The sequence below is a fragment of the Saccostrea echinata genome, unplaced genomic scaffold (assembly GCF_033153115.1).
Source record: "Saccostrea echinata isolate AGI-Se365-2 ecotype Australia unplaced genomic scaffold, CSIRO_AGI_Sech_v1 ptg000004l, whole genome shotgun sequence".
In the NCBI taxonomy this organism is placed as follows: Eukaryota; Metazoa; Mollusca; class Bivalvia; order Ostreida; family Ostreidae; genus Saccostrea; species Saccostrea echinata.
Genome location: NW_026889753.1, coordinates 10,707,277 through 10,851,455, shown reverse-complemented (window position 1 = coordinate 10,851,455; position 144,179 = coordinate 10,707,277). Strand labels below are relative to the sequence as shown.

Genomic DNA, 144,179 nt, shown 5'->3' with positions numbered 1-144,179 from the left:
ATGACATTTTACCTTATTTAGGTATGGTTTGTCTCGATTAAATATTGTTAACATACTTTTTCCAAATAGATTTAAAATTATAATGCAAGCTTCCTGAGACGTTCGTGTATTTTTTTTAATAAGGCCCTTGAAGATTGGTTGTTTCTTTGATTTGAAATTCTTTCATAATTGTTGGGACAACAACATTTATTTAGACATTTGTCTGGTGAATTTAGGGGCTCCAAATTTAGACATGTACACGGAGTTTAGGCCATTGAGCAGTGAGGAATCTTCTACTGCGACACTGGACCTAAGTTTTTATGGTCTCATTCGAAGAACCGGTCTCAACGCCCCGCATTTGGATTTGAACCTGCAACTTAGAAATAGCTCCTTACTTCGAGACTCCAAAACGAAATGCTCTAGAACCACTTCACAATCCGAAGCCCTTGGAAAAAGTACATTGCATATGTAAGCATTTGAAGCTGATAGTAGGTATCAACAATATACATGTACTCTGATGTCCAGTCTTTGAGTACCCGAGAATCTTTTAAAAGATGTATTTGTTTTCAAAAAGTTTACTCTGGTATGAGATATTTCACAAGTTTGATTAAATTCTATTTGTTAATTAATTTACCTTAATTGTTGAGTTTAAACAGCATTTCTATGGTATTCTAGCTGTTTAAAAATCCCTTTCTTTTTTTTTTTTTTTTACTTAGCTTATTTATAAAGGATATTCCATTAAATTTTTATAATGTTTTTTTCAAAGCTGCTGTCAAAAACAAATATTTGCCTACCTACCTACCCAACTTGAGATTTTAGGGTCGGGTTAGGGGAAACAAAGATATTTTTAATGATGGCCTTATCTGGCTTGAAACTATTGAATATTTATAAAGCAGCTTTGGCTGCCAAATCTATCATTTTATTCAAAGGAGAGATCTACTTCTGGGTACAATTTACAAATTTTAACATTTTGTATCCATTATACATGCAATCCTTTATAAAGTTATTTTCAATGCCTGTAATTAGAAATTCAAATACCTTAAGAATCTGCTTTATTTTCTGTTCAATTCAAATCAAAGTTCCAATCTGCACTTTCCTTTTCAATCCCAAAAAATCATTCACTAGACTGATTGTATCATAATCTAAAGCATTACTTTAAGCTCTATGTATGTTTTGTTAAGGAAAATTTCAGCCCCACTCTCCATTCCAAACAATTATATTATTTCAAACACCTACAACTGTGTAGCTGATTCAAAAAATACTGAGTAGTTTTCAATCAGGCAAAAAAGAGAGAATTCTTGAGAGAATTGCTTCGATGGTCATTCACATTTTTTCTTTTGTTAAAATATCGGACTATCTTAGAAAACAAAAAGTGTCATTTAAAGGGCAATGTTTTAACGATATTTGCTGCATACAATTCTGTATGAAAAAATATCAGTTTTCGGCCCTGACGGGCCTCAAACTGTGGGATATTTTTTTTTTTCATACAGAACTGTATTCGGCATATATCCATTACTTAATTGTGCAGATTTTGGGGGAATACTAATTACCGTGTAAGCAGAATTTTTAGCGAGGATCCAGTTTTGGCATCATTAGCGATGGTGCTGAGATCGCTAAAATTGAATATCGCTAACAATTTATTCCATATCGTTTGTTACAGCTATCTCTCTTGATATTATAAAATCGCTAAAATTATATACCATCTTGGGAGGATAAATCGCTAAATTTGCGTCTCGCTAAAATTCCCACTTATACCGTATTACAGGCCTCTTATCGGGATAATGACAATTATCGGCGACGGGCAACTAAATAATTTTTTTTTAATAAGTGATTCGAGATAAATCTTCACGTTAGAGAATGTTGTAAATTCTACTTCTAGAAAATTATATAAATAATTTTTTAAATTATTTTTTTCAATCAAAAACATCATTTGATATCAAAAATTAAGAAACAAAATTATTTCCACAAGAGCAAGACACAGTTGATTAATTCTGTCTCTGCTTCCACTCCGAGAAATTCCTTGTAAACTAACGATGGACAAAAAAAATAATGCAGAAAATATCATTAGAGCTGAAAATATAACAAAAGCATCTTCTTGTTAAAAGTAAATATTTCCTTGTTAAAAGAAAATTCCCTGGTATAATTTTTCACGATTTACTGATTATTTATTCATTTAACAGCTAAATTGAATAAGCTTGTGAAAATAGTTTTGCGGAATTAGGAATTTTACAAAAAGAGCAAGTTCTTTGACATTTTAATATATTAAATGTACATGTGTATATAAACTATATTAAATTCTAATAACGATTATTGGATCATTATATTTTATCATTATATTTCATTTATTTTTTTTCAATCTATCTTTTGTGCAAAGAATTAGAGATTCTAAAATAATTTTAATTTCTAAGAGTCCAGAGTTGAATTGTAATATTCAACATATTTATATTATTATATTTAGACACATAATTTAAGGTCTATAATCATAGTTTAAAATTTAAGTAATTATCAATTTAATATAAATGAACATCTAGTCATTACTAGTTCAACATTTCAGTTCATCATATCAATATTCTTACCACAGTAAGAATCACAGAATATCATTTAAAGATATAATTTTATTAAATTGTTTAGAAATGGTTACTTATATACCCCACCCACCCCACCCCATCCCCAAATAATCACCACCGGAAATCCTGGAACTGATCCTACGTTAATTCTTGCATGTGAATTATAACTCATTTAATCACGATTCATAAGTAAATGATAAAAAATGTTCAATGATGGGATTAAAAAAAGATGTGTTGTTTCAATTAAAATAATAAAGATTTTATTACCATATGTAGGACAGAAGTTCTTCAAAATTTCTTTTTAAAGATTTTATGGAATATTGCTTAAATGCAGTGTATATATACAGTGTATCAAACTAATGTCCTTAAAATTGTTGTATATGTAAATAATCACATTTCACATTTTCTGTCTTTATCATGTTTATACAGTGTTTTAGAAAAAGAAAAACAAATATATTTAACATTACCCGGTAGCTTCTAGTTATACCCGCACTTTCTAAAGAAAGTTCGGGTATATTGTTGTTACTCATGTCTATCCGTCCGTCCGTCTGTCACACTCTTCTTTCTCAAACTCCTCTTACATTTTACACAGTAGCCTAATCATCTTTTGGGAGGTGGTTGGTGGTGTCATGTAGATGTGCAGTAAGGTTTTGGAATTTTCATTTTCACCCTCGGGGTCAAATGGGGGTCGAAAAATGACGTTTTTTATGCAAAAAGCCCCTGGTTCCCTGAACTCCTCTTACATTTTACACAGTAGCCTAATCATCTTTTGGGAGATGGTTGGTGGTGTCATGTAGATGTGCAGTAAGGTTTTGGAATTTTCATTTTCACCCTCGGGGTCACATGGGGGTCGAAAAATGACGTTTTTTATGCAAAAAGCCCCTGGTTCCCTGAACTCTTCTTACATTTTACACTGTAGCCTAATCATCTTTTGGGAGGTGGTTGGTGGTGTCCTGTAGTTGTGCAATAAGGTTTTGGAATTTTCATTTTCACCCTCGGGGTCAAATGGGGGTCGAAAAATGATGTTTTTTTTATGCAAAAAAGTCCCTGGTTCCCTGAACTCCTCTTACATTTTACACAGTAGCCTAATCATCTTTTGGGAGGTGGTTGGTGGTGTCCTGTAGTTGTGCAGTAAGGTTTCGGAATTTTCATTTTCACCCTCGGGGTCAAATGGGGGTCGAAAAATGTTTTTAATATAATAAGACCCTGGTTCCCAGAACTCCTCCAACATTTTACACAACAGCCTAATCATCTTTTGGATTGATTATGATTGATTATTATTGTTTAATGCCTAGGCGGCAATATTTCAGCCATATTTCGGCGATCAAATTAAATGTATATTCCCATTTATGAATTTTGACACAAATTTAAGAAAAGTGAGGTCAAGGTTAAAGGAAAGGTCAAGGTAAAAAAAATATTGATGCAGTTGAATAGCTCTCATTAGTATGTATCAGCGTATGAAGTTTGATTTAAATATCTTGAATGATTTCATGAAAACTGAACTAAATACTAATTTAAGAAAAGTGAGGTCAAGGTAAAAAAATATTGATTCATTTGAATAGCTTACATCAGTATGTATCAACATATGAAGTTTGATTACACTTTCTTGAATGGTATCTTTAAAATTGAGCTAAACTTTAATTTAAGAAAAGTGAGGTCAAGGTCAAAGGAAATGTCAATGTCAAAAATATTGATGCAGTTGAATAGCTTACATCAGTATGTATCAACGTAAGAAGTTTAATTACACTATCTTGAATGGTATCTTTAAAACTGAGCTAAACACTAATTTAAGAAAAGTGAGGTCAAGGTCAAAGGAAAGGTCAAGGTCAAATAATGTTGATGCAGTTGAATAACTTAGATCAGTATGTATCAATGTAAGAAGTTTAATTACACTATCTTGAATGGTATCTTTAAAACTGAGCTAAACACATTTAAGAAAAGTGAGGTCAAGGTCAAAGGAAAGGTCAAAGTCAAAAAATGTTGATGCAGTTACATAGCTCTCATCAATATCTATCAGCATATGTAGTTTGATAAAAATTTATTTGACAGTTTCTGTAGTGCTATGACACTGTTTTCCTTTCATATTTCTCAAACTGTCACATTCATTTCCCATCATTTATTTCCATCATTTATTTCCATCAACATAGGTAAAGGAAATGGTAAAGGAAAGGGAAAAGATTGACTACAACAAAAAAAAAATAAACAGAACTTACAATGCTATACATTATATAAATGTGACCGAAATGATGCACCATTCAACTGACTGATAATACTGAATACAATAAATATGAATACTTTATGTAATAAACTAGTAATGCATGATGGTGTTGAATAATTTAAGTGAATAGAAATGTATAAATGACGTTAACATCTAACGTGTGAGAATGCTAATTTACATCATATACTCAAACTGAATATAAACCTTGTTTACTCCAAAAATACAGTATACAAAAAGATATGAAGTTAACACTGCATTTATACAACCATAAAAATGGTAATTACCGTGATTATTTTCCAACTCATCCAAAAATCTAAGGTAAAACAGCTCAAACTCACTACAGCTTTGGGTATACATCGAAAAATCGTGCAAATATGGCGGGTTCACACGTCAAGATTGAAAATTCATATTCTGACAAAATTGGATAAATAAATTGATCCGGATAAATTTGGACAATAATATAATATCAATCTTACACCGGCCCCTAAAATATGGTCCTACACAGAACATATTTTACAATTTTCCAATGAGCAATTAACATCTTTAAACATGTGAAACAATTTAGTCTCTGTCATCCGACTCCAACACAAGACACAGTTTCGTTATTGGACGTGTAAGAATATTGGACACAGTTTTCACTTTCACAACACGCACAATATTATGTCTGTCCTTTTGAACCTCCAGAACTCGTCCAAGATTCCAATAATTCCTTGGGCCATTTTCAACAATAAGAACCAAATCACCTTCTTTAACATTGCGTCCCTCCTTTAACCACATCTGCCTGCTCTGAAGAAGGGGTAGATACTCTTTAATTCATCTTCTCCAGAAGATGTCTGCGAGATATTGGATCTGGCGCCATCTACGTCGAACGTAGTTGTCCATCTGTGAAAAAGTTCCAGGTGGGCAAGTTTCTCCAGATCTAAGAAGTAGCAAATGGTTTGGTGTCAAAGCGCTTAGATCACTAGGGTTATCTGATGTGGGCGTCAAAGGTCTTCCATTGAGAATTGCTTCAACTTCACAGAACAAAGTTTTGAGTCCTTCATCGTTCAGATAAATAGTTTGTTCATGTAAAACGGAAAATATCACCTTTCTTACGGATCTGATAAGTCGTTCCCAGACACCTCCGAAATGTGATGCTGATGGTGGGTTAAACATCCAACCTATCCCTGACTGCAACAAATGAGAATGAATTTGGGTAACGTTCCATGTCTTGATAGCTTCTCTTAATTCCTTTTCTGCACCCACTAAATTTGTACCATTGTCTGATCGGATAAATTTAGGTTTTCCTCTCCTTGCGATGAATCTGCGAATAGCATCAATACATGAATCTGTATCCAAAGAGAATGACACTTCAAGATGGACTGCTCGTGTATTAAGACAGGTAAATATTACACCATATCGTTTCACCATACTCCTTCCTCTCTTCAATTCAAATGGTCCAAAGTAGTCCATACCTACACGGGTGAATGGGGGATCATCTGTTTCCAATCTTTCAGAAGGTAGATTAGCCATTTTTTGGTGCATTGGAGGAGACTGGTATTGTCTGCATATAACACATTTTGAGATAAGCGATTTTAATACAGATGAAATACCGGGTATCCAAAACTTCTCTCGAATGACTGCTAAAGTAGCATTCTTGCCCATGTGTCCTGCAGATCTGTGGGCATCTATAGCAATCATCCTAGTCAGTGTGGAATTTTTTGGAATGATCATCTGATGTTTAGTGGTAAAAGATGCGTTTAGCTTTTCTAGTCTGCCCCCCACTTTGATGACTCCTTCATGTAAAATAGGATCTTATCTAGAAAACTATGACGATTTTTTGACATATCCATGTTTGTCTCCAAGAATTTTCAATTCATTTGCGTAATACTGCCTTTGCTCATATGCCACAAGTTCTCTTTCAGCTCTGTCGAGGATATCAGTACTGAGAAAAGGAATCTCTTTTGCCTTCTTGGACTCCTTTACTCTTGTTTCACTTTCCACTCTTTCAATCTGCATAATTCTCTCCTTTGAAGCTCCAGATTCTATCATTTTTTCTCTTCTTTCTATTTTCTGCTTGACTATTTTTCTCAGGTTATCCTTGGCTTTCAAGAACCATCCAACCGTGACTTTAAGTCTTTTCCAATCTGAGAAATGCTGAAGAATTTTTTCAACACCATTGAAGGAAGACTGTATAAGGGTAGTGTTGATGCATTTTTTCACTTCCACGTCGTTAACCCCAATAGTAGTATCAATGTCACAGTTCAAAAGCCAAGTAGATTCTGATTTCAGGAGGAATTCAGGTCCATGAAACCACAACTGATGATCTATGAATTTATCAATCACAGATATTCCTCTAGATGCACAGTCAGCAGGATTTTCTTTTGTGTTCACATAATGCCATTGATCAAAAGTTGTATGGGCGTTGATGATGGCAAGTCGATTGGTGACAAAGGTTTGGAATCTAGTCTTGGTGTTAGCGATGTAGCGAAGTACTGTTGTACTGTCTGTCCAAAAATGTATTTTCTCTATAGGAAAGTCTAATTGCTCGTCCACCAGTCTACCTAACTTGACGGCTAATGTCGCAGCGGTGAGTTCCATCCTAGGAATTGTCATTGTTTTCAATGGTGCCACTCTTGATTTGCCCATGACGAAGGAACAATGTACATTTCCATGATCATCAGACATGCGCAAATATATGACAACTCCCATGCCAAGTGTGCTTGCATCCGCAAAACAATGTAACTGGTATAACACAGAATGTCCAATATTCCCTGGCTTGTAACATCTTTCAATTTTTACATCTTCCAGATGTTTCACTTGCATGAGCCAGCTGTTCCATTTCTTTAACATGGTTCCATCAATTTCATCATCCCATCTTACACCATCTTTACACAACTGTTGGAGTATGGATTTAGCTGTCAAAACAAATGGCGCTACAATGCCAAGTGAGTCATAAATGGAACTTGTCACAGAAAGTATGCCTCTTCTTGTTGTAGGATGGTCCTTTAACTGTATTAGAAACCCTAAGGAATCATCTTCCACGAACCAATAAACTCCAAGGGCTCGCTCAATCAGAGTTTCTTCATTCGGACTAAATTTTTTGATGTCTTCTGCTCTATCTTCTTCTGGGACGGATTTCAATACCTCCTTACAGTTACTTAGCCACTTTGTTAATCGAAATCCTCCTTGTTTACAAAGGGCCATCAGATCCTTTATGAGGTATTTGGCTTTCTCCTCTGTATCAACTGATGCTAAGCAGTCGTCCACGTACATATTTTTCATTATGGTATTCTGTATGCTTTGATCATAGTCGTTACCGTGTTCCTCAGCAGTTTTCTTCAAAGCACAATTGCAACAAGTAGGTGATGAGACAGCCCCAAAAATATGTACTTTCATCCTATACTGTTTAGGTTCAGCACTCAGATTTCCATCTTTCCACCAAAAAAATCTCATGCAGTCTCTATCCTCTTCTGGTACTGCAACTTGATGGAACATAGACTCAATGTCACCTTGTATCGCAATACGTTCCTGTCGAAATCTTAGAAGCACTCCTAAGAGACTGTTAGTTAAGTCAGGTCCTTGTAGTAGTTGACTATTTAGAGACACACCCCTAAACACAGCAGAACAGTCAAATACTACTCTTATTTTTCCTGGCTTCTTTGTATGATATATACCATGGTGAGGAAGATACCATACGCGTCCATCATCCCTTTGTAGTTGCATCTCAGGAACTGGCTCAACAAAGTCTTTCTCGAACAGTTTATTCATGAAAACAGTGTAATCAGTTCTAAATTGTGGATTTTTCAACATCTTCTTCTTCAAACATTCAAGTCTCTGTAGTCCTTGAATCATATTATTTGGCAAGCTCACAGAATTGTTTCTAAAAGGAAGTCCTATTGAGTAATGACCATTCACTTGTTTGATGGACTTTTCAACTTGGCTCAGAAAAGTTCTGCTATCATGTGCTCTGGAAAGTCTAAGTTAATTGATGCCTTCACTAATTCTTCCAGCTTAGTGTCACATTCACAGTACCGCTCCAGTGTCACTTTGTTCACATCATATGATCCTGACCTGACTTCTCTCAGTATATTCCACACAATCCATCCCAAGCACGTCCTTGTGGCGTGAGGAGATCCACTTGGTCCGGTAACCACTTCAAATGGAGCATAAGCGTCTGGGACATTGCTGCCCATAAGAAGGCCAATTTCAGCAACAACACTTGGGAGCGTTATGTTCGATAAATGATGCCACTTTGAAATTTCTTCCTTTTTAGGAATATGTTCATGGGTAACAGGCATCCTGTCTTTCGTATAAATTTTTGGAAGATCTATGAATTCCGTCATGTTCATATCACAGAGTTGTAGGCCTCTGACAGACTGGGACACCAACTGATATGGTTCTCCAATTGTGTTCAGAGTGATGTTACATTTCTTTCCACTAAAGCCTAGTTGTCGCATGAGGTTTTCAGAACAGAAAGTAACGCTGCTACCCGAGTCAAAGAATGCGTATGTAATGACACTATGGTTCTTGTTTTTCAACTTAATTCTCACAGGAATTATCGCCATGGCCGATGTTTGTTCTCCAGCCCCAGTATCACAAGAAGCACCGACATCAGAATTCCCTGTGTGGATGACAGATTGATCAACGTTAGAACTTGATGAAACTGAGTTGTTGTGTTCTTCCCTATTGATTGGATAATTTGGTGTTGATCTTGATGGGTCATGAAGAATGGTAGGGTGTTGACATCCACATGAAATGCATTTAAGTCTGTTTCTACATTTCTTGGTTACATGTCCCTTTTTCAAGCATCCATAGCAAAGTCCTTTATTTTTCATAAAGTTATATCTCTCTTGAATACTAATTCTTTGAAATCTGTAACAATCGATCAACACATGGCCAGCACCACCGCAAAATTCACATTTCAATACTAATGCTCCAGGTGATTCCTTTTCACTACTTAGGCCTCCTGATGCAACTGTTCTTTTCTGGTGCTTATCAGGCTGTGAACGTGAATTTTCACTCAATGATGAAACTCCATATATGGGATCATTAGATTTCTTTGCCTCAGTCTTCACAAAGGTCACAAAGTCACTAAATCCTATTCTTCTCTTAGTCTCCTTAATTTTGAGAACTGCAGTTCTCCATCGATCGTGTAGATATATCGGAAGTTTTGACAAAATCTTTTAATATTTTCAGCATAGTCCAGAACTGACACACAGTCTATGCTTTCTGACGCGTTTTGACATTCTACCAGGAACAATGCAAATTCGTCTAACATTTTCGCATCTTTGATCATAGGCCAATCAAGAGCTTTCTTGATGAATGATGTCACTATCAGTTCACTGTCTCCGTATCTTTCTTCCAATTGCTTCATGGCTGCTTGGTATCCTTTATCTCCAGACATGTGTGTGTATCCAGATACGACACGGTTTGCTTCACCTTGCGTCATCTGTTCCAAATAATTGAAACGCTCATCATCATTACTGGTGTTCATCACTACTTTTGCGTGAAACTGTCTCATGAATCGCCGAAATTCCAATGGATTTCCACTGAATTTTTTAATTTCTGGCAATGGTCTTCTTAGGTAGTTCACAACATCCTGCATTGCATTTTGTTGTTTTGTTTCCATTGAAATGTTTGGCACAAAAACACTGGCGTTTGGATTGAGTTGTTTTTCTGACACAGAAATTTGGGAACCAAGTTCTGCATCCTTGACTATGATTCTGGGGGATGGCATAGGTGGATTTCTTCTAGGTGTAATTTCTTCTTCACAAAATTTATCACTGTGAGTGTCAATAATTTCACTTTCTAGCTCGTACTTTTGTAAAACTTCAGTCTTTGCATTAGAAATTGCAATATCTGTCTCTATGTTAAATTCTTCTTCCTTAAGTGTAAGTTCTAATTTGGCCAATTCCAATTCCTTTCGTTTCTTTAACGACGCTTTGCGTGCTTCAAGTTCTGCTAGCTTTTGTTCTTCCTTAAGTTTTTCAAGGGAAACACAAGAAGATTTCGATGTTCTAGAGTTTCTACTTTGTGCTTTGTTTACACTATTCACATTCATTGTTTCATTTTTCACAGTATCTTGATACGAAAAGAATGCTTCTACTTCTTTCTTAAAATTTATCAAGAATATGTCATAATCTTGATGATCTAACAGCAATTTGCTTTTCTCTTGTTCATCCTCTGTCTGGGTTTTAAGAACATCAAATAAGTTTAAAAAGTGTTCATAATTATCCAACCAGGAACTATACCTCTTTCTTATAAGTTCAGTGTCTCTATTCTCTAACATCAAATTCTTTATTTGTGTTACTGACGATTTTAATGTTCTAAAACTGTCATAATATTCTTGTAATTTGTATGGCCTTTTCTGTAAGTTTTTTGTTTTCCCTACTTGGTCGTGATTCTCCGGCCTCAGCCCTTGGTAGTTTACCATCTTCTGTCATGGCTGCTGTCCGGTTCCAATAGTAGAATAATCACGTCAATGATGTAGTGTTATGACACTGTTTTCCTTTCATATTTCTCAAACTGTCACATTCATTTCCCATCATTTATTTCCATCATTTATTTCCATCAACATAGGTAAAGGAAATGGTAAAGGAAAGGGAAAAGATTGACTACAACAAAATAAAATAAACAGAACTTACAATGCTTTACATTATATAAATGTGACCGAAATGATGCACCATTCAACTGACTGATAATACTGAATACAATAAATATGAATACTTTATGTAATAAACTAGTAATGCATGATGGTGTTGAATAATTTAAGTGAATAGAAATGTATAAATGACGTTAACATCTAACGTGTGAGAACGCTAATTTACATCATATACTCAAACTGAATATTAACCTTGTTTACTCCAAAAATACAGTATACAAAAAGATATGAAGTTAACACTGCATTTATACAACCATAAAAAAGGTAATTACCGTGATTATTTTCCAACTCATCCAAAAATCTAAGGTAAAACAGCTCAAACTCACGACAGCTTTGGGTAAACATCGAAAAATCGTTCAAATATGGCGGGTTCACACGTCAAGATTGAAAATTCATATTCTGACAAAATTGGATAAATAAATTGATCCGGATAAATTTGGACAATAATATAATATCAATCTTACAGTTTCTTTGAAACTGAACTTTAAACAGGGCTAAACGCAAAGCTTGACGGAAAGACAGACGGAAGGATGAAAGGACGGAAGACGGACATGACAAACACTATATGCAGTTATGCACCAGCCATATTCATGGCGGAGCATAAAAACAAGGTAAAAAATTTTGTTTGCATGCACCCTTTCTCAATACCACCTCTCCATGTTCCAAGATTGAAGTTTTAATGTCAAAAGGTTCTTAAGTTATGGTTTGGAGGTGTTTTTCTCAATTTGACCTTGAATGAAGAAAGGAGTCAAGGTCAAAATTTTAGTTCAGTGCATCTTTTGTAAATGTCTTTTTTCTATGTTACAAATTTGAAATCCTAATGTCAAAGGGTTCTCAGGTTATAGCCTGGACTACATTTTTATGTAAAGATTGACCTTGACCTTATTGTAAGGTCAAGGTAAAAAAAAAGTTTGGTGGCCTTAACCCCAATTCCATACCACCTCTCCATGTTTCAAGTTTGAAGTCTTAATGTCAAAGGGTTGTCTAGTTAAGGCTCGGACAAAATTTGATTGAAGAAAACTGACAAAAACAATATGTAGACTAGTATAGTCTACTTGTTGCATCAAACCTGTAGGAGGAGTAGTTTTGAAAGAACAAATTTGTTTCTACATTATGTAATGAAACTTTCACATAAGATTCAACTTTTCTTGCCTAGTGGTTCTTGAGAAGGAATTTTTTTCTTATACAGTAAAGCATGCTTATAGCGAAACAAGTCTCTAATGAATTGACACTTACAGCAAAGCGATTTTCATTCCCCGTGACTTTAAAATATATTGTAAACTTAATGGATATAAGCAATTACACTTATAACAAAGCAAAATCGTCCATCCCAGGCACTTTGTTATAAGCGTGTTTTACTGTACATTCCCATGTGTACAAAACTTTGATCACCTATTGTGGCCGCACCCTACCCCTGAAGGTCATGGTTTGGACAAAGTTGAATCCACATTAAGTAATGAAGTTTCACATAATTTTAAACTTTTCTGGCCCAGTGGTTCTTCAGAAGAAGATATATGAAATAACATTAAATTTTCACTCATTCTTATCTCCCCTTAAAAGAAGGTTTGGCCCTTCATTTTAACAATTGTTTTACACAAGAAAGAATATTTGCATGAGAATTAAAACTCTTTGTGTTTCTAAATATTTCATCACACCTCTAGTGTGTTTCTTCTTATTTTAACTAAGACAATGATGATTTAATTATGACTTCAATTTTGTACAGGCCTTTGTGAGATAATTCTACCCTGAGGGATATGTTTACCTGTCTTCAACAAGTCAGGTGATTGTTCACAGTGAGTACTTTTCAAGCATAATTGATCAAGTTCATTTCTGCCTACTGAAAATACTGATCTTGAGCAAATTAATATGAGTTCCATGTGAAATTTGTAACAAACCACGTTAAAAGACTTCTGGCTGTGTCCTTTTGTAATTATAGATATAGATCAAAGACAAGACAGTGAGTAAACTTATTTTTTTCTGGGAGGGATAACATTCTTGCTGCAGTATGAATTAGTGTAAAATCCTAAAAAGTCATCAGTTAAAAAAAAATGTCATATAATTCCACTTTAATTTTGACTCAAGGAGATGTGAGAGAGAGAGAGAGATTATCCCAGGTATATAGCCCCATGCAAAATATATATATCTGTGATAGCAAATTCTCAGGAGACAATTTTTGAAAAGCAATTTTCCTTCATGCATTGTTTTCAGAAAACTCAAAGGTGAAAATTCAAAATTTATACACATGTCAACATAGTGCAACTTTTATCTATATTGATAAAAATGTACATTAAAAAAGTATGATTAAATAGCTAAATCAAAGTGTTTTGAATAGCAAAACCAAGCTATACCGGTATAGCTAATTCAACTACAGAGCTTAATCAATTTTTAGGAGATTGTGCAAGACCTGTTTTTATTCTTAATCATTCTTGAAATATTTATATCACCATTCCTGATTCAAGAGAGAGCTAGGCATATGACCAAAAAAGTCCATGATCTATGGATTTAATAAAGACACATGTATGTTGTGGGAAGATCAGTAAATAATGATGACAAGTGGGAAACGACCGGGTTAATATTCACAAATTTTAGGAGTTTTCAACATTTAAGACCATGAAGACAGAACTCTTTCCCCTTTTCCCCCTTCCCAGCCCCAGGCTTGTTTATTTATAAAATTATTTATAACTTGTTTTGGTATAAAATAAATTGTGAATAATACAAAAATGTACATGTACACAAAGTATAATGATGGGTCTCTGAATGATTTTCATTTTCTAATTCTAGGAGGATGGACTGACCCTAGGGGGTCCTGAATAAAATGTCAAGCAGATTATCACTAACACACTTTTGACGCAGGTCATATTGTGATCATTTCCTTTTTCAGGATGAGGATGACTTCAAGGGGTCATAACCTTTATACCATTTAATGAATAATGACTCGAGGGACAATATTATATATGGTAAAGGGGAGAGTTTTCAACCATTTTCAAGATACAATGTATATGATCATTTGAAGTTTTAGGTGTTGGGAATGACCTCTGGGTGGTCATGATCCCATATATCCTATTTAGTGTGTTATAATACAAAGATGACTTAGGGGCTTTTGCTCTAATGACAGCTATTTTATTGTTTCCGGTTCCAAAGATCGAGTGGAATGCCTCATTGTATAATTTGTATAATTGTGGCATTCCAATGATCTTTGACCCTTTTCCACCTATAGGCCCCTAACCATTTTCATTTCCGATTATTTTACCCCGTTCTAGTCGCCCGTGTGGCGCAGTGGTTAGAACGTCTGCTCTAGAGTCGTGGAGTAAGGAGATGATCCTTATGTCGCGGGTTCGAATCCACTGCGGGACGTGGAGACCAGTTCTTCGGATGAGAATGTATAAATCGAGGTCCCTAGTTGTTGGCACAAAAATGACCTCTCAATGTTCAGTGGCCCTAAGTGTCGACCATAGGTGATGGCGTCTCCATATCAGCGAAAAATTCTCGAGAAGGATGTTAAACAACAAACAAACCCCGTTCTATATTAAACATTTAAAATAATATATTCATAATCAGTACTTACCGCCTGTTATAGGTACTGTTAACTTGATAGAATAAAAATCCATTTAAAACACACACTAAATATTAATAATCCCAGTGGTAATAATGATGTACATACACCATGTGCAAAACAATGATGATAACGGTAAAAGTAGTGCTCGCAGTGTGACGTAATTCCACGCACGAGTCTAGAAATTTTCCAAAAAGGTGTACATTTGTAAAATTTATATTATAATTACATACAATTTTTTTTTTCATAAGTTTGTGTTAAATCTATTCGAAATATGACAGGAAAACGGGTGAATCGTGGGTGGGGTTCTCCGAGTCCTACCCAAATACTGATAAAAATTTGCACAAGTTGTAATTTTGGCATCTAATTTTTTTTAAGTTCATCAAAAAAGCTATACATTAAATTAATAATATTTGTTGTTTTGACAATAAATTCAAGAAGTTCCAATTATGGGTAGAAAATTAAACACCCCCCTTTTTTACTCAAATCTTTCAAAAATTTTCTCTTTATCAGAATTTACATTATTAGGTAATATCAGACTGGTAATGAAATATTTACATGCGCGGATCTAGGGGGGGGGGGGTCCGGAACCTATATTCGAAATCTATATACGAAAGCAACTAAAAGTGACCTTGGACCCCCTCCCCCCCTAGAAAACACGGACCCCTGTTAAGTTGGTACGAGAAGTTATACATATGAAGCTTAAAAAGTGAGCAGCCAAACCCCCCTCTTCCCCTCCCCCACCCCACCCGTCACTTGACAAGCCAAAAATTTTTTTTTTTCAAAACTCAAAATACTCAAATATCCTATTTCGTGGGGTGGGGTGGGGGTGGATTCCAACTTCTTTCAGTACCCCAGTTTTATATGTACACTACTACATTACCTTTATTTGACTATAATGCAACAAAAAGTGGGGGGGTGGGGGTGGGGGTGGGGGGAAACAACCCTTTCAAGAACATTTTCAAAAGTAAAAAGTTATGTTTCGAAAAAGGTGGGGGGGGGGGGATCGAGGCCCCCTCTGCCCCCCCCCCCCCGATGCTACCGATGCTACGTGCCTGCATTTAGAGGCAAACACATTAGTGCGGGTATTACTGTCTTATGACAGCATCTATTTGTTTTTGTTTGTTTGCTTTTTTGCTTCTCAGGAAATTGGGGGCTGGAAATTTTTTTGATTGAGGTGTGAACCCCCCCCCCCCCCCCCCGGGAGAAATTCCAGGATCTGTGCATGTAACTGAATTTTATGTCGACAACGGGAGATAACTCTTCAGAATGTGAAATTCGTCTATTGTGGCATCCGATGATCTTTGATCCTTTCTAAACTTTAACCTAACCATTTGCATTTCGGTTTATTTTACCCCAATCTATACTTAAACTTGTACTTACCGACTTTCATAGGTCCTGTCAACTTCATGAAATATAATCCAATTAAAACACAAAATGAATTAATTTCTACTGATATATATGTAATGATTGCACCATCTAAAAATAATAATGGTAAAACTAGTACTAGTAGGGTGACGCAAGCCCAATATGTGATGTAGAAATTTTCAAAAAGGTGTTCACATACATGTACAATACAAGAACAAATTTTAAATTATCATAACAAACGATGTTTTAACATAACTTTGCCATCTAGGCCTATTTCCCAAAACAGGCAAATTGTGTGTGTGTGTTGGGGGGGGGGGGGGAGGGGTGACAAAATTGATTGGGTTTGGCTTTTCAAGAAGGTTTTTGCCTAATCAAATACTAAAAAAAAGTTTGCACTTTTTGATAAATTCATTAAAAACGCTTTGTACTAAAGTATTATTATTTGTTATTGAGAAAATAAATTTAAAAAGTTCAATTATGGGCCAAAAATTTATATCCCCCCTTTTATCAAAACCTATTTTACATCATTAATCAAATTCTGTTATTTCAGACTGGAAATGAATTAAGTAAAGGAAATACCTATAAGAGGCTCATAGGTCACATGGTCACCTTCAAGCATTTTATGCTCGATTTGACGAAACATGTACTGTGTAAATTGTAGAATTATTTTGACTTTTTCTTTGGTAAGCCCAATATGAAGGAGTGTGCATTTAAAGGCAAACACCTTAGTGCGGGTATTACTGTCTCATGACAGCATCTAGTTGTTTTTTTTTTTCAGGAACATTTTTTATTTTCACATTTGGGAAGATATTTCAGATTTATTCTTATTTCAAACAACAAAATGGACGTCTTTTGAATTAATCCTATATATTTCCAATTCCAAAACAATTCTTGCCCGGAAGTCACGCCTCTGAGGTCTAAATTTGCCTGTCGTCCGAACATGAGCAAAGTGTAAAATAAACAACTCGAGCACTCATACATGTAATTCTATACCGTTGATGGATTTTACTTATAACAACTATTTTAAAAGACACTGACAACAAAAATGATTCTATACGGTAACCGTTGATGTATTCTACTTACAACAGCTATTTAAAAATGATTATGATAAAAAAAAATAGATTCTATAATACATATATTAATAATGTGTACAATAACAAGTTAGAGTTACGTTCACTCCGAAAACGTTTGACGTTGGTGCAAAAGTATCATGACGTCATGATTTAACTGTTGGAGTATCATTGATATAAATGAAGAAAAAACATGCTTAGAATTGGAGTAGAGCCATAAAAATTAAGATTTGACACCTCCTTACCTTGCTCTATCGAATTCCATGTAAAACTCAAAATGTGTAAAAATTGCCATAAGCACATTTTCTCATGGTCGCAATCATTTGTTCATGTAAGGATCTTCTCAAGAACAACAGAGTCATATTAACAAGAATCCTCACGGTAGTGCAGATTCGAGTTTGTTCATATCATTGTCCGCGGGGTAGGTAGAGGTCACAACAAAGAATCAAAGTTTCATGTTGGGATATATAGGAAATTTAAAAAAAACAAAAAATTCCTAACATATTTTTGTACTAATTTCCACAATAAAACTTCCCCACAACCATGTTAAAGAGCCCCCAGAGCCTGTAATCTAGAGCATTAAAATTTTATATACTGCCACCTGCAGCTAGGGTATAGGGTATGTATATTTTTGGCGGGTATAATATAATGGACATATTTTCTTTTTTTAAAATGCCTTATGCTTCATCAAACCCACTATCATTAGAGCGGGACACACTTTCTGCATAAAACATCTTTTAATTTTTTTTATGATATCCTTAATAAAAAGAAAGAATTTTTTCGCAAAATTACATTTTGGCCTAGTCAAAAGTAATTTTGTACAACACTGCTAGTGTATTTAGGTCCATTTAATAGAGTATGTGAATATGATCTAATAAGAATATGCACTGACAAAAATAACACTGATTATGAAAACTGTCTAATTGGGGTATATTTATACTTACATGTGCAGCCGATCAGGAGGCAAGAAATGGATTGTGAAGGAGCTGTCCCGCAACTGTACCCTGAAGGCTTTTGACACGATTAAGTCCTCTGTAGACTTTGTGTTATACAATCACTTGGGCATGACGACCATGATGACCATGAAGACCAAATCGCTGAAAATAAAAATTTAATAAGTGGAATATACATTGCAGGTACATGTACGTAAAAGCACGGTATATTTCGAGGAATGTGATCTATTTTTTAATCAAACTTTCACAAACCTCTGTGATATGAAATAAAAAGGGCAAAATAATACAAACCTCTATGGTATGAATAGAACGGACAAAAGAAAAGGTATCTTTGAATAACAAAATATTGAATTCAAATGTAAACAGCTTGCTACATATGAAACAAAACTGTGAAATAAAAAGATATTTGAAAATCTATATCAGATTTAATACAGAGAAATATGAGCAATACTAGTCGTATCTTAGGCATTTAGATCTCTTTAATTGGACTGACGCAGTGAAAGTAAACAAGTAAAGGTGTGAAACTTACTTAGTATAATTTACTAAATATTGAGCTCTCTACCAAATTTGTGACATTCATGGCTCCAGGGTTAGGGGCTTTAGAGTCAGAGTGGGGCTTTAAAAGATTATATAATGAAAATGCTTTAATTCTTTGAAAATCTCGTCCCTTGTATATTTAGCAGATAAACTAAGTGCACAGTTATGATGAGCAAGGGTGTCTCTTCATAAATTGTGAAATTTTTGGTCCCAGGGTCATCCGTTTTGGAGGGAGGAGGCTCTATTGATTTTATAGTTAAAATTCACTATTTCTTTGAAAATCTTCTCTGATCCTGGATTTTAAGCAAACAATTTAAATACATAGTTATGATGAGCTATGGTGCCTCTTCCAAACTTGTGAATTCTTTGGCCCCTGGGTCAGGGGTTCTGGTGTAAGGGTTTGGAAAACGCATTCATTCTTTGAAAATCTTCTTCTCTGCACTTTGATAAACTAAGTGCATGGTTATGATGAGCAAGAACCCCTTCCAAAATTGTAGATTTTGTTGACCCAGTGACGGGGGTTCTTATGTTGGAAAGTCGGAGGGGGGGGGGGCTCTTTTGATTATAACGAGAAAATACGTTATTTCTTTAAAAATCTTTACTCATGGATATTAATGAAACATACTTAGTGCATGATTCTAATGCACAAGAGTGTCCCTTTGAAAATAGTGAATTTCATGGCCCCTGGGTCTGGGGCTCCGGTGGGGGACTCTTTTGATTACATAGTGAAAACAAATTCTTTCTTCGAAAAAATCTCTCTCTCTCTCTCTATCTGTTCCTGGATATTAAGTAAAAAAAAACTATGTGTATGGTGATGATAAGTAAGAGTGCATCTTCCAAATTTGTAAAATTTGTGGACCTGGGGACAGGGACTCTTATTTTGGAGGTGGGGGGCTTTATTGTTTATAAAGCGAAAATACACCATTTCTTTGAAAATCTTGGGTATTAGACAAACCACGTTCTTAATTATGATGAGGAAGAGTGCCTCTTCCAAAATTATGAGTTTCATGCCCAATATGTCAAGGGTTCTGGTGTTAGAGCAGGGCTTTATTGATTCACTAATTTTCGTGAATTTTTAATTTTCGTTGTTTTTGAGGCTTTAAAGGGCCACCAAGTCATGTCCACCACGACATGCTTAATGTAATAAAACTCAATCACTCAATTAAAAAAAAACAACTAATTATTCAAAAATTCATCCACGAAATCAAATCGCCATGAATCCACAGTTTTTTTCTTAAAACAGGAAAAATTTAACTTATGAAAATATGTGGTTTTACAATAGTGAAAACACTTTAAGTCTTTTAAAAATCTTTTTCTCTGGTCCTGAGTATTTAGCAGACAAAGTGCATGGTTAAGATGAGCAAAAGATGCTTCTTCCAAGTTTGAGAAATTTGTGGTCCCAAGGTCTGGGGCTTTTATGTTGAAGGGGTGTACTATTAAATATATGGTGAAAATGCATTATTGCTTTGAAAATCGTCTTCTCTGATTCTGGATATTAAGGAAACAAATTATGTGCACACTTATGGTGAGCAAGGGTACCTCTTCCAAAAATATTAATTTCATGGCCCCTGGGTCATGGGTTCTGGTGTTAGGGTGGAGCTCTATCGATTATAATGATTATATAGTGAAAATGAATTAATTCTTTGAAAATTTTCTTCACTCTCCTAGATATATATAGCAGATAAGTTAAGAATGTAGTTCTGATGAGCAGGGATACCTTTTTCCTAATTATTTAATTCAAAATAAGTTATTCCCCTTTGCCATTCACCTATGATAATAAGATAATGTAATTGAATAAAAGATTTAGATTAGAAGAATTTTTATGATATATAATACAAAAAGTAGACTTTCACATTTTTTGATGGTCAGGTAGACTTGTAAATAAAAGATAAATAAATATAAGACAAAAGAATACCTAATCTTTGTACAATAAATGTTCTTCATAGACCAGAAGAAGTCAGTTTTAGGGTGTATGAGAAAAAGGATCACCAGTAGCATTTTAGTACTATGGTTCGTTTGCATTCATGGTGATAGTGACAAATGTTGGCAAGTACAGGTAACTAAACAGATCTACGTTAAAATATGATTCTTCATAATAAATATTTTGTTGATCCATGACCATCCTCTTTTTCTTGCTCTTGGGCATTATAACTTCATCTATCAGTATATTTTATTTCATTATTTACTACCATGAATCCTTTACAGTGTTGTGTTATACTTAGGTGACCGTTAAGGCCCTTGGGTCTCTTGTCTTAACCTGTGATAAAGGTTTCAAAAATTAATGTCAATTTGAAAAACGATCAAATATTTAGATCTTTTTTATTAAGAATTTAGGTGAAATTTGCTAAATCGACTTTTTATGAAAAGTCCACATTTCAGGTTTACAAAGTAGGGTTGGACATTAAAAAACAAAATATATGTATACTTTTTGAGTAAAATATATTTTAATTATTTTTGCTCAGATCTTCCTATCAAATTTTGATATTGTTGTATATTTCATGAAAAAATTGCCCAATTTTTTTCCAAGTTCAGAGAGGTCTTTGTTTGTTCTGCTCACACGTACCTTGAGCATAATTACTGTTCATCTTATCTTCATCTTGTCTTCATGCCCCCGTGGCGCAGTGGTTAGAGCGTCTGCTCTAGAGTCGCGGAGTAAGGAGTTGATCCTTACTTGGCGGGACGTGAAACAGGTCGTATAAAGCGAGGTTCCGTGTCGCAGTAGGTGTTGGCACGAAAAAAATCCCTCACTGCTCAATGGCCCTAAGTGCCGTGTATAGGTATAAAGAGCAAGAGCCGAGAATCATCAAAATTGGCCCTATTTAAAAAAAAATTAACGTTTTTTTGTTTATAAATAGTATACACTTTCAGCTTTTCATGGCCAATAATTGTTAATGTTAGATATGTATTCTGAACTTATGGTCATTGAAAGTCTTTTTGTGTTAACATCTTCTGCAAAATGGGGCCTCAGTTTATTCGGTCTCATCCGAAATACAGGTTTCCACTTCCCTCAGTGGATTTGAACTCCGGCATAATGACCAACTCCTTACTCTGCGACTGTAGAACGAAGCGAAACCTTCCTTCGCTATTACTACTGCACTGCATGTGGTCGACTTATAACGTACCCTATTTGATTGTTTTCAATTTGTTTATGCTTTGTTTTTATACCATTGTGAGGTTGCCTAAGAGGATTAGGATCAATAAAGGAAAAGTACTGATCAATCATTATATAATCCGTGGAAAATAATTTGAACAAAATTGAAGTTATACTTTCTGAGGTTTCTTATATAAATAAAGTACTAATCATGAACCTGCTGTTTTAAATTTCTGAGAAGATGTTTCATAAAGATTTTTCTTACTATTTAAAAAAAAATGTGTCCCTCATTGTGGCCCATCCTACCCTTTGGGCAATGAAGGAGATGGGCGAACATAGCGTGCAGAAAGCCTATAGCTTCAGAAATATAAAAATCATGTTCAGTTTGTGAATTTAATATTTAGAGTAAAGTTCTCATTATTGAAATTTATGTAATTGTGATAAACAAAACTTTTCTGAGGAAAATTTTCTAGGCAAAATTTATTCTTTTATTAAAAACATTAATGTGGTATTCGTGGGGTTCGAACCCTAGCAATAAAAATCCTGAGAATCGTTTTCTTTCGAGACTAGCACGCTAACCACTAGACTACACAAGTCCTGACGAACAGTGGCATTTAAATCATGTTTGTGATATGACCCTTGACTTAATGGACTTCAAGTATTTCTCGAAAAGATGCGAATGTTATGTCATAAAAGTATATTTTTCAGGTATAGTGGGTCATTGCTCCATATTTTTGGTAAGCAAAAAATGTATATTTTTATGCAAACTTTGAGGATTAACTTTCAAAAAGGTTGGAGCGAAGACCCACTCCTATCGAAAAATTGTGTTATGGTATGCGAAAATTACTCTTTTTGCCCACTTTAGTGTGTGTCTAATGTTTCACATGCAAATAATTTCAAACTTTGAGGGATTTTTGCAAATTGTAGAAATTTTACATAAAGAATATTTTAATGTTAGACGAAATATCAAGGAAAATTTTGATATAATAGAAATTTAATTTTTCATCTTCATGTTTGTCACACTATAGGCTTATCGCTCGTCATGTTCACCCATCTCCTTGAACAGACTTAATCTGTTTAACCTGAATTTGTTTGTATATAAATAAGACTAGCCATGGCCCTGCTTTCTTGAGAATTTTAAAGGATTTTTCTTTCAACTTTTTTTTGTAAATCTTTGACCCTTATTGTGGCCCTAACCTATCTCTGGGGCAGGGATTGAAGCCTGAATATGCAATATCTGAGAATGTTTGCATTTCAGTATTTCCAGACTTGGTCCTGTTGTTCTTGCGAAGTTTTTAAAAGAGTCTGTCCAATAAACATACATGTAAAATAATGATCCCTTATCGTATAAACTAAACACATACCTCATGTTCTCAAAAGTATATCTTTATCTTAAAGATCCTGATTATAATTCAACATAAGTACAACAAGAGGCCTAAGGACGTTAACGGTCACCTGAGTATAATACAACACTGTAAAGGATCCATACATTGTATAGCGTTGCTATTTGCCAATTGTCACTAATTACAAGTCACCCTGGCTCTCTGTGATTCTTTGTTCAATTTGATAATGTATAAAACAACTTTATCCAGTCTCTTGTCAACCTTGATTTTACCTAATAATAACTCACCCACTGTCAAACAGATCACCTCAGTGTAAACATACTGTGTACAATTTCAACTTTTGCTAAATTTTTAGGAATGTCAACGAACATTCGACTATTCGACTATCAGTCGAATGGACCGACGATCGAATAACGAAACGACATTCGAATAAATAAATTCAATAGAAAAGTGAAAACGAGATGGAATTCTCATCTCAAAATTGAGATACCGTCAACAAAAACTGTTCTACGTGTAGAAAGTACAGTAATTATAAATGCTTAACTACCACGAAAATTATTTGTCAATTACTATCTGTGTTGTTTTTGTAATAAATTATGCATCAATTTACTGGACTTTCTTTAATAAATTTATAATTGGACTGGATCTCATACTATTTATAAATTATATTTTGTTAGTTTGAGAGTGTTCAATTGCAGGGAGACCACACCGAAGCCATGGTAGGTTTTGACACTCAAATAGTTATTATTTGTTTCACTTATTACAATGCTGTACTAGTTTGCCTCCTAGATACTCAGGAGCAAAGAAAAGGCACATTTACTTATCACAATATACAATACATAATATATACATTTACATTAATATCATTGCATTTAGTTTGTTTGCTACATGTAAGTACTTCAGAGGCAGAAAAGAAGATTTTCAAAGCATTATTGCTAATTAATCAATAGAGCCCAATCAAAGCACCATAACCCTTTACCCAGGAGCCATGAAATTCACTTAGTTCATCGGCTTAATACTAAGGAGAAGAGGAGAAGATTTTAAAAGAATTAATGCATTTTCACTATACAACAATTAGAGCCCCGTCCTAACACCAGAACCCCTGACCCTGGGGCCATGAAATTCACAATTTTGAAAGAGGCACTCTTCCTCAACATTACTATGTACTTAGTCCATCGGCTTAATACCCAGGAGCAGAGGAGAAGATTTTTGAAGATTTATGCATTTTCACTATATAACCATTAGAGCCCAGCCCTAACACCAGAACCCCTGACCAAGGGGGAATGAAATTCACAATTTTGGAAGAGGCACTCTTCTTCATCATTATGATAACTATATACTTAGTTCATCGGCTTATTAATACCCAGGAGCAGAGGAGAAGGTTTTTGAAGAATTAATGCATTTTCACTATATAATCATGAGAGCCCCACCCAAACACCAGAACCCCTGACCCCGGGGCCATGAAATTCATAATTTTAGAAGAGGCACCTTTCCTCATCATAACTATGCATTTCGTTTGTTTGCTTAATACCCAGGAGAAGTTTTTAAAGCATTAATGCATTTTAACTATATAACCATTAGAGCCCCACCCTTTTACCAGGACCCTGACCCTGGGGCCATGAAATTCACAATTTTAGAAAAGACACTTTTCCTCATCATAACTGGGTACTTAGTTCATCAACTTAATACCCAGGAGCAGAGGAGGAGATTTTTGAAGAGTTAACGCATTTTTACTATATAATCATAAGAGCCCCGCCCTAACGCTAGAACCCTTATCCAGGGGCCATGAAATTCACAATTTTGGAAGAGGCACCTTTCCACATCATAACTATATACTTAGTTTCTCGGCTTATACCCAGGAGCCGAGGAGGAGATTTTTAAAAATGAATGCCTTTTCACTATATAATATTAGAGCCCCGCCCAAACACAAAACCCCTGACCCAGGGGACATGAAATTCACAATTTTAGAAGAGGCACCTTTCCTCATTATAATTATGCATATTGTTTGTTTGCTTAATACCCAGGAGCAGAGGAGACGATTTTTAAAGAATTAATGTATTTTCACTATATAATTATTAGAGCCCCTCCCTAACACCAGAACCCCTGACCCAGGGGCCCTGAAATTCTTAATTATAAATCAATATATATATATATATATATATATATATATATATATATATATATATATATATATATATATATATATATATATATATATATATATATATATATATATATATATATATATATATATATATATATATATATATATATATATATATATATATATATAGGTATACATTAGACAAATTAGATTTCATTTTTCAGATTTTGAAAGAAGACTTTATACTCAGTAAATGATGTGGAGAGAAAGAATCTTGGTTTCAACGAATAAATATTATTAAATGACTATTATACTGTTGTGCATTAAACGCACTGAAAATCTTCTTGTGGTGCAGCTTTCATTAAAGGGTTCTGGTAATCTAGTTCTTGTTTTTAAGTTGGACATGTTCCATTAAAGATAACTAGCCAGTGACTTTGCAATCTTAATGTATGCAACAAATGTTTAGTTTCTAGGCTGGTTTCTTCAAAATAGTTAAAGCAATATACTTACCTGGGCAGCTGTACGACCAATAGAGTGTTTTATCGCATCCTGTACACGGATCTCCACCAAGCCAGGAGTTGCTGGCTTGAATCGTACAGGAGGAGCCATACCCACACTGAGAGTTCATTCTAGAAGTAACGGACGAACTTCCGGAGCAAAGCCAAGACGTGCAAGACCAAGTACCCGATGTGATGGTAAGGTATTGACTCGAAGAGCATGACCTGGTCTGTGAATTTCCTTGAGACGTAGAGATACAATCTGAAATAAAGTAGACATGTAACCTCAGTTTTAGACAAAGGCATGTCATATGAAGGAAACGAAACTAATTTTTGCAGCTTTTCTTTTTACATTCTTTTTCCTCTCTTGTATATTGGAAAAAAGGGTACATGATGATACATGTTATATTGCATATGTCATGAAGACTTGAAATCATATAATTTTTTTAGCTTAGTAAATAGCTTTTTGCAGCTGTGTGTTCCATATTTTTGTGTTTGACCCTCGTTGGAATAATGTACGAGTTTGGGGTGAAATGACCGGGTTGTGGAGTGAAATGGCCTAGGTAATAGGGAAATGACCTAGGAGAGAATAACCTAGATTGAACAGGCACTGGAAGGAAATGACCGGGATTGCTGTATGAGCAAAAAGAGGAAATTCAATGACTTGTAGTAGGATATGGAATTTATTTCGGATTAGTAGCAAAATTATTATTACTGGGGGAGCTCCCCCTATGCCAACAGGTTCCTGTGCCATATATTGATTTTGTAAGAAATATAAATTATGACAATGGAATTGAGATGATTGTTTAACCTCGTCGCCTTTTAAACATATAAGTGCAGAACGTAGTGATCAGATTCAAATCTTGTGCATTTATATTTTCAATTCATGTCTGCAAGAAGTAGATCTAAATATATTCATTTGGTTAATAGTTCATAAAATCTTTTATTAAAGACAGTTGTATTTTTTTAAACCATAGTGACCAAGAACTGCATACTAAGTTGATGTGATGTATTAAAGCCGGTGTAAAGACGAATAATGACCCCCATAGAATAATGACCGGGGGTCATTTTTCGTCGTCGAATAATGACCCCCGGTCATTATTTAACGGCGAAAAATCACCACCGATCATTATTCGACGTCGAAAAATGATTCTTTGTGCCTGAATATTATGTTGACTTGAGTGGAATTCAGATGCAGGTGAAATAACTTTTCAGAATTGTTTTCAATCTATTTTTAGTTCAATGTAGGAAAAATAAATCCTTATATTCGACTGGAAGGTTAATAAAATGGTCTGTCTTTAATCATAAATTGAAAACATTAATCTGCTTCAATATACACTGCATTGAAATGTTTCCATTTTGATTTGACCAATGTATCACTGTTTTAAAGTTGATTTAAAAAACAAAAGATATTCCTCTTACATGTACATGTATGTATCCTATTCTCACACGACCATGTTACATTTTACTGGGATTCTTCTTTATTACTTCCATATATTTGAAAAGAAATTCCCATAGAGTAGACCTCTGTTTATAAGTAAAATTGAATGCACAATATATTTCAGACATGCAGAAATGTTGTGTCCTTCTTATGTTTGCCACGTCTGCTTCATATTTGGACGTTCCACTGACGTTCCACTGACTATAGACGAAAAAAGACCAACTAACAAATAAATTGTCTGACAAACGGGATGATTTCAGCTTTTTCTATCGTCAACTTTCCTTATTTATGAAGTAATATTCCGCTATCATTTGCATATAATGTTTACGTCTACCAACTTATTCGATACCCAAGAGCACGATTAATATTTAAATCGAGGCAGGCTACTTACAGATACATGCAAGTTGATGTTACAGGGGTTTCAACAACCTCGTTTAAAGTCAGAATTTCCAAAATTCAATGGTCGTATCAATGACCCTGTCAACAAATATAACCTATGATTGGGTTAATTGTTTGACCCTTGTTTTTATACTAAATTCGACAACGGAATGTCCCGTTTACCTGAGTTATTCATAGGGCTTACGGCGGTTGTGACGGATCAGCAGGGGATGCTTACTCTTTTTAGGCACCTGATCCGACCTCTGCTATTTTCGGGGGTCCTTTTTATGCCCTGTTAACAGAATTGTATTGTTTGTGGATATTTTAAAATCATCACTGTTCTTTATCTTTTTTTTCATTAGGAAATATATATATATATATATATATATATATATATATATATATATATATATATATATATATATATATATATATATATATATATATATATATATATATATATATAGATAGATAGATAGATAGATAGATAGATAGATAGATATATCCACGGTATGTCGTTCGCACGAGATATTACGTCATTTTCGATACTTTCTACCTCATTTGCAAGACTTTTTACGTCATTCAAAATATACCTATATATTACATTGCATAACTTTCCGTATTTATTTCCGAACTTATATTATTCCTTTTTCCCGTCGTGTTTTTAAGAAAGTTGTTCCTACTCCAAGCATGCTGATTACTTTGGGAAACATGTTTACCATTGAAAAGCCAGAACATCCCACTTGTCTGTTATTTAGCTAGGAATGCAAATATCCAAATATGAAACAAATGGAAGACAGTCATAAAGGGAAATTACGTTACGAGTTATAACCAATAGTAGCCATTTTGCGATTTTCAATATGTGCTGAGAACACAATAGGCTTAAAAGATAGAAATATGCATGTAAATGTAATGCTATTTTATTTGCGCGTTCGTCCAGTGTTGGTCAAAAAGGACATAAAGAAGAATATTAAACATTGAGGTTCAAACCTTAATTGACATCATGTTATAAATTTTGTATCATGCACTCTGTTAGAAAAGGGGTCATTTTTCAACGGGGGTTAATTTTTTATAGGACGCACACATAAAAAAAATTACCCCTAGGGCTCTTTTCTACAAAAAATTAATTTTTCCTACGACTGGGGGGTCATTTTTTATCGCTGAAAAATGATCCCCCGGTCATTATTCTATGGGGGTCATTATTCGTCTTTACACCGGTACACACTGCAATTAATCTCATGGGAGAAATTGCAGGATGTTTACAACATTTTATTATGTGTCCCTCAACCAGTAAATAACTAAACTTTTTGCTTTCTCTGAGAGAGAGAGAGAGAGAGAGAGAATACGGACAATTGTACATCAGAATATTCTGATAAATTTTCCCTTCTCAACCAGCAATATGTCTACCTTTTTGTGATAAATCAAACAGTAGTTACTAAATTAAACATTTCAACCACTGTACACAATACAAGATTCTCTCGTGGAAAATAATATTTAATTTCTTGGTATTTCAAGCGACTCAAGTCCTCTTTCTTTTTAAATCAGTATCACGAATATGAAAGTTGGGATCCTCTCCTGCTTCTGTTTTCGACTTGTGTTGACAATATCGCAGAGTCACCTGTTTTGGAGCGCACGTACACTAAATTATAAAATCGGGCAATATATGACATTGATTTGATGCACCCTTAACTTAAATACATGTATATATAAAAAAAAGTTTTAGATATTTGTGTTCCTGGTGCCTTCAAAATAAAAGACTTTGAAACACTTGTCAATCCCGATAGCTTTCGAACGAATTGACTAGCGCTACTTTCACTTCCTTGATCAATGTCTAGAGAATGTTTTCTAACAAGTAACTTTATATCGTAAGCTTTCTGAACTAACGATATAGATTAAAAACTCAAAAGTTTAAAACACAAAAAAATGTTTTTGGAAATTTGAATTTTGAATATATAAAGTAAAAATCAAAAATTTCAAAAATTTTGTTTAGAAATTTTAAAATTTAGATTTTTGAACTAAAATATAAAATTTCAAAATTCGAAATGAATTTGAGTTTTTGAAATTTAGAAATTTGAACTAGAATATTAAAATTTTAAATTTCTAATCATTTAAGAAATTTGAATTGTTAAGAGTTACACGGACCATATACATTTCTAAAAATGTTGAACTGTTAAGTTACATTCCCCCAAATATTACCAAATTATGAGGCTTCGCAAACATTGAGTTGTTTAACTAAATTGATAACTAAACAGATATCACTTCTTCAGTGAAAGAGTACGGTGGTACATTTAGGACACTTGATTTTTTTAAGATACCAGGAAAAATTTATCTCGTGAAAACGACATATTATCATGTGAAAACGAGAAATTATGTCGTGAAAACGACATATTACCTTGTGAAAACGAGAAATTATCTCGTGAAAACGAGATATTATCTTGTGTGAATTAAATTTTAGAAAATCATATTTTTTCCCAAAATTGCTTATTTTCCCCAATTTCATTTACATACTTATTATATATGGATCATACTCTCTTTCATAATCAAGTAGTTTTCTGCAGATTTGAGAAACCATTTCTACTGATATATTGTATTGTGAGCTACATTAATTAATGATGTCATTTAAATGGTAAAGTCAAGATTTTTTTAATCAAATCTCCTTCTGATACGGAAGCCCATCTAGGACCTATCAAAAATATTTTTAAGTTCGATATAACGAATTGTCGAATTTGTTATAACGAATTTAATTAATATTCGTTATAACAGTTTCTTTGAATTCGTTATAACGAATTTAATCTGTTATAACTTTGCTGAATTCGTAATAACGAATTTAAAAATTTGTTATAACGAATTAAATTCGTTATAACGAATTCTGAAACTTGTTATAACGTATTAAATTCGTTAAAACAAATTCTCTAAGTTATAACAATTTAAATTCGTTAAAAAGAATTCGACAAATCGTTATATTGAATTCATATATATTTTTCTATAGGCCCTGATTGTTGAATTTGATTTAACGAATTTAATTCGTTATGACAAATTTCTGAATTTGTTATAACGAATCAAATTTGATATAACAAATTTAGAATTCGTTTAAACGAATTTAATTCGTTATAACAAATTTTTGAATTCATCATAACGATTATAACGAATTTTTGAATTCATCATAACGATTTCAACAAATTTGTTATAACAGATTAAATTCGTTATAACGAATTCAAAGAAATTGCTATAACGAATTAGAGTCATTATAACAAATCCTACAATTCGTTATATCGAATTCAAAAATATTTTTTGATAGGTCCTAAATGGGCTTCCGTATTCTGTCAAGACAATGTGCTATCCTGAAATACTTATTATTGCCTTTTCAAATCTATTTGTCAGCGGTTGAGATGGCATGTCAGGGTCATGCAAGAAGTGTTTCACATTATCATGACGTCAGTCTTTCTCAGTACTACGGTTCAATGTTACAAAAAATCCACTTACCTTACTATAGTTGATTACAGACTTCTGACTTTTTTATTATTTCGTGGCATGACCTTTAGCTCTAATTACAGCATTAAATCTTTTGGGTAAGGTTTCGTATGAACCCCGTATATATGCTGGGGTGAGGGACGTCCAGATGTGCAGTACACAGTCAACAAGTTCTTGTTTTGATGTTATCTTGCTCCCTTGAAAGTCTAATTTTAATTGATCTCCATACATTTTCTATGAGATTTAGAGCTGGTGATTGAGATGGCCAGTCTAAGCAAGGGATATTATTTTGTTCTTTCCATGCTCTTGCCCTAGCTGACATGTGGGCAGGACAATTATCGTCTTGAAACATCCAGGAGTTGTTACTGAAGTGTTTGGCAACAACTTGTCACAAATTATTGTCCAGAAGTGTAATGTACTTATCTGTGTTTAAATTCCCATCTATTGGTATAAGTAAGCCAACTCCTGAATAGCAGACACAGCCCCAAAACTAAACAGATAGGCGGACTCCACCATTACGGACTGAACGTAATTCAGGGCACTCCGGTCTCCATTTTTCATCTGCCTTTCTGTAGACATAAACTTTACGGTCTGTCCCTAACATGACGTGGGTTTCATCAGAAAATATAACTGTTTTCCAATTTTGATTCACGGACCAGTGTTTATGATCACGGTACCATTCAACACACTTTACTCAGTTCACTTTCGAGATGGCAAGAGTCTTGGCAACTTTCCGACGATTATAATTCAAAAAATGCAATCTACGCTGAACTGATCGTTTTGTTTTGACAGTGGATTTGGTATAGATCTATTTAATTCTGATGTTAAATCACTCAAACTTTTCCTACGATCTTTCATAACCAACCTGTTCAAGACGCGATCTGACTGATCAGTATGTTTTGGTCGTCCGCTTCGAGGGTTATTCGTGACACTTTGCCGTACAGAAAATCTCTTCAAAAACTTTGAAACTGTGGAGCGGTCATATCCCGTAATATTGGCAATTTCAGATTTTTTTCTACCTTCATTATTAAGACGCACGATCTGTTCTTTTAGAGCTGAAGACATTTCACGGCAATTCGAAGCCATGATTGTTTACGTCTGCTACAGTATCTAAAAATAGTCCCTGAGCTTAAGATACAGATCAAGTTTGAATTTCATTCCTGTTGATCAAATTAAAAAGAGTTATGACCATATTTGCCATTTTTTTCAAACTGTTTTACATAACATATATTGCTGAATATCAACGTTGGTTTGGATCTAGTCTCCTTAATGCAATATTTTTTAATCTAGGAGATGTAGTTTTTGTATTCTGAAATTTCTAAATATTTTCTTAATGATCTCTGAAACCAAGATGAAAGCATTCCTTAATGACATCCTCTCTTGTACACTCTTCAGCCATATTAATAAGTCGTTTTCAAGAGATAATATCTCGTTTTCATGAGATAATATCTCGTTTTCTCGAGATAATATCTCGTTTTCATGAGATAATATCTCGTTTTCAAGAGATAATATCTCGTTTTCAAGAGATGTTATGTCATTTTCACGAGATAATTTTTCTTTTTTCACGAGATAAATTTTTCCTGGTATCTAAAAAAAATTACGTGTCCTTATTGTACCACCGTAAAAGAGGCATCCATTTAAATAAAGTGATTTGAATTTTAGAAGATAAAGACGTGTTATTTTCCCTTAAGAATAGATTACCCTGTTGATTTTAAGGTCACGTGATCAAATTGGACATGGCAATATATAGACCAATATTCAAATACAAGCACTTAATGAAAATTTGGTCTTATATTCTTGATTATTTCAAAAGTTGGGCCCTATTTCCCCTAATAAGTAATTAACCACTGTAGATTTTGCGATCACAACGTCAAGAGACAAACAACAGATAAACTAAGCTAATATGACAGGTCTGTAGGAACCGGGAGAGGAGAAGGACCTGCCCCCCCCCCCCGTATTTATAATAAACATAATTTACAGTTATGAATTTTCAATAAAAATTTCATTGCTTCCTACGTGTCTGTTTGATGTACATGTAGTTGTGTATGATAAATGAAATAATTTTATATTCAAGAGAGTTTTGTGGGATGTCATACATGTATATGTATGGATTTGTGTGGTGACTTTTTGTGAAAAGTGATTTTCTGGTCTTTTAAACTGGCTTTGAATTTTCAGGTTAACGTATTTGGGTACCAAAAATCCCTTAATACGTGCGAAACGAGTTAACACAATGAATTAACCTGGTAAAGATAACGAAATTCATGTAAAAATCTATTTATAAAATAAAAAAGTAGTGTTGCCTTGGCCAGTATTTACTCTTAAAGTTATCTTATAAATTTATCTCGCAAAACCAGAAAAGTAAGAAAAGAGAAATACGTAGTCCCTATAATATTAGTTTAAGTAAGTACATTGTTCTCTGAATCTTATATTGACTTAGCTCTTTAACAATATTACACCCTATCCTGACTAGAACAATTGCACAACGTTAGAGAATAAAGGGTGTTTTGACAATCTGTATCTAACTATATATGCCAAATACCGTAGACAATGAAATGCTCTACCTAATGTGATTGTTTTGGACAGGATTGATATATAGCACTTATATATATATATATATATATATATATATATATATATATATATATATATATATATATATATATATATATATATATATATATATATATATATATATAATGCAACAGAGAAATCAAGAATTTATTTAGAATATAAGGTTTTGCGAAAAAAGGACTGTCTGAATTTAACTCTCGAGTTTGAACTGTTTGAGCCTGAATTTAACTCTGAGGTCAACCTTACTTTTAACAATTGGTAATATCGCATTTACTTTTTAGTACTGTGATATTGGCCTACAGTACTTTTTTGACCCAGAATTTAACAGTTCAAGGTATTCTGAATGCTGCCACATGCTACTGGGTCTAAACAATATTTCTGTAAAACAAGCATGCAGGAAACTGGTGAAGACAAATAATTAAAAATGTTTTTTAAATAAATATTTCATTTCCCCTGTTAATTACACATTTTCTTATTATAAAGTATACTAGGTACACTGTTTTAAAAGAAGCAAACAAAATAAGGGAATGAACAGATAGCACTGCCCTTGAAAAAATATACTAGTCATTATCGGCCGCAGCAGCGGCCGATCTATTTGTGGTTGTGTTAAAATGTGCACATGGGGAAATGAGACGTTATTTTTTATCGCTTCGTTGGAATAATTCCTTATTGATAACAAATATAAAAGTTACAAATAAAATCCTTAAAAATTGTTTTAAACTAAGTCTAAATATTTTGTTATTATGTTTCAATTTGTTTTTCATTTCTCGTCAGATATTTATTAATTTACTGATTTTAAAAAAAGTTGTTTCATAAACTGCTCCCTATCATGGGCGTGCGTAAGATATAAAAAGAAAACATATTGAGTTTCCGGATATGATTTAATTAATAAATTGAAATTAGAACTAAATTTTGTTTTGAATTTACACTGCAGTTGCAAATAATTTGATGATAATACATTTCTATCCTTTATTGCAGTCCGATTTTCATATTAATATGAATTTATTTTTATTTGAATAAAATATATAACAATTGATCACTGAAAACTAGTGAAAAAAATGCACAGAAAAGTAAAGCAAGTGTAAAAATGTATCATATACTTTTTCTATTTGGATTTTTTCTTTGGACTCTTTCTTGTGGAAATACTTCAAAATGAATATATTTTTGCATCCGATTTGATGCTTTGCATCAATTTAGCTTGTGTACAATGCAATACCGCTTTCTGTATCGAAACGGTGTCTGGCGATCAAATGTCCTACATCAATCCGTGCATGATCAGTCGAGGTTTTAAACACTTTTTTTACTAACATTGTTTTGTCAAGCACATCTGCATAGATAATAACGAAACAGAGAATAGGACAGTTGTAAATCATGTTCTCTAGAGAAAAATAAAATAAATGTTCGTTTCAAATTGAGATGTAATTATTCACCGTTACCAGTGCAGGCAAGTAGTATGAGGGGCAGGGCCTCCTTTTTTGTGATTAGGTTTTTGCTGTGTGAGTAGCTTTCATACACAAATTTTGATTTGGATTCTTCTTGCCCCCTCCAGACTTTTTGTTTCTGTACAGTTGAACATAGGCAACTGATGCCCCCGTATGGCAGCTTATGGCGAAGGTTAAAGTTTCTCAAATGCAAGTCAAACTCCAGGTCAAGAAATCAAAAATCTTACTACCCAAAGAAAGGTCTTGTCTCGAGAAATATACCTGTGAAATATGAAAGCCCTAGTACAAACCGTTGAAAAGTTATAGCGAAGGTTAAAGTTTTTTCAAACTAAGTAAAAAGGCAAGGTCAAGGTCAAATGGTGCCCAAGGAAAGGTCTTGTCACAAGTAATACACGTGATCGTGAAATGTGAAAGCCCTAGAACCAAACGTTCAAATGTTATGGCTAAGGTTTAAATTTTTCAAAAGTAGGTCAAACTCCAAGGTCAAAAGGGTCAAAGTTGTTGGTATCTAAAGGAAGGTCTTGTCAAAAGAAGAAATATGTGAAGTATGGAAACCCTTGCACTAACTGTTCAAAAGTTATGGCCAAGGTTAAAAATTTTCAAAATTGAAGTATTTCAAACTCCAACATCAAGGTCAAAAGTTCAAAGTTGTTGGTTTCCAAAGAGAGGCATTGTCACAAGGAGTACACATAAGAAGTATGAAAGACCGAGCACTAATTGTTCAAAAGTTATGACCAAGGTTAAAGTTTTTTTAACAGTGGGTCAAATTCCAAGGTCAAGGTCAAAGGGTCAAAGATGTTGGTACCCAAAGGAAGGTCTTGTCACAAGGTATACACATGTGAAGTTTGAAAGCCTAAGCTTCAACTGTTCAAAAGTTATGGCCAAGGTTAAAGTCTCATAAAATTTTGCAAAAATGGGTCAAACTCCAAGGTCAAGGTCAAAATGTCAAATGTGATGCTACCCAAAGAAAGGTCTTGTCACAAGGAATAAACATGTGAAATATGAAAACCATAGCTCCAACCAATTGAAAGTTATGGGCAAGGTTAAAGTTTTTGCGGACAAACAGACAGACAGCTAGACAGACGGACGGACAGGGCAAAAACTACATGCCCCCGAATCTTCGATTACGGGGACATAAAAATTAACTCAACTTCGATATTGTTTCTTAATTATTTAGAGTATATGCGCCTATTTTAAAATCCAGAAAACCCTAGTGGCAGTGGTTTCAAAAATAGCGAGCGCAGCGAGCGGCGCGAAGCGCCGCTCGTCACTGCGAGCTCTTAAAGCAACGCCTGGGCGAAGAGAAAATTCGGACTTTGCACATTGATCCAAATGATTTTTTTTCCGCAGTTACCTGTGGTCCCATAATGCTTAGCGAATTGCATCTCGTCGCAATTTACGTTCTCGCGGTAGCAACAAAAATTCAACAAAAAATAAAATCACCTTGATATAATGGAAATATAGCAGATAAATAGTAGATTAAACGTTCTTGATTAAAATTTGCACTGATCAGACTCCGTTTTGGTAATGCAACTTACATACGACGTCATATGACGTCAGAGTCTAGACGTAGCAAATATCACGTGCGGTTTGAAGAGCCCGATCTAAATTAAAGCTGAAAGGTATCTGCGCTCGCCCTAACGGTCGCACCGTCAACATATTATGACATCATAAAAGCAATATGACATTTCGCTCGGATTTTGTTTAGCTTATTCATTTTGAATATTTAATACGAAGAGATAAAAATAGCACCATTTCTAACCATTTTGTTATTCAAATTTATTCAATTTTTACAAATATTCAATTTTCTTAGTTGGAAAAAAAAAACACTATTTCTTATACTCCTTCAGTGATCAAGAAGCCTTACCACTAGTACTGGCTTCATGGACTGTCCCTTTTTAATATTTATATGTTATGTGCTATTTAAATGTTATAATAAAATTTTTATGTTAACGAGGTTCGCTCCTGAGCTTTTGAGCAGATTTATATCTTAACCTATATTTCAAAAATTCTGCATAAAGTATTAATTCTTTCAATAAATTTGGATTCTACAATGCCAATTAAACTATATTCAGTTAAAACTCCATGATTAAATTCCATACCAAAAGCATTAAGTGAGGAACTATATTTTGTGGCGGAAGGTTTTTTAGAAGAAAATGTTCATTTTTTCTCTTTCAAAGTATTTAAAGTATGTTAATTTTGGATTCCTATTTTTCCATGCAGCCTGCACACAGAGTTATTTTGTACAGTGAACTGTTTTATACTGGTCCTAAATTATATATCAAATAAACTGTCATGAATTCTATCATCATATTTCATAAATATAGCAAATATATTGTGAAAATCAAGAAAAAAATATCCCTATTTTAAGCTTAAAATTAGCACTATTTTAGTAATATCTAAAAATTAACATCACAGACCCCCACTTTTCATTTTATTTTCTGAATATATAAGATACTTTTAACCATTCTTCTTAAATTCATTAAAATGTCATTACTTTCAAATTATTTTTTTGCTTGTTAATTTTTTAATGCCAGAAAAATGAAATTTTTTGAGTGCAAAAAGGTCAAATAATTGAACGTGTGGAGTAATTTGAAAATTTTTTTGTTGTCACAAATTTTAATGTGTCTATTCAAGATGAAATAAGGCTGTGTTTGTTCCCATAATTTACTTGAATAAAAAATATTGGAGGAAAAACTATAAAAATTGATTTATGTGTAAGACATATTTACAGTGCAAAAAGGTCAAACTAAATGCTCTGTAGCGCCAAAGGAAGCGCATTGACCCCCATTTTTTGTTTTGATTTTTAATTAAGCTATGTGTGTAAATTCTAAAAATATACTTGATAAAAAATTCTCATTACTTTTGATGGCAGGATCCAACCTCCTTAAAGTTGAGTTTAAGAACGTCAAGGTTACATAAGCGTAACAATCAAGAACATTTCAATAATTATCATTATTCATCAACTATGGCGAGTCAGATGTTGTTCAGAAGTTGTTCGATGAAAATGATGTCTTACATGTATACAAAATTGCCTCCAAAATTTTGCTGACAGCAAAATCATGTTATGTATCATAGCCGAAGAATTCACAAATTCGCTAAATGAATATTTGATTGCTGTTTGTGACCATGGAGGTATGTTTACAATAAAATATTAAAATCGGATAATAAAAACGGCTTATTCCCCGAATGGCTACTCGCAAAAATCAACATCTAATTATCACACTCAATTAAGAGGCCCTCTAAAGGGCACAGGTAGACTTACCTGTATGAATAAATTACCTGAATTTCAATGCATATAAACAGAACAATCTATCAAGTCATTTTTAATTCAATATATTCTGTAAAATGTTTTTTATTTAATTTTTCATTTTTTAAATCTTTATTCATTTATCTATTTTATTTTATTTATTTATTTATTTATCTTTTTTTTTTTTTTTTGGCTGTTAAATAATTTTTATTTCTATCTAAGGGTATACAGTTAAGGTATTTCAACCCTCACAATTTATGGGTTTTAAAGTAGAAAAACTGCATTTATTTTCGCTGAATATAGTTTAAATTAATCAATATCCGCAATATATATATATAAATTGCCATATTTTTTTCTAAGACGCAAGAAATAAAAAAACAAAAGTGTATGTTCCGCATTAAAAATTGTACATTTTTAGTAAACATTATAAAAAATTATATTAAAACTGGTTCGAATGGATAATTCGGATGCTGAAAGTTCCAAAATAATTGTCACTTTCCAAATATGCTCTGATGCTAAAGGTCCAAAATAATTGTTACTTTGTAAATGTGTTTTAACTGTGAATATCAATGAACCATTTTACATTAGAAATACAATAAATAAAATGCCCGAATGAAGATACATGAGAAGGAGTTCTTGCCCTAAGCAACATTTTTTAATGAGTGAATTGTTGATTAAATAAAGAGAGTATTCATTTTTAAAATTATTTTTCTAAACATTTTTTTCTTAGGCCTATTGAAAAGCATTCTTCCAAAAGATGTATTTCTATTGGGTAAAAATTTAAATTAATTAATAACAGTTTTGGCAAAAATATATGACACCACAGGAAAGCGGAAATACCTTAACAAGTAATAACTTCCAGGCACGAAGTTTCAGGGGGGCAGGGGGGCTGTCTCTCCCTCCTTTTTTTCCTAAATGTTGAAAATGTTTATTGAAAGGCTGCCCCCCCCTTTTTTTCTTGTAGCAATTAAGTCGTGGAGATTAGGTAATGTATTTTAAATAAAAAGTTGGACCCCCACTTCAAGTTCCAAAAATTCCCCATCAATAGTATTTAAAAAAAAGTTTGAAAAAAAAATAATTTAAAGGTACAATAATATTAAAAGTGCAATAGTACAAAGCAATATATAAAATATGTTTTGATAATATTTTGAAATTTTTTCGTTTTAATTTATTTATTAAATCTTGAGGTTTTTAAAAATATTTTTTAATGGTGAAAAATGAAATTTCATATCTTTATTTGATTTATCAAATATTGGTTATCCAGGTAAACACAGGTAAATCTACCAATACTCTTTTGAGGGCCCCTTAATTAAGTGTGATAATAACTTGTTGTTTTTGACGAGTAGCCGTTCGGGGAACACCAAGTCATTTAATTGTGTGTAATTTTGAATTAGATAAATCAGCAGTTCGATATTGAATAAAAAAGAAAGAATACCCCGAATGTAATTGATTTATCTATCGTGAAATATTTCATTCTTTCTTAATCAACAATATTAAATATTACAATAAAATACTACATATGAAACTCCATACCGGCTGTTACAAACAAGAAGAATTCTCAAAAAGGTAGAACATTCTTTTGTTGCAGTATTAAATACAGTAAATATGTGTGTTTTATCCTCATAAAGTAAAGGGAAAGATAAATATTAATGCAAGGCAATCGTTAGAAAATTGTTTGATTGTTCTCTCCCGACCGACTGGCTAATAAAGGTCCAAAATCAAAGTTTTTTTAACCTACAGAAAAAAGTTCTGCTTTTTTAAATTCATTCCGAAGATTTTTCCACTTATTACTTTACTATTTCTTCTTCATGTTTTTGATTTTAATAGATCGCCTACCTCTCTACCCAAGGTTTTTTTTCCTTTTTTTAGTAGGGAGAGGGCAAGCAGTCTTTTTTAAAAAAGATGGCCTAAATGTTATAGTATTACTGTACGTTTTAAATGACATCTTGACGCAAAAAGAAAATTTCAGTCATTCCGCTTACTTTATCAAAGATTCTGAGGAAACATTTACCCAATATAAGCTGACGATTTTCTTCAATGGTTTAATTGTAATTGTTAAGTTTTACATAACCGTATTGCAATTAAGTGTCATTATTTTTGTCTCAAGGCAATGGATTTATTGTGATTATTAACTTCAAAAAAAAAAGATTGTTGAAGGTTTTAATACCTTTTAGATCTATTTTAGCACATTCTCAGCTTAAAAACAATGACCTCAGTAATTCTCAGCATCGACAGCACAGCAACAGTATTTATCAGACTCAACAGTAAGGACGACAGTAATTATGAGAAACAACTAAAATTATCAGCTACAACAACAGTTATAATAACAGGAAATATCAGTATTTATAAGCAAGAACAGCTCAGTATCAGTAATTATCAAACATTATCAGTAATATTTGGGATTCTCAGCACTATTTTCGTCGAGTAGTTAAAACTAAATTTACACTACCTCAGGATGTTACCATATCAATATTACTAATCATGGCTTTAGCAGAAGAATTTTAAAGATTTTTTGAAAAACTGATCATTCATTGTGGCCCCACCTTACCCACCCTAAATTTGAATCTACACTACCTGAGGATGCTTCGATAATGATATGACTAATCATGGATTTGCTGTCCTTGAGCAGAAGATTTTTTCAAGATGATTCCATATATTCTAATTATATAAAATTGCCCCTCTGTTTTGCCTCATAATTTGAGCAAACTTGATTCTACAATACCTAAGGTTGCTTCTGTATAGATATGACTAATAATGGCTTAGTTGTTCTTGAGAAGATTTTTAAAGATATTTCCTATGTTACATTTGTATATGTATGATCAGGTTCTTACAAGGGATAAATAGGTTTTCCTTCTACTCTGTCTGAGTTAATGATTGGAATTAAGACAGCTCTATCTGAGGGTATATTACACAGTACTTGAATTTTCTCTTAATTAGAGATGGGGACTGGGTAAGGTACTACTTGCACCATGTGTCTCCCCTAGGTTCCCACTGATAGATAAGAAACAGGTGTGTCAATCTTCTTCTTCAATTTCCTAGGATAATTGCCACTGTTGCTTATAACTTTTATACTTTTATTTTACTCTTACTTTTAATTTCTTTATTGCTGATTCAAAGGCCAACTTCTTCAGCTAACTTCTGAATGTCTGACTTTTCCAATGCGTTGCATTAAACACCCTTTGGCTAGTCCATTCCAAGGGTTGTCAGGTCATTCCACAAACTGAAGTCTCCAATGCGTTATCCAAATGCCCCTTAACCATTACACATATATATTCCTATGTAAAACGCCGTTCACGGTAGCTCAGACGGTAGAGCGCTCGCTCCGTGATCGGAAGGTCGTGAGTTCGAATCTCGGCCGCGACAGACCTAAGTCGATAAAAAAAAAATAGGTAGCAACTGTTCCTTCGCCATGCGCTCGGCACTTTGAAGTGAAAGTTGCGGGTCCTTCGGATGAGACCTTAAAAACCGAGGTCCCGTGTCACGGCAGGCGTTGGCACGATAAAGATCCCTCACTGCTCAATGGCCCTGAGTGCCGAGTAAAGGTCAAAATTTGAAGCCCTTCACCGGTATATGGTGACGTCTCTATATGAGTGAAAAATTCTCGAATGGGACGTAAAACAACATATAATCAATCAATCAATCCTATGTAAAACTTTGATTCACTGTTGTGGCCCTGCCCTACCCCCGGGGGTCATTATTTGAACAAACTTGATTCTGCACTACCTGGGATACTTCTTTATTAATATGGGTTAGCTGTTCTTGAGAAGAAAATTTTTAAAAGATATTTCCTATACACGTTGGCCCCCTGTTTTGTCTATGCCCAAGCCCCAGGGGTCATGATTGTATAATCTTGAATCTACACTACCTGAGGAAACTTCTGTATTAATATGACTAATAATGACTTTGCTGATCTTGAGAGGAAGATTTCTAAAGATATTTCCTATATATTCCTATGGTAAACTTTGACCCCCCATTGTGGACCTGCCCTAACCCCAGGGACCATAATTGGAACAAACTTGAATCTACAGTACCTAAGGATTAAATATATGGAGACAACGAACAGTATTCAAGCTCAAAAGTCCATTAATCAATACAAAATAGGAGCAGAGCAAACACGGACCTCCAAACATCAGAGGTGGGATCAGGTGCCATGGAGGAGTGAGCATCCCCTGCCGACCGGTCACACCCGCCGTGTGCTCCTTGTCATGATCGGGAAATAACGGAAAAATCCGTCGACAATTCAGTGTGTAAATAATGGCCTAACAATTAGTATGAAAAACGTCAGTCAGCATTTGACTCGGTGATAAATTGTATTTGCTGACAAGGTCATTGTATCGACCATAGAACTTACGAAATGATGACTTTAAACGAGACAGCTGATATTCTTGTTTCACCAACTTATTTGTCAATAATTTACCTCGTTTTAGAAATTGTACATACGTACAGCATGCTCTTGCGTATCGAATCAACTGAGAGATATATACCCCGTATGCAGGCGATGAAGGTATATTGCTGCATAAGTAAGGGAAGTTGACGATTGAAAAGTTAAAGTCATCACGTTTATCATAAAGCTTGGTTGTTAGATTACCATTAACGTCTTTTTCAAGTAAAATATCCAAATATGAAACAGATGTGTCAGACTCTGTGGTATCTTTTATCTCAAGTTCACAAGGATATATAGTATCGACAAAAGAATGGAAATAGCCATTGTTAATTGACAATACGTCGTCGATATATCTAAATGTCGAGTTGAAGGCCACAGCAAGTGTTTTCTTCTTTTCACGTACAAGATTTTGGACAAATTCTGCTTCATATGAATACAAAAAAAGGTCTGCTAATAACGGGGCGCAATTGGTACCCATGGGAATTCCAATAGATTGTTGGAAGACCTGGTCTCCAAAAACCACATAGATATTGTCAATCAGAAACTCAAGCATCTTTTTAATGTCAACTTCAGAGTGCTTGTGTGAACAATCAGAATGTTTTTTAACAAAATAATTTTGCAAATGACCAATGACAAGGTAAGTATATTTACGAGTTCCATTTTTATTGAAAAAGCAGCTGTCAATGATATCAAAAAGCCTGGACTTTAATTTATCGTGGGGAATGGTTGTGTACAAAGTTGAAAAGTCGTAAGTTTTTAAGCTGTTGATTTTGGTAAAATCTTGTGATTTCAAATTTTCCAAAAGTTCCTTGGAATTTTTAAGTATCCACATCTGATTTACACCACTTCTCGAATATATTGTTGCACAGTACTTCTATAATACATGATACTTCTATAATAATATGACTAATCATGGCTTTGATGTTCTAGAGAAGATTTTCAAAGTCATTTCCTATATATTCCTATGTAAAACGTCGACCCCCTCTTGTGGCCCCCTACTCCCAGGGATTATGATGTGAACAAACTTAAATCTAGAGTATGTAAAGGAGCTTTCACATCTTTTCTTGCCTAGTGGTTCTTGAGAAGAAGATTTTTAAAAGATATCACCAAATTTTCACGAATTCTTAATTATCTCTCTTTGAAAGAGGGCTTGGCACTTCCTGTGAACAAGACTTTAAATCCCCTTCATCCAAGGATGCTTTGTGGCAAGTTTGGTCGAAATTGGTCCGTAGTCTTGAGAAGAAGTTGAAATTATGAAAAATTTACGGACGACAGACGGACGCCGGACGCTCTTTGATCAGAAAAGTTCACTTAAGCTCAGGCGAGCTAAAAACTATTCACAGAAAATATGTCCCCTCATCCTTACGCTCCTGTACATTTTTTTCTTTTTTTTTTCTTTGTTATAACTGCTAGTAGCAAAAATATCTGACCACTCTTAGATTTATTTCAATCTTTAATGATGCTATAAAGCAGGTGGCACATGCGTTCCTTGGAACACTCTAGTTTTTCAGTAGTACATGCATGAAGAGTACATTTAAAAAACTGCAACCCAGTTCCATTTTCGTGGTACGCAGTAACATAATTGCGACAATGTCCGTTTAGTCCATAAAATTGCAATTCAATTCTTGTGTTTATATCAAGGATATATGAAAATAATGAATAGTAATCATATTCCAAGACCAAAAATTACAAATTGTGAGAGAGCTGTAAATAGAGCTGGGATCAGCAGGCATGTTACAAAACTTTCCTTAGAATTGTCTTAAGAAAGTTTCTAAGAATAATCTAAGGAAAATTTTCGGATGATCCTAAGACAAACTTAGGCATGTAAATCACAGCTGACTGTGGGGTTTCTTAAACTAAGACGTCTTAAGTAAGTGTGAAATGGTCGTACATAAATTTAAAAATGAACTTCCGGGAAAATTGAAAGTTTATTACACTGAATAAAATCCTGAAACACCATATAAGATGTATCTAGATAATATTATTTACTAAATTGATTTCCTTTCTTCAGTATTTTGATAAATGAAAACGGGAATAATCAGTAAACTTAATAGGATTACTTCTTAAATTAACATTACAGAAAATTATTACAATGTAAAGTTAGCTATATAGTAAATAAAAAATTGAAATTCTTTTATTAACTATGAAACTTTATATGACTTTTTGGGAGGGGGAGTGACCCTTCATATCTCTTAAATGAAATAAGAAGATAACGAACAGTATTCAATCTCGAAAGTCCAATGAAACGATAAAAATTTGGAGCAGAGCAAACACGGACCTCAAAATTTAGATATCCTGTTGATATCCTTATCAACTTGTTTGACAATAGCTTGCCTCGTTTTAGAAATTGTTCATACGTAGAGCATGCTCTGGCGTATCGAATCAATTGAGAGACATAAATGCCATATGCAGGTGATAAGGGTATATTGCTACATAAGCAAGGGAAGTTAACGATTGAAAAGTTGGTCATCACGTTTATCATAATGCTTTGTTGTTAGGTTACCATTAACATCTTTTTCTAGTAAAATATCTAAATATGAAACAGATGTGTCAGACTTCGTCGTATATTTTATTTCAAGCTCACTGCGATACATCGAGTCGACATATGAATGGAAGTAACTATTGTTAATTGATAATACGTCGTCGATATATCGAATATCATTGATATTTATATTGATATAATATCAATGTTTTAAATCAAAGTAATAACATGTGTATACATGTAGATACATGTATATATAAATAATATTTCCTTTTAATATAAAATAAAATACATGTGAAAATTTTCAGAAAATGAAAAAAAAATGTAATTCATAGTAAGTAAACACTGATCCTTTGAGAGTAAACTATAGTTAACTATAGATTTTTTTGTTAGAGTAATTATATTATAGAATGTCATAAACTCATCCTGAATCATAGAAAAAACTCTAGATTTGTCCATTAATGTTAAGATTTCTATTATCTATTCATTCAAACATGTTTGTTTTATATGTGTTTGTATTGTGAATAAAAAAAAATATGCAATTTTTCCGATTCGGAAATTCATATCGTCTTAGAGTGCGGATAAACAAAGCTGTGTCATTTTCCAAATGCATCTATGATTCTTCTAAAAGAGAGCATGATAGGCAATATACAAAGTGATTAATGCTAATAACAATAACCACAGAAGAACTGTGGAGGAAGTGAAAAAGAAATGGTTATATTACATGAGCAGCAATATTTGGTCAATGAAGATGGTTATCAAAGTCCCTGAACACTTTATCAAGCTTAACACTACAATTTCGACTAGCTACAAGCAGCATTGGCCACGTGCACGCATTTTTACTTAAGATTAAATTAAGACACTTCAGTACTTGTCTTAAGATTACGACATTTCTTAGGAACTTTCCTAAGATAAGATACTTTCGAAAACCGGTGTAAGAAGTGAGATGCGTCCTAAGTATATCTTAGGATGATTCTTAGTCCTAAGATAGCTTCGTAAACCGGTTTCTACATATAGAACCTTCAAATCTTTTAGAATAAGAAAACTGACCACAAAACTAACAATTTTCCACTCAAAAGAGGTATATACAGACTATAACATTTAACATTATACAAATCCATCTTCATTTAAAATGCTGATTTGAATTTAGAAATATAAAAAAAGTCATACTTAATTATTACTAGCACAAAATTAACATACTTTGAATATTGATGATCTGAATAAAAAAATATATCAAAGAAAATTATTAGCGATACAAGAAAAAACATATAGGAAGCCTCTAGTTCAGTTCCAGATAACTATTAATATATTCTGTTTTTCTCTCATCAGCAAGTGATTCAGTTGATGTTTTGGAAACTGTAATGAAAAATTAGAATTAAAATTATCCACTCAAAAAAAGAAATATTCTGGTAAAACGAAATATTTATTTGATATATCAGTAGTAAATCTTTATTATATTACCTCTTCCGCGAGGAATCTCGTACCCATTGTCTTCGATTTCAAATTGAGTGATCTCCCCTTTCGGCCTAGATGATAATTTTAAACAAACAAAACAACTTCAATTTAATTCTAACGTTTTGCCCTCTCTAATTACCATGTTATTTATACTGAACCACTGTTACTGAGACGAGATTTGATTTTGAATTTAATGTATTTCTTCTTATCAAGTCATAAAAAGATACAGAAAAGCTTTTTGTGTGTAAAGTGAATTTCTTTTGCTTTTTATATTAATATTTCTTCACTTAGAGCAGTTTGTTAGTTTAAAAGCCATTTTTGATTTGACGTGCTTTGAATAATAATAAATTAATTGCAATATATATCGTTAACGATTCTGTTATATTCCATCGCCATCGAAAGCAAGTTTTATATCTTGCCTAGATGGCCGAGCGCTCTAACGCGCTAATTCTGCAATGCTTAGGAGACAGGTTCCGTAAGTCGAGAGTTCAATCCCGCATTTGGGCTGAAGATATATATAATAAAAGGAAAAGAACGCAGGGTAAGTTTTTGGAAAGAACTAATGTTACCCTTTCGAACGTATTTTCCAGTAATTTTACTAAAATTTAAACTAATATTTATTCAACAAGTATCCGAAATTTCTTCCGATTTTGACTGGATATTCATGAGTTATTGAAACTCATATGACGATACCCCCAACACTGAAAATTAAAAAAATCTCAGTATCTCCTATGCCTCCCTCGCATCTGTCACAGCCTTGATTCTCTTCTGCATGTAGAGCATCAGTGCATTTATCTTTCGCATAAAGATATTGTTCAACTTTTCGAAAAGGCATAGCTTAGTTGGTCGAAAATAGCTGGGACTTTTCGACGACGTCATATCCTACCGTCCACTTAGTCCCACAGAAGTTCGACTGGAGAAAAATATGGACTTTAGGGAACCCAGTCGAGTGGCCATTGGTTATTGTGATTATTTGTAACAAGATGCCCAAGGACCACATCGCTCACCTGAGCACTTTGGCTTGAAAAAAAGCAGAAACCAATTCAGCATTGAAAAGTTTTAAATATAAAAGTGAGGGGGGTGGGGTGGGGTTATGATTTGAACAAATTTGAATCTACATGCACTTCCTAAGGATGCTTTTGAATAAATATGATACATAATGGCTTTACTGATCTTAGATGAAAATTATTATCGATATATCCTTTATATTCTTTTGTATAACTATGATCCCCTGTTATGGCCCCTCTGTTCCCCTGGGAGGTCATGATTTGAACAAATTTAAATCTACATCACCTGAGGATGCCTTTATATCATTATGACCAATATGGCTTTGCTGTTCTTATGAAGAATTTTAAAAGATTTTTTCCTATGTATTCCAATGTAAAAAAATTTTATCACCCATTGTGGCCCCACCCCAAGGGGTCATGATTTGAACAAATTTGAATCTACACTACCTTGGGATGATTCTATATAACATATATCTAATAATGGCTTTGCTGTTCTTGAGAAGAAGGTTTTTTCCTATGTAACAAATTTGAATCTACACTACCTGGGGATGATATCATATAACATGTATCTAATAATGGCTTTACTGTTCTTCAGAGGAAGATTTTTTCCTATGTATTTCTATGTAAAATTTTGATCCCCCATCGTGGCCCAATCCTAGCCCCAGGGGTCATAATTTGACCAAACTTGAATCTAAACTACCTGAGGATGCTTCCATATAAATATGATCAATCTCAGCTTTGCTGTTCTCAAAGGACGATTTTTAAAGATTTTTTCCCAATGTATTCCTATGTAAAGTTTTGATCGCCTATTTTGGCCCAACTCTACCCTCCGGGTTTATGATTTGAACATACTTGAATCTACACTACCTGATGATGCTTCCACATAAATATGACCAATCATGCCTTTAAAGTTTGCTGTTCTTGAGATGATTTTTAAAGATTTTCACTATGTATTCCTATGTAAAACTTTGATCGCCCATTGTGGCCCCACCCTACCCCCGGTGGTCATGATTTGAACAAACTTTAATCTACCCTACCTGAGAATGCTTCAATATAAATATGACCAATCATGGCTTTGCTGTTCTTGAGAAGAAGATTTTTTTTAAAATTCTTATGTATTCCTATGTAAACCTTGATCCCACATCGTGGCCCCACCCTACCCCGGGGGTCATGATTAGAACAAAATCTGCACTACCTCACAATGATTCCACTTAAGTTTCATGTTTTCAAGCACAGTGGTTCTTGAGAAGAAGATTTTTAAAGATTTTCACTATGTACTATGTAAAACTTTGATCGCCCATTGTGGCCCCACCCTACCCCTGGGGGTCTTGATTTAAACAAACTTTAATCTACACTACCTGAGAATGCTTCAATATAAATATGACCAATCATGGCTTTGCTGTTCTTGAGAAGAAGATTTTTTTAAAAAAAATTCTTATATATTCCTATGTAAACCTTGATCCCACATTGTGGCCCCACCCTATCCCGGGGGTCATGATTAGAACAAAATCTGCACTACCTCACAATGATTCCAAGTTTCATGTTTTCAAGCACAGTGGTTCTTGAGAAGAAGATTTTTAAATGATGCAATTAATTTTTCACAAAATCATAATTATCTCCCCTTGGAAGGAGGTGTGGCCCTTCATTTTGATAAACTTGAATCCCCTTTACCCAAGGATACTTTCTGGCAAGTTTGATTGAAATTGGTCCGGTGGTTCTTGAGAAGAAGATGAAATGTGAAAAGTTTACGACAACGGACAAATTTCGATCAGAAAAGCTCACTTGAGCCTTCCGCTCAGGTGAGCTAAAAAAGTTTTGTCAAACTCTGGCTACACTGAGCCGGGGGATAACATGCTGAAAACTTAGGCATATGACGTCCACGTGTGCGAGTTAGAGGAGCACCGACGATTAAACAGGTGAAAGAAGAAATAGCCCCATATTGACGTGGCGTCTCTTTACGTGTTTACGCCTTACTACTTTAATTTCCCTACGTTACCTATGCTGTCTTTTTACTACTTTGCCTACGTGACGTCATATATATTACGGTTGAGTACTTCTGAACTCCGCTTTAAGTGCAAAGTGATCAAGATACCCCTGTGACCAGTTTTCATAATTTTCGGTCATGTAGTCAAAATTTTTTCACACGTTATGTTACCCTGCGTTTCCTTTTCATTTCAGTATATATATATATATAGAGAGAGAGAGAGAGCACCCGCGTTTACCAACTTATGGGGAACTCACACCTGAAAAAGGACCTTTCTTATGGGGAAAGTTGAGAATTGTGGGGAAATCTCTCGTTCCCCACAAATATGGTCATGGGTATTTTTGGATTCTACGTAGTCTACTGATAAAATTTAATCGATTTGTTTTCATTTTCGAAAAAATCCCCATAAGTCGGTAAAATTAACCAACATTCTGTGTTCTCACTGCACCGTAAAACGAATGTCTGGGGATGCTGGGAAATGTTCATTCGGAATGCAGCGGGGTTTAAACTGGTCCCCATAACATCGTTAACAAGGAGCGGAAAACCAACTTATTGCGGGTAATGGCGGCTCCGAGGTGACAGTCATGTGGTAAGTAGTTAGATTTTTTATTATTGATTAGACTTACAACAACCTGCATAGCTTTAGACACGTAAATCATGCGTGAAGTAATGCATATAGTAGTACATGTAGTTCGTAGTAGAAAAGTAACATTTAAAACCATGTAGTGTAACGTGAAACTTTGGCCCACTTCAGACAGTGTCAGAGTCGTCGATTTTATTTTATAATGGTAACTGTTAATCCTGTTAAAAAAAAAAAATAAGAATTTATATTCAATACTTTACCCCCGGGATCTGATAGGCGTTGGAAGGTTGTTCCTTTTTTTTTTTTGCAAATCATATGCCCATGTAGAAATATGTTTGATGGTGCGACCGTTAGCAGGTCCAGCACAATCAGTACATTTAGCTACGTAGCTAAAATTACCAACCGTAGCTTTATTTACCTACCTCAGGTAGCTTTATTCAGCTATTTCGAGGAAACTTTTCACAATTTTGCTCTTTATTTTAAAAAGACAAAAAACGGCAAGTAAATTTCTACTAATGTTCATTCTAGGTATTATTTAAAAAGCAATCTAAAGCAGAGATAGCTTTCACATTGCTGCGTTTGAACACTTTTAAGAAAAATATGTATTTCCATTGTTTGAGTAACTGTGCACCACCTTGTGTGCGATGAGGTGTGGATAAGTATGATTACTTCACATTGTGCTCATGTTAACCAAAACTGGTTTTCTTTGTTATTTCACTCAAGAAGTAACTGTTAGGTCACAAATTAACTGTTGTTTATAGCCCCAAAACTTTTAGAACTTTGATTGCAATTGCGCAGAAAAAGACACATCTCCATACTTGCCAACCTCCAACATGTAAAAATCTGGTCATGACCAGATTTGGAAAGTAAAAAATCTGGTCATATAACGCGTAATGACATTCATGACACATTTACCATGATTAAATTAAATATATATGCATATATAAGCATTTCTGTATTGAGAATTATTTTATTAAAATGTGGCTTTAACTGAGAATGACAAAAATTTTTATATATATTGATTAAATTTACATGTTAGAAGAGCATTTAAGTAGTAGTTACCGTATAAGTTTTTATTGGTTTTCTCCAGATACCCTATAGAGAGGTTAAAAGGTCACGAGAAGGCGCAGCCTTCGAGTGACCTTTTAACCTCTCTATAGGGTATCTAGAGAAAACCAATAAAAAACTTATACGGTAAGTCACATGTACCATAGCACTCTCAGATTTCCTAATACGGCAGAGAGATGATGCATAAGTTGCAAATAAATTTCCTAATATGGTTTGTCACCTGACATAATTATAATTTCACGCGCTATACACTGTGCATATATATTATATTTTATTGCACATTTTGTGCACTTGCAATCAAAAAGCGAAAATAGACAAACACAGCGCAATGAGCATGGATCTGGATTTTCTTGAACTTCCGCAAAATTTTGAATGGGACATTTTCTATCGATGATCAAGCTCTCTCACAGATAGGCCAGTTGATAGAGGACGAAGTAAACGTGTTTGATGGTATTGGGGATTTATCTCTTACTCAAACGGATTTTAATTTGACCCAGGAGCCGGTTACACCTGAAAATGTTATACAGCAGTTGGACCATTCTGACAATCGATTTGGAAAGTTTAACGATGACGACGATATGGAAAAGCCTTCTAAAGTCTACCGAGAATAAATTAAAGATTTTGAATAAAATTTAATTGATTTTGTATGCAATTTAAGACATGCACCGCCTATAGGTTATGAAGGCTCCGCCCATGGGTTCTGGTGTAGATAACCCATAGTTAAAACAATATAGAAAACATGGCGGCCTATGGTACATGGTTTCATTATTCAGTATATTGACCTGAATTAAGTGTGCATATTTTTTAAAGGAAAGTCTTTTCAGAATGTGCATTGCTGATTTGAAGTACATGGAAAGTTAAAATGCTAAATTTGAAAGTATTCCAATTTTGATTTTGAAGTTATTTTTCCTCAAATTAATTTAATTAACAAGTGCTATTAAATTTACAGTTATGTGTACACTATCTTCAAACACTTTATTTTATCTAATGAAAGTTGTTTTCCAAGATTCCTTGATATGTACATAAATATCGTTTCTCTTTTACTTGGTTCAATTTGTTCCTGCTGGCCCTGATAATGACCTCGTTCTATCGGAAGCCATTTTAAATTGACTTCAAACTTTGGTTTTTCAAAACAACTCTCAGGTAATTGTTTAAACCTGCACTGATAATTCACTGGTACACGGCCTACTGAACATAGCCATCGGCATTGTTTACGTACTATGTCCAATCTTGGGTTGTAACTGGAAGTTAAAAGTGCAACCTAATTTATGAACCAAATCTGGAAATCAGGAGATTTTCAGGTTGTTCGGCAAAAATCGGGTGAAAAGCATGACCCGCCGTGTCATAAAAAATTATCGGGTTAAGGGTCGAAAAATCGGGTGTAACCCGACGAAATCGGGTGAGTTGGCACATTTCCAAGAGTCCGAACGACCCGCAACTTTCACTTCAAAGTGCCAAGTGCATGGCAAAGGAACAGTTGCTACTCATTTTTTATCTACTTACGTCAGTCGTGGCTGAGATTTGAACTCACGACCTCTCGATCACGGAGCATACACTCAACCGACTGAGCTACCTTGAACAGTCTAAAGCTAAGAGAAAATAAGCCTTTGGGAATTTTATTTCAAGAGATGACATACATTTCCTATTATAGAATTTTTGCTGTCTAATAATTATATTCTGGATGAAAGAATACCCAATTGAAAGATATTATTAATCACATATTACTTGAGATTCTGCCCAGAATATAACCTATAAAATCTAATTATTATCCAGATTCAATAAAAGGTGGTGCAATTGATATGATATATTCCATGAAAAGATATAAGTTTACCAGTACTAGTATTCAGGTGTGGAAAAAAAAATATTAGTCGATTGATAAATCTGTCTTTAATTTACTTGCTCTACCATGTCTACCAGTTGCAAAGTGTAGCAAGCTAAGTGGTAGAGCTTGTCGAAGCCACAAGCAGTTGGGGCATGGACCTCCTCCCCCCTTTTCCATTTTTTTTTTGATAAATCTGGGTTGACATCTTTTTCATATTTTTGTATTCTAATATGTTATTGATAAATGGAACTCTTTTGTCTCAGTAAGCTGTTTTTAAATATCTTGTTTTCTACTGATACATAAAAAGAAAGAAAAAATTTAATATTCACTTTTATTTACAGATTGTGCCCTCCATAACTTACATGTATCCAAGTTTATAAAATTTTCTTAGCTCTTGAAGAATGAAGATCCCTGTTTTCTATTTGTTGTTGGGAGTTTGTTGTTACTAATTTATAAAGGAAAAAAAGTTATCGGGAAACAGAGCAAAAAAAGTATTGATTTCTCAGAAAAAGGTGGGGGGCAGCCCCCTTGCCCCCTTCCACTCACATCATGTGTTTATGTACAAATGTATAACTTGTACAAATAAGAACAAAATTTGATTATCAAGTTCAGTAAAATATACTCGAATGTATCATTCAAATTACTCTTTTGACATGTTCCCTTAAGTGTAAAGTCTGCAGTTCAAAGTCTGCATGTTGTCAGGTGTCTGAGATTCCGAAAATGTTCAAGAGTGGGAAAGGGCGCTATACCTCTTTGCATACTTCATAAAACAAGCGCCTATGAAAAGCACTACAGTAAAGCACAAACATGTTTAATGAATTGACGCTTACAATCCCAGTGACTTTAAATATATTATAAACTTAAAACATATATGTAAAATAAATTATAACAAAGCATACTCATCTGTTTCTTACACTTCGATCAATATACATGTAAGCATGCTTCACTTTAGTTATAAATTTGCATCTAAAGAAGGTATTTCCCCTTCAGAACAAGTTATAAAAAAGCTTAAAGTCAGCGTGATGATAAATCACTTATGGAACAATGATAAATAATTAAGGATTTAAGATATTTATTTTTTTTTTATATACATGTGTTAGTATGGTAGTGTATGATACACAGCTTCTTTAATACTGGCTTGGGCTAGTGGGTTAAACTTGTACCTCGATCAATTGCAAGGACTAACCTAGGGGGCGACTGAGGCGAAATAGTTGCTTTTGAGCTCCAAACTTCGCCTGATTTCTGCTTTTTCCTAGCCATAGTGCTCAGGTGAGCGATGTGGCCCCTGGGCCTCTTGTTTTTAAAAAGTTTAATAATGATCAATGTGTGCCACGCGCGTCAAGAAGTCTCCCTAAAATTTAAAACTTCTCCCTTATACATTTCTCTGAGGGAGAAGTGAAGTCTCCCTAAATTTTGGGTCTAGGTTGGTCCCTGAATTGATAGAACACTGGACTGACATGCCAGAGATGGGTTCAAATTCAGTCATTCAAAGACACAAAATTATGTCTCTAGACTAGTAGTGTTATAATCTTATATATAAATATTGCTTTTTTAAAGGGTAGAGGTGGGATGATATACTGATAAACCAATACATACCAATATTTTCTGCTAAGATACGGTTTATAATATATGCATTGAAATATCAGTACGAAACGATACATGAACAACCTATCAAAAAATTGAAAATGGCCGCTTTTACCAAGTGAAGAGATGATATTGGTATTGTAAACACTCTTTACAACTAATAAGTCATAAATAAGAGGGAAAACATTTTCACTCTTGAGCATCCTCGGAAGATGGTTAGGTACTGTACATAGAAAAGTTCAGTTTGTAAAGCATCAGAAAGTATCGTTTCCACAACAGTTAATATTATTAGTTAGTGTCCATCTGCACTAACAGCCAGTAACAAAGCATGGATTCTCAAATTTCATTAAAAAGAATTTGAAATTTTGAAACAAATTGGAAATTACCCTTACTGGAGAAATTGGGAAAATCAGCCGGGGTCTGGGGGCCACTGTCACTGGACAAGCCCTGCTGGGGGGCCCAATTTCAGCATTTTAATGACCAGTTAGAGTGCATAAAATAGCAAAGTAAACCATTTTTCACATAGTCTGAAAATTTTTATAAAAGAAAAAAAAATATTTGTGCTTTTCATTATTGTAAGGGGAATTTTGTACTCATCAAAAGGGGAAAATGGGATATTAAGGGAAATTTTCTCTTGAGGACAAATAAGTCCGAATATCGGTAGTAAATATGCCCTAGAATATTGTTTTGTAAATTTTTAGTCAACGAAATTGATGAACTTCAAGTATCAGTTTCAAAGCACATTTGATTTGCTTTGTTTATTGTTTAACGTCCTTCTGGAGAATTTTTCACTCATATGGAGACGCCACCACTTGCCGGTGGAGAGCTGCAAATTTTGACCTATGCTTGGCACTCGTTGCCATTGAGCAGTGAGGGATCTTTTTCGTGCCAGCACCTACTGCGACACGGGACCTTGGTTTATACGGTCTCATCTGAAGGACCAGTTTCCACGTCCCACAGTGGGATTCGAACCTGCAAAGTAAGGATCAACTCCTTACTCCGCAACTCTAGAGCAAACGCTCTAACCACTGTGCCACATGGGCGACCACATTTGGTTTGATATAGAGTGATATAGAATCTTGATTTATTGTCAAGTAGACAAATATTGAAATAAAATACTAAATTTTTGTGTCACCTGCAGAGCAGAGCGGCACTAAGAGATCACTTTACCAGGTGTCTGTCTGTCCGTCTGTCACACCCTATATCTCAAGATCTGTAAGAGGTATGGATTTGATATTTTGCACATATATTGCTTGGCACTATGGCTTTTGTAAATTACCATGGTTACCGACCTCTTGACCTTTGACTTACTTTTCAAAATAGTTCATAGGGCCGATTTACAGCATATTTTTGACATTTAAAAGGTATTTCTATTGCCATTTAGCATGTGCACTGTTTGTTGTAACACAATGTGAAAAATACTGGCATTACAATCCACTTGACCTTGACCTTTGACCTACTTTACAAAAAATACCATGGGAGTTTAGGTTAACTTATGACTTTTGAAATTGAGAGACAGGATTTTGATATTTAGCATTTATACATGTTTATGAGCTCATGATACTGTAATTTGAATCTGTATGATATTCAGTTACCACATAAACTTATATTTTAATAAAATACTATGCAAATACATCGGGACAAGGTATTCCACAATGGATCATGTTAAGACTGACAATTGCTGTAAAGATAGACTGAAATCTCTGTTGGAGGATTATTGGAAACACATTTAGCTCATGATAAGTACTTTGAAACTGTATGAAATTCAGTTAACTCACATGTAAATACAATGAAAATACATTGGGATCAGTATTCCACAATGGATTGTGTAGAGTGACAATTGCAGTAAGGACAGGCTGAAATCTGTTTTTGAGGATTAATTGTTGGAAATATGTATTAATAAAATGATAAAAAGATATTTCTAATAATTTCAATTAAATTATTCATTTGAGGCCAGGGTTAAAGAACCATATATTCTTTGATTGTCAGATTCTATCGGAGTCTTATACTATCTGTGGGTGCAGTTTTTCTTTGCAGGGAAATGCATGAACTATCATGCTAAAAGAAAATAAAAAACTGACCAATTTTAGATTTTTTTTTCACCTTTAAGGAAGCTACAGAGTAGGCGACACATGTTCCTTTAAACGCTCTAGTTTTAATTTTATAGTTTTCATATATATTTATCATAATATCGAGATATTTATCATATCATGTTATATGTATTGAGATACGTATTGTATCACAAGATCTACCTGTTTTGTCCCACCCCTTTAAAAATGTTTGCTTTTGATGAACTTTATTGCTTTGACGATGATCATTCATCTTTTTTGTACTGTTTTCGCTTTTCACGTTTTTTAAAAAAATACATGACGTACTGGTATAATTTAAAGATTGTGACCCCTTGAACTTTTGAGATTTAAACCTTTTCTAAAAAAAAATTTGAAATATTGTTCATGTCAATAACAAATAAAGTTGCAGACTGGTGCAAATTTAAGTATCATGTACACCATGTACACAACAGGTCTTCCCGGTTCTTCTTTTCTTCTTCAATGAGTACCTGTATTATTCAATCCCAGATGTTGGACTTGATCTCGCCCCTCCAGAAAAAGCAAAATGTCTTTTAAACTATCTAAGTTGATGCAAAGATTACAAATTATATTTTATTTCTTAAGTGTGTCGAGACAGGGTTAGTTGTATTGAGAGCTCTGACAAATTATATTTGCTATTCGGGTCAAAAATCGGTGTTGAGTGATGTAGCTCATAGACTTTTCTTGTAATCATGGGTAAAAATATACACATATACTAATGAAAAACTATTATTGCAGATTTTGGAGTTTTCACAACAAGAGCAAACTTAAGGCAACTTTCTTCTTGAAAATGTTGGAGACTGAGATGCAGATGTTAACAGACAACTCTGCATGGAATTGGAGGATAAGAGTATATAACTGAATGCATTCTGTCTGGATTTCTGTATGGTGACAGAAGGCTTTGGTAAGTCAAGATAACTGTAAAAGATCATAAGTAAACAATTATCATTTTGAAATCTATGCTTCCATTACCATAAAAAATATTCACTGACCTCATTTGCTGACCTCATGGTTATTCAGTCTTTGAAATGTACTTTTTTGTTTTCAATTGATCTTACTTGAAAGGAAACTCAAATTTATTTTGTGCTAATTTTAGCCCTTTTTTTTCAAATGAAACCCTAAGTCACTCAGATAAACTATTTGCTATCTGCTTTTGTCCATCCTTCTTTAACATTTGAATATTTTTAGCTTCTTCTCTGGAACCGATGAACCAATTTCAACCAATTTTAGCAAAGAATATCTAGTATGATGAAGGGGAACAAAAATTGTGAATTTCATTATCTCTGCCACCCCCTCCCTTTGGGCCTGAGGGATGGGGCTAAACCCATTAAAACTATTGCAATCTTTAAAAAATCTTCTTCTTTTTTTATTCCTGGAAATCAAGCAGTTGAATTGCTGCCATGGTTGAATAAGCATTAAGCCCTCTATCAAAATTTTGAAATTCATTGCCCCAAGGTCAGGGGTTCTGGTGTAAGGGTGGCACTCCATTGATTAAATATGGTGAAAATGCATTATTTCTTTCAAAAATATTCTTCTCTGCTCCTGGATATGAAGCAGACAGACTAAGTACAAAGTTATGATGAGCACCTCTTCCAAAATTATTAATTTCATGACCCTTGGATAGAGGGTTCTAGTGTTAGGATGGGGCTTTAATGATAATTACATGTATAGTTAAAATGCATTAATTCTTTTGAAAATCTTCTTCTCTGTCTCTGATTATTAAGGGAAAAAAACTAAGAGCAGGTTATAATGAGCAAGGGTGCTTCTTCAAAAATTGTGAATTTCATAGCCCCCAGGATGAGAGGTTGGAGGGTGTGGTCTATGGATAATACAGGTATAGATTTCTTTGAAAATTTCTTTTCTGCTCCTGAGCATTGAAAACAATACTAAGTTCATGGTTATGATGAATAAAGTCGCCTTTTCCATAATTTTGAATTTTATTCCCCAAGGGGTCAGTAGTTTTGGTGTTAGGGCAGGGCCCTATTGGTTATATAGTGAAAATGCATTATTTCTCTGAAAATCTTCCTTCTTTGATCATGTGCATCAGGTTACCAATCTTACTACATAGTTATGATGAGTAAGAGTGCCTCTTTTAAAATTGTGAATATCATGGCCACTTGTTCTGGTGCTAAGGCATGGTTCTATTGAATATACACTGAAAATGCATTAATTTTTTGAAAATCTTTCTTGCTTCTGGGTATAAAGCAGATAAAATGAGCCCATGGTTATATTAATCAAGGGTACCTCTTCCAGATTTGTGAAATTTGGGTCAGCAGCTCTTATGTCTGAAGATGGGGTGGTCTATTGAATTTGTATTGTGAAAATTCTTTAATATTTTTGAAAATCTTTTCTTCTCCTGGGTATTAAATAGACAGACTATAAAATGGCAAAGTGCCTCTTCCTGAGTTCCAAAATTATGAATTTCATGGCCCCAGGGTCAGGTTTTTTTTCTTTCTCTTGCCCTTAGATTTAGTTTTGCTCAAATCATGACCCCTGGGGGCTGGGTAGGGCAGGACCACAATGGGAAATCAAAGTTTTACAGAGGAATATATTGCAAAAGATCTTTAAACATCTTCTCCTTGAGAACAGCAAAACCATGAGTAGTCATATTCATATGGGAGCATCCTCAGGTAGCACAGATTTAAGTTTGTTCAAATTGTGAAACCCTGAGGTAACAGTTGAGTGGGGCCACAATTTTGGATCAAAGATTTACGTAGAAAAACATAGGAAAAACCTACAAATAAAAATGAGCTGTTCAAGAAAATAAAGCCTTGGTTAGTCATATTCATATGGTTGCATCTTCAGGTAGATTCAAGTTTGTTTTTTTTTTCAATCATGATCCCTTGGGGTATAGAAATGGCATAAAAAACCTATGCAGAGTGTTTAAATGCCTTTACACCGGACCGGAATATCTGATGTCTCAGTGTCCGGTTTTGAGCTTAACTATTTCGACGCAGTCATTTCAATGTTTTTTTTTTTTATTAGTAAAAACTGTCGTACAATTCCAAATACGTAATTAAATGTCATTAAAACTGCATGGACTCTACAGAATTATGTGGGAGCGATCCCTGGTAAAAGAAAAGCTGTTAGGCCTACTCAAGAGGTTTTTTGGTCTGACAAAATTTGGTTCAGTCCTTTGTATTCATTGCATTAATTAAAAATTACACAGGACTGAATGTCCAGTGTGGTCCAAAAAACTTTCGCATAGACTGACTTATAAGTTCTGAACAGTTTTATGCAAGAAAAAATAAAAATTTGCAATAAAATTCTAATTTAAATCTAGTTAAGGAAAACTCTCTATGCAGCATATCAAACATGTTCAATGTGCATTGATTTAGAGGACTTAAGTATGAATATTATTTAGTTTCAGTACATTTATATTATGATTGATTCTTGAAATTTTAGATTTGGTAGATATTTATTGAAAAAAAATAATTTTTATCTTTTATGTAAATCTATAGTAAAATAATGCATTGCTCCAAAAGCCAGTAGTGATAAATATTCCTCACAAGTCAAAAGTGATAAATATTCCCCACAAGTCAACAATGATAATAAATATTCCCCACAAGCCAACAATGATAAATATTCCCCACATGTCAACAACGATAAATAGTGATAAATATTCCCCATAAGTCAACAGTGATAGATATTCCCCACAAGTCAACAGTGATAAAAAGTGAAAAATATTCCCCACAAGTCAGCAGCACAGATACTTATGGATAGGACCCCCCCCCCCCCCTCCCTTAGGACTTGGACTTTTTTTCAGAAATTATATTTATTACACTTATTTATCATGTGTACCATTGGAATAAATCTGTAGAACCCTAGAATAATCATTCCACACAAAAAATACCCCACTATACATTATAAGAGAGAAAGGTATGCCTCTTTCTGTTTACATTGTTCCCCCTGCTGGTCTTTCTGGGTTTGAAAACATTTATTGGATGTATGGTGGTCGAAAGTGTTAAAGTAGCCCCCCCCCCCCCCCATTTTTTTTGGAGTTATTAAATTGTATGTTACAAAGCAAGCAAAGATGCAGTATTATTGGAGCTAGATTAGGTCACATTATGAGGTCACAATTTTTCATGGGGATAAAAAAGTTTCTGAAGAACAGCAGAGCTTAAATGACTCAAGTGAGCACTGTTGTACATTTGACATCTTTTAGAGCATCTTTATATTTAAGATTAGACTTAAGTTTATAGGAAGCTATTGATCTTAGGTTGAGTTGACTTCTTTTTCTATTTGAAGATAATCAAGACAATCAAGAGTTGGAGTGGCTAAGAATCAGATGGAGACCAAATGTCAGTTCACATGGAATACCAGGGTTTGCAAAGGAGGACATTGGAACTGGCTTAAGTATTCAAATTTCTGATGGCAGTTGATGACAGAAGATGTCATACTTAGGGAAACATTAGATTAAATTACTTTGAATGGTAAGACTTGGTTATTATACCCTGTAAAGTTCAGTATATAAACAAGATATACTGTAAACCAACTTTGACTTGCCTGCAAGAAAGATCTGCAATTTTCACAACCTTCATTACTTCTCATTACAAACCAATCATAAGTTGTGACAGTGTATTATGGTAGAATGTTTCCTTCACTGCAAAAATTAATGCTTACTGTTGCAGATGGATTTCAAGGTAAAGAATCCTGAATAAAAATTGTCGGGAATAATAGTTGGTTTACAGAATACATGATTGTGCAGTTGAACATAGGTATTTTGAACACTGATATCTCGAATACAGTGGATATGTGTGTAATTTTTAAGTCCCAATCACTTATTATATTTAATAAGTATTTAACCCTTAACATCTTGAATCCTCCTGATATCTCCAAGTTTTTCCACAGTTCCAATGATAGTTCGAGATAACAGGGTTTGAGTATCAGGGTTTGACATTTATTTTAACAAGTACTAGACATGTCAGGCTACCTTCCTTAATTTTTACTAACCATAAAATCACTTGCCCTGACCAAACTTCTTTTAATTGCTTATTTTAATTGGTAACTTTTGAAACTATCTCTTATGCGTGTCAAGAATCTGACAGCCATTTTGAGTCTGGTTCATTAATTGGGACATGAAAATTATGAGCCTTGAAGACATTCAACAAACTTTACTAAAATTATTATCCTAAATATTATTAAATACAGAAAGTGTTATTTGGTAAGTATTTATACCATATCAATATGTTTCAGCCCAGACTTGTCTACTACAGCAAAAAAAAAAATACAGTGCTACCTCGGTATATTGCCCTCCATCATATTGCCACCCTCGCTTATTGCCAGGAATTCTTGAAGAACAGATTTCCCCCTATATTAATACACCCGTTATAATGCCACCCCTGCTTATTGCCATCTGCCACTGGTTTTGGGAAACAAAAGGTCAAATTATGTAAGAAAAAATCCTTGGTAACAATGCCAATTATCTAGCGTGTGTCGGTAATTTGGACACCACACCCGTGCTTTGACAGTGGTTGCGGTGAAGCGACTTGCTGGACTAGGAATTCAGCTAGATTAAAGATAATTGTTGCATAAAACTCAAAATTAGCAATGTCTTTGGAGTGTGTTTATAAGATAGAAGAATTATTTCATCACAGTAATGGAAACGTAAAGCGAAAGAAAGCGTACAAATTTAGATTACAAAAAAAAGGATTGATCAACATTCGACCTATTTGATTGTATATCGCCAATTATTGCTTATCATGGATAATGCACAAAACCATAATAAATGCAAAAAATCATTTGCGTCCCCTTAGATTAAGAAGCCATTCAATCAATCAAAAAAGGAAACCCCATATCTTTTTTTAGACTACTTTAATTCCGCACATGAAAATATTAGGGGTATCATTAGCCTATCGTGGATAATGCACAAAACCATAATAAATGCAAAAATTCATTTGCGTCCCCTTAGATTAAGAAGCCATTCAATCAATCAAAAAAGGAAACCCCATATCTTTTTTTAGACTACTATAATTCCGCACATGAAAATATTAGGGGTATCGTTAGCCTATCATGGATAATGCACAAAACAATAATAAATGCAAAAATTCATTTGCGTCCCCTTAGATTAAGAAGCCATTCTATCAATCAAAAAGGAAACCCCATATCTTTTTTTAGACTACAGTAACTATAATTCCGCACTTGAAAATATTAGGGATATCGTTAGCCCTGAAATTTCCTTTATTTGTCGGGCATATATTGGTTTGATTGATAAATATCAAAACAGAATCGGAAGAGAAGTACACAGGTATTAGCAAACATGAGCATACATGTCTAATTTAACGGGTTGATGTGTTCTGACATGTGACTTACCATTTGTCAGTCATGATGCTTTACCAACTGACCATTTTAACCGATTCAGAAATTCTTGAGAGGGTGAAATAATCTACTTTTGATTCAGATGACATTAATGATAATTCTCAAAAACTTTTTTTTATACCAAGAGGCTATAACGGCCACTGACATCTTTGTCATCGGGTTATTAAATTCTTATTCAACATGTGCATGACGAAAGGAAATTGATGTGTTCAATATTCTGATATATTTATTGCTTTTCATTCAAAATATTGTAAACAAAAAGAAAAAAAAATAATAATGACTTTTTTTTCAAAAGAAATGAGAGCTGCCCTTATATCATGTGACATAAATAGATTGTAACGGAAATAAATTACGTAATCTACATGTATTTATTTTGTTTTGATTACCCATTGAATTGTAATTTATGGCAGAATATGTTATATTGCCACCCTCGCTTTAATGCCAAAATCTGTCTTGGACAAAAGTTGGCAATATACTGAGGTAGCACTGTATTATAAAAATTTTTTATGGCTAAATATAACAATTGTGTTATGAAGGGAATTTCAACTTAAAGAGCAATGGTTGTGTTTACATTTGTACAAATAAGATATTTTTTTTTTACAATTTTGAATATAATTTATTCAAAAGACTGAAATGGAATTAACAGTTATCAACCTGACCAAAAGGTCTAGTTCACATACATTGCACACAACCATACCATTCATTTAACCAAGTTGGTCTGATGTGCCTTAGTGTTAAACCCTGACTGTATTATTTATAGATGGCAAAGTTCTTCATATCAGATTACTAGTTAGCCATTTTTGGGAGACCTGTATCAGTACTATAAAGACATTTATAGATAGGTCTATAAATACAATGCATCAGAATACATTTTTATGACATGAATATGGTCAGGACATATAGAGTTTGTCATGTCCGTCTTCCGTCCTTCTGACCTTCCATTATGCTTTGCATTTAGCACAGTTTAAAGCTCAGTTTCAAAGAAACTATGATAGGATCTTTTTATCAAACTTCATTTGCTGATACATTTGGAGGAGAATTATTCAACTGCATCAACATTTCATGATCATGACCTTTCCTTTGACCTTGACTTACTTTTCTTAAATTAGTGTTTAGCTCAGTTTTAAAGAAACTCAAGATATTTTTTATCAAACTTCATATGCTGATACATAATGAAGTAAGCTATTGAACTGCATCAACCATTTTTTACTTTGACCTTGCCAATTGCCAAAAAATTGCCAATGACCTGCTTGGAAACATTGATATTTTTTGTTAATTCAGATTTTTCTGCCCCCGCCATAAAATGGCCAGGGGAATATAGTGTTACTCTGTTCTGTCATTCCATCATTATTCACTTCCTGTTCATTATCTCTGCAACAGTTGGACACATTCAACTCAAATTTGACATATGGATATGTCATTTGAAAATGCAGGTCAAAGTCGAATTTGGTTATGGTTCGATGATTTTTGACAGAGTTGTTTGTCTTGAACTTAGAAAAAAATAAGAAATGTTCAGTTTCCACTCTCTTACTTTTGTAGGGATGTATGTATAAGGTTGAAATTGCATGTGCAGGTATTTTTACCAAAAAATACAGGTCAAGTTCAAATTTGGTCATGGTCCAATGATTTTTGACAGAGTTATCTCTCTTGAATTTAGAAAAAAAATAAGAAATTTTCAGTTTCTGCTCTCTAACTTTTGTAGGGATGTATGTATAAGGATGAAATTTTTTTTTACCAGAAAATACATGTCAAGTTTGAATTTAGTTATGTCCCCTGAACTTAGAAAAAAAATCTTTTGTGCAAACAAATTTAAAACTGAATTTGGCATTTGAAACTTATTTAACTGCCTGCAGAGTCATTTGTGGCATTCGACACATCTAGTTCATACAATACATACAATTCAGGACATTTCAAGAAATGTTAAAAATATGACATTTAAGGGGGGGGGGATTTATGTAGCTCTTTTCATGTTGCATTACTAATATACCCTCGGCTGGGCTTTCATGTCCTATGGACATCTTTCTTGTCTTTTCATTCTGTGAGATTTCTAATATTTAAGTTTTTAATATGCTTATCATTTGAATGCCTTCCAAGTTCATGATTTTGTAGTTGGTATTTCACAAATACTCTGTGCCATTTGACAAACTTAGAATACTGTCAAATGCATTTTACATCTCAGGGGGTGAGGGTGTGCAATTACAAAAATTGGCAACTAGTATTTTTTGTTGATATTTCCTACATTGCTTTAAATGCTCATGACAGATGCTTTCTTTTCAGATATAAAAACATCAAACGACAGGGGAAAAAAGAGGACTGCCTATTTCCGATATATCGATCTCTTCACATAGCAACACCCAAAGCACTACCATCGAAAAATTAAAATCAATATTTAGGAAGAAAAAATGAAGACATTGATCATAAAGAAAAGAAGTAGGAAAAGTTTTGAATATTATGTCAAGTTGTCAACAACACCACAGATCTGGAAATGGATTTTCTTGCCTCATAATTTATATTAAGTGCATGTTCATGCATGACTTTTGATATAACTGTGTTCTCTGTATCACAATTCTTCCATTATGTATACATGTAGAGCAAGGGCAATGTTGCAGCCATCACATCTTGTGTAACACAGCAAAACAACTTTTTATTGTTTGGATTTTAAATGCTTATGATTATACTTAAAATCGCAAGAAAAAGGACTGTACCTGTGTAAAGTACAATGCAGCAATATACAAAAAAGATTGTCAAACAATATTTTTGTCTTTGTCATTTGTGTCATACTGGTATACACTTATGTTTTGGAGCATGAGAAATCAAAAAAAAAAATAAATAAATAAATAAATGAAAATAAATAAATAAAATATTTCTTGATTTAAAGATGAAGAAAGTATTGGGAAGTCTTGGAAATAGTGTTTGAAAGGTATATATTAACTATGTTGTGTATAAATCTGTACTTTTGTTAAATCAGAGTGCATATTTCTTTAGATAAGGCCAAACAAAAAAATATGTGTGGTTCCGGTTACACTTCCAAAAAAATTAGGGTAGGTAGGTAGGGATTTTTTTTTTTTTTTTTTTTTTTTAACAAAATGATTTTCTTAATTTTTTCTAAATAATACCTATCACTGCTTTGCAAATGGCATTTAGATGTGGTGTGATAATATACTAGTCAATATTGGTAGGGGACACCTACATGCTAGCTTGCTTTGGATTTAACACTATTAAACACTTGCACTATGTTTTGCAAGGAGGCCGTCATTGCTGAAACTAAAACTTAAACTGGAGCCATTGACGGAAATCGGGGGAAATTCTGGAAAAAATATGAAAATTGCCCAAAAAAAGTTTAGGGTCGGGGGTAAAAAATAGGGAAGGTCGGGTAACCGGAACCATACATATTTTTTTATCTGGCCTAACTAAAAGAAGTTAATAGAGCAATTTATCAGGTAATCATCCAATGAGTAATGCATTCATTTCATCTATATTTTGAGAATTTAAAGAATTTTTAAATCAGTGGAAATAATTCCTTATCTTTATACAGTCATGTATGTACAAATGCTTTCATGATGAAATGACTATGCAAAGAATGGAATAAGACAGGTCACTGTCTTGAATTGTTTACTTTATGCATTCATATCCAAGTTGGCCTGTGTGGAAGGAGAAGGGTTCATGAAATAGTATCCTTAAGGAGTATTTACAGTACTTTAAAATGTTGAGCAAAATTTCTTTACTTGCATGTTGCTAGACATGATTAATTTATTAAGAGTGTGAGGTTACAAGCCGTATATATAATTCTTTTATATGAAAATAATTTTAACTACTAACTTCAATTGTAAATGTCATGTTACCATGACAGTTGTAATTGTCATGATCCCAGCAAGCACTTTGGTGTGCTGAAATGTATCAATAATAAAGAAAAAGGTGGGAAATTTGTATTGGAAAAAAAGGAACATATTACAAGGATTATTAAGAAAAAATAGTATGAAAGAAAGCAAAGGCCATCACTATTATTATATGAATTAATAATCTTAGCTCTCTGATTGGCTGAGATCCAACATGATAGAAAATATACAACATGAGCATTAAGTTCACCTGCACGTGACTTTCCAGGTGAAAATATTATACTTTTTGATGTCAATACGATGATTTAGACACCCGAGGAGTACATTATTCACTGAGCCCGAAGGGGGAGGTGAATATTGAAGGGCGAGGTGAACATTGTACTTCGAAGGTGTCTAAATCATCGTATTGACCTCAAAAACAGCAATAACTGTTTTATTATATGATTATCTATTTTTGGTCCAATGTAGAATAAATAATTCCTTATATTGACCTGGAAATAATTCCTTATATTGACCTGGAAGGTCACGTGCAGGTCAATATAACGTAGTATTTTTCTAACATTGTGGGATCTCGGCCAATCAGAGAGATGGGAATTATTCAATCATATAATAAGAATTTTTAGCTGCAATAATGTAGCCCTCTCCAATAATTTTCATCTGATTTAAAAAAAATATCGGAGAGGGCTACGTTGTTGCAGTTAATGAATTTTGTCTACATTGGACTAAAAAATAAATTGAGAACTTCCTAATTGATAAAATTAGAACTGAAAAGTTATTTCACCCGTAGAGGGAGGGGGGGGGCACTTTTTTCTGAACGATGTCTACTATCGGTTAAGTATAAAATGTTCGTGGAAAGGCTTTTTGCTCTCCCCTCTCCCTTTTTGATACAGTATGATATTGTCACAGGCGACATTATGTACCTCCCATAACTCCACATATTGTCATCTGTCGGTATATCTTATTGCAGGCGACAACAAAATTTGCGTACCCTGAATGCACATATTAAGATAATGCTGGTGATAAAGATGATGATATTGATGAGGAAAGTTAAGAAGGATTGGTAGCAGACAGGTTGTACATACATGTACATATCTCTTTAATTTGAAATATCTGAAATATCTATCTAAATTGCATCCTACTATTAATTTAACTTTTTAATATTACACTGATATCCAATGCTTTTGAAGATTTAATCAATATCACATACATGTAGCTTCTATGGAGGCAGGTTTATTGAGAAGACTTTTAATCAAAAGGGTCATGGACCACAAGGCTTACTGAGAAACTTTTGGCCTGTTGTTCTACATTAAGATTCCCCCCTATATACACTGTACATGTATTCGGATGTAAATTTCTGATCGCCTTTTGTGACCCAACCCAATATACAGCGGACGTGATTTGATTAAAAAAAAAAAAAATGAATATTTCTAGTCTCTACCATTGGATTTTTCCTCTTTAGTACGGTTCCTTATGGCTTTGCTGTTCTTTTAAAATCTACACCAAGTAAGGAAGCTTCCACACAAGTTTCAGCTTTTTTTTTTTTGGTCTTGTGGTTCTTTTTGTTTTGTTTGTTGTTTAACGTCCCTCTCGAGAAGTTTTCACTCATATGGAGACGCCACCACTTGCCGGTGGAGAGCTGCAAATTTTGTCCTATACTCGGCACTTACGGCCATTGAGCAGTGAGGGATCTTTTTCGTGCCAGCACCTACTGCGACACGGGACCTCGGTTTATACGGTCTCATCCGAAGGACCGGTCTCCACGTCCCACAGTGGGATTCGAACCCGCGACGTAAGGATCAACTCCTTACTTCGCGACTCTAGAGCAGACGCTCTAACCATGTCTTGTGGTTCTTGAAAAGATTTTAATGACCCTACCATATCTTTGGCTTTTCTTGATTATTTTCCACAAAGAGTGATTTAAAAAGTCACTTGAGCATCCAGCTCAGTTGAGCCAAAATTTGGACCCCCCCCCCCCCGACCACCACCATAATTATATTGGCACATGTATAAGAATAGCAAAAAATACTATCTAGATACATATTACTACTGAACTCAAAAACTATATATAATGACAACTGAAAAAAGAGAATATTCAGGAATTCTGAAATCTTTGTAAATCATAGTCGTGTACACCGATCCTTGACAAAAATTTTTTACCACAAAATTTTCTCTTTTCTTTTTTGCGAGTAATTCTACTGTCTGTCTGTCTGTCTGTCCGTCTGTCTCCCTCCGTGCGTGTTTGTGTGTGTCTTTTTGTCAATCTCTTCACGGCCCAAGTAAATATTCGCTATTATTACACGACTGAATAATTCCTATCTCCCTGATTGGCTGAGATTCAACAATGTAGAAAAAAAATGCTACGTTATATTAACATGCATTTGACCTTCCAGGTGAATATAAGGATTTATTTTCTCTACATTGGTCAAAATATGCATGTAGATCGGGAAATTGATACCAATAGTTTTGGAAAGCTATGTCACGTGCTACCGACTTCCACTCAGGTGAACATATCATTAGGGAATATATAATTTGGGGTGGGAATGGTTTTGGGGTGGAAGGGACCCCCCCCCCCCCAACACTTTTTTGTGAACGTAAATTTTTACTTTTAATTTAATTAGAATAAAAACGTTCATTGAAAGGCTGGTCCCCAACTAATGGTCCTTAATACCCCACCCCTAACCCCACCAAACCCCAAATAAAATTTGAAGTAAATAGAATTCTATTTTCGTGGGGGCTAATCAAAGATTTTCCCTGATAATGCCCCTATTGTCCCCCCCCCCTTCCCCCGCCAAAATCGATCCTATCAAAGAGCCTGACATTATTTCTTTTATTATCATTGCAGCTAAAGTTGATTTCAAAAAATTCAATTTAATACGACCGGTAACATTTATTTAATTCTGCCTCTCTCATTGCAATTGGCTAGTAACAAGTAAGATGGCATGAACTGCTTAAAGATTTTATATCATTTCATCATTGAATTATATATTAAAACAATTATTGCTGTTTTTGAGATCAATGCGATGATTTAGCCACCTTAGATGTACAATATTCATCTCGCCCTTCGGGTTCAGTGAATATTGTACTCCTCAGGTGGCTAAATCAAAAACAGCAATGATAATTGAACGAAATTATTTATCGGCGACAAAATGTGCAAATGTTTAAAGTACATATTGTCGCCGACGACAGTATGTGCCGATGCTTGACTGTACGTTTAATTTATCGTACATTATGCAGAAGGAAAATAAGGAATTGTCGCCGGCGACAAGATGTACCGATGGACGACAATATGTGCAATGGGGGTAGGTACATATTGTCGCCGACGACAATACGGACAGAACGACAATATGTACAGTCACATTCCTTCACAAGAAATAAAATTTGGAATTTGGAAAAATTTGTTACCCCCACCCCCCTCCCCCCAGGTTTCAAAATCGATGCAACGTGCCTGATATTTTTTTTTTCCAATTGTATTAAAAATACAGAGTCAGAAATTCCAAATTAATACAACTATATAATTATTTTTATTTTATCTTCAGCAATTGTAAACAAGAAAGGTTGCATGTTAGCTTAACAAGTTTGTATTTATTTATTCAATCATTGAATCAAATAATAAACAATTATACAGTTAAACTAATAGGTATCTCGAACATTGATATCTCTAATACCATGGATATGTCGAGGTGAGATGAGAGTCCCCAATTCTTTTTTCTGTGCATTTTAACCCTAATATCTCGAATCCTCCGATGTCTCGAGGTTTTTTTCTTGGTCCCATGGAGGTCGAGATAGCAAAGTTTGACCGTAATGTTGTTTTTCCAAGTCAGTACGATGATTTATACACACATACAAGTTATACCCCCGCTCCGAATGAGAAGGAGGGGTATACTGTTTTACCCTTGTGTGTCTGTATGTCTGTCTTTTTGTCTATCTGTCGGTAACAAATTTTTGTCGCAGTTTTCTCAGCAACTACTCACCGCATATGCTTAAAATTTTAGCACACTCTTTCTTTAGGCATGTCATATGTTGGGATTCATTTTTGTACGAATCTGATGTCATGTTCTTGTTTATTCGTGCGTCTGTCTGTATCAAATTTCCGTCGCAGTTTTCTCAACAATTACTCTTTGCAGTTCACATGAGAGCGTATATTCACATCAGATTACTAATGAGCATCGCCTCACAGACTTCTTGGTTAATATGTGTGCAGAGCTAGAAAATTAAATACCCCTTCACAGTGTACAGCAACGAAATTTAAGATCCTACCAGCTAGGGTATTGAACGCAGGCACGTTATATCTATACTTATATGAAAAATGTAAGCAAATTTGGTCAATCGTTCTCGTTGAAGAATGCAAATGTAATTTTCTAGAACTATACTGACTGCTTAACTTATCGTAATGTTCAGGATAAAGACTAAATTTTTTTTAAAACCAAAAGCCAAATAATCATGGACAAAAGAGTGATATCACTGGCATCGGAAGCGGGCGGAAATGAAAAGATACACATAGTGAAGGGGCCCCTTGTTTCTTGAACGTGTTTGTTAATAGCTTGCCTCGTTTTAGATATTGTTCATACGTAGAGCATACTCTTGCGTATCGAATCAACTGAGAAACATAAATTCCATATGCAGGTGATAAGGGTATCATTGCTACATAAGTAAAAGAAGTTGACGATTGAAAAGTTGAAGTCATTACATTTATCATAAAGCTTTGTTGTTAAGTAACTCTAGTGACGCGCCAGGTCTGATCTGTAAATTAGTAAATATTGTTTAAACGGCAAGTATTACAGGTACTTTCAGTGGCACAAGGAGAATAAAAAAAGAATTGAGGCTCAGAAAATTGAAGATGAAAATGTTGCGGTCATTTGCAAGAATATTAATAATTATTTTTTTGCACTACATTATATCAAATTGCACAACTTTTTCCGCCCCCCCCCCCCCCCCGCCTCACTCTTTTCTCAGTATATTATTTTGCTATATTAAAATTTCCACTGACAATTTCCAGGATTTGGACAGTAAATTACCTTTTTTTTGCTTGTCTGATTTTTTGGGAAGTTGCCCCCCCTCCCCCCCCCCCCCACACACACACTTTTGAAACCGTTGCTACGGGCCTGTATATAGTGAACACCTCTTATTGTATCCTTAACGCGACTTGTAAGGTACATGTATTTTCTTATTTGCTGTGCCTTTTTTTTTTGGCTCTGAAAGTGTACTAAACCAACCAGAAGACGTGTATATGGTATTGTAGTATACATGTTTAAATAATGCATGTAGTTAAATATATCACATTGAAAATTTTCATCCCAAGAAAACGATTGTCAACCTAGGCGCAGCCGAGGTTGAAAATGGTTTTCGAGGACGTGACAATTTGTAATATAGACAAACAGGCGGATAAAGGGTGAAGATTCGAGCTAACCCATTCCCTCAATAGAACCCCTTGTTTATATGTGCAAATATTTGTTACCCCCTCCCCATAAAAATATAGGATTGTATATCCCCTTATGTTTGGGCTCTCTGCGGGTCTGCGTACTAAAGATTTTTTTAAGCTGACGCTAAAAGATATTAGCTGTTTCAGGGAGTATGGTGCAAACTGCGAAATTCGAGATATATAGTGTATGCGTCCCAAACACCGAAATAGGAATTTGAACGTTGCTGGTTGTTGAATGATCTAAAAACAAAGTATGAAAAATTCTCTTCGATATTACTAATAATTTAGATAGCATACGATTTGCAAAGCATTTCCACCATGAATTCCATAGTATACAGATACACATTACTGATGGGCCATTAAATAAAATGATTGCACAGATTCAAGTTAAAAATAATCTTAAGAAAATCATGCTGTATGAACATGATATTATGGTGACATATTTCTGCCACTACTTGTCAGATATTTATGTCAACTTGTTGAATAATTATTGTCGACTTGTCAGATAATAACCATCAGAACCAGGAACTCGGTATCTTGTTATTAAAGTATGTTAAAGCCACTAACTGATATTTACTTGTCATCAAAATATCTGTCAACATAATATTCTGACAAGTCGACATAATTATCTGAGAAGTCGACTTGTTAGATGTTATGTCGACTTGTCAGATACTGATGTCGACTTGTAATATATTATGTCGACTTGTCAAAAAATTATGTTGACTTGTTAGATAATACGAGGGTCATTCAAAAAATTCGTAGATATCCGTTCTGGTCGCTGCATGACTTTAGGCCACAAGCGTGTAGTTTCTTGTTTCTCATGTATCGCTTTAGTTGTAGTCAACTGCGTGTTCATATGACCCTACCTCGGTATTTACAGATACATCCTTTGTATGAGGGTCCTTACTTGATGCCTGGGTAATGGCAACGGGACATAAAACCTTAACTGACCTTACCACATTCTTTTCTAATCTGTAAACCTTCCTCCTGCATTTTTGGCATAAAATGTCGCCAATGCACATAATTTTCCCGAGGAATGAACTGCATCTACTCTGCATAGCACAGTATCTCTCCCACTGGCACAACAGTACTATTACCTAGAGATGTTCTTGAAAGACAAACGCAGCAATTTTTGCTCGGCATGATTTTTTTTTTCGTGACACCTGCAGTATCGAGTAAAACAAAGTGAATGATTCGTGTCCTCGAACAAAGTGTGCTTACATTAGGGTATAGTTCCGGTTGATTGCGTTTAGCTAAAGAGAATTTATGATCTTCTTTTCCATAAATGTCTTTTATATCAACAGCAAACATATATTTAAATGAAGAAAATAGAAGTAAAATGCAAAAGCCTGTATAAAAAAGAAATTAAATTTGTGTTTATACAGGTGAAAATTTGAAAAAAATAAAAGTATGCCAACAGGTGGATTCGAACCAGGACATTAAAAATGTTCATGCTGAGAATCTGCAGTCTATCTTTCTGAGCTATACTGACTATTCTGACAAATGTCATAGATATAAACCACTATGATAGAAATCGGTTTTCGCATTTTTTGTATTTTTTTTTTTTTTACGAATTTCGACCCTAGGCAGGTGTGCCCCTTAAAAAATCTTGTTTTAAGGACATACACAACGTAGTTTGAACTTTATTGTCTTTTTCCCTGGAATTGAAGAGTTCCAATACTTAAAGGAATTGTGTGTACATTTGTATGTCTATATATGCTGTTGTACACTTCTTCTATAACAAGTTTGGATAAACAAAACATCTAGAATATGTGTTTAGTAATTTTTGTGTATTTTTCTTTGAATTATACAAGAATTTTAATCATATTGATATATTTTCAAAACCCCTGGTAATGCATGCTGTTTTTTGTCTACGAACATCTGATGGCACTATAATCTTAAATTAAGAATATCTTGAAAAATTATCAGTAGGTAAGGTACGTTGCGTATGTCCTTAAGTTTGAAATCAAATATGTTTGGATGGAAATTATAAGACATATTTTGAAAATGTGATTTGAAATAGATTCTTTTAAAATTCCTTTTCCACCTACTTGTTTAACATTAAATTGCCGGAGAGGTACCCAGCAAAAATTCCGGAAATGAAAAAAAAAATAAATCTCGGAAATGAAAATAAAAATTGTCGGAAATGAAATTTAAAAATGTCGGGAATTCCCTGCAAAATTCCGGAAATGAAATGCAGCGTATCATAGTTCTGGGTTTTTGTTTGTTTGCTGTTATTTTTTAAATTAATTTACCGTTTAGATACTTTTGAGTTCGTACGAAAAATTAAACGTGATGTGCAGTCATGATTATACATGTACATTTAATGACTGGGTTTAACTGGGCAACATGCAATTTGTTGGACCTATGACAAGGCCTAAACTGTTTGCCTGAGGCCGTTAGGCCGATGGCAAACCGAGAATCGTTTACTTTATATTATGATGATTTTTGCTCCCTTCCACGTTTGCGACAATAATGTTATCGGGTCAATGCTGAAACTATCAGGCATCTACTACTTGGTTAACCCATATGATGTTGACGTTAAAAAACGTCAAAGCGGTCCAATATCTAATCGGCCGGTCCAACATCTCATCAAGCGGTGCTTAATGAAAAATTTGGGACCACACGGCGAAACTTACGAAATGTTAAGACTTTTAAGATATAGCTAGATTTATAAAGGGAGCGATTTTAAGGATTTAAAATTAACAACAATAATGTCTATGTTATCCATGCAAGGTCCTCATGCGCGATGTAAGTGTGATTACCTACAGAAAATGAATTAGTAAAATATCCCCACTGTGAACGATACCGATAATCAAACAAATATTGATTATTTCTCGTTTGTTGTAGTTAAACAAATATATACATATGTATTTGCATTACATGCACTGATTAACTAACTCTACCCGTTATTCTTTCAAAATTAATTTCTTTCCACCCTCAAAAATAAAACAAAATACCCCCCCCCCCACCATCCCATTAAATCACGAAGCATATCGTAACTTGGTAAGATGCATGTAATATGCAGGAAAGGCGAGTTGTCCATGAGAAGACACCCACCCCCCTTTGCGAACGAATTACTGATTTTTTTTGTTTGCGCATTATCTTATGTATTAAGAAGCTGGAGTTGAGCTGGATTCTTTGAATATGAGTATAAACCCTCCCCCACCCCCACCTCCCGAAAAATTCTCCTATTGATTCTATTGGATGATAGTAATTGTATAAGAGTAACACCATTGATACTGTATATCAGAGAAAGTGTTATGAATATATCAAAACACTATGTCAAAGAAGATGGGCGTGTTTGGCGTGTGATCTTGCTGGTACATTTAAAATGTCTACGATTTGGTCGGCTGACCACAGCTGGACATAGTTTACAAAGTTACGCACATGGGAAAATGTTAGATTGAGTTTGAAATGCTTTGTCAGATTTAATACATCAGTCCGCTTATCTTAATAATTACTACATATACATGTATAACTTAGTAACGCTTCATATAAATAATGAACACCTACATATAGGGTATATTTAGATGCAATTACAAGTACATGTGTATGTTAAAGTATCAGTAGGTTGGAAGAATTGCTTTCGCTTTCGGTACAACAGAACCAGAATTTATTTTAAAATAAATCATTACATAAAATTAAACTGACTAAAGAATTGATTGTTTGTACCAAAAAAAATATTAACGCTCCAAGCGAGGATCGAACCAAAAATATTTCTTTTTCATTGCACTGGACGGATAATGCATACTACTGAGCTACATTATGTATCAGCGTTACACATATTATTTGGTATTTAAAACGACAATGAAGCACCGCATTTACACATTAGAATTTTTCTCGAATTTTTTTAAAATTTTTTTATCGTCTCTGGGTCTTATCTCCATTTTTTTTTTTTAATACAAATGTTTGTTAGTTTCTTTGAATTAAAATGTTAAAATGCACACAAATAACGTTTCAAAATCATGGAGAGATGACCAAGAGATAGTAAATTTTTAGAAAAACGTGTTTTAAAATGTAACATTTTGTTCCAAATGACTAATCTAGCCAATTTTCAAGTTCTTTTATAGCAAATCAAAATACAATATCGGAAAAAAATATTTCTCTTTCCTATTTCACAGGAACCCGATATATCAAAAGAAGGCTAAAATTTCATGTGACAGATCAATGAAATTTTCGCTTTTCAAGTGCGCACAGATTCCTGCCGAATGCCAATCAATAGCGCCCTCGTCCTTTATATAAATCACCAAAATGTCTCATTAACCAACACCTTGTTGATAATTTTATCCCCCCCCCCCCATCTTATTTATGTAAACTGATACATTTAAAATATAGAGTACTAATAACAAGATTAAGACTCTCTGCACATAAGTTAATGATTGAACAAGGAAGATATAACAGAATTTCGAGAAATGATAGAATATACCATCTTTGTGAATAAGGGGACATAGAATTTGTTTTAAAATGTCCACATTATAGTACATTAAGACAAAATTCCATAAGAAAGCTTCTACTCCCGAAGACCAAGCGTCTTCAACTTAGTACAATTACTTAGTACACAGAATATTAAAGAATTGTGTAATTTGGGAATTTATGTCCAGTATGCATAAAAGATAAACATGGTGTTAATATACCCCTTGTATACCAATATTTTGGTTTGGGTTAATAAATTGTACTTGAAACGAAGCCTGTTTCGTTAATGCACGAGCATTTTAACTCTCTGATAGCCAATCAACATGTTTTATGAAAAGTGAAAATCCCACGCGTGGACTGAAAACAAGCATGTCATTTCATGGCCGTAGGAACCGGAAAGGGGGGGGGGCACAATAATTTTGCCGATATATAGATATATAGATTACTATAGTAAACATATATACTATATGCTTGTGCCCTCTAAATTTAATAAAACCTAGTTTAAAAACAATTACCGGTAAGTCAAAATGGGGCACCTAAAGCCGATCGGGAGTTATAGTTGATGCAATATAAACTGTATTTTTTTTTCACTGTAAAATTGTAATTTGCTATAATTTCAATGTAATTATTAAAGAGAAAAAAAATCAATATTTTTGCATTTTATAATTGCGATGGGAAAAAAATTGATTAAAGCATAATTACATCGTACAAAATTGAAATCAGAGATTTTTTTTTCTGGTAATATTTCAGTCTTATTAATTAGTCATTAAGGGAATTACGTTCTTCAAAAAAACTTAAAGCAACATTGCGTAACTGAAATAATATCTAGGTGCAAACATGTTTTTAATGGATAACCATGATAACGTTTAAAAATATAAATATCAAAGAACAAAATTAATTATCAATACGTTGAATCGGGCTCGATGTTCGACGTAACGATGTGCATATGCTGTGACGTCATATCGAAGGTCGAGAGAATGACTCAATGAGGTTGACATGTATGCAGTGTACATTCAATATTATAGTCTATTAAATGGCGATAAATCGAAATGTTTTATGTGTATATTAAATTGTAACCATGAATTAGCGGAAGGTGTAGAGAAAAATACACGTAAAAATTAAGAGTGATATTGTTTTAATTTAATAGTAAATCCAGAGGAGTTCTGATGACGTTCCCCATAAAAATGAATGATAAAAAACATTCCCCATAATTTTCGAATACATACTGAAACGACAGATAGGTTATTTTTAAGATAAGAAAGGAGAGAAAGCAACAAAACAGGTATTTTCTATAATAATTGTCCATTATTGAAATAAAAACATATTAGGAAAACACTTTCCCCACAACATATTCCAGGCGTCCAATTCCTCACAAGTCGGTTATGATGGGTAAGAGAGAGAGAGAGAGAGAATACGTTTAGACCAGGTAGATCGAAAGCGGTTTTAAAAGAGCTAGGTTCATTTTATGCAGAAAATGGTCCTGTAGATATAACAAGTTATTGACTAATAATCATGTCCCATTTCAAACATCAGATTTAAGTAGAGACTTAGTGCTTTTATTTCCTATATAAAATTTTACTCTGAGAGTTCAAGTATTGGAAAACCGGCTTGGTGAAATTGCAATGTTCTTGAATTATAAAGAAAACAAGTTTATTTTAGTACTCTCAGCCAAGAATCAAAATATGAGAGCACCCCTTGATCCAAAAGAATAAAACATGTTTTGCAACCTTCAGAAACAGTTTTATATATTATAATTGCACATTTTAGATCAGAGGTTGCGCTATATATGAAATATTGAAAAATAGCTGAAAAGTTTGGCCCTTTTTGTAGATTTTTCAGGATATGGGGAAAATGATGCCATTCATAAGGTCATGATACATATATATTATTATAACAGTAACTTGATCCGAAGAGCCGTATCACGTCAAGTTGACAGGCGTGGACCATCAGATCAAACGAGACGCGAAGCGCCGAGTTTGATCTGATGATCCGCGCCTGTCAACGAGACGCGATACGGCTCTTCGGATCAAGTTACTGTTATAATGATAAATTTATTATATTCCCCTTTACAACTAGCAAAATATAATAAAAGGAAACTTTTTGGATCAATTACCTAACTTTTATACAGTAAACAAACCATTTTGTCAAGGAACATTTTGATGCGTGAGAATAAAAACGTCATTTACCAGTGTACTACGTCATCAGTTTCAGAGAGGGGTGATATGGATTCAGAAAACCACAGTGTGGTGATCCGGAATGTCGGATCACACCGTCACGTGATTGCATAAATTCAACAGTAAAACTGAGTGACAGACAGTTGGGTATATAATAAATTGACTGGCCAGAAAGGTACGTCGTTTTTTACAGATACGCAGTCACAAAGGGTTTAATGACATTAAATTGAATTGTTAACTAAAGCTAAATAGTTTCAATTTTCCAGAATTTTACAAAGCCAAAAAAAGGCCCTAAGTTAACCTTATTCTTTCAAACAAAGGCGCAAAACAAAGAAGAGCTTCCCCTCGTAAAATGCATATTGATCCTGATATGAATTATTATTTGCGAAACTTCCGTCACGCACGGACCCACTCACTTACTCCTTCCCCCTACATGTACATACACACACATGTACGTTTTACAACTTCGTTGCAAGGGGAAAAAAGTTTGTTTTGTATTTTTGCAAGGGAAGCAAACCTTAATTTTTATATTTTTCCTGTAGAATACTTTTATAATTCTAAATAAATACAAAGTTGATACTAGGTTTTCAATATTGGGCATGATGAGTTTGATGTCTTCCACGTCTTGAGGTATGTAAACTGCAATTGGATTGATTGATTGTATGCTGTTTTATGTCCCATTCAAGAATTTTTCACTCGTATAGAGACGTCACCATATACCGGTGAAGGGCTTCAAATTTTGACCTTTACTCGGCACTTACGGCCATTGAGCAGTGAGGGATCTTTATCGTGCCAACGCCTGCCGTGACACGGGGCCTCGGTTTTTAAGGTCTCATCCGAAGTACCCGCAACTTTCACTTCAAAGTGCCGAGCGCATGGCGAAGGAACAGTTGCTACCTATTTTTTATCGACTTAGGTCAGTTGCGGCCGAGATTCGAACTCACGACCTCCCGATCACGGAGCGAGCGCTCTACCGACTGAGCTACCGTGAACGGTAACTGCAATTGGAAACACTATTATAGTTTGATTTATTAATCAGTGTAAATGTATTTGAGCAGTGTCTATTATGAATGATTTCTGAGTTATAACTGAATACAAGTGCCATACTTTTCAGCTATTATTGTTTACCTACATCTTTTATATCACATGATACAGTGAAGAAAAAGTAGTCTATCATAGAACGCAAACATCTCTTCAATGAGCATGTTTCATAATTTTGTTTGTCGGATGCTCTCTTAATGTTGATTTTCAAATTTTGTTATTGATTACAGAGAGGAAAACCAAGTATTCATGACCTGTGTATTTATTAATTTTTCTGTGCTTTGATTTAAACAATATGACATAAGATACATGCAAGTGACCCTGAACTGAGACAACACGTAATAGGCGACTTGCAGGTAGGAATTCAAGCTATGTAACTTAATATAGTGATTGAACAACTTCACTGTATGAAGTTAATTCAGATTATGTAACTAAATTTTATGAATGATGTTGACAAAAAAATTCCAACCCGATTGCACACAACTCAACATTTATACTTGGGAAAAGTAAAATACTGTATGTTATATTTTATTATCACCTCGCTAAATTAAATTTATGTGATTCGAATACGAGAAGATAAAACAATAGGTGAATTTGATATATAATATACATAAATCAAAGCAGCATTCGAAAGCGATCGGTGCAAATTACATCACTTCCGTTACGCACACAAGGACAAATTAACCCACCCACACACTCACAAGCGTATATCCCCTCCAACTCCAATGCAGGGGGATAACAAGGTTAACTATATAGGTTGACTAGCTTACCTTCTATTGAAACTTCCTAAAACCAAAACAAAAAATTAAGTACCGGTAAGCTGTATGATTGAAATTCATGTCAGAGCATACTAGAAAACTTAAACGAATATATTTATATATTTTTTTTTTCTTTTAACACAACGATAATTGCAACATGTAAATAAAAGCAAATAAAATCAAAATACACCAGGCTTAAGAAGGGAAACTTTTTCTTTTTTTAAATGGGAATGCAGGCAATTGCTACGCGCAGTTCTGGAGAAATGCAATGTGGCATTGTTGCAGAAACTCTTAATCTAAACAGAAAAAAAATGAATAATATGTATTGCTGATACCTGCAGGATATTTCTCTTGTAGAAACCTTACAGTACCAACGAGCGCTAAAATGTTATTGCGGATTTACCTACCTCGGTTTCTATCCACAGTTTCATATATATGTTCATGTAATACACCAGGTCCTTCGATATGGTCATAATAAGAAAATGCCGTCGGTCTAAAAAAAAATCAAAATTTTCCATTTAGTTGTTTGCTTCACATACTAAATAACCATAAGATGTATTTATTTTCTTACATGGTTTAAAACTGTATGTAGTGCTATGCAGTGATTATTTTATTTAAGAAAAACCTCATTAAAAAAAACATTCAATTGTCAATAGATGTACAAACTGCGTACACTTCTTTCAATTGAAATAGGTTTTTCCACAAATGTTCAACTGGAACCGATTTAAGTTTTATTTTACAAGACCTTTAAACTATTTAAATGAATAGAATCACGATTTCATTTTTTTTATTTGGCCAATACCTTTGCCATATTTATAGAAATTTAAAATTAGGAAATTTTATAATTAAAAAAGTGATATTTACTTTGAGGGTTTAACAAAAAATGCAACTAACAATAAAAGGCAACGTGTTGAATACTTCTAATAAGATAACCGAGTAACATTATCACCAAGGTTTTAAATTATTATACTCATTATTATGTTTTTTTTATTATTTTGTAGTAGTAGTAGTTACTTTAGTCGGAGAATAAGTAGTAATAGTAGTAGTAGTAGTAGTAGAAATAGTAGTAGTAGTAGTAATAGTACTAGTAGTAGTAGTAGGTATTAGTACTAGTTGTAGTAGTAATAGTGGAAGAAGCAGTATTAGTAAAGGTAGTAATAGTATTAGTAATGGTAGTAGTAGTAGTAGTAATAGTAGTAGTAGTAGTAAGATAGGAAGTAGTAGTTGTAGTAATAGTAGTGGTAGAAAAAGAAGTAAAAGTAGTAGTAAGAATTATCTTATTTGAAATTGACGAAATAGATCATAGAGATGCTCATTACCCTTCATCGTTCCGCTTATCTGAAAAAATATGTCGGTTTTGCAAAAACTAAAGATTTCTGTTTTAATACATCTTATGGTAAGGTACGATCAAACAGATTAGTTTATAGGTCACAAGAAAATATATTTTCAATGACTACAGATTTTTGATTAAATTATGTAGAGTCAATCTGACTTAATAAAATGTTAATCTGTGATTGATTCTTAAATTAGAAAATAGTCTTTAGCAAAGCATCAAAGAAACATAATAATTTGTTATGTATGTTGAAAATAGATAGAAAAGGAACAGAATTTTTGCTTTTGTACAAGATTTGTTTACTTCAAGTAGACAAGACAAAAACATTTCCAATGAAAATTGATCCATGTGAATACAATTCAAATCTGTGAATCTATTCAATCAATGAGAAGTTTTTCTGACCAAAACAACCTGAGAAGTAGAACTGAATAGAGTGCTTCTTCTATGCTTTGTTAACTAAAGTTTCGTCATCTTGATTTTCACTTTAAAACTAGACATCATACTGAAATCAGTAAATAAAACATTTAAGTTAAACAAAGAATTTATTTTGTGACTAGGGTCTTAAAAGTCTGAAGAAGTTTTCTTCCAAGGATGAAAAATTATAAGGGCACCTTATCCCATATCTAACACCAGGTGATGGATCTGTTTTCGTGTTAGCACTGCTCTTAATTTGTATAATTGTTTAATTGGAATTTTGAGCGTCACTATCTGCAAATGTGATTCATGATTCAAAATCTCTGTATGATCCTTCTGGTAAGTTACAAATTATGGGAGTCGCCCACGTGACGCAGTGGTTAGAGCGTCTGCTCTAGAGTTGCGAAGTAAGGAGTTGATCCTTACGTCGCGGGTTCGAATCCCACTGTGGGACGTGGAGACCGGTCATTCGGAAGAGACCGTATAAACCGAGGTCCCGTGTCGCAGTAGGTGTTATTACCTAACCTACTATATAAATTGTAATTAGGCATTTTGAACTGTTTCCTGATTCATTTTAACTTTTTTGCACATCATGAAACAGTCAAAACTGTTTACCCGGTCACAGAATGAACTGTTGCATGGCTGAACTAATCCATTATGACGTCACAATTAGTTTCCAGTACTTACATCTATTATAAATTGAAGAATATTTGAAATTATCATTTGAAGAGTAATCCTAATACCCATATAAATATGTATTCAATTTAATATCATTTGAAAGAAGAGGCCAAGAATACCTTTTCTGAGGGAAATTTTGGAAAAATGTAGGCTCCTTTCACTCACTATAGATCTTTGCCTTTTAAAACGTCCGACTCATCGTGTTATATTCAAACCTTCCAGTCATCTTTTGACTTTTACTAAACAATACTTGTATACATCAATATTTATTAGGAAATGATAACACTAAGAAATAATGCAAACTTTTGTGGATGTGTCTATATCATTACTTTAAGATATTATATAGTAGGTTAGGTAATAAAACACTTATTTCATGACAACTCGGGAAACAGTCAAACTGTTGTCCCTCGATAATGGGGAAGACCTGGGAAACTGTTGCCCTCGGCCTGCGGCCTCGGGCAACAGTTTCCCAGGTCTTCCCCATTACCTCGGGACAACAGTTTGACTGTTCCCCTCGTAGTCATGAAATAAGTGTATATTATTACCTAACCTACTATATAAATTGTAATTAGGCATTTTGAACTGTTTCCTGATTCATTTTAACTTTTTTGCACATCATGAAACAGTCAAAACTGTTTACCCGGTCACAGAATGAACTGTTGCATGGCTGAACTGTTCCATTATGACGTCATAGTTAATTTCCCGTACTTTACAGCTATAATATTGAATTATATATAAATTGAAGCATTTTTATTCAATTTGAAATTATCATCTGAAAAGTAAACCTGATAACAATTTAAATATAAAATTTAATATCATTTCAAAGAAGAGGCCATGAACACCTTTTCAGGGGTAGTTTGGGAAAAATGTAGGCCCCTTTCATTCAGTATAGATCTTTGCCATAAACGTGCAATATTCAAATCTTTAAGACATCATTATGTTGTTTACTACATGTTTTTTTCAATTTATTAGTGCATGATAATATCACACCCATTAATTTTTCTGATTTTACACCAATCGGTGTGAGAATTTGATTAATATTCATCTTGTTTAGTTTGGTTTTAAAAAATAATACAAACTTTTGTCAATGTATTTTAAAAGCCATTGATTATTATGTCGATATCATTACATTAAGAAATTATATAGTAGGTTAGGTAATAAAACACTTATTTCATGACAACTCGGGAAACAGTCAAACTGTTGTCCCTCGATAATGGGGAAGACCTGGGAAACTTGCCCTTGGCCTTCGGCCTCGGGCAACAGTTTCCCAGGTCTTCCCCATTACCTCGGGACAACAGTTTGACTGTTCCCCTCGTAGTCATGAAATAAGTGTATACTGGCACGAAAAAGATCCCCCACTGTTCAATGGCCCTATGTGCCGAGTATAGGACAAAATTTGCAGCTCTCCACCGGCAAGTGGCGGCGTCTCCGTATGAGTGAAAAATTCTCGAGAGGGACGTTAAACAACATACAAACAAATTATGGGAAAGCTATTCCAACAGCTACTACAATTCAATGTGATGTTGATTTTCGCTTATGATGTTGCACTTGCACGGAGGTGAAAGTTTGTGATAGCTTTCAACACATTTCATGAAAAAAATACATGTGGAAAGTAAATATTGTGCTTTGTCTTAGGTATGACCATTTACTCCGAGATTTATAACTTTGATTCTCACTATATAGTCTGTGCAGGGGGTAAATTGGAATTTACCTTTATTTTTCAACTCACTGTTTCTTTTATACAGGAAGACAAAAATAGTAGTCCCTAATATCAGAAGTGAAATTACACTGATGATGACGATGATGCTCCAATTCACAGTAGGGCTCTTCTCGTCACTTGTACCATCTACTGTAAAAACATTATTCTATCATTTATTTACGATCATCTATCAAACATAAAGTTACAATCCTTAGATCGTAAATAATTTCTTGTAGATAAACATGACAAATTCGGAATTTTGTGGAAGACTTTTTTTTAATTCTAAACGTTACTTACAAAGAAAGACATCAGTCAACGTAAAAGAATTTGTTTTGAACATGAGAAGTAAATGAAGTTAATATCTGTGCATCGTTTACCAATTCTGCAATTTCATGACTTTAGTATGACTCAAAAATATTGAATTCGAAAAATCTGATGCAATTATTTTTTCTAAAGCACAACGTTACTAGTGCAAGATTCACCAGTTTAAATAAATGTTTTAAATTTAATTATTCAGAAACGAAGGGATTTTTCAATTCTTTTATTTGTTGTTAAAAGACAGATGAAAATAATATTTTCCACGCCTCTGATAAAAAAAAAAAATAAAATTATTAAATGTAATCAATTTCATTGTTAATTTAACAGTTTGATGTTATGTAATGACAAAAAAAAAAAAGAATATTTCTTGTTTAAAGGAATTTAAAAATTTTCAGATCTTGAATTTTTTTTTTTTTAAATTGCAGAAGAGTCTTGACGGAAATCAATTTAAGTTACAAAAGAAAAAGCTTTTCATACCAGTAGTAGTAGTAGTAGCATTAGGATTGGTAAGATTTGGAGCTTGTCCTGGACATTGAGTGATGGTTGAGATCACATAGTTGTCACACTGGTGAACGGCGAAGCTCGTAGCTTTCATGTATCTCGCTGAGAAGACGCCTCCCTGATAATCTGCATCATCTCTAGAAGAAACATTGGCAGCTGAAATACAAAAGAATTTGAATAAATGATCATTACATTGGATGCATAGGAAATTGAACGTAAAAGGTAAAGATTTAATTTTTATAAATCCAATAAAAAAAAACGCATCATAAACAGGGCATAAACAGACTGGCCCCTGGAAACATCAGAGGTGGAACCAGGTGCCAAGGAGGAGTAAACATCCCCTATCAGCCCGCCTTGCGTCCTATGCATTGATCAGGTAGACAGAGTACTATGTAGTCAAATGTAGTATTTAAACAATGACCTATCAAATTGCATAAAACATATCACACAAAACACGACCAAACAATAGATTGTATTTTCAAACAAATTATTATAACGACAGTAGAATTTCCTGAAAGCTGACGGGGTTGTTGAAATCCCTGTAACATCAATTTTTCACAAAGGATTGAAGTTGCACAAAATTAAAAGGAATTTTATTTACACCAAATCTGTCTATTAACGACCCAGTAGTATGATAGAGTGGATCACGACAATGAACATACTTTAGAAGTGCATGTAGTATTCACAAGCATTTTTTTTTTTACCTTGAACGGATTTCTACCTTGAAACTTTATTTAATCTCATCGATTCCCAATTTAATTAGGAATTTTCACAGGTGACACAGGTGACATTAACAATCAAGAATGTTTCAAGGTACGAATGTGTCGCTTGTTATAGCATCATTGAAATATTTTTAACAAAAGGTAAAGATGGTCATTTTTAATTGCATACTAGCATTATAGTTCAAACCAAAAGCATCCACTAAAAGTATGGTCGCAGTAAATTATGGTGAGTAATGCTGATAAATTTCCAAAAGCCATTTGACAAGCCTATGTTCTAATCATATAGTAAAGACTTACCTCTTAAAGATCAAAGAAAACATGCATTTCGGCACTTTCATATATGTTGAAAGTTATGTCAAAGGTCAAGTTTGAAGGTCATGAGTTGGTAATTTTTGGTATCTTACAATTCATTTTTCCAAGTAATGCAAATTCCCTACCTCAAACAGTTCTCAAGATATAAGGTTTGAAAGAAAGACAAATAGACGACTGGCAAAGTGCTCCCAAAGCTCAGCTCTGCAGACGACACAAAAAGCCAAACCGGATTAAATGAAAGCTCTACTTACGAGCTAGGAATGAAAAAAAATACCAAGTATAAAAATATCAATGGAGGAATTGTACAGCAATGATGTTCCATATTCTGTAAAATTCGATCCGTAGGAACCTCCATATGTCAGGACAACGTAATAATTCTGGGCGTCAGAGCGGTCTCCGTTTCCTTGCGTGAAAAAGTTCCATAGCGTCCATGTTATGGCTCTTTCTACATAGCGGCGATTCCGACTATAAGTCGAGTTCGAGTCTCCTTGTGTAAGAGCGTTTATAGCACTGATCAAGTCAGGTGCAGTTGAGTACTGGTTGAGTGGAAAGGCGGTTGCGGCTCCGTCCCCAAAGGTTACTATCCCTATTCTTATGGCATTGTCACCAATAAGCATTTTACTGACAAGAACTTCAAGGGCAGTTTTCATTTCCGTGAACTGAGCAGCGGTGACTGCATCCGTATCATCAATGATGAAGACTATGTCAAGTTTACAGTCTGAAATAGTTAATTATAGTAAACATTAGAATAAAAAAGATTATTGAAACTCATTTCAAAAAATCGACACCAAGATACAAAACTGAGTAATCAAAGATTTTATACAATCATTATGTCAAAATACCGTCATTTTGCAAAATTGTATCTTTTCTTATATAAACTAATATTTTAGAATCAATACAAGTGGTCACTACCATACAAAGAAAATTGGGTATATCTACAAATAACTGTTGCGATTCTAAAAAGGATAAGTGTAAAATATCAACAGAAGACAACCAATCTGTACATTTCATCAATATTTAATATTATCATTATCAATCAGTTACACTGAATCTTGTGAATATTACCTTCAGCAATCCTACTGATAAAGGTTGTTAGATTTTTTTTTGTTCGATGTACATTATTTGGCATATGCATGATATTCTAAAGACTTCTAATTGCTTTGCTTCAAAACAAAGCACAATTTCAAAACACAGCTGGCGCTTTGAATAAAACTGCAGGTCTATTGAAAACTTCAGCCATGCTTGTATTCTAATACGACAAACTTCGTTTGAGAACAAAACAGAGCAACGACCGTGATAGATAAAATGTATACACACATGCTTATATAATGAAAGAAACATGCAGCCTTTTGGACAATTGTAATATCTGAATAAGGTTAAGTAATCTGAAATAAAGGACAACTAAGTACCTTGTGTGTATTGTGGAACCTGACAACAGGTAGTGAGTTTTCCTTTCACTGTATTTTTAATGTTGATCATGTCGTTATAAGTAGCTGAGGTTGTATATTTAGAGTGGTCATTGCAGGAACCAACAGTCTCCTTATAAATTGCTGCGTAACTCGTTCCAAGATCTAAAAAGTTTTGAAAGAAAATATTATTATAGATCACCCGATCTGCAATTTAAGCATACAAAATGCAAGTTCCGTATCAAGTTTATTTAATATAGACAAAATGTTTACTTACGAACGCCAAAAATTATATTGTTCCCACTTCTTCTGATGACCCTTGCTGTTGTGACTGGGTCGCTGGAAAAAGGTCCGACGATAAAGACATAATAGTTATTAGCGTCTGAACGATCTCCGCCAGCAGCCGTGAACACATAGTCACGGGCATGAATTAATCCTTTGTCTACATAATGATAACTGCTAGACGTCTCTGAAATTCCTTCAATTGCACCTTTGACGGCCTCGGAACTCGTATAAGAAGTGAGCCCAAACTCGGTTCTTGCTCCATTATCAAATATCACAAAACCTACCCTTACGCCATCTGAAGAAATAGGTAAATCCTCCACTAACTCTGCCACAAATCTCTTTATGAAACGCAGGTTGTAATTTTCCACTATGAAAACGATGTCGAGCTTGCAAGCTAAAAAAAAAAAGACCCAATAATTCCAAACAATCTCTGTTAAGTAGACTCAAAACCCAAGATCAAATTTTATAGATCCTCAGTACTTGCATTTTGATCCTGCTAATTATACAAGAATATATCAAAGGTACTCTAATTTAAATAATGAAATAATATTGCCACTTGTGTATCAGAGAAAAGATATATCTCCACTTGGGATTGAACCCGGGATCTCTGGCATGCCAGTCCAGTGCTCTATCGTTTGAGCTAAACAGTTAACCCGTTAACCCATGTTAGTAGGATGCCGTACACTACCACATCCCCCCTCCAGAGAATGAGATATCCTCATCTCTTTGGAGTGCCGACGTCTTTGGGGCGAAGTTCCGGGGGCAATCACTTTTACCCGCAAGAGAATACTTGGGTCCCAACGCGGGCGCCAAATGTAACAGAGAGAAGTTTTGTCTCCGCTTGGGATTGAACCCGGGGTCTCTGGCATGCCAGTCCAGTGCTCTACCGATTGGGTTAACCCACTAGCCAATGCTAGTAGGATGTCGTGTATTTTACATCCACACTTGAATATTTTGCTATGGGAGGTACATTATGGCACCTTGATACTAGGCCATACCTACAGACGTAGGACCAGGAAAACCAGATGTTGGACAAACGGCAATTTTCGTTAGAACGGCGTTGAACTGTGTTGCTAGGTCTGCTGAAGAGGTCGCTTGAAAGTATCTAGCAGTACTCCCAGCGGCCGCTTTCAGATCATTGGCAAGAGACGTCGATGGAGCAATACCTAAGTTAGAATTACAACAATTAGTAGCACTCTATGTACGGATACTTTATTGTAAGGTTCTTCCAAAGATTTTTCAATGGTAAATGCATAGGACTGTGAAGGCACAGGATATGTAGGACTTCTAATCCATAGACAATATTAAAAAAACACACGCTTCCATAAACTTTTAACAATATTTTTTTTTAAATCTCCCCCAGTAAAAGCAGTTGATGAGGAAAGTGGCCCTATCTGTAAACCTAAAGATACGGACTATACTTTATAAGAATTAGGTTCATCACTTTATAATAAGGCTATCGAAACAACAAATTAAACGTTAATGGGTTGTTTCTAAAACATCAGTCAGAAAAGTCAATGAATTGAGTCTCTTTCTTGAGCTACAGAATAAACCACAAAACAAATGTACTATTTGAAGAGAAGTCTGACCACAGTGATTATGCTAGAACAAATTTGAGTAAAGAACCATCGTTTTGAGAAAACGATGCATTTTGAACCTTTTATTTGTTGTTTTTTCCCCTCACTTTTCATTCTTCGAGGAAATTACTTTGGACAGTATCTGGTATGATGGACTGAATATTTCAATTTATCTTTAAAAGAAATATTACAGATCAAACACAATACATTTGAACTTCGGCATCTATAACATCATTCCTTATATCTCGTAGAATCACGTTTGTTTTTATCTAAACAGCATTTGGGGGGGGGGGGGGATGGGGTTACTTGAATTTTCAATACGATTTGTTGAACCTACTCAAATACTTGAGAGTTAGAATATTGTTTACATTTTTTGACACGGTATTTCAATGTTTCAGAAATTTTGCCAAGGAAATCAAAGTGTATCAAAGAGGCAAACTAAATCAAAGTATCACTGTGTACTTTAGAAAACTACTGTAGATTCACTATTTTACGCGAGTATTTAAAATCGCAAAATGACTCATCATATATGTCTTATCAGGAAACATTAATCTGGGCTATTGAACAAGAGATTTAAAATGTATTTCAGTACTTGAAGAATAAAAACGACTTATTTTATAAGGTGTGTGTTGTTTCTCGCGAAATAACGCGATAATAAATCCGTCGCGTACATTCAGGAATTTAAAGTATTAGTAAAGTTTTGTAAAATTTTGTTAGGATGTAAACGAAAGGGTTTTACAATTGATCTGTGACAAAACTTGTACATGTATTCATGTAAATGTTTTCTTTAATTATTTTATATTCTTTCTGAAATTTGCACGCGTTAAATTAAGGAATAACTGTCTTATTTTTTGGATTCATGATGTGATCAATCGAGTGGCTTGCGTGATAATTTGCATAAACGCCGAAGGCGTTTATGCATAAAATTATCACGCAAGCCAATCGATTGATCATCGTCATGAATCCAAAAAATCTGACAGTTAATCCTTATATTTACATGCTCCTGATTCTGCAAATTCCAGTGCTAATAGCCCCGCTTCTGTCTCTATTTGTCACGCCCCGCACGTGATTTTTTTTAAACGCGCCTATCGATGAACCAGTAGATTTATGTAGAAATAAAGTATTTTTACAATTTGTAATTTTATCTCGGACAAAGACATTGAAAATGTAAATATTAAGAATATAAATGTTATTTTGTATTTACAATTAACAGCGTTAATGTCTACATATTTAACATAATCAAATGTGCAGCAAGCAAAGAACACATTTCAGCAAGTATTTTTTGATATTTCTATTGATGCAAAGGTTTAAACACATAGACGGCCTTACGTTGATTATAAGAAGCTAATTTCAAGTTTGGAATTGAGTTCAATATTGAATTTGATTTCCGAAGTATTTGCTATAATACATTAAATTTAATTTATATTTTAAGTATATGTCTTCGATTTTTTTAAGGAACACACATATTAGCCCTCTTTTCACCTGAAATGACATACTGCTGCAATTTGATATTTTGAACCTTGGGATAAAGAGTTATTAAAGTTTTAATTTACATAATTTCTTATCATCTGAGTAAAACCGTCATTGTTTTCAAGACAGATACAGAGGGTGATGCTAGACATATATATAACTACATGTTTTTCAATGCTTTGTAGAAATATTTGACGTGCATTTTAAGAAAGATATTAAAAAGATGAAGGAATACGGTAATACCCAGATATTTGGATCGATCGCTCACCAGCAATTTCAGTCAATCTGATTAAAATCAGATCCTCGATGCTCCTTTTTTAACGATATGACGCTTACGAGGCGTAAGCGACATATCGTTAAAAAAGGAGCATCGAGGATCTGATTTTAATCAGATTGTAAGCGACATATCGTTAAAAAAGGAGCATCGAGGATCTGATTTTAATCAGATTGTAAGCGACATATCGTTAAAAAAGGAGCATCGAGGATCTGATTTTAATCAGATTGCAATTTCAGTATCAGGGATTTTTTACTTATCCCGTAGAAACTGTGCATAATGTTCTTGATACTGTTAAATAAGGAAGTAAAATTCCAAGTTCCCAGTGACCTCCTGAGTTTTGAAACAATAAAGGACAAGGTATTGTAACGGCCGAATCTGGCCCCTTATTTGATGTAAAAATCGGAACACAGTTAAAACTGTGATAGTTTGTTGTTAAGAACTTAAAATGATGCTTGTTTTAAAACCAGTACTAATTTTGATTCAGAGCTTACATGGAGGCCACAAGAGGGTGCAGAAGTAAGACATTTTCCCGAAATTTCCTCAATTCTGGTGGAATTTCTTCAAATTTAAGATACTTTTCACTTCGGGAAACATAGAGCACAAACTTGCCTATCTGAGATTTTTATACACAAGATGCATCTGATACTTGTGTATGAAATATATAAATTTGGTAGATAGGCAAGCTTGTGCTCTATGTTTTCTAAAACAAAATGTGCTGTATAATCGATGAAAATTTGCATAAAAATGAGAAAATTCGGAAATTGACATATTTTCTGACCTTCCTGTGACCTCTGTGTATCCCATAACTTAGAACCAATACTCATTTTGTGGTAGGGGTGACAACAATTTTTCATTGATAAACTGTTGCATCATTCTAAAAGAAACCCCAAACCAGGGGCCAAAAAGAGGTCTTAGCCTATCTTGTCCTTTCTATTTCTTACCGATTCCGAAAACTTGATTTTTGGCAACTTGTCGTATATTGCCTCCGATATCTGCACCGACGTAGTTAGGAGTTGATTTACCAACAATAACAAAGTATTTATATGCTTGATATCTGTTCCCATTTGACATTTTCACAAAATCATAAAATGCAACACGTAATGCCTCGGCGAGGTTAATTCTTGAAGAAGCATTTGGTATCGATAATGACGTAATAGCAGTGTCCAGTAATGCCGCCGTAGTAAAGGCGTTAAACTTGATATTCTGGTCCACAGCGTTGTCATAAGATATCACCCCCACTTGTATATTACTGGTTGAAATTTGCATAGTCCTCACCAAATCGCCAATAACCGATACTAATTCATAGTAAATAGAAGACGTGTATGAGGAAGCCTCTATAATGAAAAGAATGTCAATTTTGCAGGTTGAAACTGAAATAAAAAAAAAACAGGAATCTAAATTCGTGTTAGAAAGCAATATTATAATGATATCATTCAATTTAAGTGAGCATAAAAAGATAAATTTTTTATCCTGACCTGAACAGACAAGTGGGTATCCCGTCCAGAACTTTCCGTAACATGTACGTTGTGTGTTCCCTGCAACCTGCTTGTATCCTGAGTTACAAGCGTAAGTGCTGACTCCATTACAGCCTGTAGAACTAGTGGGAACGTTCACGTTACTGTTTAATTCGTGTGTGCATGTAACATCTAGAGAAAAAAGAATATCAATTGAAACTTCAATACCTTACATTTTTAAAAATTTTAATGAATAAAAGGTCAGTATTCACATTAAATAGTAAAACAATAGCACATTAAAATATGTCTATAACCTCCAAAAGATAGGTAACGATGCCCGTGACTTGCTTGATCTTATTTACATGTAGTACCAAGTATTTCATTATGTGGCTAGTGATTTATCTGAGGTTCACAAGTTTTCGTATGAAAAAAGTATCATAAGTTGGACTGCATAGAAGCATAGCAGTTATGGAAAAAAGGAAGATTATCAATTCAATCGATAAAAATTTCCAATTGTTAATTAAAAATGTAAATATTAGCAAATAATTTCTAGTTTCTGGGTCTATACGGATAATTCGATTGGAGCACGTGATAAAATTGGTAAAAATATAAATGATTTCGGCATTATAACAATTACGCTGTATCCAATCTTCTTTACACCATGCAGAGAGACTCCAGAAACAAGACAACCTTTCCTTATAATCTAACCATCAACTTATATCTAGTAAATAAAAAATAATCTAGCTTTACATGTAATATTTAGTGCAATTTCCAATACTGCTATACAGAGCTGTTCTAAATAGTCTATAAAATGGTCATACAACCCATTTTTAGACTATTAAAACTTCTGGGGGAGTCCATAAAAATAAAGGAAATCGCATAAATTCATGTTGATCATATGGGTATTATTTTTTCTTTTTCTTAAAATGTACCCTCCGTAATAGACTCTCAAAATTCTACATAAACTTTTCAAACTTGCAAACTTACCACATTATGGGTATTATTTTTTCTTTTTCTTAAAATGTACCCTCCGTAATAGACTCTCAAAATTCTACATAAACTTTTCAAACTTGCAAACTTACCACATTATTAAATGTATTTACAAATCAAATAAGTCCCTGATGATTTTTTGAAGGAGTTTTAGGACAAGGTCACATCAAAGTCATTAGAGTGTCTGGGCCAAAGTCTGCATTGCCTGGAGATGTTTCAGTTTCCATATTCATTTTGCTAACCATTGTCATACCGTTCCTTGGAAAAATATTTTAATTAAAAAAAATCGTTTATATCATTTTGTTAAACTTTGACTCCCTCTGATCACCTCTATCCCACCCCTCCCCTTTCCTCCTACTGCTGACCATAATCATGACCCCAATGTTCTCAAAAAGAGAAGCTTTATTGTGCCCCCTTTCTCTGAGTCCATGATTTGAAGGAAAAAAAACTGCATTCTGGTTGCATATATCACTAAATATGACTATGCTGTTCTTGAAAACGTTTTGAAAAAATATTTTATCAGATATTCTCAAGCGAAATAAAGAATCCCTTTGTGGTCAGGAGTTAGATATGTTTCAGATAAAGAATCTACAATGCATGAGGTTGATTAAATGTAATATAATACTGATCGTGGTCTTGTGGTTCCTGAGAGAAAAAGATCGAGTTTATACAGATTTTTTCCCGATTTATTACATTTTCAACAGTGAAATATTGTGATTTATTTATTGAATAAAAGTGATATCTGTCACAGTGTAAAAGGATACCAAAAGTGATATTCTGTCACAGTGTGAAAGGATATCAAAGTAAGTAAAAATAATTTCTGGCCTGTTATAAGATAGAGACAGTAACTAAAACATCTTCATAGAGACTAAAATTGCCAATTTCTTCACAAATATGTTGCTAAAATCTATGTTGCATTTTTTTTTTAAATCTAGCATTGCTACATGTAAGCTATGACGTCTCAACCGCTCAACTATGACATCTCAGCCTTTGGCACTGTGTTAAGGAAAGACAGAGGCAGGGGAAAATCAAAGAAAATGTTATGAAAAGAAAATTCAATGCTTTGTAGTTGGATATGGAATTTATTTCACTCGTGAGACAGGATTTTTTTTATATTTTCACTCGTGCTTCGCACTCGTGAAAATATGAAAAAATCCTGTCCCACTCGTGAAATAAAATCCACATCCAATTATAAAACATTGAATTCTCTCTCTCTCTCTCTCTCTCTCTCTCTCTCTCTCTATATATATATATATATATATATATTTCCATGTTAAACTTTTATCCCCTATCTCATCAGGAATATCCTCTTGATATGCCATTGGGTTCGTTTGTGTTTAGCCAAATTCATATTACAATAAAGAATCCTAAAGATACTTATTCATAATAAAAATTCTAACTGCTATAAGCTGGTAAACCGAAGACGTGCCTTTCTTTTGCTTCTGTACGTACCGTTAGGAAACCTCCATTGACCTGAAGAACCCCATCCAGTTTTGATCAAAATGTACTTGACATCGTGTCTCGGGGAATGTGTACAACTCAATTTAACGCTACTGCCGACTGATGTACCAATTCCCATTTGGATTGTAGTCCCAGACCACGAAATCCAGAAATTGTCGTACCAAGATTGGCTCAAAAAGACTTGATAATGTTCATCACACTTAGATCCTCCATTGATCCTGAGTTCCGACTTAGTATTGCTCCATCCAGCAATGACGAATTCATAGGCTGAAGTAAGAGAAGAGCTATCCTGAGTACTCAGCAAAATGTGAAGGTCATTGTTAGCCTTTGCTCTGAAAGTAAAGGATGTCCTCCCCAAGGCAAGGAAACAACTTGTTGATAGTTTGTGGTAGGTATAGTCATTAGGGGTTGATCTGCTGATTTCAGAGTATGCTGGTGAAAATCAAATATATTACACATTTAGTGAACAGATTCCAGAACTTGAAACGATGAATTACAATTCTCTGGTGAATTCTTTTAGTAGTTATAAAGCCTTTGAAAATGTATGAATGAAAAACAAATAAAACAAAAGATTAAAAAAATCTTTGCCGGACAAAAAAACGTGAAAATATATGTTTCTCCGTTACGAAAACTGACGCAGTCAAAGAGGGCCCCGCTTAGGGCTGTCATTTGAAAATGACAACTGTCTTACCACTTAAAAATGAACAGAGTAAAGTGCGTTGAATAATGTCGTGATCAATAAGAACTGCATGGTCTGTGGATCAAGATTGGAAAAGAGTTATATTTTCTGATGAAAATCAAGTCACGTTAGGGAGAGACCGTAAAGTTTATGTCTGGAGAAAGGCATATGAAAAATGGAGACCGGGGTGCCTCGGTTAACGTTCAGTCAGTAATGGTGGATCTGTTTCGTTTTGGAGCTGTATCTGTTATTCAGGAGTGGGCATACTTACACTAATAAATCGGAATTAAACACAGTACATTACATTCTAGACGATAATCTGTGGCAAATTGTTGCCAAATACTTTAGTAACAACCCCTGGACGTTTCAGGACGATAACTGTCCAGCCCACATGTCAGCTAGGGCTAGAGCATGGAAATAAAAAATAATATCCCTTGCTTAGACTGGCCATCTCAATCACAAGACCTAAACCTCATAGAAAATGTATCGAGATCAATTAAAATTAAACTTGCAAAGGAGAAGCATAACATCAGAACAAAACAAGACCTTGTTGATTGTGAACGGAAGATCTGACCTCCCTCCTCCAGGGTATATTGAAACCTTACTTAACAGACAAATTTGCTGTAATTAGAGCTAAAGGTCATACCACCAAATACAAAGAAATTAAAAAAGTCTATAGTCAACTATATTAAGGTTAGTAGATTTTTTGTAACATTGGACTGTAGTGCTGATTACAATTGACGTCATGAAAACGTAAAACACTATTGGCATGACAAAGTATTTCTTTTAAACAAATAAGCTGGGGAGTGCCTATGGACATATTAAATGTACATGTACTTACAATAGCAGCCATATTTTAGGCAGCTAATTGATTGTGAGGGTGGGGTTTCACATCCTCCACCTGGTCTGACACAAGATCTGTATCTAACGATGTTCTGAGTCGTGCAATCACTGGGGCATGACGACCACGCCCCCCAGTTTCCCCAAATTGCTGAAAGTATATAACGTCTGATTTATGCGAGAAAAAAAGTGAAATTCAATTGATCTATTGGCACCGAAAAATATGGTATTAAATTTAATTTCAAAATATGTCGATTCCAATAACAGCTATAATAGGGTACCAATGAATGAAAACAGCGTATAGATTTAGAATGAAATATATGGAGATAACGAACAGTATTCAAGCTCAAAGTCCATTAGACAATACAAAATAGGAGCAGAGCAAACACGGACCTCCAAACATCAGAGGTGGGATCAGGTGCCATAGAGGAGTGAGCATCCCCTGCCGACCGGTCACACCCGCCGTGTGCTCCTTGTCATGATTGGGAAATAACGGAAAAATCCGTCGACAATTCAGTGTGTAAATAATGGCCTAACAATTAGTATGAAAAAGGACTTGTTAAAGAATTATGAATCAAGGTATTAATTGCTAATTCAAAAATCCTTAAAAGGATAATTATTTGTGTGGAATAAACATGTATTTCATTAAAAGAATTGAATTTTTTTCAGATTTTATATTCAACACTAATGGGGGGGGGGGGGGATAAGCATTGAATACTTTGATTGGCCATACTCAGCAATGTATATTACAAATAAAATTGGACAATGCAATCTCGCCTAATGATACAATTTTTGGTGAAATCACTTTGTAACGACTTATTCCTTGAACTCATCTACACATTTATTCGTATATAATTATCAAAAAATTACAAAATAAACCTATTTTTCTACATTGCGTTGGGTGCGATTGGATCCCCTTTGAAAAAATCAAAGTACTGATACAGTACTGAAAGACGGGGTCAAATAATAAACTTCATAATTTTATAAATTTCATTACTGCACGGGGAAATTTTCTTTTGGCTTTTTATAGCAACTTTTAATTTTTTTTATATACATTTGATAATAACATAGATGAAAAGACACTGTGAAAAATATATTTTTACGTTCTTCATTTACTCTGTAATAGATAAATCAAAAATTTCACTCGCCAAAGAACCTTAAGTTTTGAATTGTCCGAATTTCGTCTGATCCGAATTAATATGACATTTCCGGAAGTAAACAATTGATGACGCGACCACAGTCTAATATTACGCAGGCGAGTACTTTGTATACTAGTGTAGTTCTATATAATGTTTTCCACGTGTAAAATTTTCTAAATGCTTCTTTAATTTGAGGAGGAAAATCTTAGGTATCACTCTCTTTAGTTTGATCCAGCGTGTTTGTATTTTGATCAAAACAATTTCTGCACTCTTTCATTTAGCGTAGATTCAATTCATATGTTCTACACGGGCCTTCCGTTTTGAGGCCTCAACTGACAGTAAAAATAATAGATGGGGTCACGCAACCCCGTCTAAAACGAAAATATCATTTTTAAAACATGTCAAATTCATTATAAATCTGTTTAAAGTAATGTTGTCAGATTTGTATTTATTCATAATATTCGAAAAAAATTGATTTCGAGAATGGACTGGATCTCACCAAAACAGAGTACCCAGATTCTACTAGCACCCCTTTTTCCAGATTCCTGGTGACGGCCCTGACATGATAAGTTCCTAGTAAAGGAAAACAATTACGCTTACATCTGCAGCTGTAGGACCACACCAATTCTTTACTGCATCCTGAACACGGATCTCCACCAAGCCAGGAATTTGTGGCCCATATAGTACAGGTACTACCGATACGATATCCACACTGAGAATCCATTCTGGAATGGACATTATTACTACCACTGCACCAACTCCCGTAACATCGCCAAGTCGCCGACGTGATGTCGAGGTAGTTCCCTGCTGAGCATGATATGCTATATGAACTCCCCTCCTGTATTGTAATACAGTCTGCAAAATATTTCTATTCAAGACAGAAATTCAACGTTTTGAAAACATCCTTAAAGTTTGTGGGCGGCATTTTCAGATTATCTTTCTTAATATAAAAAATGTAATGCGTCAACCAGTTTAAACATTCTTACCTTATATAATGAAATTGATACACACCACCTTTTTCGAGCAGTATTTTTTCTTGCAAAAGAGAAAATCCTATCTTTGCAGACATAAAAAGATATCTTAAAAAGGGATTCCATGAAAACTGCTACCACTGCACTTTTTAATAAAAAGGCTTTATGCTTGAAATACATTGATGTATATTTTATCCCTTCTCCAAGGATTAAAACTGTGTCGAGTTTGACACACTCAGATGGAAATTAAAGGATATATAATTGAAAACATTATATGCATGGAATTTCCGAATGTTAATAAATAACAATTAATACTTCGATCATTGTCTCAACATTTTTTTCCTGGAGAAATATGGCAGGTATTCTAAGTTGAAAACTCAATTTGTACACTTTTATATGATACATTTTTCTTAAAATAAAATAAAACATTTTTAATAAATATTTAGAGCTTCCTTTAGACTCGCTCTTTTGAAGCAACCTTTATATTATTATATGGGTAAAAAAAACAAGAGGCCCAGGGCCTACATTGCTCACCTGAGCACTATGGCTAGGAAAAAGCAGAAATCACTTCAGTCTTGAAAGGTTGAAAAGTTTAAAAATAAAAGTGGCTCGGGGTGGGGGTGGGGGGGTTGATTTGAACTAACTTGACTCTATACTTCATAGAGATGCTTTTGAATTAATATGACAAATAATGGCTTTGCTGTTCTTAAGAAGAAAATTTTTATTGATATATATTTGTATAACTATGATCCCTTGTTATGGCCCCTCTATTCTCCTGGGGGGTCATGAATTGAACAAATTTGAATATACATTACCTGTGGATGCTTCCATTTAAATATGACCAATCATGGCTTTGATATTCTTGAGAAGAAGATTTTTAAAGATTTTTCATATGGTATTCCTATGTAAAATTTGATCAACTATTATGGCCCCATCCTACCCCCGGGGGTCATGATTTGAACAAACTTGAATCAACGCAATCTAAAAATGCTTCCATATAAATATGACCAATCCTGGCTTTGCTATTCTTGAGAAGAAGATTTTTAAAGATTTTTCCTATATATTCTTATGTAAATTTTTGTTTGCCCATTGTGGCACCAACCTACCCCAGGGGGTCATGATTTGAACAAACTTGAATCTACACTTCCTGAGGATGCTTCCATATAATTATGAGTAATCATTGCTTTGCTGTTATTGAGAAGAAGATTTTTAAAGATTTTTACTATATATTCCTTTGTAAACCTTTGATCGCCCATTGTAGCCCCACCCGATCCCCGGGGGTCATGATTTGAACAAACTTGAATCTACACTACCTGAAGATGCTTCTACATAAGTTTCATATTTTCAAGCACAGTGGTTCTTGAGAAGAAGATTTTAATGATGCCATTAATTTCTCACGAATTCATGATTATCCCCCCTTGGAAGAAGGCGTGGTCCTTCATTTGAACAAACTTGAATCCCCTTTACCCAAGGATACTTTGTGGCAAGTTTGGTTGAAATCGGTCCAGTGGTTCTGGAGAAGTCGAAAATGTGAAAAGTTTACAGACGGACAAGCAGACTGACGGACTATAGACAAAATGTGATGAAAAACTCACTTGAGCCTTCGGCTCAGGTGAACTAAAAACACTAAGTCACATTGTTCTGAGAATCAGCTGCCGAAAACACTATTTCAATTTTACTTTCGATTTCCATTACTGGAACTCTTCAAATTACATGCGTGTTTGGTCGTCTGACTGGGACAACCATGACGTAGCGGAGAATACAAAACATGCCGATCTCAATCCGATTTTGAATGTTACATGTAAATGTATGTGTCATTCCCATTAAAGAATAGAAGAACTAGCAGACATATGTGAGAGTGCGCAGCCCTGAATTTATTATCCATTGATAAAATTACGACGTTTTCGAGGCATGTACATTGTATTTGGGGATGGACAGTCAGCACTTGTCAACAACAAAAGGGTCTCATTTGCATGCATGTTAGGCGTTTTTTTTTTCATCGACATTCAATATATTGTTTACATATGCATGTTGTTACGATTGTCCCACAAATCCCACGAGATTTTTACATTTTCCGACTTTTTCACAAAAGACGCATTAAGAACTGTAACTCTTCCATGGTGGAAATAGGAAGTATTAAAACTAGAAAAGAAAGTCCCTGGCTCTAAGTAAATGTACCGGAATTTCATGCATACTTTAACAAATCATTATATAGTTGTAACACAACGAGCGTACAAATTATAATTTTAATTGATATATTAATTTTGTACATTGCGTTTATTAATATTTTAAATATTATGTTTTGAATTATAATTGATACTATCAGTGTGTAGAGAGACGGACAATAACCTCTTAATTATGAACTTGTTTACAAACTCTGGGAGATTGGATACAATAAGTGAGCGTCTTCATTTGACGGACAATTAGTTTTTACGATGTGTTGTTCTCTAACATTGACACTTACAATCAGACTTTGTGCAAAGCTGCAACTATCTAATTAACTGAAGAATTTGCAAGATACACAATGTTAATGTAAACAGAGGACATTGACGTATCCTATAAGGAGATGAGAGACAGAGCTTCAGTGAGGGGCGGACTATATTAATATTAATTATGTGACAATGTAACTTACGATTGTTGTTACCAAATACGTGATCCCTATGATGCAGCTTCTTGTACAAAAGATGTGCGCACTCTGTATCAATAGCTTTTAACATCTTAGATCTAAGACTGACTACGAGAGCTTTTTACCATCTTAGCTCCTGGACTGAATATGTGAGCTTTTCACCATCTTGGCTCTGAGACCTGCAGCCATTGAACTTTTTTATGTACCATTGTTTTTGCCTTTGCTGTGACTTTATAATAAAACTATAAACTTACAAAAGTCTTCTTAATCCAAACACATTGAGTAATTGTGTTATATAGTTCTTTGTTTACCAATATTGAATTCCTGCACGACATCTCCATATTTATACGTTGAAATTAATCTAAATTTTATCGATTCTTAATTTCAACATACATTAGACATATTATAATTTATAAGATAAAATTTATTCACCCATTTAATGAATTTTCAATTGAAGCCTTACCATAACGCTGCACTATGCGGTAGGCATAGAAAAATGTCCCGTGAATATATCAGATTAAAGTTCAAATTAAAATCTTTCTTTCGTATCAATTTTTTTTTTTTTTTTTTTATAAATTAATGATGTAAATGAACTTACCGACCTCTCGAACAGAGAGAAAAATTATTAAAATCATACAACAAAAGATTCCCTTCCTCATTCTTAATTACAGGTCATAAACGTTTTTCTTTTCTTATCACATACATTCATATGCACCAATTCAAACTAAATAATCAAATCAATTACACATGCAGAGAGAACAAAAGGACACTTGACAATTAGAACAGCTATGTGTGTTTGTATAAGTGGCTCTTTTTAAGATTTTGGATTGCCAAACTTTAACTAGCCTAAATAAATCTACATGTATGTAATTTAAATTGCTCCATTATTAATTCAAATGCAAGCTTGAATTTTTTTTATATTACAAAAATGTAACTGTATTTTTTTAAATAATAATAGAATGCAAAGAGAATAGACTATTTTACTTCATCGGTAGCGTTTATTTAAAGAACAGTAAACTATGAGTGTGCCATTATTTCTTTAATTCTTTGACACTCATCCATTTAAATTTTAGTGCATACACAATAGTAATCATCTTTGTAAATAAAGATTACGTTTCTAAACAATTAAGCAGAACCATTCAGGTATACAAATGCGAGTTTTACGTCATATTTTCTTACAAGCACCAGAAAACTTAGACTATGAAAAGCAAGCAGACAAGTTCCTTTTCATCAGAAATAAAGAAGCCACACTTTAGCTTTTACTTTTAGATGTAACAAACTGAGGAAAACTGCAAGAAACTGGTGCTGCAATCAAGGCTTCCATTACATATCAATGTTAGTTAAATGACAACCCCCTACACACTCTCCAACCGATTAATCCATCACTGACCATCACCAGAGCTAGATTTCGTTGATTTCTGGCAATATACATATAGCGTATCTTTAGGACAACCTCATGAAATAAAGATACAGTCCCTACCACAGGTACTTGTGGACAGGACCCACCACCCCCAATTCAACCCCGATGTTTGTTAGACATTTTTTTTCACAAATTATATTTATTACACTTATTCATCATGTGTACCATAGGAATAAATCGTGAAACCCCAAAATAATCGTTCCACACAAAAATACCCCACTATACATTAAAAGAGAGAAAGGTATTGTCTTCCCACAAATTTTTATTAAAATAGAAAATTTGGTGTACCAAATTTTCTATTTTAATAAAAATTTGTGGGAAGACAGTATGCTACTCCGGTTTGTTTACGTTGTACCCCCACTGGTCTTTCTGGGTTTAAAAACATGTATTTATTTTATTTTAACCTAAAATGCCAGTTCACACTGTCTCTACATATATTTATGTCTAAGTTCATGCTAACGGATTGACTCTGCATCTCGTAAGAATCCCACAATTTCTCCTTAAACAGCATTGCAGCCAGTGCGTTGAAAAATCCTTAGGTATGATCACTTATTAGGATAACCTCCGAGAGAGCTTTGGCCTGACGTAATAATCTCTCTCGGGTGTTATCATAATAAGTAATATATTCTCTATGCACTTCCGTTGCGTTTACCTAAGGAATTTTCAAAAAAAAAAAACTTAATAGGTAAACGATTGCTCTACTCTTGTGCAACTTCCAGGTTTGGTTTGTTCTCTATGTGGCTGTAAATATCCAAAGAATAAAGGAATAATAATATATTTTTATTTAAGACGTTTATTTATTGAAGTTACTGAGTAAGGGCGCATTTCCACCGACGACTCTGCGTCTTTGGATTACAGGATTTTAGCCAATCAAAATTTAATATTTCTTAGTCATAGCACCAATTTTTCTATTTTAATAAAAATTTGGATGAAAATAAAAACTCTGAAACTTAACTGCGGGTCTATATGACACCCCAATCATTTTCCAAAAGATAAATAGGCCACTGCTGGCAATTAAAGAGGAGTTTGAGGAAAAAGATGGTGTAACAGACAAACAAAAGCACGCACGGACCCGATTTTTTTTTCCAGAAAATGCGGGTTTTCATGCTTCACTAGAAATATTCTGCATTTACATGCACCACTCAAATTTCTTAAATCAAAATTTAATCGTTAACTGTTCGTTATCTTCATAATTCATAGCTACACACAATGTGGCGACAAGGATTTTGCAGAGAAATGATGTTTTTCGACACCCTTTTGGCCACCCCTAAGTAAATTATGAAACCTTCCTACATACAAAAAAATTCCAAAATTGTATTCAAAATCTACGACAGTACACCGGTATTTGAATTCCTATTAATGATTTGGCTACAGCTTTTGATATTGGAAGAGTTCTTTGAGGCATATGTTTGAAGAGAGACTTTACACACACACACCCCCCCCCCCCACACACACACACAGTTGGCCCCACAATGATTCTACCTATGATAAATTGGCCATGGATTTATACATGTATGTGAGAGGAGTTCTGAGAACCAGCATTTTCGACCCTAATCTGACCGCAAGGGTGAAACTGAAATCATGGAAATTTTATTTACATCTATGGGCTACAACCAATCATATTCCAAAATTGGGTACTTCTAAAATGTTAAAGGAGATGGAAGAATATGGTTTGATAGACGAACCGACGGACTGACATGATAACAAAAATTAATCCGATTTATTTTCGGAAAGTAAATATGTCTTCTTAAATATTAATTTTAATGTGATATCTTCCCTTCAACTAAGTTTCACCATGCTAAGTTTTGATTTTGACATCAGTATACTCAGTACTTGACTGTCTATGACGGTGACCCTTGGGTTCTTTGACAGATAGCATGGCAGTCTGTTATTTGTCTACCTGATAAATACAGGAGCTTACAGCGGGTATGACCTATCGACAGGGGATGCTTACTCCTCCTAGACACCTGATTTCACCTCTGGTGTTTTCCTGGTTTCCTTGCGCTGTTTATTATTCGTATTCTTCACTTGATTCATGAGATTGATAACAGTATACAGTTGTTGACTGGGGTAGGGGGAAAGGCCACGGGCAACAGCTTGCACTCCGGTCCAACAGATCGACTGTTTCCCGAGACTCCTGTCAACAACTGTTTTGCTATACTCCTAATAAATCAAATTCATAAATTTAACAGAAAATAAAACTGTTTTGGGAGAGAGAGACTTTACAACATTTTTCGTATTTTACTGTCCCTACTTTCAAGTATCGCCTGGATTTCATCCTCGTTCGCCGCAGAAAAACGAACATCGGCCATTTCTGTTCATCTTAACGACAGGTTTAAATTACTCGGCACTCCTCGGCTGATTACATTTAACTCACGGTTACCCGAATCAGCCGAGGTTTGCCGAATGAGGAAAAGATAACTCAATTTAGCGCCATTTTAGGTAAGCGGGCAACAGTTTTTAAGGTCTTCCGTTTCCAACGGAAGACCTTCTACTGATTGTGATGATTAAGATTCTTCTTATTAAGGTCTTCTGTTTCCAACGGAAGATCTTCTACTGATTGTGATGATTATTAAGGTCTTCCGTCACAACGGAAGACCTTCTACTGATTCTGATGGTTAAGATTATTATTCTTTTTTTTTTCTTCTCCTTTCTAGACGCCAACTTTGAGGCCTCATATCTCGCTCATTTCTCAACGGATTTTGCTCAAATTTGCAGGGTTTATAGACGTTACAAAACTCTACCAGAATGTTGTCAAACATGTCAAAAATCCACTTCCGCTTTTGAGTTATCTCCCTTTAAATGAAAATTTAGGACTCTTCATTTCCGGATAAAGGCTCCGAGACTACAAAAGCTGGAGTAGAAATTCTACCGAATTTAAATAATAGAAGCATTGAAGTTGTGCACATCTATTTTTGTTTTTTGATTTCTGTGTTCAAAATGGCGCTAGATAGGGGTCAAAAAATTAGAACGCCTAAAAGCGCGAAAATTTACACATATTTTCCTATGTATCTTTTAAACTAAAAATATTTTGTTAAGACATGTTGAATAAAAGTTGTGCACAATTTTAAGGTCTTTCATTTGGCACCTCCAAAAAGGGGCTGGTCCCTTAAATTAGGGATCTAGGGTCCTTGAAAGTTTTCGTTTTATAACTCAAAAACGGTAAATATTTCGATATAGCTGTCGCTAAAAAAGTTGTTCTTTAACATATTATTGATCTCGTGAACTTGTTATTTTGTTCGAGTCTTTTTTAATAAATGAGCTAGAAGCTTGACCCATATACAGGTAACTAGTTTCATTAGACAAGTGAAGGTGAAATCTTTATGCGCATAACTGAAATAAACTTGCTATAAATGATAAACCTATCCAAAATAAATACTAATACTACTTTAAAATAAGTTTTTACGTGTTCTGTGGTTTCATTCCAAATTATTGAGTCACACATTTTCAATACGTCTCGGGGTTTGTTTTTGTTTATAGTTACGTAACCGGCCATCCCCCGATCACGCGTGACCTAGATCCAGTGATCAGTGGCCATACACTAAACAGGCATTGCCGTTCTAAATCTATTTTGCAAACTCAACTATGTACGGATAATTGTTTTTTTTAGTCAAATCGGATCTTTCAAATTATTTCATCTTATCTATGTTGGTCATGTTGGTGATATACTTATTAAATTTACAAGAGATCCATTGCGTGTGAACCAGCGACCTGCGTTCGTAAACAAAACATCTTTTCGTCGTTTAATGTTGAAACATACACTATATTAAATTTAAAAAAAAAGTTAGCAAAAAATAAATCAGTCTTTAACTGCATTTAACTGCGTTTCACATATACCCGGGTTTTGTGTTTGTTTACAATTATGTAACCTAATTATGTAGCCGAGGAAGCAGCTATTAGTGCTCATACACAAAACATTGTCGTTCTATATTCATTTTGCTGACACAATGATTTACGGAAAATTATTTTTTAAGTCATACCGGATCATTCAATTAAATCATTTATTCTTATCTTAATTTGATTTAATTTAAATCCAAAACATTTTATTAAGGACGTATAAAGGTCCCCGATTTCATGAATCCTAATCTTTAAACTGCATACATGTATTTAATAAACGATTTATTTCTCAATTATGTGTTATTATGTGTTTAATTTCGGAGATTCATCGAGTGTGGTTAATTCTGCAGATAATTCTAACTTGACACACAAGGTTTGTAGACAAAGAATTCAAAAGAGATATATTTTGAAAACAATAAGACGCATTGCTAAACACTTTTACATTATTTTCTTTTTAAAATGGCTATCTTTATGATTACACCAACTTTTAACATGCTATGTGAAAAACTCTGTCGACTATAGTTTTTTAACTCCAGCTTATGACAAGTACATGTGCTTTTTATTAAACACCCAATTTTCCATTAACGCCCACAAAATCTACCTAGCTTAAGATCGATAACATACCGCCCGACAATCATACAAAAATAAAACAACAGCTGGTGATTTGATTGACAGGCCAGCAACCTGCGCTACCTGATACTGTAGTCTGAGTTTGCATGTTTTGAAAGCAATTACACGTACCTGGACACGCGTCAAACGCTTTCATGTACCGCTTGAAAAGTCGCTTTGCATACACTCTGGTAAAAACTTAATATATATTTGTTGGTAATTAATTGAGAGAAGATAATTAAACTTTGAGTTCATTATTTTTATTTTCACTGCTGTTTTGTACACTGTACTTGTACGCGATATGTCGTCCAAGATAACTGTACAGCTTTCCGAAGAAGAAAAAAAAAAACTGGCGGCTATTCGAGCCCCTTTTCGCCTTCAATGTCCTCTTCAAAACACACCTGTTTACAGAGAAGAGATCATAATATTCAATAAAATATTTCATATTATATGTAATCTGATTTTGTTTGTATAAGTATCTGAAAGGCTATATTGTGCTGAATTTTTTAAAATACATGTTTTATGTAATACATATTTTTTAGCATACGATAAAATATCGCCAACACTATAAGCTTAATTATTTCTAATGTCCAGAACTGTGTAACGTAAATGCCATGCATTTAAGAAGTATGTTAACTTTTTATAATTTAATTACACTTGCACGCGCGGTTCAAAAAAAATGTACAAGGAGTACATATACATGGACTTGAATATAACAAACTTATTAGCACATCTAATGATGAAAATGAAAATAATTGATAATACACTTTTACAACTTCATTTCAATGATGAGTTATTCTAAAACTTTACTTCAAATGTCAGAAAGGCCAGCACAGCCAAACTACTGTTAATTGTTTCTGTTTTAATTACAATGTCAATCACAATAACTTTTTTCTTTAAATCCCTTCATTTCTTATTTGTACATAGTTACATGAAATCCATGCACGGTGCTACACCTGTCAATCAAAATTGTAAACTTCTGGTGCCACGGAAGCATTTCCCCTGTGGTGTAAAATATTCTTTAGGTCAATTCTAATTTTACGCTTTTATAGATACAGTGTAATATTTCGAAACGACGTCTTAATTAAGGCTGAAGATGCATGCTGTGAATTTATCAAACCTGCAGTTCTAATTGACGATCCGTTCTTACATGTATATTATAATTAATCAGAGAGTCCAGTATTTGTGACAAATTTTGATTGAGATTTCACTTTCCCTTTAGGATAAAACGATTCATTAAATAGATTATGCATATGAGATGAATAGCTGTACTACATATAAATGTATACTTTTCACTTTGTAACAAGAATCTGTCATTGACAATTAAAAGTGAAGAGTTTAGGTAAAAGACTTTGACAAATGACAAGTTATTCCTTCTTAGTCACTATATAGCTTAAAGCTATATGGTCGTGCCCACCCCCCCCCCCCCCAATTATGTTTTTATTTTTATTTTTATTTATTTATTTTTTTTGCTTAGATATCAAAAAAATTTGATTGTTTGTGCCCCGTCCCAGAAAAAAATGAAATTGCGTTCTACAGGCTTAAGTCAGAACATGATTTTCATAATGATAATACATTTATCAAAATGTTTCTACCCCTACGATTCGTAGTTGTGGTTTCGAATACCACCACGTCGCCCGCGTGGCGCAGTGGTTTGAGTGTTTGCTCTAGAGTCGCGGAGTAAGGAGTTAATCTTTACGTCGCGGGTTCGACTCCTTCTGCGGGACGTGGAGACCGGTCCTTTGCATGAGACCGTATAAACCGAGGTCCCGTGTAGCAGTAGATGCTGGGACGAAAGAGATCCCTCACTGCTCAATGGCCTTGAGTGTCGAGTATAGGTCTGAATTTGCAGCCCTCCACCGGCAAGTGGTGGCGTTTCCATATGAGTGAAAAATCTCGAGAGGGACGTTAAACAACATACAAACAAACAAACTATTCCACTACGGGACATGGAGACTGGTCCTTCGGATGAGACCGTATAAACCGAGGTCCTGTGTAGCAGTAGGTGCTGGGATGAAAAAAAATCCCTCACTGCTCAGTGGCCTTGAGTGTCGAATTTACAGCCCTCCACCGGCAAGTGGTGGTTTTTCCATATGAGTGAAAAATCTCGACGGGGACGTTAACACACAAACAAACAAACAATTTCGCTACAGAACGTGGAGTATGGTCCTTCGGATGAGGCCGTATAAACCGAGGTCCCGTTTAGCAGTAGGTGCCGGCATGAAAAAAATCCCCCACTGCTCAATGGCCTTGAGTGTCGAGTATAGGTCTGAATTTGCAGCCCTCCACTGGCAAATGCTGGCAGCTCAAAGGACGTTAAACAACAAACAGACAATCAAACAAACACATTTGTGTCGCCTGCAGAGCAGAGCAGCACTTAGCAATCAATTTACCTGGCGTCTGTCTTGCTGTCCGTCCGTCTGTCACACCTTATATCTCGAGAAATGTAAGAGGTATGGGTTTGATAATTTGCACATATAGCTTGACACTATGGCTTTTGTATTTTTCCATGGCTTCCGACCTAGATATCCTTGTGAACTTGACCTTTGACCTACTTTTCAAAATAACCAATAATGCCGATATTCAACTTCTTTTCGATATTTATGAGGTAAGTCTATGCTATTTAGAATGTGCACTGTTTGTCATAAAACATTTTGAAAAATACCAGCGTTACAGTTCACATGACCTTGACCTTTGACCTATTTTGTAAAATATACTGCGGAGGGTTAAATTTAACTTATGTCTTTTGAAATTACAGAGGCAGGGTATAATAATTAACAGTTATACATGTTTATGATCTCATGACAATGTATTTTGACACTATGAAATGAAGAAACCACAAAAACTGAAATTTAAGTACTATGAAAATACAACGGGATCGGTATTCCAAAATGGATGGTGTAGACTGACAATTGCTGATATGAAAGACTGAAGCCTCTTTCGAAGGATTGTTGAAATCACGTACTTAAATAATTTATATATAATTATTTATAATAAATTTATTCAAATTTCATTAATATCCATTTTAGCTTTCAGGGGTTAAGGATTTGCATTTCTATTTGATTGTTAGATTCTATCGCAGTCTTACTATCCCTGGATTGTTTTGTTTTGTTTTGTTTTTTTGGCATGAACTATATTCAATGCCTTAGCAAATAAATAGCTGATAACTTTTGAACTTAGTTACATCTTTAATGAAGCTAAAAGCAGGCGACACATGCGTTCCTGGGAACACTCTAGTTCTGTAAGAAATCAGCAAAGATAATTAAGCAGAGATTTTTGATGAATAAAATGGGTTTTTTTAACCTTTTTTTTTATAACGCTGACTATGTATACATGTATGGTCTGCGTTATAAAACATGATGTGATAGGGTAACGTAATGCACCTTGTACACGTACTCAAAGATGCCGACGTTTTTCAATATCGAAATTGGACATAAAACATATATACAATAAAATTTGAATTTAGCGAGTTAAAAGTAATAAATTACAACTATATGGAAACGAAATGAAAAAAAAAAAACATGTGTAAACTTGTCAAGTTGGAAACACTCAGAATGGGTATTGTTGGTATCATACAGACTGTGTCATGGCCTTGACTCAAGTTCAACGTCGCTAAGAACAAGATGCTTTTACTGGATGTGTGGTCTGAAAGAACATGTGTTAACTTGTCAAGTCGGTAACACAGATAGGTTTGCGTCATAACCAGAGTGTGTCATGGCTTGACGCAAGGTCATCTGGACAAGTTCAAGGTCACGAAATAGAAAGTGTACATTATTTTATTGTCTTTCTACTGGCGAAGCATTGCAAGTTGATAGTCCCTTAAAAGATTATTTATCATCTTAGAATATGGCATGACCTTGACTCAAGGTCACTGCTCCAACGGAAGACTTATTCGTTGCTCTGCAACGAGCTCGGCTCTAGTTCTTTTTTTTTTTCCTAGACGCCAACTTTGACGCTTCATATCTTCCTCATTTTCAAACAGATTTTGTTCAAATTTTCAGAGCTTTTAGACTTTACAAAACACTGTCAGAATACCGTAATACAATTCGGAAATTACCTTCTGTTCACGAGTTATTCCCCTTTGATTGAATTTTGCATGCCTCCGATTTCCAGACAAAGGCTCAGAAATGGTTATAATTGGAGCACAAAACCCTTTGAAATTGAAAAGAGGAAGCATTGAAGTTGTGCACATCGGTTTTTGTTTTTTGATTTTTGCATTAAAAATGGCGCTAGACAGGGGTCAAAAGTTAGAACGCGGAAAACAGCAAAAAATTTGACATATTTTCCTTTATATCTTGAAAACTAGAAATATTTTGTTAAGACATGTAGAACAAAAGTTTTGCATAATTGCAAGGGCTTTCATATTATACTATTTAAAAGGGGCTGGTCCCTATGATTAGGGATCTTGGGCCCTTAAAAGTTTTTGCTTTATAACTCAAAAACGGTAAATATTTCGATCTAGATCTTGGGAACAGAATTGTTCTTTTACACCTTTTTGATCTAATGAAAATGTTGTTTTGTTCGAGTATACCATGGGTATTGCGTAATACGTATTAGAAAGCAGGCCAGGTAAACAGGTAACGTTTTTCATTCGGCAAGGAAATCAGACCTCTTCATGTGTATAACTTAAACAGACTTGCTATCAATAATATACCCTGCGGTATTTAATGTTAATGTTCTTTTTAATAAGGTTTAAAACGTGGTTTATGGTTCACTATTAAATTATTTATTACAACTAGTCTTTCTTTTCTTCTTTTTTAAATTAGGTTAATAGTGTTCAAAAGCGGAGAATATTAAATCTATCTTTCTACATTTATTATTACAACAAACTTTGTAAGTGATTTTAAACTGTATGCATTGAATAATCCACGATCATTAGCTGTATGCATATTACGGTCTCCATGTTCAGCTCGATGTTTAGTTATGTAACCCAACGCGCGAATCCCACGCTGTTGATCGAGGTCACCAGTGTACTAGCCACCTGTGGCCATAAACAAAGCTAGTATTTGTGATCGCGTATAATGTCAATTTTGTACAAAGAGCTATTAATTAATGGAAAGTTATGTTTTTAATTATATCGAATCAGTAAGATTACTTTACCGATCTTTTATAATCTTAATTCCAAACACTGGTGCATAAAAATCATTTTGAATTTTAATCGCTGTTTTTGTCTGTTCACGCAACAATACATTTAAAAAAAGTATTGCTCTTTCCCGTGTTGTTGTATTTTAATTCATCTGCAATTGTAATTGAATGGGGGCTTCGGTAAATAATTGTAATTACTACGCATGCTACGCACATATTATTTTTACCATCACTCTTGTGAATGTCCATTTATTATTTATAGAATTAAATAAACATTAACATAAATAAAAATTCCTTCAAATATACATGTACTATAATTCAAGTCTTTGTAATATAGCAAACAGTTTCATCCATCTCTGCCGCTTTGTGTCTTTAAGTGTTGTAGTCCAGTCCTCGTTTACATACACGTGGCCACAGAGAGCCGCGGGCACCTCGATGTTGAAATACATTGTGTACTCTGATAGTTGCTCTACACCGCACAAACAACTAACGTGTACATGCAGTGTAGTAATTGGCAAAGATTGTTTGAAAAATATAAACTCGCATGTGTTCGCTACGAAGCATTCATTTTAAAATTTTATTTACATGTAGATACCTTATAAGAACAAAATAAAGTAAATGTATAACACCTAGAACAATGTCTAAAAATTAAAATACAAATATCGTGTGCTCGGAAGGGAAGATGGCTTGAAAGGGTGTGTCTGTGAATGCTTAGATCTAGCAACACACTTCGCAAAGTTAAGCATACTTGTGTCCTTGCAAATCCTTTAAAAGTGGGGGCAATCCCCAATCCTCGCACCCTTCCTTTTTGAATCTAAAAATATATACCATACTGAGAGTTGTATATAGAGCGGGAATGTTATTTTATTAGTCCTTAAAGGCACAACTTAAGAAATGACTTATAATTTTTTTTTAAATAAGATTGTTTCGCGATACAGCTGTGATAAATCTTAGGAACTTCTAAAGTTATAACTTAGGCATATCTTAAGATAACTTAGGAAACGTTTTTGAAACAGGCATGTCAAGCATTCAGTCAGATCTATTACGACGTCCATATTACCATATAAGAGAATGAAATTTTGTTTTGTGTATAAAGTGGTGTATATGCGTGTTACAAAAATGCATGTTGAAATCTTCAAAAGCTATCGAATTATTTGCATACGTGTACTCGTACATATGAACATTGATCAACACTGATCAAGTGTATACCGGTACCCAGGATAGTCTTATTATAGCTCTTGCTTTGTCAAATCATTACTTTCATACCCCTTGCATTTAAGAAAAACAATGTTATAGTATACATGTAGCGTGTGCAATTTATTTGGCTAGGGGCATGTACACACGTGGTTCGAAACTGTAGGGAGCTACAAATGCGGCCATAACTAGTATATTTTTGAGGTGTTATAAAAAACAAATAATACTCACAAAAGCTTATAAAATTGCCGTTCTATCGATACCTTATATGCCATGTTTCATCCACCAACAACGCCACGACATCGATGAGAAATACGTTTCTTCGAAAAGGATAGGAAGTTAATGAATCAAAATAATTAATTCTTTTAGTTAACGCATTATGTTTACCTCTTTATTTGTTGTATGCAATAAGTATAGACCTTACTAATAATGACTGTTTGGTTGTCACACCTGTGCATGTGTCGTGCGAGGTACAGCGGTAAGGTAAATTACCGAGAGTCGCGATGTGCGGGGTGATTCGGAATACCCTAAATGACTGTGGTCCATTGAATTTCTACTAGTAAATCAACCTGTCAAATCTAACATGGGCCCACATAATACGACTAAATTCGTTTCATGAATGAACTGGTTCTTAACAAATATATGTACAGTATACAATATCTTTTCTTAAGATCTGTTTGTTTATTATTTTCAACCACAATCTGCAGTACATGTATAGTTACACGAAATCCATGCACAACGGCGCTACACCTGTCAATCAAAATCACTCGATATTGTGAACTCAGTCTGGTGTTACGGCAGCATTTCCGAAGTGATTCAAAATATTCTATCGGCTAATTCTAATTTTTCGCGTTGAATAATAATATTTTGGAACAAAGTTGGAATTAAGGCTGGAGCTGCATCACACCTGCAGTCTGCAGTCTTCCCTTCTTACATGTATATGAAGCATCTGTTGAGTAATGAATCAGAGAGCATAATATGAGGAACAAGTTTGATTGAGATTTTTACTTTTCCTTTAAGATAAAATGATTAATAACATAATTTATGCATCTAATAGATACATATAAATGTACATGTATAGCTTTTTTAAAAACAAGAATCTGTAATTGAAAATGTGAAAGTGAAGAGTTTAGGTAATAGTTCTTAACCAAAATTTAATGACAGTTCATTCCTTCCTAGTCTCCATATAACTTTTAATTACGGCCGTGCCCTCTCCCCTTCAAAAGATGGCTAATACATGCTTTTAAATTCTGTTTATTTATCAAGAAATTTCCACAGGTACTTGTGGACAGGATCCCCCCCCCCCACACAAATTCAACCCCAATGTTTGTTGGACATTTTTTTTCCACAAATTATATTTATTACACTTATTCATCATGTGTACCATAGGAAAAAATCGAGTACAAGTACCTGTGGAAATTTCTATTTGCCCCGCCCCCTTCCCCAAAAAACTGAAATTGTTTTCTACGGGCTTGACAACAGGTACTTGTGGACAGACCCCCCCCCCCCCCCCCCCCGATATTCAACCCCGGGGCTTGTTGGACATTTTTTCCACAAATTATATTTATTGCACTTACTCATCATGTGTACCATATGAAAAAATCGTGAAAACCCCAGAATAATCGTTCCACACAAAAAATGCCTCACTATGTATAGTTAAAACATTAATTTTTCATATTTCTTGATGAAATTAACATTAATAAAATCAACACAAAATTAATACCGAATTACATATCACTTGAATTTATCATAAAGCAGAAATCCTGTTCTGCGGGCTTCAAGGCCAGCTCAGGAACCTAAAGATGTCCTCATTTTCCAAGTCCAGTACAGAACGTAAATTAAATGAAATAAATCACACGATCACTGGGAAGAACTCAAAGAAAGAAGACTCTTGAGGAAAAGATATTTTGATTCGACTTATAGACTGAAATAAACCGATATTCTCTTTTTGCCACTCTTTCCTGGTGCCCTGGGACTCTGAAAGTAGGATCAGTATTTTTCTCACAGGTCCGTTGTACGGATTGTACGGGGGGGGGGGGGGGGCAGACCTTCTGAAAATAGTCTTTTATTGTAGTTTTAATATGTAAATTTTGATTTAGTTGCTGCTTGCACCCTCCCCACTCTTTGTTTCTCTACGGTCATACATAGGCGAATCCCAGCAAAAATGTAATGACCCCCCCTCCAACACACACTTTTTTTTTTAAATGTGTATTGCGAGAGGACTTAAAATTGGAAAACATTTTCTGTATATCTCTACATCGAAAAATATAAAACAAATATTTTTTTTTATATTTCCTTTTTAAAACAACATAGATAATTATGCATAGCTAATTAAATACTGAATTAAATATTTATCTTTGCAGACAATATGCTCTGGGTTATAGAACATGATGTGAAAGCGTATCGTAATGCACCTTGTAATCCTTTGGATTTTCAGATTTAAGGCCAATGCGAAAACTCAAAGACGCCGACATTTTATTATGCTACTGTAATCGAAGATCCGGGGGGCATACAGTTTTTGTCCTGTCCACCTGTCTATTTGTCTGTTAGACTGTGTTAGCCTCTTTGTCCGCAAAAACTTTAACTATGCCCATAAAATTTGATTGGTTGGAACTACTGCTTTCATATTTCTTATGTGTATTCCTAGTAACAAGGACTTCCTTCAGGTACCAACATATTTGACCTCTTGACCTTGAACTTGGAGTTTGATCCTCTTTCGCAAAATTTTACCAAACTATAACCTTGGCCAAAACTTTTGAACAGTTGGTGCTATGGCTTTTATACTTCACATCTGTATCCCTTGTGATAAGTCTCCTCCTTGGGTATAAATATGTTTGACCATTTGACCTTGACGTTGGAGTTTGACCAACTTTTAAACAACTTTAGCCTTGACAATAACTTTTGAATGACTAGTACTAGGGCTTTTATATTACATAAATAATTTTCTTGTGACAAGGCCTGTCATTGTATACCTTTAATTTTGCCCATTTTACCTTGACCTTTGAGTATGTCCTACTTTTGAAAAACTTTAACCTTGGTTTTAACTTTTGAACAGTTGGTGCTAAGGCTTTTTTTAATACCACATGTGTATTCCTTGTAACAAGTAAGACCTTCCCTCAAGTACAAACAATTATGATCCCTTGACCTTGGAGTTTGACCTTTTAAAGAAATTAACCTTGGCCATAACTTTTAAACTGTTGCTGCTGTGGCTTTCATACTAGTATATATTTCACAGTATATTCTTTGTTCAAGACCTTTATTTGGGTAATAACATTTTTTTTTATCTTTTGATCTTGACCATGGAGTTTGATGATATTTTTTTTGTAAGAAAAAATTTTGTTTATACATAACTAATTAGTTTTAATATGTACATAACATTATCTCTATATATATATTGTTGGTACTATTAACGAAGCATTGGTTAAACATTCATTGTATAGAGCCATGTAGTAAGGATTACATTCTAGTCTAGGTAAAGTTGTGTACATCTAATTGAACTCATAAAACAATCATTGTTTGACACTTTGATAAGGAGGCTATTCTTAGAAAAGATTATCTGTCTTAGGAACCAGTATTCCTTGACCATATTAGGTAATGCATTGCGTAATGGGCAGCAACATCTCTGGTGGTCAGTAGTCACGTGACCTTGAAAACCAATCCGCATCAAATTTCACTTACCATCACTATTCCTTTGTTTTATCTTAAGCTGGATGTACATGCTCTGTGTTTTTGTTTCGCTATTATTAGATGGATTAGATCTTTTATGGTGTACTGTTTTATTAGAAATCGTTGATCAACTATTTTTAACTGAACTGATTGTTTTCCTATGATAACCTGTGACTTAAACTATGGCCGAACGCCGCAGCGCACGGGCAAGCTCATCCAGTGCCCCGTACGACCTAACAAGACCTGAGAACTGGACTGTGTCTAAGTTACGGGAGGAACTGAATAAGAACAATATATCCTTTCGTCAGTCGGACAAAAAGAGTGTCTTGGTCAAAAAAGTTAAAGAACTTCTCAGTGGCAGTGATAATGTTTCATCGGAGGATCGCCCTGTGGAATTGAGCTCGGGCTCGAGTTCCTCTTCAAACAACCAAGATGGCGGCACCAAAAACTTGGAAACACTTCTACAATCGATCTCAACACTTACTAATACAGTCACGAAGTTGCAGGAGGAGCTTAGGATTGTTTCCAACAAAGTGAATTCAAATCCCTCTACAATATCAACTGCGGCGGGGAATCCAGTTCAGCTCCCGGCTCCAGAACGGACACAAACTGCGGACGAAGGATACACGCTACAGTCAGCGCTACAGAGTCCAAGTCCATGGCAGAGCAATGAGGATAGGTCTGGTTTCCTACAAAAAACTAGGTTCGGTTACGCCGTAGAGTCGTTGCCCTTCATAGAAACTGTGCCCCCTTCACTACGAAAGGCCATAATTGAAGGGAAAGATGTAAATTTGGCGCAGCTTTTAATTCCGACGACAAACGCCATCGTGGTCAGGGAAAAAGAAGGGAAACACGCGGATGAGAAACCGGAGAAAGACCCCCGACTTCACAAAAACCTTTCAATTTCGGAATTTATATATGCTTTCGGCATTTATAAGAACATTATGTGCCAAACTTACCTTCAAAGAAGAGAAGAGTTAGACTTATATGAGAGAGACATTGTTGACATGTCCAATCGTTATGGTGGTAAAGGATTTTATGAGTACCATAAAATCTTTTCGGCCCGGGCAGCTGCTCATTTGAGATATTCCAACATTCCTGTAGACTGGTCGGTGAGGGATAATACCCTTTTCTGCAATATATTTGCAAACTTGCGACCCTCCGCATGTTATGTCTGTAGCAGTATCAACCATACTGCTGCTTTTTGTCCAATGTTTTCGATTAAGAACTATTCGGCAGGACCTACTCAAAAGAAGGGACGGGAGTCCGACAGCCAAGGTCGACCTCGAATAGTGTTCCAAGACAAGGAAATTTGTAACAATTTTAACTCTGAAAAAGGTTGTATCAATGCAAGATGTGGAAACGCCCATGTCTGTTTACGCTGCAAGGGGGGACATACAGCTCAAAAGTGTAGTGACTCAAAAAACGAGCAATCACCCCGCTGGAGACATTAAGCGGGGTTAACCTTAAGATATGTGTACCATCGACTATTAAAATATCTGTGCTGCAGGAGGAATTAAAACAATATCCAGATCAAGAGTTTGCAAACTTCCTTATTAAAGGATTAGTAGAAGGTTTTCATACGGGAATTTACCCCCTGCCAACTGAACCATTGGAATGTAAAAATCTTTTATCGGCGAAACAGGATCCTCTCACCATTAACCGTTTGATAGCTGAAGAACTGGAGAAAGGTTACCTCATTGGACCATATGACGAGGTACCTTTCGAAATTTACAGAATTAACCCCATAGGACTAGCTGAAAGTAAATATTCAAAGAAGAAACGTTTGATAGTCGATATGTCGGCACCACATAACAGTCTGGACCACCCAAGTTTAAATGATCTTATAAACAAAGAGGATTTTTCTCTCCAATATGTGACTATTGACCATGCGATTCAAATAATTCAATCAATGGGTAAGGGAAGCTGGCTCTGCAAAGCTGATATTATGGACGCCTTCAAACTCATTCCGATCCACCCTTCTTTGTGGCCATATCATGGCATTAAAAACAACAACAAATATTATTTCTTCACAAGACTAGTCTTTGGTAGTCGGTCAAGCCCCAAAATATTCGACTATCTATCATCTGTGGTGTGCTGGATTTTCGAGAATAATTATGGGATTTCAAATATTCTTCATTTACTTGATGATTTCTTAACGATCGATCCGCCAGACTTTGAAGCAATGCGAACAATGGCCTTGATACACCACGTATTTGCTAGACTTGGTATTCCCTTATCAATTAAGAAAGCAATGGGACCGTGTACAGAACTTGAATACTTGGGCATTACCCTTGATACCGTAAGGATGGAGGCCAGGTTACCGGAAGAAAAACTAATCAGAATATCTGACTTAGTACAACAGTTCTCAAACCGGAAATCCTGCACAAAACGTGAACTTCTTAGTCTTCTAGGTCACCTAAACTTCGCCAGTCGTGTGGTTCTTCCGGGAAGATCATTTGTGTCATACCTGATCAAACTTTCATCCAAAGCTCGGGAATTACATCATCATGTCACTTTGAATTCTGAATGTAGACTTGACCTGCATATGTGGTCCAAATTCCTAAAGGGATGGAATGGTAGATCTTTTTTCATGGACAATGCTACTACTGATGCTGCTGATCTACATCTGTTCACCGATGCCACAGATACCGCTTTTGGAGGTTTTTTCAACAATCAGTGGTTTCAAGGTTATTTCCTCAAAAGAACTGATCTCGGAGGACAAATCTTTGTCAATGGCCTTATTTGAGCTGTACCCAATCGTTGTTGCATCCGTTCTTTGGGGGGCACAGTGATGGATCGTTTCCGTCGTCTTGCCCCACAAGCGGACCCTCTGCCGAAACCGTGCCCAGAATATTCGAACCTCATCTTGATCTAAAGAAGCATGCTGAACTTTTAGTTAATGCCTCCATTGAGCCTAGCACAGCAGCAACCTACAGAGCGGGATTAGAATGTTTTAAAAAATTTCTTGTTATGTCTCGCGTGTGTCTAGCTTTAGGTAAACTGCCTGTCATAAATGAAGATATACTTGTATATTTTGTTACACATTGTCAACTTCATTTGAAATTAAGGCACGAAACAATCAAAACTTACCTCGCAGGTATACGTTTTTTCTACCTGAAAGAGGGCCAATGCCTTATGTTTAAAGACTTTGAGAGACTTCACTGTGTTCTGCGAGGTGTTAAAAAGCAACAATGCAACAGCATATCGAAAAGATTACCTATCACTTTCTCAATTTTGTTTCAAATATGTAATTGTCTTGACAAAGGTGTTTTTTCACCCTGGTTAGATCTCATGTTGTGTTGTATGTGTAAAATGGCTTTCTTTGGCTTTCTGAGATGTGGAGAATTTACAACAAATTTTCATAAGCAGAAAGATTATTTAACCATACATGATGTCACTCTTGCAGAAGATTGTTCTTTTTATACCTTGAAACTTAATTCCTCTAAAACAGATCCTTTTCGACAGGGGATTGATATAAAAGTGTTTGAAAATTCTCATTTAAAGCCAGTTAAAACTATGAAAAAGTATCTGGAGGGTCGGTTAAATGTTTGCCACACACAAAACAATGCTGCTCTATTTGTTGATGATGAAGGTAATCCAATGTCTAGAAATTTTTTCCTACTTCATGTAAAACAAGTCCTATCTAGGTTAGGTTTTGATGATACTAGGTACTCGGGCCATTCCTTCAGAATTGGAGCGGCCACTACAGCAGCTGCTGTTGGTATTCAAGATCATTTAATTCAGTCACTAGGTCGCTGGAATTCAGACTGTTATGCAAGATATATTAGAATCAATCAAAATACTATTCAGTCTGCACAAACAAAAATGTGCTCATCTTAAGATTTTCTGTTCTTCATTTATCTTCTTGGGGGCATTCACTCACATCAATTCTTAATACCCACTTATAATATGATGTTCATTCATTTTGGCCTGTTTACCCCCAATTCAGATCAATTTTTCTGCATTATGTAATTAATTAAATATAGCTACCCGCTGGTGTCAACCCGGGTCATTTCATGTAAACCTGATGGTGTCAACCCAGGTATCTCAAAAATTAAACCAGATGGTGTCAACCCAGGTTCCATTCATTAAAACCCGATGGTGTCAACGCGGGTACCCTTACTCACAACCTGATGGTGTCAACCCAGGTTTCTATGGTTACGTAACAATTTCCTGATGGTGTCAACCCAGAAATTTGTTTTTTACTTTATATGTGAGTAGCCCCCGAGAAGGCCAAAGATATGTGGTATAAAACAAGATGGATGTATGATTTTTTTTTTGTGTGTGTGTGTATAAGTTTTGTAGCTTGTTGAGTGATTGTGAACATTGTAGTTTCATGTTTTGATGTCAATTTTGTCAATAATTCATATTCGAATATTCAATGCAAGTATTCGAATATATTCGAATATTCGATAAAATAAATAAAATCTGTTTAATTTATATAATGCATCATCCTACTCTCATGAAAGGTTTAGCGTAGGTATACTTATATTGGAAGTAAAATTGTATGAAGACTTTTGTAGGTATACAATTAGGAATTCCATTTGATATTTGTCAATGTTTGAAATAAATAATTGATTTCAATGTAGAAAAGTATAATTTTAACAAAGGAAACATTTGTATTTATAGTGGCTCCAACTGAGGAACCAGTCGTCTTACCAAAGGCGAGATGTAGTCGTAACGGTGTACTTTTCAGATTTCAATACATGTAATGAATTACAATTATCTGCCTAATAAGAGACATTATTATAATCTTTGATACAATGTAAACAAATATTTCCATAGACAATTTTCCTAGGTAATTAACTAATTTCCCGATAATGAATATAAAATATAGAATTATGTACAACCCGAGATAATCATTGACAAGTAATTTACACATTTATTCTGAAATTCAGCAATATTGAATACAGACTAATTCTATCGGACATTCATTCAATGATCAATTAAATTTATTTTGAAAAGTATACTCCTCGCGTCTTTTAGACATTCTAAGAAGGTTTTCATTTTGTTGTCCTTGATTCTAGATCCGATAGTATCTAACTAATAAAAACTATGAAAGTACGTTTTGTATTATACATAAAGCATTATTGTACAATTCATTAACACCTTGCTCAAAACAAAATATATGTAATTTAGTAGATCTATAAGATAAGAAAGTAGTGAAAGAAATCAGGCGATCGAAATTGATCGTTAGTAAATTAAACAGGGATAATTCCAGCACTGTTCTAATCAAAATTTATTAATCACAGTACTTCTTTTTACGAAATCTGAAAAACACCGAATATTCGAATCTTAAATTCATATTCGAATATCAACTCATTCGAATGAATATTCGAATGTTCGAATATTCGTTGCCATCCCTAGTTTTAATAAATGTTGAAATTTCAATTGCTCTTACTATTTGTATAAAATAATTTTTTTTTGTAAGAAAAAATTTTGTTTATACATAACTAATTAGTTTTCATATGTACATAACATTATCTCTATATATATATTGTTGGTACTATTAACGAAGCATTGGTTAAACATTCATTGTATAGAGCCATGTAGTAAGGATTACATTCTAGTCTAGGTAAAGTTGTGTACATCTAATTGAACTCATAAAACAATCATTGTTTGACACTTTGATAAGGAGGTTATTCTTAGAAAAGATTATCTGTCTTAGGAACCAGTATTCCTTGACCATATTAGGTAATGCATTGCGTAATGGGCAGCAACATCTCTGGTGGTCAGTAGTCACGTGACCTTTAAAACCAATCCGCATCAAATTTCACTTACCATCACTATTCCTTTGTTTTATCTTAAGCTGGATGTACATGCTCTGTGTTTTTGTTTCGCTATCCCACCCACCTTCCCCATACTTCACCTTTTCATAATGCTAAGAAAAGTTTATTACAAATGCCATCGTTGGGGCTCTCACAATAGTTTGTATTGTCACCTGTTTACCCCCAATTCAGATCAATTTTTCTGCAATATGTAATTAATTAAATATAGCTACCCGCTGGTGTCAACCCGGGTCATTTCATGTAAACCTGATGGTGTCAACCCAGGTATCTCAAAAATTAAACCTGATGGTGTCAACCCAGGTTCCATTTATTAAAACCCGATGGTGTCAACCCGGGTACCCTTACTCACAACCTGATGGTGTCAACCCAGGTTTCTATGGTTACGTAACAATTTCCTGATGGTGTCAACCCAGAAATTTGTTTTTTACTTTATATGTGAGTAGCCCCCGAGAAGGCCAAAGATATGTGGTATGAAACAAGATGGTTGTATGATTTTTTTTTTGTGTGTGTATAAGTTTTGTAGCTTGTTGAGTGATTGTGAACATTGTAGTTTCATGTTTTGATTTGTTTTAATAAATGTTGAAATTTCAATTGCTCTTACTATTTGTATAAAACTTGCATTTGAGAAACTTTTAACTTTTGCCATAAGATGCCATATCGTGTTTCACGATTGTGACGTCACAATTAAACGAGTGAGGAGTTAGATTGTTTATAGCGACGCTGCTAACTTCGTTTGCGCGGTAACAACAACTAAACATTCACCCCAAAAAATTACTTTAATTAATGAAATTGCATACAGATAGTAGATTAAACGTTCTTTGTTAAAATGTTTGCACTTTTCAAAATTCGTTTATGGAAATACAGCTAACATACGTCATGAGACGTCACAGTCTAGACGTTCCAAATGTCTCGTGCTGTTTGAAGAGGCGGATCTTAAAATTAAGTGAACAATGCACTCGCCCAACGGTCGCACCGTCAACATATTATCGTTGATTGATTGTGTCGATTTAAATGTGTAAAAATGTAATGGTGTTTGAATGTTACTGGTGTGATCACACAAACTTGTCACGTAGGAATTTTTTTTTAATGAAACGAGGCTATTGGTGTACCTGTAACTTACATCTCTTTCATATCGTTCTCATCAAATGCATGTTTGCTTTATTCATTGGATCTCCTTTGTAATTCTTGCATTTTGGTTAATTCGGTATTATAAACAATTTATTGCATAATAGTGAGGGAGACATAAAGATTTCTTCGCAAATGAAAAATCATATTTCTCTCGGGCGTTGCCTTCGGGGAGTATGATTTTTCATGGGCGAAGAAATCTTCATGTTGCCCTCGGGGAATATGATTTTTTATGGGCGAAGAAATCTTCATGTCTCCCTCACTCCCTCACTATCATGCAATAAATGCAAACTGTGAACTTGTCAATTCCGAAACACACAAAAGGGTATCGCTGATATCATACAGAGTGTATCATTGCCTTGATCAGGCCCATAGGAAGCAAATTCAGGGGTTTTTTTGGGGAGGGGGGGCACAGCCATACATTTTCAGTTGACAGTTGAGGGGGCACTACTACCATAAATTTCCTTACGAGCAAAAAAAAAAAAGGTCACCAACTTCCAAAAATTCCTTGACAAGCAAAAAAAAAAAAAAAAGAAGGTTATCAGACGTTTTTATTGAGGTGGCAGAAGCTATAGTATCTATGTCTACTATAGTAATCTATATATCGGCAAAATTATTGGGGGGCACGCCCCCCCCCCCTCCATCGGTTCCTACGGCCACGTTGATTAAATTTAGGGTCACTAAGGAAAGAATATTTTGACTGGATGAATGGTCTGAAAGAACATGTGTTAACTTAGCTTGTCGAGTCGGTAACACATAGATGGGGTTTGCTTATAACCAGAGTGTGTCATGGTTTGATGCAAGGTCATTTGAACGAGTTCAAGGTCATCAACGGAGAAACAACATTCCTTAACTGTCTTTCTACTGGTGAGACATTGCAAGTTGATACCCCTTACAAGATTGCTGATAACCTTAGAATGTGGCAGGACCTTGACTCAAGGTCACTTCTTCCTGTTCGCAGCTCCAAGGAAGACTCTGCTCTAGTTTTTAACAGTCTATTTTAACCGACAGTCGGGGAAAACAGTCGAACTGTCGGACTTTTTAAAGTAAGAAATTATATAGGGACTGTTTAGTAGGGGTATAACAATTTGTTATCTTCACCTTTTACATTTAAATGCACCAGTTGCTACTAATTAAAAACGCTGACCCCGTTTTTTTCAGACATGAGGCGAAATTCACATCAAGACCTCCATTTGGTGACTAGGGCAAAAGCGTTGTATAAATTAAGAAGTATAATAAAAAGACATTGACCTACAAAGAAAAAATATATATTAGAGGAAAATACAATTTACATATAGTTTCATAAACTTTGACAATAAATTACCGTTAATGCGGCATTTATAAGATAGAAAAAATGTTCTGTAGCAAAATGAACTTTGAACTTACAGACAAATATAAGAATTTACTCGGACAACTTTAACTGCAAAAATGCATTTGTATAAAATTTGCAATAAAAAAATATAAAATGTCATACTCAAAACTTGTCTAGTAAAGTAACAAATAAATAAATATGATAGTTACATACGACAAAATGCAGCTGATATACGCTGAAGAGATTTTTTCTTATGTAATACTGCCCAACTTTGCTTAGTTTGGACGGTCACTTATACTCAAAGTAAATTAAAACTATTGGATAACATCAAATTAACCAATGAAATTAAATATAGAAATCAACTCAAACCGATGCGCAAAAGAATTATATTTCAAAGATATTTAAGATTATTTAAAATTATTTAAGATTATTTTAGATAAAACGAAAAATAGAAAACGAATAAATACATATGAAATAAATAGTAAATCTGTCCTACCACATGTTCCAACTCAGATAATGGTTTTTACTGTTCAAAAATTCGTCCAATCTCTAACTGTATACCACAGGGGGTTATGAAGATGAGGGTAGGGCAAACATCTCTGAAGCAATGTTGCCAGGTGTAAAATATCATCTCGCTCTACCTGATTCAGTGGTTGTTCATGTAATTTAGTCATGTGTTGGTACTAACTCTCCTCAAGGAATTTGTTTTACTACTTTGGTATGTAATGTTCAATGTGTTATTTAAATTTATTATACTTTCATGTTAAATACTAAAATCTGATTGGTTTAGACGCAGTTAACAATTGAAATTGACACTCCTCGGAAAACCATTGTCAACCTCTGCTAACGGTTGACAATGGTTTTCCTTGGGGTGTCAATTTCAACTGTTACCCTACAAAAAAGGCACCATTTATTAATATTTTACTGAATTAAAAACAGATCTTGTAAACGTCTTCAGCAGAGTAAATTCACGGTCAGTTTTGGTCACAATACAGAGTCATCTAATGTAGAACTGTGTATTGGGACTCGGTTGAGCCCTACTTAATACGCGTTTCCATTTCACACTTGATGACTACATGTATTATGTTCTAAACGGACTGTGTAACTAATAATACCCCAAAGGGAAGGACCAATGAGGTTAAGGCAATATGATTACCTAATAAAAAATACTTTCCTCTTTTATTAAAAGTAATACTGTACAAAGGAATAATTTGTAACTTAAATCACAACCAACCAGGAAAAGTCTTAGTTTTACGAGAACAACCAATTCATAGACAATGAAACTGTTATTGGGTAAGAATTCGATTCATTTATTAGTTTGATTAATTACTCTAGACAACGCTTTCAGTAAAATGCAACGAAAAAATAGATTCTGCAATCATCGCCTATATTCTGAATATTTCTAAAATGTGAATTTATCAAGTACATCATAACTTTTTTTTTTACTTAACGTCAAATTATATCCATATATGGTAGAATTAATTTTACAATTACTTCAAATGACGTAAATTAAAAATTTTTAAAATATCGTGATTTATTTCAAACTTATTAAAAGTTAAAATATGCGAAAATGGGAACAGGGCATAATTTCGTAACATACGATCAAAACATTAAATAATATCTGACGGTAAGTCATATTCTACGTAAACTGGCACAAAAAACGGAAAAATACTAGACGTTCAAATTAAGAATTGTTACATTGTTTCATATTTCAAATTATGACTTAATATTTTGCTTCGTTGAAAAGAAATTAATTTCATCAGAAAGACAGGCCTTTCTTGAAAAAGGCAAAAAAGATGACGTCGTAGAGCGTCACGGAGCAAAAGATGACGTCGTAGAGCGTCAAGGAGCAGCAGTTGAAGATACAATTTTGTTTTGTACTCTGGAAAACGAAAAATATACTCTGAAAATGCTGGAGAAGTAGGAAATATGTCAAATGCAACCCATGCATGCGTGTGTACATGGCACAAGTGGCATTTGAATGAAAGAAACTGTATCAGACGAGGACGATCTGTGAGGAAACGGATTATCTGTAAAAATCTTATCAAAAAAAATTCTAAAAGTTAGTAAGGTCATGATAAGAGTCAGGCGCTTCACAGTTGATGATCTTGTGAAAGCACAATTGCGCAGTAAAAAATATAACACGAGAAACAAAACCATGTACTGGAACGACTGTTAGCAAAATCTCATGAGTTAGAGAAACGTTTGTAATGAGGGCACTGGTATTGGGCCATACCTTGTACACAGTACTAGTATTTTTGAGAACCTCATGATTCTATGTTTCACAATGTTGTTGAGTTTGCTCCGTGGTTACAAAACATGTTGCTTTAAAATTAAATAATATTACTTCTAGTAAAATCACATGGAACGAAACTTCACAAATCAACAAAATAATATGCTCATTTAAAATTTCTTGAAGATGGTATAACGGAGATTGAAATGGTCCGCTTACTTTACGGCATCCGTATGTTTTGATAAAAATTTAACAGTTTCCTTTTTTTTTTTATTTTCCTGTATTTATCTTTGTGCTTTCCAACATTAAATTTAGTAAACTATAAGGAAACGTAGACATAAAGTTGTCAAAAGTCTACAAACATGTCCCTGTTTACTTAACAGGGAAAATACATATTTAAGGAATGAATTTAATAGCTACCCAAGTTATACTCATATAACCTGGGTTGGGGCAGTTTACGTTTTATAAATCACGAAGCGGTTTATAAAAAGGCATAAACTGTTCCAACCCAGGTTATATCAGTATCACTTTGGTAGCTATTAAATTCATTCCTTAAATATGTATTTTTCCCTGATTAAGTGTAGAAAATAAGACAATTTCTCCTTCAAAAATGACTTCAGATTATACTTATTTTTAAGGTAATGTCAAGCGGATTGATATGTATTTAACGTAAGTCATTGTGACGTAGGCAACACAGGTAAAACGATATAAACTAATTTTTTATCCAATCAAATGACGCGTTACAATCAAAATTAAATTATTATAATTTCAAACTTTTTTTCTTTGAGAGGAATGGTATTTTTTTTATTTTTCAAAATATTGTTTTTTGAGAAAGGACACAATAACTGTCTGAATGATTGCCAAGTAGTTTAAAGCTAGTTGGAAGCATTGAAAAAATGTTTGACAAAATTTTAACATTGTCTAACTAAATAAAAACAATTTTATCAGATTATAATTATCCTCTGATATGAACACCTTTTCCAATTAGGTAAGAAATGTGGCATCATGTTCAAACACGTATCGGAATATGGATACCGATTGGCCATGTCCGAAATGCTTTATGATAGATTGTTTCTTGTACAACCCGTCTCAATATCCCGATAAATGTTTCAAGAGATACCATATTACATTTACATTCGACCTTCAGACGTATTACAAATATTAGTACAGTTAAAATCTTTACTGCGAACAGTCAAGGTTAAATCAATTAACACATATATCATTTACGAGATTTCTGTAAACAGTGTCGACTGTTTATGACTATTAATGAATTTCAAGCCATGCAATGTTCAAACAGTGTTATACAGTGTTTTCTCTAGAGTGTATGCGTAATGTCCTCTTCATGCGGCAACATGCCCTTTTTTTGTATATATATATATATATATATATATATATATATATATATATATATATATATATATATATATATATATATATATATATATAATCAGAAATAAATTGCAAAATATGATTTCAGATACACATTATATAAAATGTTTAGTGTACATTCTGATTTTTCAAGATTGCTCTACAAATATTCCCATCGGAGCTGCAATAGCATTGGGACTTTCAGTTGGAATTCTTATTGGCGTATTAATTAGTGTAGCAGTGTTTGTACTCATACAAAGAAGGATTTGGTTTGAGTCCAGTATTAGGTATGCATTTTTTGTTTCTTTATCGGTTATATTCGTTCTCCATTAGATAATTAAACACGAATCGATTCTTTATTGATACATATATAAGTCACTTGACAAACATACTTCATGGTGATTCTTCGAAGTTATGTTTTTCGTGTATTGAGAATTATTTATATCATCAGACTTTGAAGAATTTGAGTCATTCTGGAACATTTAAGAAACATTATCAATTTCCTTTGAAGAACAACTGAGGAAAGAAACTTTGAAAAGAGAACAAAAAATGCATATGAAAGCTCGAATGATGCTTTGTAGCTCATATATGTGTCTTTATTTTTAAAATTGTTTAAGGAAAGCCACTGGTCTGAGTTATGCCAAATATGAAAATGAAGCAAATTCTGAGGATGACGCCGATAAGAAAGTATGAAAAAACTTAACTCTTCTCATTATAAGTAAATGTTAATAGTATTCTCCAACATCAAATATGATAATATTCTTTTAGGCTATAGAGGATTACCTTATTCTAGTAAAACAGCAAAACAGACGTACTCCCTTTATTCAAAACACAGACAAAACCTTTCAGCGTGAAGAAAAACAGCAAGAAAGATACCAGAAAAGTGATCGCGATACGTACGTATCTATTGTTGAAGCAGACCAATACAGCAAGAAGGACAAAAATTCTAAGCTTACAGACAAACAGACAAAAAGTAATAATCGCAACACGTATTTATCACCTGCTGAAACTGTACAAGAGGACAAGAAACACAACACTATTTGTTGTTCTGTCATACGTGCAAAAAGAAACAAGAATCGTGATACGTATCTATCTCCTGCTGAAGCAACACAAGACGGCAAAAAAGACAATGCTTTCAAAGAAGAAGGATGTGGGAAAAATTATCGTGACACGTACCTGTCTATTGTTGAAGCAACACAAGACGGTAAGAAAGACAACATATTAATGTACACCGGCGAACAGGCAGATGAATACGAGAGAAGTTATCGTGATACATATCTATCTCTTGCTGAAGCAACACAAGAAGACTTCAGTCCTTCACTAGCCGATTATTACAATTTTCTGTCAGGCAATACGGTTAGTCATTTCGACGTGTAAGAAGTATACTTTGAAGTAATTGGGATGTAAATTCGAAGCTAACGGTGACCCACGAAATTCATAAACGTTGGTCCCCTAAGTACAATGATGATAACAGCGAGAAATCCTTCTTTACATAATTTATCGATGTAGCATTAAACATTTAAGCAAGCTTCACAATGGATTTAACCAAAGCAAACTTTCCTATCATGAAACAACGCCCTCTTCCAAATAGGACACTGTTTTGCACATCATTAATTTATGTTACTGATTAAAAAAATTCTTTATAATTTATAATCATTTGTCACAATTAACGTCCAAACATGGTTCCATATATTTTACCATACAATTTTTCGCTATGTAAATAACTAATTTAAATGGCATAACTGTGTTCCATAACATTTTATTCGTTCAGTAGAATTTACTTGGCGGGTTTAAATCCCGTGCGATTTTGTAGTCAGTTTGGGTGTAGCAATTGAGTAGAGCAGACGCACTTGACTTGCTCGAGTTTTGACAATAGTATTCTTCATAAAGTTTTGACCAGATTTCACATCTCTTCTGAGGTAAGTTTGTTTTATTAATTTAAAGGTTTTATCTTATACAGTTTCCTGAAATGGCCAAGGACCTTAGTTCTTAATTTTGATGTAAATTATGTGATTGAGTAATTTGTGCATTGCTATCATTTCAAGTATTATTCTAATAGAGATTGTTCTATCTGACGTATCCGTATAAGTATCCGTATCCGTATACGTATCGAGCTCAGAGAGGCATCTCGATCCCGATGTCTAAACTATTTACTATAATTTCCATCGTAATTTGTTTGGTTTTAAAGCAGCCCCATTCATTTAAGAATAGCATATGGTATTTTTTCTAACAAAAAAATGTATTAAGCTGCTGTAAAAGTTTGTTATTTCGCTGGAAAATTTTAAAAAAAATGGATAATGAAATTCAATAAATTTGTATTTGTTTTCATTATATTGTTTAAAACTTTAATTGCAATTTTGTTTAAAAACATTTATCGGGATCCCCCTCTCTCCCTCTTAACATCAGGACATTTTATTGATTGAATCTGTAATTTACATTAGATGACATAAAAGTTAACCCCCTCACTCACACACTGAATGCAAAAGACGTTGATATCCACACAATCAATAAAACCGTTTAGCAATTTTCTAAAGAGAATCTGCTTCCAGACCCTTACCAGCATATGGTTAAAAATACCAGCCTCCCCCCCCCCCCCCCCCCCCGAACATGCACACACAAACTTTCATATCGTCTGTTGACTTTTTTCATTCTTTTTTTTTCAGTAAACTATTTGACAAATACCTGTATGTCTCCCCTTCCCCTCCCCAGTTGAAATTGCTACTTTCGGGTCTATTCTTGATTTTGTTTTATATTTTGTCCTTTCAGCAGTAATAACTTGAAAAGACTTCATGGCGACAAAAATAGGTAATGAAATGAAAATTCAATTGTTAAATTTGATTTTTCTTTTTAGTTCTCTTGTTGTCGTACATGTGTATTATAATTCATGGTTTGATATAGAACTAAAATAGGGTATTCATTATCTTAACTCTCTTTTTATAAGAAAGAAAAGAACATTAGACTAAATAATGCCAAAACAATAGATTTATCTATTTCTTCTATGCTACCTTGTCCATCCTGCTGATTTTTATTCATTTATATTTTTATTTATTTATTTATGCATTTGGGCCCAGATTGGGACAAGTGTGAGTCAATTCAACACGCAGTTCATAGAATTGAATAGAAGAGGCTGCTTCAACGTAGCAGAGAAATAAAAAAAAAACAACACACAGAATAAAGGATAAAATTTATACAAAACATTAAATTGAAAAAATATCAACATTTTTTCAGAGTTTTGATCCCGCTTGTACACAGAGAATTACAGTCATCCTAATTTCAATAAATCATTTAAGTAAACTTTGGTCAACATGTATATAAAGTAATGTATAAGACATAAATTTCTCCGTTTATCTCCTTTTATCGACAATTGTTAATTCATCCCCGACAAAAACTGCGTGTAACTGCATCACTTTCGGAAATCGTAGTCCTTTCTCAAGCTCTCTGGAATTTCGGATACGGCTATCACCTAACAATTTAGGTAATTTAGAGTCTTCAAACCACCCCAGAGTTGCCAGTTCTCCTAAGCTTTTCTGGAGAACTATGTCCATCAAATATAATCAAATGATATACAGAATGTTGATAATGATAAAAAAGAAAATGAGGATGGAAATTTTTAGTGACCTCCCCCCCCCCCCCGACACACACAGAGCACATAGAGTATGCAGTATGGTCAACTTTTTATTGTCAAAGTTTTGATAAGGTGACTTGTCATATTTAAGTTTCTCCCTGCCTCGGCCCAGCTTCCCCCTTCTCCACTTTGTTAATCAATTTTAAGTGTCTGCTTGATGTAGACAAACTTATACTCATCTAGAATGTTTGATCTCTGACACCCCGTACAGTTAAACTTTGTTAACTCAAACCCTTGGATATATCGAAGTTTTAATTGGTCCAATCAAGTTGCATAAGATAACGAGCGTTGACTGTATGCATTATGGGATGATGTCTTGTACTGGTAAAGGTTACTTCTAGAATGAAACAATAATATATCCTGATATTGTGAGAGAGAGAGAGAGAGAGAGAGAGAGAGAGAGAGAGAGAGAGAGAGAGAGAGAGAGAGAAATCCCTTTTTGAACCTTTTTTTTATTTTTAAACAATTTAATAAAAATATAAGTATTTTTTTTTTTACTAATTTTATTTTTTTAAAATCCTTCCATGAAATGATAGGTGTGAACAGCAACTTGATACGTTTCATTAGAAATATTACTATATATCTTATTTTCCAATGAATGAGGTTAAAATCAAACAAGAAACGATGGAAATGTTACCCAACGGTTAAATCATCGGGATCGAGATGCCTCTCATACTTCGATACGTATACGGATACGGATACGTATACGGATACGTTAGACAGAACAATCTCTAATAGTATACAAGTATATTAAAGTATGTAGTAGCTACAATGTATGGTGTAAAGTACGTGTGTATAGTACGCAAATATTTCGTATATTTTGCGGAGTATGCAGTAAAATGCTAGAGTATATGCAGTAAAATGCAGTATGCAGTAAAATGCTATAGTATATGCAGTAAAATGCAGTATGCAGTAAAATGCTGGAGTATATGCAGTAAAATGCAGTATGCAGTAAAATGCTATAGTATATGCAGTAAAATGCAGTATACAGTAAAATGCTAGAGTATATGCAGTAAAATGTAAAGTATACAGTAAATGTTATGATATGCACGAGCACGAATCCAGTTAATATATTTTAGATACGAATGTTATAATGTATGTAATTTACAATAATTTTGTAGATCCCATATGGTCCAGGAAGCCATTCAGCCCAAACAACGAACCATCTTGAAATTTTTAAATTTTGTACAAAGCCAATAAATGTAATATAGTCAAAGAACAGTCCTTGTATTCCTTTTATGAGGCGACCATTCGGCCTGCCTGCGACATCATTAAAGTTCTACCTGAGTAAAGTAAATAGAAAGTGTGCTTAAATCTAACAAAATAAAAGAGTAGATAAGAAATGTGTGTGTTGTATGCTTATCAAATTTAGATAAAAAGAGATGATACGTGAAAAAAATTTCTTGTAGTATAGAAATATTCATAAAAACGTCTTTTATACGAGGAGTGAACGAAAGAAAACGTTTAATTTTTTTGTGCACACTCCCATACATAGAATATGAAAACTTACACATGTTTTGGTGGTAAATGTGTTTTAGTAAACTCTGCTTTTACCTGTGTTACAGTCGTGAGCAAAATGATAGATATAAGAAAAATAGGTGGGAAAGAGTAGAATGTTGTTTTAAATCATGCGTATTATTCATAAGACAGTATATTAAACCTGCATGTATATTTGTATGAAGCATGCTAAAACATTTCAATTAGCCAGTCGATCGATTTTGTAATCTGCCAAGACTGCAAATGAATTGATAGAGTTTGATCTTCATTGCTAACTTTTAGATTATTTTGTAATAATACAGAGAAAGAAAATGGAATGGTCTACATAATCATTTACAATGGTTTTCATGGCTTTTGGGGAACCAACTAAAATGATGTCTGATCAAATTTGTCTTAGAAATAGTTTGGCGAATTTGACCGCCCGGTCGCGACCGATCTAAGTCCATAAATATTAGGCATCAACTGTTCCTTTGCCAAGCGCTTTGCAATATGAAGTGAAAGTTGAGGGACCCCTTGTCGCAGCATAAGTTGGCACGATAAAGATCCCTAACTGCTCAATGGCCCTGAGTGCTGATTAAAAGTCTAAATTTGAAACCCTTCACCGATATATGGTGATATCTCTATATGAGCGAAAAATCACGAACGGGACGTAAAACAACATTAAATCAATCAATTTAAAAAAGAAATTTTCCGCCATTAAAAAAATACTTCCCCTCTTAATGCTTTTTTGTATAAAATTTAATCATGGCTTTTTTTGGATATAGTTTTATTCTCATTGTAGAATCCAAATTTATATTCATAACAAAAATATTGAATTTAATGATATAGCAGCACCCCTAGAATGAAAAATATATAACAGAGCCCCTTTAAAAGTTTACGCTTATTAATGCACAATCTGATGTAAAGAAAAAAAAAATGTTATTATACTGGCATAGATTGGAGAATTTTGATGGTGATTTTCCCTTTCTAAAACACTACACCATAATGGATTTACTTCTTGTTAATTTTGTGTTTCATACTTAACCATATTAAATTTAACGTAGTGTAAATTTAACTTGAAAAAAAAAAACAAAAAAAAAAAACTCTATATTAAAATTTATTGAAATTGGAAGATGTCCAAAAATAGTTAGATATGAACAAAGAAGAAGGTATGGTTTTGGCTTTATTGTGCCCTAAAAATTGAATGTTTTCAACAAGTTTTGAAATTGGCATAAATATGAGTTAAGTATATGAGTGTGTTAATTCATGAAAGAACATGGCATGAAGGAGGACTATTCTGGAAATACGACGTCATTAATTTCGTATTTTTCTAAGTTTTAAGCAGAAAAAGCCTCAAAATGACTCATTTCAGGCGGTATTTTCCTTGAGAAAATAGTGTCCACAGCCGTCGCCCACTTTAATATTCGGATATGTTGTGTAAAATTCTTTAAAAAATAACATATCTCAAAATCTTTATGGGCGATGCATGTGGTCTATATTATCTGAAAGAAAATTTCACTGAAAATTGATGTCTTCTGCAACTTTTTTAAAAAATACGGGAAAATGCACGAGTTTATGACGTCACAATTAACATTTAGGAAGTCAAATGAGAAAAATGATTTGTTTGATCTTACTGCATGGAGTTTCAACATTTCAGAAAGCATGAATTTTAATTTCTTTCACCACTTTCATATTTTAGAAAAATACAGGGCCAGATTTGTATTGAAACTGTACCTTGATCTTTAATTTGTTCACTTCTTGATCACAGTAAGGTTCAGAATTAAATTATTTTTCTTCTTTTATGTTCTCATTTTATTGTTCCAAGACATGAACTCATTCAGAGATGTAAGAGAAAATGTCAACATTTTCAAAATTTTCAATTAATGATTGTAAAATTATGCATTACTCTAATTATTTGATAAGATCATGTTTGTTCTATCATCAGGATCCTCTTACTTCTCTTGTTTGTAAACCTTTGTTACTCCTCCGGCGGCCCAAATTGAACTAATAAAATCTTTATTTACAGTCTCTTTTCAATAGTTGTCATTTTCAAATGAGTACCTTGAAGTAAACAAAAGACAAATTAAATGCGTGTCTGAGGTTAGCCATTGTATTAAGTTTAGTGGCCTTGTTTGAGCACGTCAATCCAGCTTATAAAAAGCATTTTCGATTCAACAGGATTAAGATAAGGGAATGTTTAGGATTTCGGATCGTCAATTTTCCATCATTGCAAAATATCTGAAATGCTGTGGTGTCTTCCTTGTTTGATGCTATTTATTGTCTTTCTCACGCTAAATAGTTTACTAGTATTGACATTGACTAACAACTATAAACTAGCTTTGTTCCTTATGTCGGCGCTTCGCCAGCCTTGATCATGAAACCCCGTCAGTAAATTTGCAAATTCTCCGTGTACATGTATTTCCTCTTTGATGTGATACACTTGTTTGTTAATGGTATGTATAGTGCATAAAACTAAATTTTTCCATCCTTCTTCGAAAAGTACATGTATTATGAATACTGTGCAAAGGGATGACATGTATTTTGAATATAAACAGCAACAGGGGAAAATATTGATTTTAGGATTTTTTAGGATTCATAGAAGATGAAACTTTTAATAGGTAAGATTTTTATATATAACAAATAGAACAAAATATTAAAATATGATAAAACAAAATGTGTAAAACTCACATTATTATCATCATATTTTCAAGATAGCTCCACGGGTATTCCTATCGGAGCAGCAATAGCGATGGCACTTTCTTTTGGAACTCTTATTGGAGTGTTAATAAGTGTTGCAGTGTTTGTCCTCATTCAAAGAAGGATTTTGTTCAACTCTAATAAGAGGTATACATGTATTCAAGCCCTTTATCACTCACACGGCAATAATTGACTTTCCCAATTTTACCTGGGACTTGACCTTTACTGGTTTCTAACCATTTTTACTGAGGTCTGGGTCAAATGGTAGTCATACGTATCATCCAATGGTCTCTTTCCTAATTTTTTTTTCCAATAACCAGTTATTTCTTTATATATCAAATGTCAGATGAAAAATATATCTTCATAACTAGAAGGAATGGAATCAATTTTGCTAGATAAGAAATATATAAAAGGACAAGCTCGTGTATATTAGAGAGGCGAGTCATCAAAAAAAAAAAAAAAGATCCAAAGACCAATAAAATCTTGTAAGATGCAAAGACTTTCAGTATTTCCTTCATTCTTTTTCCATCAAAGAAAATTTGGTAGCAAGCCCGACAAAAACCATGTTTAGAGAGTAAGACCAGATTGTTTTGTTTGTTTGTTGTTTAATGTCCCTATTGAGAATTTTTCACTCATATTGGGCGGCAAATTTAGACCTATAATCGGCACTCAAGGCCATTGAGCAGTGACGGATCTTTTTTGTACCAGCACCTGCTGCAACACAAGACCTCGGTTTATACGATCTCATCTGAAAGGACCGGTCTCCACGTCCCGCATTGAGATTCGAACCTGCGACTTAAGGATCAACCCAGCAGGAGCACTGACCACTGCGACATGAGAGCGACGACTAGATTGTATGATAGATATTGTGTTTACACAACAAATTTTATCACCTATCGATGGCATTTCCTATATTTCATAAAATAGACTGCATATTAAAATTTATAATACCTACAATGTTTATATATATATATATATATATATATATATATATATATATATATATATATATATATATATATATATATATATATATATATATATATATATATATATATATATATATATATATCTCGCATTGTCAGAAATGTGCATTTATACATATATATCTTATGAAAATAACTGAAAGCAAAAACTTGAAAATAATAACATATATGAATCCAATTTCTTTCGAGAGTTGAAAAGATTTTTTTGCATAACATACATATCTCAAATAATAACAAACATTGTTTTGTTTAAAGGAAAGCCAAGGGATTAAGTTATGCCGTTTATGAGAATGAAGAAAATTCTGAAAATTATATCGTTAAGAAAGTAAGTAGGGAAGAAACTGTTTCTTCGCATAAATAATACTGGTCAAGTGTATTCTCTGTCTTCAAATATGATGATATTCTTTTAGGATAACATTCTTCTTAGACTAGTAAGACGGCAACAAAGATCTACTCCAAAGAAGGACAAAACTTTTAAGTATGAAGAAAAAAAGCAAGGACAATACGAGAACAGTGATCACGATACGTACTCATCTATTGATGATTTAGCACAATTTGACAAGAAAGACAAAGCTTTTTGGTGTACTGACAAACAGACAGAAAAAATAAGAAGTTATCGCTATGAATATTTATCTCCTGTAGAAGCAACACAAGACGGCAAAGAAAACAGGTCATTAACGTACACAGGCCTCCGAAAGAAAGAATGCGTCAAAAATCCTCGTGATAAATACCTGTCTGCTACTGAAGTTAAATGCAACCATTTTAATCCTGTGACAGATGATACGTACATATCACCTGTAGCATCAAAACAAGACGACATGAAAGGCGAACCATTAACGTACACAGGCCAACAGAATAAAGGATACAAGAAAAATTATCGTGATATGTACTTGTTTCCTATTGAAATAAAACACAATTATAGTTCTGGAGCAGATGATACATACATATCTCCTGTAGCAGCAACTAAAGACGACAAGACAGACGAAACTTTTAAGTACACATACCAACAAGAAGGAGGGTACAAGAAAAATCATCATGATTCGTACTTGTCACCTACTGAAGTACAAGAAAACAATTTAAGTCCTGTGGCAGACGATCATTACACTTCTCTGAAAGACGATACTTACAGTTATTTGTAGCTGCAGAACTGTTGCTCTTTGGTAAAGAAAATTCTGAGTGACAAACCAATACAGTTTATAACTGCTTCGGGTATTATTTCTCGTATTTTAAGCGTTACCTCGCCTTAAGTATGGTGTCCTTTAACCATATATCTTACTCAAAATTTATTGTTACTCTTTTTCCATGCAAAGGTTCCAAACAGTCTTATATTGCCTTTGAATGTCACCTATTAAAATTCCTTTTCCGACGTCCATGTTGGAGTCATGCTGAAATAAAATGCCCGAGTTTAATTTATTTCGTTTATCTTTTAGTTATATATTGTATTCTTTTATAAACAATATAGATATTTGACCCCCCCCCCCCCCCAAAAAAAAAAATAATTTAGATTTTCTCTGCATGTGTATGTTCGCTGACAGACGAATATTAGCATGACCCGAACATGGACATCAGAATGCGATTTATTGAAAATGATATTCTATGGCACCATATAAGGCTGTTTGGAACCGTTGAAAGGTCATGTATCAGACAAAGGGGTAAAATACATGGTTTAGTAACGGAAACCATGCTTTAAGCGGGGGGACGCATATAATACAGGAAAAAATGCCCAAAGCGAGCAAAACAAAAACGGGGTCGTAAAAACAGGTTTTTGCAATGCTTGGATCTGATCTTTGGTTTATGTGTGTGCGAATGTTCTTAACCAGAGAGCTACAGTTCTGCTGCTAAGTAATTTGATGCATGTAAAATATAAAGTCTTGATCGGTGTCGGATGGATATTCTTTTATATTCTACAGAGATGAGCTAGTTGAAAATTTTTAAAGGAGACCTTATAGTTGAGATGTTCAACTCTTAAACAAAATATAAACCATATAAGCAATCATGTGGATTTTGTAACACAACCGTATCACAATTTACATACCAACATAAACATTCAATTTGTTTCTTTGCATTTTTTTGCATTCGAAGGGCGTTTACTCTTTTTAATTTTAATAATTCTCTGTTCCAGATATCTATAGCCGATTGATTAAAAAATCATATTAATGTTACAGTCATTACAGTCTGATAAAAACTATGGTAAATAAAAGTTTCGTACTTTTAGGCAAAATATCAAAGTTTAATAGTTTTTATTATAGAAAATCAAAGTTTTTACAATAATAAATCAAAGTATAAATGTTTCTATTGTTAATCAAAATATATAAGTTATTGCTAGAGTATATCAAAGTTTCGTAGTATTGCTATAGTAAAACAAAGTATCTAATTTGAAACTATAGTATTTTCTTCAGGAGATTGCACAAAACAAAAGAGATATTCAACCGAACAATATCCTTTTCTATGTGTAGACTGAACCTTAAAGCCACAAAATGTTTTGTACAATGCAAGATAGGTTTATCCGAACAGTAGGTTTCATAATTAAAAAATATATCATGTCCTTAAGAGTGTACATGTAATTGGAAAACTCACTTATTTGTGTACTACAAGACGTTCGAGAAACGATATTAATTTTTTAAAAAAAGAAATTCGATGTAAAAAAAGAAAATTTTAGAGAAAATATCGACATAAGGGAGGGGTGCATTTAACAAAAATGTTAATGTATTAAAAGACCTCTGATAGATTGGCCAAAGATAAATATCTGAATTCCACGCCTATTTTTGCAAGTATTTAATCATTATATGTGTAACCCCCACCCCACCCCCTGGAATACCACTTTTACCGAAAATAAAAACTATGTGGAAGACAGATATCTTTATTTAGGGTAGGAATACACTGTTTACATCCAATGCCCATTGAATTTTGGCCCCTCTCCACTTTTGAAAGCCCTTAAAATATACGAGCGCAAGTAGGTACAACATTTTTCTCCTTTGATGGGTCACTGTTTTTACCAAAATCTATTTATATGTGATTGATTGTAAATTGTTTTACGTCCCATTCGAGAATCTATCTCTCATTAATGACGGTGAATGCAAGTGGCTTTATCCTGTCCTCGCCTGCCGTGATGCGGGACCGCAATCATGAACCTAGCCTCTAAACAACTTAAACCTATACTCACAAGATAACTTCTACTTTTTGTTTATTTAAAAAAAAAAACACTCACTCACTGAAAACTTCCATATGTCATCACGAAATATTCATTTAATGATTTGGAAAACTATGAAAAAGCTAATGACAAGTAAATATTTTGGGAAATTTGTGAAGAAATATGAATCCAAATATTAAGTGTCCATTTACCCAATGAGCAGAAATTTAAAACGTTTGATCAAAGAATAGCAAAAATAAGTTGTTTCTCCTTGAAAATCTTGTCAATCTTTCCAAAAAATTCAAAGGTTCGGACATAGCAAAACATAAATTTCAATATTCCTATAAACATACCATACTGGGTCAATGAGAAAACATAAAACATAACCGTGACATAATGTGTTCAATATCTACGATATTACAAATATTTGCAACTCATTACCACGATATTCTTCTTGAAATAAGATACAGCGACATTTTTCTCAATTTTTAAAATTGGTATTGCCTAAATTTTGTGTACAAAGTTAAAAGAAGTATGGAGGAAAATGATTTTAAAATTGACCTTTATTTGTTAAAAAAAAATGCTTAAATGGCCATGATTTTTTAACTGATTGTAAACCTAGACTGATAAGTATACATGCACATGGTTTTCTTAACTTAATTAGATAATTAGACATTTCCCAATTCAGAACTTTGTTTTTCTACTTCAAACAGGGATAGGGGATGTACATCTTAAATTGGTGTTAATAATTGAGATTACTTACAGATTACTTAACTTTGAACTGTATATACAGAGTAGAAAGAAAAAATACAACAATGTGATCAATAAGAAATTATTTTTCTAAGTTACTGGAAAATAGGAGGGGCCAACTTTATTGTATGTAAAATCTTTGTGCGAAGTTTCAATGTTAATTTATCAGTTCAACTTTTTATCCTAACATTTTTTTCGAATTAAATGCAAATTTTGAAAAGACATGTTTGATTATTAAACAAAGGATAAAAATATTAGAAATAACGGATTTTTCAATTTTATAGTGTTTTTAATATTCATGATTGATATTTTATTTTCTATGACTTAGTGGCTCCCTTTTTTGCACGAAAAACAGGATTAATGGAAACAACCATGATATTAAGTTTTCAGAAAACATTTTTTTCTGAATTGAGCACATTTCCTGCTTGGGTTTCTTCCAAACGTCATTATATCTTTAAAAAGTCTTCATAGTTGTTGGAATAATTTGAGAAAGGATCTCCTTTATAGATCCCATTTCAGGTGTGTTTTAATAAGGAGTCTTTTCAGGCCATTGTCGTATTGTAATACAGTGCATTTTTTGCGAACTTCTCCTTTTTTTTTTTTTTTTTGGCTTTTGTTTGTTTGTTTGTTGTTTTTGTTTTTTTTGTTTTTTTTTGAGTTCTGGCACGATGCTGATACAAATCGAAAAATTAAATTTACTAATACAAATACAAATTGTTTGGGAGAAGGGGGGGGGGGGGGGAGTACTAAACAAGCATGCATGGTACGAACAGCTTTCAATATTGGTACATGTATCTCCTTCATAGCAAAAACATAATTTCTCAACAGCCATGCTTATTCTTCACTTCTGCGATCGGGAACATACCGATTTAAGCCCAGTTGAGAACATTTAATGTAGATGAAAGTAATGGTTAAAAACAATGTATTGAAGACACTTTAGCGGGAATGGTACTCCATTCTATAATCGTTTTGTGAACACTTAATTCATAGCATACATTTATAGTCGCATTAAGGATGTTATTCAAACAAGATTAATTGTATGTTGTTTTACGTCCCATTTGAGAGTTTTTCACTCAGACATCACCATATACCGTGAAGGCTTCAAATTTAAACCTTTACTCGGCACTTAGGGCCATGGAGCATTAGGGGATTTCATCCTGCCAACGCCTGCCGTGACACGGGGCCTCGGTTTTTAAGGTCTCATCCGAAAGACCCGCAACTTTCACTTCAAAGTGCCGAGATCTTGGCGGTGGAACAATTGCTACCTATTTTTTTATAGACTTAAGTCAGTTCCGGCCAGGGTTTGAACCGACGACCTTCCGATCAAGGAGCGAACGCTCTATTGGGAATGAGCTACTGTGACGGCTTATTCTCGAAAGAAGGTAAGCAAATAAATATAGAAGGTAAAAATATAAATCGTGAATGTAAACACAATCTGTATAATCACTTTTCAAAGTTTCAAAAATGTTAAACTAAAACTGTTTTTAATATAGATTACCCAAAGAAGGTACCCACTTACACATGTAGCGTGACGGATGAAGAACTGACAGACGGAGTGGAAAACACCTTGATTAACCGTTGGTGTCGCATGTTTTATTGTATTTTATAAAACAAATCACGTAATTTATAGACAAAATTTCAGATGACAATTTATGATAAAATATAATTTTTAATTTATCACAATAACGAAATAAATGTACATGTACTTGCATCTGTAAAAAGAAGTCAGGGTTTTTTCAGTTACTCTACTAAAAAATGGTATAAATAAAGAGCTTCTTCTTGAGTTCAATTTCTTATTAAGAGAATCACTTATAACATTATAACATAT

The 144,179-nt window shown here is 34.1% G+C and overlaps 3 protein-coding genes and 2 long non-coding RNA genes across 5 annotated transcripts; 3 read left to right on the top strand and 2 right to left on the bottom strand.

Annotated features, from left to right (window-relative positions):
* Nucleotides 1–6,570: 6,570 nt before the first annotated feature.
* LOC133179323 (uncharacterized) lies at nucleotides 6,571–8,598 on the bottom strand. The gene has a single exon (XM_061314105.1). The coding sequence runs from the start codon at nucleotides 8,596–8,598 to the stop codon at nucleotides 6,571–6,573; it is 2,028 nt and encodes a 675-aa protein (XP_061170089.1).
* A 4,534-nt stretch (nucleotides 8,599–13,132) lies between these two features.
* LOC133179169 (uncharacterized) lies at nucleotides 13,133–25,783 on the top strand. Its single transcript, XR_009720094.1, has 3 exons — nucleotides 13,133–13,200; nucleotides 18,351–18,534; nucleotides 25,651–25,783. It is a non-coding gene; the product is annotated as an uncharacterized LOC133179169 (long non-coding RNA).
* Nucleotides 25,784–57,485: 31,702 nt separating this feature from the next.
* LOC133179482 (uncharacterized) lies at nucleotides 57,486–66,029 on the top strand. The gene is made up of 3 exons (XR_009720131.1): nucleotides 57,486–57,836; nucleotides 61,181–61,365; nucleotides 65,528–66,029. It is a non-coding gene; the product is annotated as an uncharacterized LOC133179482 (long non-coding RNA).
* A 16,028-nt stretch (nucleotides 66,030–82,057) lies between these two features.
* On the bottom strand, nucleotides 82,058–97,323 carry LOC133179321 (collagen alpha-3(VI) chain-like). The gene is made up of 10 exons (XM_061314103.1): nucleotides 97,308–97,323; nucleotides 95,783–96,223; nucleotides 93,362–93,532; nucleotides 92,828–93,256; nucleotides 89,561–89,728; nucleotides 88,555–88,956; nucleotides 88,281–88,442; nucleotides 87,146–87,589; nucleotides 85,814–85,993; nucleotides 82,058–82,170 (listed from the first exon to the last, which is right to left on the bottom strand). The coding sequence occupies exons 1-10, from the start codon at nucleotides 97,321–97,323 to the stop codon at nucleotides 82,058–82,060; spliced, it is 2,526 nt and encodes an 841-aa protein (XP_061170087.1).
* A 20,716-nt stretch (nucleotides 97,324–118,039) lies between these two features.
* LOC133179480 (uncharacterized) lies at nucleotides 118,040–121,907 on the top strand. Its single transcript, XM_061314238.1, has 2 exons — nucleotides 118,040–118,536; nucleotides 120,650–121,907. The coding sequence occupies exons 1-2, from the start codon at nucleotides 118,040–118,042 to the stop codon at nucleotides 121,698–121,700; spliced, it is 1,548 nt and encodes a 515-aa protein (XP_061170222.1). The 3' UTR covers nucleotides 121,701–121,907.
* Nucleotides 121,908–144,179: the final 22,272 nt, after the last annotated feature.

Coding starts and splice junctions, on each gene's coding strand:
- LOC133179323 (XM_061314105.1), bottom strand. CDS start 8,598: ATGATTCAAGGACTACAGAGACTTGAATGTTTGAAGAAGAAGATGTTG.
- LOC133179321 (XM_061314103.1), bottom strand. Junction 89,729..92,827: donor AAATCAAGTTTTCGGAATCG/GTAAGAAATAGA, acceptor ATTCTAACTTAG/GTATTGCTCCATCGACGTCT. Junction 88,443..88,554: donor CAATATAATTTTTGGCGTTC/GTAAGTAAACAT, acceptor AAAACTTTTTAG/ATCTTGGAACGAGTTACGCA.
- LOC133179480 (XM_061314238.1), top strand. CDS start 118,040: ATGGCCGAACGCCGCAGCGCACGGGCAAGCTCATCCAGTGCCCCGTAC. Junction 118,537..120,649: donor TGGCAGAGCAATGAGGATAG/GTCTGGTTTCCT, acceptor TGGGGGGCACAG/TGATGGATCGTTTCCGTCGT.